Genomic DNA, 144,179 nt, shown 5'->3' on the forward strand with positions numbered 1-144,179 from the left:
GCAACTCACTGCCTTTCTGAAGACAAACAATGTATACGAAATGCTTCAGTCTGGTTTTAGACCCCATCATAGCACTGAGACTGCACTTGTGAAGGTGGTAAATGACCTTTTAATGGCGTCAGACCGAGGCTCTGCATCTGTCCTCGTGCTACTAGACCTTAGTGCTGCCTTTGACACTATCGATCACCACATTATTTTGGAGAGACTGGAAACCCAAATTGGTCTACACGGACAAGTTCTGGCCTGGTTTAGATCTTACCTGTCGGAAAGATATCAGTTTGTCTCTGTGAATGGTCTGTCCTCCGACAAATCAACTGTACATTTCGGTGTTCCTCAAGGTTCCGTTTTAGGACCACTATTGTTTTCACTATATATTTTACCTCTTGGGGATGTTATTCGAAAACATAATGTTAACTTTCACTGCTATGCGGATGACACACAGCTGTACATTTCAATGAAACATGGTGAAGCCCCCAAAAATTGCCCTCGCTAGAAGCCTGTGTTTCAGACATAAGGAAGTGGATGGCTGAAAACTTTCTACTTTTAAACTCGGACAAAACAGAGATGCTTGTTCTAGGTCCCAAGAAACAAAGAGATCTTCTGTTAAATCTGACAATTCATCTTGATGGTTCTAAAGTCGTCTCAAATAAAACTGTGAAGGACCTCGGCGTTACTCTTGACCCTGATCTCTCTTTTGACGAACATATCAAGACTGTTTCAAGGACAGCTTTTTTCCATCTACGTAACATTGCAAAAATCAGAAATTTTCTGTCCAAAAATGATGCAGAAAAATTAATCCATGCATTTGTTACTTCTAGGTTAGACTACTGCAATGCTCTACTTTCCGGCTACCCGGATAAAGCACTAAATAAACTTCAGTTAGTGCTAAATACGGCTGCTAGAATCCTGACTAGAACCAAGAAATTTGATCATATTACTCCAGTGCTAGCTTCCCTACACTGGCTTCCTGTTAAGGCAAGGGCTGATTTCAAGGTTTTACTGTTAACCTATAAAGCGTTACATGGGCTTGCTCCTACCTATCTTTCCGAGTTGGTCCTGCCGTACATACCAATACGTACGCTACGGTCACAAGACGCAGGCCTCCTAATTGTCCCTAGAATTTCTAAGCAAACAGCGGGAGGCAGGGCTTTCTCCTATAGATCTCCATTTTTATGGAACAGTTTGCCTACCCATGTGAGAGACGCAGACTCGGTCTCAACCTTTAAGTCTTTACTGAAGACTTCTCTTCAGTAGGTCATATGATTGAGTGTAGTCTGGCCCAGGAGTGTGAAGGTGAACGGAAAGGCTCTGGAGCAACGAACAGCCCTTGCTGTCTCTGCCAGGCCGGTTCCCCTCTCTCCACTGGGGTTCTCTGCCTCTAACCCTGTTACAGGGGCTGAGTCACTGGCTTGCTGGTGCTCTTTCATGCCGTCCCTAGGAGGGGTGCGTCACTTGAGTGGGTTGAGTTACTGACGTGATCTTCCTGTCTGGGTTGGCGCCCCCCTTGGTTTGTGCTGTGGTGGAGACCTCTGTGGGCTATACTCGGCCTTGTCTCAGGATTGTAAGTTGGTGGTTGAGGATATCCCTCTGGTGGTGCGGGGGCTGTGCTTTGGCAGAGTGGGTGGGGTTATATCCTTCCTGTTTGGCCCTGTCCGGGGGTTTCTTCGGATGGGGCCACAGTGTCTCCGGACCGCTCCTGTCTCAGCCTCCAGTATTTATGCTGCAGTAGTTTATGTGTCGGGGGGCTGGGGTTAGTTGGTTATACCTGGAGTACTTCTCCTGTCTTATCCAGTGTCCTGTGTGAATTTAAGTATGCTCTCTCTAATTCTCTCGTTCTCTCTTTCTCTCTGAGAACCTGAGCCCTAGGACCATACGTCAGGACTACCGGGCATGCTGACACCTTGCTGTCCCCAGTCCGCCTGGCCTTGCTGCTATTCCAGTTTCAACTGTTCTGCCTGCGGTTACGAAACCCCTACCTGTCCCAGACCTGCTGTTTTCAACTCTTAATGATCGGCTATGAAAAGCCAACTGAGAGACCTGAGCCCTAGGACCATACGTCGGGACTACCGGCCGTGGTGACTCCTTGCTGTCCCCAGTCCGCCTGGCCTTGCTGCTATTCCAGTTTCAACTGTTCTGCCTGCGGTTATGGAACCCCTACCTGTCCCAGACCTGCTGTTTTCAACTCTTAATGATCGGCTATGAAAAGCCAACTGAGATTTATTCCTGATTATTATTTGACCATGCTTGTCACTTATGAACATTTTTGAACATCTTGGCATGGTTCTGTTATAATCTCCACCCGGCACAGCCAGAAGAGGACTGGCCACCCCTCATAGCCTGGTTCCTCTCTAGGTTTCTTCCTAGGTTTTGGCCTTTCTAGGGAGTTTTTCCTAGCCACCGTGCTTCTACACCTGCATTACTAGCTGTTTGGGGTTTTAGGCTGGGTTTCTGTACAGCACTTCGAGATATTAGCTGATGTAAGAAGGGCTATATAAAATAAAATTGATTGATTGATTGATTGATTGCTGCCCCAGCTCATGGGGAATTGATAGGCTGGTCAGAGCAGCACTACTGCGGGAGCCCGATTCGGGCGGAGGTCCATCGGGGGTAAAGCCATAACACATACATTTTTCCATCAGCAGGCTATGATCGGGTGTCCTGTTTCGCCAAGTCTTCTTTAACGGAGTCAATCTTTGTGTTGACCTCGGTGGCGAAGGGTGGCTATTTATGCGGATAGGTCAGTGGATAGTGACCCCACCTTAGCCAGCACAGTCTGTTCAGACTTACTGATAGCCGCCATTATCTTGGCTAAGTTAGGGGTCAGAGTCCATGTCAGTGTCCGGTGAGCCCGAGGTTTTAGCAGAGGCCTGCTCTTTTGTGACTCGTGGCCCTTGTGTTTCGACATTTTACAATGAAAAGGCCAAAAATGTCAGGAAGAAATTGCCAAATTACTGAATTGGGTTTAATTCCTGATTAAATGTTACAAAATTAACGTGGTAGGGGAGGTGTTGGTGAAGTATTAATAGTAAATTGTTCGCCCTAGTCAGGAGCACCGAGAATACGCGTCTTCACATGTTTCTGCTCACCAGCGCGCCCCTCTGAGCACATTCTGACCTTAAACTTAAGCATGGGGAAACTCCAGTGAAAATATCATGACTGGGTGTGTTCATACCACATTAAAAGGTAATAAATTTTTACTATTAAATGACATGTCTTTACTATCAGGGCCATAAAACAATGTTATGGCGCAAGCCCATGGAAAGTTAGAGACTCCCCGCCCTCGAATGTCATGGTATAATTTTCATTCTGACGATTGACCTTTTTGCTTTCAGTGACGGAATGCGGGCTTAAAAGCTGCAAAGACTTCAAAAGGCAAAATGTGGATTTGCCACTGCTGTTGAACCGTTTCTGTTACAAACACCAATCCAAAGTTCAAACGTGCAGACTCACTCAACATAGATTGCTTCAACAAAGCTTTTCGCTCCCATTCATAAACTATAAAGCTTGTTGTATCCCCATTCATTTCAATGGTGGAATGCAGGATTCAACATTCCAAACTGAAATCCCTGCCACAGAACTTTCAGAATGTTCAAACTAAAACATTTATAGAGCTTAAAAACACATTCTGTAGTACTCACTCTAGCCAACTATACTAACCAACTTCTGTATAACCCGCTATAATAACTCCACACCTACAAACCACCCGAAAATAACTCACTATAACTAACCCATAGCCTATGACAACCATGTTACTACAATTACTACTACTACCATTACTACTGCTGTGACTACCATTACCACTAGCTCTGGTCCAGGGTGTAGCTAGTCCATAGCTAGCTCTGGTCCGCACTAGCTCTGGTAAGCACTGACTAGCTCTGGTCCAGGACATAGCTAGTAACTAGCTAGCTCTGGTCGGTACTAGCTCTGGTAAGCACTGTCTAGCTCTGGTCCAGGACATAGCTAGTAACTAGCTAGCTCTGGTCGGTACTAGCTCTGGTAAGCACTGTCTAGCTCTGGTCCAGGACATAGCTAGTAGCTAGCTAGCTCTGGTCGGTACTAGCTCTGGTAAGCACTGTCTAGCTCTGGTCCAGAACATAGCTAGTAACTAGCTAGCTCTGGTCGGTACTAGCTCTGGTAAGCACTGTCTAGCTCTGGTCCAGGACATAGCTAGTAACTAGCTAGCTCTGGTCGGTACTAGCTCTGGTAAGCACTGTCTAGCTCTGGTCCAGGACATAGCTAGTAACTAGCTAGCTCTGGTCGGTACTAGCTCTGGTAAGCACTGTCTAGCTCTGGTCCAGGACATAGCTAGTAACTAGCTAGCTCTGGTCGGTACTAGCTCTGGTAAGCACTGTCTAGCTCTGGTCCAGGACATAGCTAGTAACTAGCTAGCTCTGGTCGGTACTAGCTCTGGTAAGCACTGTCTAGCTCTGGTCCAGGACATAGCTAGTAACTAGCTAGCTCTGGTCGGTACTAGCTCTGGTAAGCACTGTCTAGCTCTGGTCCAGGACATAGCTAGTAACTAGCTAGCTCTGGTCGGTACTAGCTCTGGTAAGCACTGTCTAGCTCTGGTCCAGGACATAGCTAGTAACTAGCTAGCTCTGGTCGGTACTAGCGCTGGTCCTGCTCTAGTCCAACCTGTAGCTAGTAGCATTGGTCTAGCTCTGGTCCTCATTAACTAGCTCTGGTCCAGGGTGTACAGACTGACTCAACTTAGATTGCTTCAATAATGCTTTATACTACAATTTACCACAGTCGCTACTAATACCACTACTATTTTTTATTTTAATTTATTTAACCTTTATTTAACCAGGTAAGCCAGTTGAGAACAAGTTCTCATTTACAACTGCGACCTGGCCAAGATAAAGCAAAGCAGTGCGATAAAAACAACAACACAGAGTTACATATGGGGTAAACAACACATAAAGTCAAAAATACAACAGAAAATATATATACAGTGTGTGCGAATGTCACGATCGTTACATGATGAGGTGGACCAAGGCGCAGCGTGATAGGCATACATACTTTATTTAGTGTACACAACACGAACCAAAACAACAAACCAAACGATACGTGAAGTCCTAGGTCATAACACAAACCTTTCGGATCAAGATCCCACAAAATAACAGTGCCAAACAGGCTGCCTAATTATGGTCCCCAATCAGAGACAACAAGCTACAGCTGCCTCTGATTGGGAACCACCCTGGCCAACATAGATATACACGAACTAGAACACAAACCTAGAAAACTAAACAATAGGAAATCCACACCCTGGCTCAACATTTAATAGTCCCCAGAGCCAGGGCATGACAGCGAATGTAGTAAGTTATGGAGGTAAGGCAATAAATAGGCCATAGTGCAAAATACAGTGCAAAATACAGAAAATTCACATACTCCATTTTCGCATACAGAGAATGCGTTATGCGCGATTACGTTGTTTCCGGTTATTTGTTGATTTCGGTAGTGCATCCCCATATCTAATTGATCAGCTGTTGTCAAAACCAAAAAGAGTATGACATCCAGCATTTAAAGTACAGTGAGGGAAAAAAGTATTTGATCCCCTGCTGATTTTGTACGTTTGACCACTGACAAAGAAATTATCAGTCTATAATTTTAATGGTAGGTTTATTTGAACAGTGAGAGACAGAATAACAACAAACACATCCATAAAAACGCATGTCAAAAATTGTATAAATTGATTTGCATTTAAATGAGGGAAATAAGTATTTGACCACCTCTCAATCAGAAAGATTTCTGGCTCCCAGGTGTCTTTTATACAGGTAACGAGCTGAGATTAGGAGCACACTCTTAAAGGGAGTGCTCCTAATCTCAGTTTGTTACCTGTATAAAAGACACCTGTCCAAAGAAGCAATCAATCAATCAGATTCCAAACTCTCCACCATGGCCAAGACCAAAGAGCTCTCCAAGGATGTCAGGGACAAGATTGTAGACCTACACAAGGCTGGAATGGGCTACAAGACCATCGCCAAGCAGCTTGGTGAGAAGGTGACAACAGCTGGTGCGATTATTCGTAAATGGAAGAAACACAAAAGACCTGTCAATCTCCCTCGGCCTGGGGCTCCATGCAAGATCTCACCTCGTGGAGTTGCAATGATCATGAGAACGGTGAGGAAGCAGCCCAGAACTACACGGGAGGATCTTGTCAATGATCTCAAGGCAGCTGGGACCATAGTCACCAAGAAAACAATTGGTAAAACACTACGCCGTGAAGTACTGAAATCCTGCAGCGCCCGTAAGGTCCCCCTGCTCAAGAAAGCACATATACAGGGCCGTATGAAGTTTGCCAATGAACATCTGAATGATTCAGAGGAGAACTGGGTGAAAGTGTTGTGGTCAGATGAGACCAAAATCGAGCTCTTTGGCATCAACTCAACTCGCCGTGTTTGGAGGAGGAGGAATGCTGCCTATGACCCCAAGAACACCATCCCCACCGTCAAACATGGAGGTGGAAACATTATGCTTTGGGGGTGTTTTTCTGCTAAGGGGACAGGACAACTTCACTGCATCAAAGGGACGATGGACGGGGCCATGTGCCGTCAAATCTTGGGTGATTTCCCTCAGCCAGGGCATTGAAAATGGGTCGTTGATGGGTATTCCAGCATGACAATGACCCAAAACACACGGCCAAGGCAACAAAGGAGTGGCTCAAGAAGCAGCACATTAAGGTCCTGGAGTGGCCTAGCCAGTCTCCAGACCTTAATCCCATAGAAAATCTGTGGAGGGAGCTGAAGGTTTGAGTTACCAAACGTCAGGCTCGAAACCTTAATGACTTGGAGAAGATCTGCAAATAGGTGTGGGACAAAATCTCTCTTGAGATGTGTGCAAACCTGGTGGCCAACTACAAGAAACGTCTGACCTCTGATTGCCAACAAGGGTTTTGCCACCAAGTACTAAGTCATGTTTTGCAGAGGGGTCAAATACTTATTTCCCTCATTAAAATGCAAATCAATTTATAACATTTTTGACATGCGTTTTTCTGGATCTTTTTGTTGTTATTCTGTCTCTCACTGTTCAAATAAACCTACCATTAAAATTATAGACTGATCATGTCTGTCAGTGGGCAAACGTACAAAATCAGCAGGGGATCAAATACTTTTTTCCCTCACTGTAGTTACAATTTCGTATTAACACTGGAATGATAGATGTGCAAAAGATGATGTGCAAATATAGATACTGGGGTGCAAATTAGCAAAATAAATAACAATATGGGGATGAGGTAGTTGGGTGGGCTAATTTCAGAAAGACTGTGTACAGGTGCAGTGATCAGTAAGCTGCTCTGACAACTGACGCTTGTCAGTAACTACCACTACTACTACTACTACCACCACCACCACTACTGCTACACTCACAACTACTACCACTACTATTACTACTAGCCCACTATAACCCACTATAATCACTCCAGACCTACAAACCATCCCAAAATAGGTCACTATGACTAACCCATAGCCTATGAAAACCCTATTACTACCATTACTACTGCCGTACCTACCACTTCCACTTCTTTAATTACCATGAAAAACACCTCAAAAAGAGCAAGCACACCAAATTCTCTTCAGGAAATGTCATTTTTCTAATTACAATCGAATGCTGGAGATCTGTAAAGTTCTAAGTATTGAGTTAGAAGTGACATGATGAAATATTAGTATTAATTTGTTTATTTGGGATTCATTGAACTGAGCATTCTATTGGGAACACGTATTGTCGTGTAGCTCAGTTGGTAGAGCATGGTGCTTGCAACGGCAGGGTTGTGGGTTCGATTCCCACAGGGGCCAGTATGACATTTTTTTATGCACTCACTAACTGTAAGTCGCTCTGGATAAGAGCGTCTGCTAAATGACTAAAATGTCAATGTAATTCAAGTGCAAGAAAGAAGCCTACAAGATATTACCAATTCTTACAACATACTTTTGAAAATAATATCAACTAAAATTCATTTTTTTAACAATAGCACAGCTATTCATCAAATTTTGGTCTAATTTCCTCTTGACAAAGTGTTTGAACTAGTTGAAGTTGTAGTAAAAACCTATATGATAATATAATATGCCATTTAGCAGACGCTTTTATCCAAAGCGACTTACAGTCATGCGTGCATACATTTTTTCTGTATGGGTGGTCCCAGGGATCGAACCCACTACCTTGGCGTTACAAGCGCTGTGCTCTACCAGCTGAGCTACAGAGGGCCGCATGATCTTTTCATCACGGTTGACAACTCCATTGAGTGCAAAGAACCTTGGCGTGACCCTGGACAATACCCTGTCGTTCTCCGCTAACATCAAAGCGGTGACCCGATCCTGCAGGTTCATGCTCTACAACATTCGCAGAGTACGACCCTACCTTACACAGAAAACGGCACAGGTCCTAATCCAGGCACTTGTAATCTCCCGTCTGGATTACTGCAACTCGCTGTTGGCTGGGCTCCCTGCCTGTGCCATTAAACCCCTTCAATTTATCCAGAACGCTGCAGCCCGTCTGGTGTTCAACCTTCCCAAGTTCTCTCATGTCACCCCGCTCCTCCGCACACTCCACTGGCTTCCAGTTGAGGATCGCATCTACTACAAGACCATGGTGCTTGCCTACGGAGCTGTGAGGGGAACGGCACCTCCTTACCTTCAGGCTCTGATCAGACCCTACACCCAAACGAGGGCACTACGTTCATCCACCTCTGGCCTGCTAGCTCCCCTACCTCTACGGAAGCACAGTTCCCGCTCAGCCCAGTCAAAGCTATTCGCTGCTCTGGCACCCCAATGGTGGAACAAGCTCCCCCACGACGCCAGGATAGCGGAGTCACTGACCACCTTCCGGAGACTTTTGAAACCATACCTCTTTAAGGAATACCTGGAATAGTATAAAGTAATCCTTCTTCCCCCACCCCCCATAAAAAAAACAAAAAGGTGGTTGTCCCACTGGCTATCATAAGTTGAATGCACCAATTTGTAAGTCGCTCTGGATAAGAAATGCTGCTCCCTGGTGGTCATTACTGGAAACTATTTGAACAGGCAAACCTATATTTCTGAACACTAGAGTGCGACATCCAAATTAATGGAACATAGATTGACGTTCTTGGAATATCTTTGTTTGTTTACAACCAAACTGTTTGGTTTTTCTCGGAGCAACAGAGGCCATTCCAATAAATAATTGTTTGTGCTATTTGTCAAAATGGGATGTGATGGTGGAACTATTCCTAAAAGGCATGAGTTGGTGAAAGGCCCAAAGAAAGTTGAGAAGGTATGAGTTATAGCTAGCTAGCTTAAACTAGCTAGTTAACGTTAGGTTGCTAGCTGGCCGACACGTTAGCTAACGGATGTTTTGTTAAATAAAACTGACGCGTTAGTACGCCCAAACTACCCTAATGTTAGATACATACATGTAACCGTTTAGCTTGTTTTTATTAATCAGTTAGTTCGCTTGCTAACTCGCCATGCTCACGTAAAGTCCGCTAGCTAGCTAGCCTGTTATGTTAGTTTCAGAAATAAAGAAACCATCAACATAGTTGATGAGACGCTTTGACATGGCTGTGTAACTAGCTAGTTAATAATGAGCTTTATGGTACAGGTGGTAGCGCAGTGGACCTGCATTTAAATCACAGAGTTGCTGCAACAATTCCTCCCTTGGCTGTCCCCTATCACTGACGTTACTTAGCTAGTTACAAATTATTTAAGATATAACCAAATACAACGGAACAGCAGTGGCCATGAACTAAGTTGAAAGTGTGAATCTCTCCACTCAAGGTTGACATAAATGCAGAGCTTGCTGCTCGGTGGAAGTACTGTGCTCTCAGCACGGAGAAACTCCGGCGCCCTATTGTTGCTTGTGATCTGGGAAGGTGAGGATTATTTTCATCAGGTTGTTGTTGTTGTGTACAAGTCATATACCTGGTATGACACCGTTATGTTTTTATACTGAACAAAAATATAAACAGAACAATTTAAACGATTTTACTGAGTTACAGTTCATATAAGGAAATCTGTCAATTGAAATAAATTCACTAGGCCCTAATCTATGGATTTCACATGACTGTGAATGCGTCCACCCACTTCGGAGCCAGGCCTACCCACTTGGGGGCCAGGCCCAGCCAATCAGAATGAGTTTTTCCCCACAAAAGGGCTTTTTACAGACAGAAATACTCCTCAGTTTTCATCAGCTGGTCTCAGATGATCCCGCAGGTGAAGAAGCCGGATGTGGAGGTCCTGGGCTGGTGTGGTTACACGTGGTCTGTGGTAGAGAGGCAGGTTGGACGTACTGCCAAATTCTCTAAAACGATGTTGGAGATGGCTTATGGTAGAGAAATGAACATTAAATTCTCTGGCAACAGCTCTGGTAGACATTTCTGCTGTCAGCATGCCAATTGCGCGCTCCCTCAAAACTTGAGACATCTGTGGTATTGTGTTGTGTGACAAAACTGCACATTTTAGAGTGGCCTTTTATTGTCCCCAGCACAAGGTGGACCTGTGTAATGATCATGCTGTTTAATCAGTTTCTTGATATTGGAATCGTATGAACGTTCATTGCTCTCCTTCAAGGAGTGAATGGAAGTCAATTGGGCGCTAGCTCAAAACCCAACAGTAACATGAATTTTGTCAACAAGAAGTACAACATTACAAATAATTTCCGATATTTGATATAATTAACTTTGTTCTCTGTAATATCGTATAGCTTTGGAATCGTGACATTACGTACTTTTGAGGGAAATAGGCAGGTTTCGACTCATACCCCGACTTTGAGAAGGTATTGCGTGACGATTAGCTTAGCAACCGCATTACGTGTTTTTGTTAACTTGTCTAGTCAAATGGGCCTGGGCTATTCCTGTAGGGTATCTTCAGTCATAACTTCTTGTCCTAGAAGACAAATAATTTGGCTAATTAAATAAATCGGTGCTCACAATAAATGTCTTAAATGGTAGAATGAATGCATCAATCATCTAGCTGACATCTGTAAAGTTCTCTTTCAATGTTGCTCCTCTCGACGGGACCAAGGAGATAAAGCAATAGCTCTAAACAGTGCCTAAATACTCTTCCCTTGCAAACAGATTAGCTAGACAAATAACACATTCACGTTACCTGAAGTGAAATGTAGCCAGACCTTCATAGCAGTGATCCACGCACGTTGTCCTGTTTCAACGAACCCCAACAACACAGCACTCGATCCTTAGCTAAACTTAGTATCTAAAGCTAGCTAAACAACTTATTCTTGTTGTAGCTTTCCGGCAGACTAGATGCTTTGTGGCAGATTGCTGAATTTCACAGGTCGGAGTGCGAATTACAAATTTGGGGAACATAAAAAGAGGAGAGGCTAAGGAGAGCTAGATACAACTTGTTGACGGCACTCACTAAAATAAAATAAAATAAAAAAACTTGCACCACGCAACAGGAAGTGGTCAAAAAATTAACAGTTCAATAATTTTTGTCAAAAAAGGTATATTAGATAGTTCTATCACACCTGTATTCCGTAATCAAAATGTTATTCTTGTTTACAGACTTTATAACAAAGATGCAGTGATTGAGTACCTTCTGGATAAATCTGCAGATAGACCCAACAGCGAGGTTGTATCACACCTTCGTGGCATTAAGGTATGGTAATTATCCATCGTTTCAATAATTTAGTGATTGGGGAAAAAAATCTATACAGTTACATTGCAATATATTTGACTCTAAGTATCGATTTGTAAATAAAGAAAACTGTATTTTTTATTTTTTTGTAATACTTTTTTCCTACTGTAGCTAGCGCTAGTCGGCTGTACCTGCGCCACAACTCCGGTATTTTTCATCCTATGTCTTGTTCTACATCTTCTTTTGAAATAGTGAGCCGACATGTTTCCTGCACTTTTATTTCCCTGACTGATCAAAACTCATTTTCTCCTGCTCTCTCTTGTATAGTGAGAAATATGTTTGGAACATCACATCGCAATAAAATCGCAGTACCGAATTACAATACATATAGAATCGTGAGAATCGCAATACATATCGTATCGGCACTTAAGTATCGTGATAATATCTTCTTGTGAGGTCCCTGGCAATTCCCAGCCCTAATATCATTGCATTATCTAAAGTGAATCAAATGAAATAATAACCCTTAATATTATGGTGTGTGTGTCCTGCCACAGGATGTAAAGGAGCTGAACCTGACTGACAACCCAGCCTGGGAAGGTGAGAGGAGGAACACCAAAGGGGACCGCTACGAGGACATGCACTGTGCCATGTTCATCTGTCCTGTGGTGGGCCTGGAGATGAATGGCAAACACAGGTACGGTGCATGTGCGCACGCGTCATTCCTCATGGATTTCTTCATCACTCTGAGGGACCTTCCCCAAGCGTATCCAATTAGTAAGGCTTGCTTTCCTTTGCAAAATGTTTTGCTACGGTGTGTGCACTAATGTATAGGACCCTAGATACTAGCTATATACAGTCAGTTCCAGGGTCAGTAGCTATATACAGGGTCAGTTCCAGGGTCAGTAGCTATATACAGTCAGTTCCAGTGTCAGTAGCTATATACAGTCAGTTCCAGGGTCAGTAGCTATATACAGTCAGTTCCAGGGTCAGTAGCTATATACAGGGACAGTTCCAGGGTCAGTAGCTATATACAGTCAGTTCCAGTGTCAGTAGCTATATACAGTCAGTTCCAGGGTCAGTAGCTATATACAGTCAGTTCCAGGGTCAGTAGCTATATACAGTCAGTTCCAGGGGTCAGTAGCTATATACAGTCAGTTCCAGGGTCAGTAGTTATAAACAGTCAGTTCCAGGGTCAGTAGCTATATACAGTCAGTTCCAGGGTCAGTAAGCTACAGTGGGGAAAAAAAGTATTTAGTCAGCCACCAATTGTGCAAGTTCTCCCACTTAAAAAGATGAGAGAGGCCTGTAATTTTAATCATAGGTACACGTCAACTATGACAGACAAAATGAGATTTTTTTTCCTCCAGAAAATCACATTGTAGGATTTTTAATGAATTTATTTGCTAATTATGGTGGAAAATAAGTATTTGGTCAATAACAAAAGTTTCTCAATACTTTGTTATATACCCTTTGTTGGCAATGACACAGGTCAAACGTTTTCTTTAAGTCTTCACAAGGTTTTCACACACTGTTGCTGGTATTTTGGCCCATTCCTCCATGCAGATCTCCTCTAGAGCAGTGATGTTTTGGGGCTGTCGCTGGCCAACACAGACTTTCAACTCCCTCCAAAGATTTTCTATGGGGTTGAGATCTGGAGACTGGCTAGGCCACTCCAGGACCTTGAAATGCTTATTACGAAGCCACTCCTTCGTTGCCCGGGCGGTGTGTTTGGGATCATTGTCATGCTGAAAGACCCGGCCACGTTTCATCTTCAATGCCCTTGCTGATGGAAGGTGGTTTTCACTCAAAATCTCACGATACATGGCCCCATTCATTCTTTCCTTTACACGGATCAGTCGTCCTGGTCCCTTTGCAGAAAAACAGCCCCAAAGCATGATGTTTCCACCCCCATGCTTCACAGTAGGTATGGTGTTCTTTGGATGCAACTCAGCATTCTTTGTCCTCCAAACACGACAAGTTTAGTTTTTTACCAAAAAGTTCTATTTTGGTTTCATCTGACCATATGACATTCTCCCAATCCTCTTCTGGATCATCCAAATGCACTCTAGCAAACTTCAGACGGGCCTGGACATGTACTGGCTTAAGCAGGGGGACATGTCTGGCACTGCAGGATTTGAGTCCCTGGCGGCGTAGTGTGTTACTGATGGTAGGCTTTGTTACTTTGGTCCCAGCTCTCTGCAGGTCATTCACTAGGTCCCCCCGTGTGGTTCTGGGATTTTTGCTCACCGTTCTTGTGATCATTTTGACCCCATGGGGTGAGATCTTGCGTGGAGCCCCAGATCGAGGGAGATTATCAGTGGCCTTGTATGTCTTCCATTTCCTAATAATTGCTCCCACAGTTGATTTCTTCAAACCAAGCTGCTTACCTATTGCAGATTCAGTCTTCCCAGCCTGGTGCAGGTCTACAATTTTGTTTCTGGTGTCCTTTGACAGCTCTTTGGTCTTGGCCATAGTGGATTCAGTCTTCCCAGCCCGGTGCAGGTCTACAATTTTGTTTCTGGTGTCCTTTGACAGCTCTTTGGTCTTGGCCATAGTGGATTCAGTCTTCCCAGCCTGGTGCAGGTCTACAATTTTGTTTCTGGTGTCCTTTGACAGCTCTTTGGTCTTGGCCATAGTGGAGTTTGGAGTGTGACTGTTTGAGGTTGTGGACAGGTGTCTTTTATACTGATAACAAGTTCAAACAGGTGCCATTAATACAGGTAACGAGTGGAGGACAGAGGAGCCTCTTAAAGAAGAAGTTACAGGTCTGTGAGAGCCAGAAATCTTGCTTGTTTGTAGGTGACCAAATAATTATTTTCCACCATAATTTGCAAATAAATTCATAAAAAATCCTACAATGTGATTTTCTGGATTTTTTTCTCTCAATTTGTCAGTCATAGTTGATGTGTACCTATGATGAAAATTACAGACCTATCTCATCTTTTTAAGTGGGAGAACTTGCACAATTGTTGGCTGACTAAATACTTTTCCCCCCACTGTATATACAGTCAATTCCAGGGTCAGTAGCTATATACAGTCAGTTCCAGGGTCAGTAGCTATATACAGTAAGTTCCAGGGTCAGTAGCTATATACAGTCAGTTCCAGGGTCAGTAGCTATATACAGTCAGTTCCAGGGTCAGTAGCTATATACAGTCAGTTCCAGGGTCAGTGCCAATACCTTATTTACAATGTGCAGAGATACTGGAGTGGTAGGGGTAGGATACAGTGACTTCAGAAAGTATTCACACCCCTTTCCATTTTCCATATTTTGTTGTGTTAAAGCCTGAATTTAAAATTGATTAAATTGTGATTTTTTTGCTGTTTCTGGCCTACACACTATACCCCATAATGTCAAAGTGGAATTATGTTTTTTTGAAATATTTACAAACGAATACAAAATGTAATGCTGAAATGTTTTGAGTCAATAAATAGTCAACCCCTTTGTTATGGCAAGCCTAAATAAGTTCAGGAGTAAAAATGTGCTTAAAGGAAGATTCCACCCAAAAACTGCATTTTGGTATTTGTTTCATTAGTCCATTGTTGACATAGTCCCAAAATGTTTTGCTTGTCAGCAATCGAAGTTTTCAAGATATGTAACTTTCAAAATACAGAAATCATCCCCGTATAATGCATTTTGCATGATATAATGCAAAATGCAGCATCGAATGATGCAAAATGCATCATACGGGGATGCTTTTGGTATTTTGAAAATAATGATGGACTGTCGTTTCTCTTTGCTTATTTGAGCTGTTCTTGCCATTATATGGACTTGGTATTTTACCAAATAGGGCTATCTTCTGTATACCAACCCTACCTTGTCACAACACAACTGATTGTCTCAAATGCATTAAGAAGGAAATAAATCCCACAAATTAACTTTTAACAAGGCACACCTGTTAATTGAAATGCATTCCAGGTGACTACCTCATGAAGCTGGTTGAGAGAAGGCCAAGAGTGTGCAAAGCTGTCATCAAGGCAAAGGGTGGCTACTTTGAACAATCTCAAATATAAAATATGTTTTGATTTGTTTAACACTTTTTTGGTTAGTACATGATTCCATATGTGTTATTTCATAGTTTTGATGTCTTCACTATTATTCTACAATGTAGAAAATAGTAGCAAATAAAGACAAACCGTTGAATGAGTAGGTGTGTCCAAACATTTGACTGGTACTGCATATATTGTACAAATGTTACATTTTTTCTTACACTTTAACATTGGAGTATTTTGTAGATCGTGGACAAAAAAATGACAAATCCATTTTAATCCCACTTTGTAACACCACCAAATTTGGAAGAGGTAAAGGGGTGTGAATACTTTCTGAAGGCACTGTACGTATAGGCATCAGTATATATGATAAACAGAGTAGCAGCAGTGTATATGGGGAAAAAAATCGCTCTGGATTAGAGCATCTGCTAAATGACTGAAATGTAAAATGTACATGATTGTGTGCATTTGTGTAGCGGCAGAATGAAGTGTGTGAGTGGCCGTGTCCGATTACCCATACTTACGTCCTAAATAGTAGGCCGCTTGAGTATGCGAAAAAATAAAGTTGAATATTATACGACATTTTGAATATGGAGTATACTTTAATTTAGTCTTGGGAGGTATCCAGATTTTCATTTTGTCATACCGCCCTTCTCTTATCCTGGGATTTACAGTATTACCGGCATAGCACACAAGGGGGCGCTAAAAACGCAAGAAAAGCCCATTGGGCCTCTATTACCAGAATGCACATTTTTTTGGGCCAAACTAATAGCGAAATTACAGTTTTCACTCATTAGCATTTAGCTAACATAAACTAATTGCTAAGACAGGCAAATCCAGCTCATGACGTTATACAAGCATAGCTAGTAGGTTCCGAATGTCATTTTCAATGAGTGTGGACATCTTACAAGCGAAAGTGAACGAGAGAAATTGTGCAAATGAACAAAGTTGTGATGCTGTTCTTCCTTCAGAAAAGCATGCATGTGTACACGGAGCAGAGAGGAGAAGAACAGAGGAGAAAGAAAACGCTAGTAGGAAGTACAGGGAACAAATGGCAGTTGTATAGACAACTCATCCAGAGGTCTTTGACTTCTGGCAGAAAGCCATTATAAGATATCTGATGGCAAACATTTAGTAGTGAATTGCGTAAAAGTGTTACTTCATCACCTCATGTGCGCTGCACAACAGACTCTCCAATAAATATAGAACGCTATGGACTCACCAGCTCCCGCCGTCTCCCGTTGTGCTATTTACCAACAAACACGTGACTGGCTCAACTGTTCTGGGGAACTACGGTAAGCTTCATAATGGAAAATAATGTGACGGTTGAAATTAAGAACGTAATCTGCTTTATCTCCTAACTTGTTGCACAAGTTGACTGCAGGTATTTACTTAAAATGTATCTACAAATATTCACATTTATTGAAAAACTTCAAATGAATTGTTTTGACGGTATTGAAAAACCTTCCCGTGCCTTTTCCAAATACCCCGGTTGTCACGCCCTGGCTCTGGGGACTCTAGTATGTTGAGCCAGGGTGTGAGTTTTCATGTGTGTTGGTTCTAGTTGTTGTAATTCTATGTTGGCCAGGGTGGCTCCCAATCGGAGACGGCTGTAGCTCGTTGTCTCTGATTGGGAGTCATACTTAGGTAGCCGTTAGGCATTCATTCATTGTGGTTTCTTGTTCGTGTTTGACCATTGACTGTCACGTCATCGGTTTTGTTGTTTTTGATCGTGTGATCATTATATAAATAAATATGTTCGCATTCAACGCTGCGCCTTGGTCCTCCTCTCTTAACGACGATCCTGACAGAAGAAACCACCAAGACTGGACCAAGCAGCGTGTCCAGGAGCCATCGCCAGGGAGATCTCTAGCAGATCTCCTTCGCCTCCTCGACTGGGTCAAGCCGGGTGAGGAGGAGAAGGGCTTGACATGGAAGCAGAAGGGCGAAAGGCTGGCGAGGGACATGGAGACCTGGTCCACGGGTAGGAGAGACGCCCAGAAAATGTTTAGGGGGGGGCTAACGCCGTGGACGACGGGCCAGCAGGAGACCGCGGCAGAGCGGCCCAGCGGGTTGGCAGAGGAGGCCGCCAGGTTACGGGGGCCACTGGTCGAAGAGGGGATGGAAGGTGTAGAGGCACGGCGAGAGGTACTGGGGTGTGTTACCAGTCCGGTCCGGCCCATTCCAGAACCCTGCGTAGGACCAGTGGTGTGTGTCCCCAGTACGGTCCGGCCTGTTCCTGCTCCCCGCACCAAGTCAGTGGTGCGCTTCGTCAGCCCGGCTCGGCCCGTTCCTGCTCCCCGCACCAAGTCAGTGGTGCGCTCGTCAGCCCGGCTCGGCCTGTTCCTGCTCCCGCACCAAGTCAGTGGTGCGCTCGTCAGCCCGGCTCGGCCTGTTCCTGCTCCCCGCACCAAGTCAGTGGTGCGCTCGTCAGCCCGGCTTGGCCCGTTCCTGCTCCCCGCACCAAGTCAGTGGTGCGCTTCGTCAGCCCGGCTCGGCCCGTTCCTGCTCCCCGCACCAAGTCAGTGGTGCGCTTCGTCAGCCCGGCTCGGCCCGTTCCTGCTCCCCGCACCAAGTCAGTGGTGCGCCCGTCAGCCCGGCTCGGTCCGTTCCTGCTCCCCGCACCAAGTCAGTGGTGCGCCCCGTCAGCCCGGCTCGGCCCGTTCCTGTTCCCCGCACCAAGTCAGTGGTGCGCTTCGTCAGCCCGGCTCGGCCCATTCCTGCTCCCCGCACCAAGTCAATGGTGCGTTTCGTCAGCCCGGTTCGGCCCGTTCCTGCGCCCCGCACCAAGTCAGGGGTGCGTTTCGTCAGCCCGGCACAGCCCGTGCCTGTTCCACTGGTGCCTGGTTCAGCACGGGTCAGCTGCTTCACGCCGGAGCTAGAGCAATCCGCTCCACCAGTGTGTAGTCCAGCTCCGGTCAGCAGGGCCAGACCGGACCAGGGGTACTTTGGGGGGTTAGAGAGCGAGTGGGGATCATGCCCGGAGCCGGATCCGCCGCCAAGGCGGAGTGCCCACCCGGTCCCTCACCTGTGGTATTTGGTTTAGGGGGGGGGGTACTGTCACGCCCTGGCTCTGGGGACTCTAGTATGTTGAGCCAGGGTGTGAGTTTTCATGTGTGTTGGTTCTAGTTGTTGTAATTCTATGTTGGCCAGGGTGGCTCCCAATCGGAGACGGCTGTAGCTCGTTGTCTCTGATTGGGAGTCATACTTAGATAGCCGTTAGGCATTCATTCATTGTGGTTTCTTGTTCGTGTTGGTTTGTGTTTGACCATTGACTGTCACGTCATCGGTTTTGTTGTTTTTGATCGTGTGATCATTATATAAATAAATATGTTCGCATTCAACGCTGCGCCTTGGTCCTCCTCTCTTAACGACGATCGTGACACCGGTAAACGGTATACCGCCCAAGCCTACAGTGAGGGGAAAAAAGTATTTGATCCCCTGCTGATTTTGTACGATTTTGTAATTTTAAGCAGACCAAAAACGACTTAGTCTACATTTGAACACCACCGCACACATCTCAGGAGGGATTTTGTTCCAGTCCTCTTTGCAGATCTTCTCCAAGTCATTAAGGTTTCGAGGCTGACGTTTGGCAACTCGAACCTTCAGCTCCCTCCACAGATTTTCTATGGGATTAAGGTCTGGAGACTGGCTAGGCCACTCCAGGACCTTAATGTGCTTCTTCTTGAGCCACTCCTTTGTTGCCTTGGCCGTGTGAATTGGGTCGTTGTCATGCTGGAATACCCATCCACGACCCATTTTCAATGCCCTGGCTGAGGGCCCAATCCATCGTCCCTGTGATGCAGTGAAGTTGTCCTGTCCTTAGCAGAAAAACACCCCCAAAGCATAATGTTTCCACCTCCATGTTTGACGGTGGGGATGGTGTTCTTGGGGTCATAGGCAGCATTCCTCTTCCTCCAAACACGGCGAGTTGAGTTGATGCCAAAGAGCTCGATTTTGGTCTCATCTGACCACAACACTTTCACCCAGTTCTCCTCTGAATCATTCAGATGTTCACTGGCAAACTTCAGACGGGCCTGTACATGTGTTTCTTGAGCAGGGGGACCTTGCGGGTGCTGCAGGATTTCAGTCCTTCACGGCGTAGTGTGTTACCAATTGTTTTCTTGGTGACTATGGTCCCAGCTGCCTTGAGATCATTGACAAGATCCTTCCGTGTAGTTCTGGGCTGATTCCTCACCATTCTCATGATCATTGCAACTCCACGAGGTGAGATCTTGCATGGAGCCCCAGGCCGAGGGAGATTGACAGTTCTTCTGTTGTCACCTTCTCACCAAGCTGCTTGGCGATGGTCTTGTAGCCCATTCCAGCCTTGTGTAGGTCTATAATCTTGTCCCTGACATCCTTGGAGAGCTCTTTGGTCTTGGCCATGGTGGTCTTGTAGCCCATTCCAGCCTTGTGTAGGTCTATAATCTTGTCCCTGACATCCTTGGAGAGCTCTTTGGTCTTGGCCATGGTGGAGAGTTTGGAATCTGATTGATTGATTGCTTCTGTGGACAGGTGTCTTTTATACAGGTAACAAACTGAGATTAGGAGCACTCCTTTTAAGAGTGTGCTCCTAATATCAGCTCGTTACCTGCATAAAAGACACCTGGGAGCCAGAAATCTTTCTGATTGAGAGGGGGTCAAATACTTATTTCCCTCATTAAAATGCAAATCAATTTATAACATTTTTGACATGTGTTTTTCTGGATTTTGTTGTTGTTATTCTGTCTCTCACTGTTCAAATAAACCTACCATTAAAATTATAGACTGATCATTTCTTTGTCAGTGGGCAAACGTACAAAATCAGCAGGGGATCAAATACTTTTCTCCCTCACTGTACTTTAAATGCTGGATGTCATACTCTTTTTGGTTTTGACAACAGCTGATCAATTAGATATGGGGATGCACTACCGAAATCAACAAATAACCGAAAACAACGTAATCGCGCATAACGCATTCTCTGTATGCGAAAATGGAGTATGTGAATTTTCGAAAATCGAGTATGGTTTAAATGCCAGGATGTTAAACTCATTTCGGCTCTAAATCTAGTAGAATTCGATGCACACTTGTCCACAATGCATTGGAAGAGGTGGGGCTGCGAGTGATAGGCCCTAGTTCTCTTCAAGTATCCAAACAACAAAACTAGGCTACTTAACTACTTTTCCGAATATCAAAGCTTCTGCGGTGGTGTTCAAATGTAGGCTAAGTCGTTTTTGGTCTGCTTAAAATGATGTGTTTCATCATATAACTTTTTGTTTTACACCAAAGTATTTTAAAATGTTTTACCCATAGTGGATTTCTATTTTCTCATTGAAAAGTGTTTATTGTTCTCTTGGCATTTGTCAGAGCTTTTAAATTAAATACTAAACCATATTTTTTATTTCTGAACGTGTCGCACCGGGGACTCGGGATATGGCTGCGTTATTGATGTCATGTTAATCAGGCCTTTTGATTTGAACATATGGATTGTTGAAATATAACCAAATTATCTGTTTCTGTCTTCAGTCCTTTTAAAAAAAAAGGATAGATGGGCTATATGGGCTACGTTAAGAGGTTGAATGTGATAGTCTGCCTATAACCAGCCTGAGTAGGCCTATAACTCCATTCCAATTCTATTCAGAGTTTGGAGAAATTAATCTAATTGGAAATGAGCTATTATCAGGCTGGTTAATGCGATGCACGTCTGTTGAATTTGGAAAAATCCACCCGCACTTGGCCCCGCCCCACCTAGTCAGCCAGTCAAGAGTCGCTACTGCGTTGAGGCCGTGGCATACTGCATACTTTTTACTAAACGGTATGTGCTAAATAGTATGCAACAATGAGTACATAGTATACAGTTTAAGTACAGTACTAGTCAAAAGTTTGGACACACCTACTCATTCCAGGGTTTTCTTTATTTACTGTTTTCTACATTGTAGAAAAATAGTGAAGACATCAAAACTATGAAATAACACATATGGAATCATGTAGTAATGAAAAAAGCGTTAAACAAATCAAAATATATTTTGTATTTGAGATTCTTCAAAGTAGCCACCGTTTGCCTTGATGACAGCTTTGCACACTCTTGGCATTCTCTCAACCAGCTTCATGAGGTAGGCACCTGGAATGCATTTCAATTAACAGGTGTGCCTTGTTAAAAGTTAAATTGTGGAATTTCTTTCCTTCTTAATGCATTTTAGCCAATCAGTTGTGTTGTGACAGGTTAGGGTTGGTATACAGAAGATAGCCCTATTTGATAAAATACCAAGTCCATTTTATGGCAAGAACAGCTCAAATAAGCAAAGAGAAACGACAGTCCATCATTACTTTAAGACATGACAATCCAGAACATTTCAAGAACTTTGAACTTTTCTTCAAGTGCAGTTGTAAAAACCATCAAGCGCTATGATGAAACTGGCTCTCATGGGGACCGCCACAGGAAAGGAAGACCCAGGGTTACCTCTGCTACAGAGGATAAGTTAAGTAGAGTTACCAGCCTCAGAAATTGCAGCCCAAATAAATGCTTCACGGAGTTCAAGTAATAGATACATCTCAACATCAACTGTTCAGAGGAGACTGCGTGAATCAGGCATTCATGGTCAAATTGCTGCAAAGAAACCACTACTAAAGGACACCAATAAGAAGAGGAGACTTGCTTGGGCCAAGAAACACGAGCAATGGACATTAGACCGGTGGAAATATGTCCTTTGGTCTGATGAGTCCAAATTTGAGATTCTTGTTTCCAACCGCCGTGTCTTTGTGAGACAAAGAGTAGGTGAATGGATGATCTCCGCATGTGTGGGTCCCACCGTGAAGCATGGAGGAGGAGGTGTTATGGTGTGGGGGTGCTTTGCTGGTAACACTGTCTGTGATTTATTTTCAATTCAAGGCACACTTAAACAGCATTGCTACCACAGCATTCTGCAGCGATACGCCATCTCATTTGGTTTGCGCTTAGTGGGACTAACATTTGTTTTTCAACAGGACAATGACCCAAAACATACCTCCAGGCTGTGTAAGGGCTATTTGACCAAGAAGGAGAGTGATGGAGTGCTGCATCAGATGACCTGGCCTCCACAATCATCAGACCTCAACCCAATTGAGATGGTTTGGGATGAGTTGGACCACAGAGTGACGGAAAAGCAGCCAACAAGTGCTCAGCGTATGTGGGAACTCCTTCATAGACTGTTGGAAAAGCATTCCAGGTGAAGCTGGTTGAGAGAATGCCAAGAGTGTGCAAAGCTGTCATCAAGTCAAAGGGTGGCTACTTTGAAGAATCTAAAATATAAAATAGATTTTGATTTGTTTAACACTTTATGGTTACTACATGATTCCATATGTGTTATTTCATAGTTTTGATGTCTTCACTATTATTCTACAATGTAGAAAATAGTAAAAATAAAGAAAAACACTTCAATGAATAGGTGTGCAAACTTTTGACTGGTACTGTATGTAATATGCTGGTATGGGTATTCGGACACAGCCAGTGTGTGGAGTCCTGTGAGTGTGCATAGAGTAAGTGCAAAAATAAGATAAAAGGGTCAATGCAAATAGTCTGTGTAGTTGTTTTGTTAGCTATTTAGCAGTCTTATGGCTTGGGAATAGAAACTGTTCAGGAGCCTGTTGGTGTCAGACTTGTTGCTCCGGCAACGCTTGCTGCACAGAAGCAGAGAGAACAGACTATGGCTTGGGTGGCTGGGGTCTTTAACAATTTTCCGGGCCTTCCTTTCACACCGCCTGATGTAGAGGTCTTGGTTGGCAGGGTGCTCGGCCCCAGTGATGTACTGGCATTTGGATATGGCATGGGACCTCCTTTGCTGTGTTTTTTCGCAGTATTACTTTAGTGCCTTGTTGCATACATATGCATGTTTTGGAATATTTTTATTCAGTATATTTGTATTATTCTTTTCCCTCTGTCATTCAGGTCATCATTGTGGAGTCACTACAATGTTGTTGATCCATCCTCAGTTTTCTCCCATCACAGCCATTGAACTCTGTAGCAAATAGCCTCATGGTAACATCCCTGAGCAGTTTCATTCCTGTCCTGCAGCTCTGTTCAGAAGGACGACTATCTTTGATGTGTCTGGGTGGTTTAATACCTAATCCACAGCATAACTATTAACTTGATCATGCTTAAAGAGATATTCAATGTCTGGTTTGTTATTGTTACTCATCTACCAATCACTGAACTTCTTTATGAGGCTTTCATAAACCTCCCTGGTCTTTGTAGTTGAATCTGTAATTGAAATTCAATACTTGACTGAGGGACTTTACAGATGTTTTATATGTTACATGGACTCACACGAGTGAGTCTATGTAATTTTTGTAATTTGTTTAGCCAAATTTTACTCCTGAACTAATTTAGGCTTGCCTAAACAAAGGTCCTGAATACTTATGCAATGACTTTGACATTCAAGTATTTTGTGTAGATTATTGACAAAGAAATGACAATTAAATTCATTTTAATCACACTTTGTAACACAACATTTGAAGAAATCCAAGGGGTCTGAATACTTTTGCAAGGCATTCCACTTATCTAGGTGGGTGAGGGCAGTGTGGAGTGCAATTGAGATTGTGTCGTCTATGGATCCGTTGGGGTGGTATGCAATTTGGAGTGGGTCAAGGGTGTCTGGGATGATAGAGTTTTGTGCCATAACCAGCCGTTCAAAGCGATTCATGATTACAGATGTGAGTGCTACAGGGCAGTAGTCATTGTGGCAGGTAGTTGTTGGGAATATAAATAATGGTGTTCAGCTTGAGACGTGGGGATTACAGACTGTACTTGTTTGTGTCTTCGGCCGTAGCGTCAGATTTGGCTGCGATAGCGCTGTGTGTGGTTCCCCTGTCCTTTACCTCTGTCGTTAATCCAGGTCCTTTGATTGGGGAAGCAGTGACTGGGACAAGGAGAGGTTAAAAATGACCAGGAATATTGTTGGCAGCTTTTCTGCGCATGCTCTGAGGATGTGCCCTGGAATACCGTCCGGCCCCGTGGCCTTGCGAGTGTTGACCTGATTGAAAACCTTACTCACGTCGGCCTCGGAGAGCGAGATCACCCAGTCCTCTGGGTCGGCGGGGGCCCTCATGCAAGGCTTGATGTTGTTTTTGTTGAAGCGTGCATAAAATGCATTCAGTTTGTCGTGACGTGACTTTCATTATTGTGATAACTATAATGTATTGAATAATTACCTACTATGTTTAATTGTTACTAGATTAAATTAATCATATAACATTGAACTCATTAGGAGATTGGGGCACCACGGGAAAAGTTGTTTAACGAGTTACCATTTCCCAAATTAACTCTAAAGATATCTCTTATCATTTAACAGTCATTTGTTAATCATTTACCTCATATCAGTCTCATTCTGAAAGTCATAGACTCTTTAAGTCTGCACAAACCCGGGTCTTACTGATCATTCCGTACCACAAAAATGTATTTAATTATTTACTAACTAATTAAAATGATAACACTAGATACAAACACTTACACGGTATAGGTAGGGATTAGAAACTTAATACAATGAAAACGGGTCCCTAGCGGAATAACACAATATGACACTTGTTACAAAAGATAGCGAGTTAAAGAGAGAGAGCGAGAGAACACTTGGATACACATGGAACTACGCTCACAGTAATCCTAGTACCTTGCCCCAAACTGCCGCCCGTTTGGTAAGAAGTAATGCATGTTGGACCCAGGCCTTTTTGGGAAGGGGTCGATTGGGCCTTCTCTTTCGGATGGCCTTTTAGAAGTAAGGCTCAGATTGTCCGCAAGAGGTCACAATGTCCTTCTTCTTAGTTGTCTGTTTACTTTCACTCGTTCTGGAAGTGGTCTTCTGTGGACGGCTAATCAGCCATGTCGATGATCCCCTATGGGGTGATGAGAGCAGTGTAGTAGACAATAGTTTGAAGAGAGTAACAGGATGGTTCCACTTAAATTCACCTTCTTAGATACAGTACTTAGAACAGCTACTCAGCCGTAACATTGATTGTTAGTGGAGGCAACTTTGTCATCTTCATCTTGTGATGATTTTCAGAGTCGGGACCAATATGGACCTCGCTGCAGCTTGAGGTCCATCTAGTCTCCCTGGTCTGTAGCGTTTAAAACATTTTGCCATATCCAGGTCGTGCTGCATGTCGGCTGGTCTGGTTTGTTAATTCTTAACTCAATCTTTTATGCACTTTGGTAAAGATGGCCCTCTGTAGCTCAGCTGGTAGAGCACGGCGCTTGTAACGCCAAGGTAGTGGGTTCGATCCCCGGGACCACCCATACACAAAAAAATGTATGCACGCATGACTGTAAGTCGCTTTGGATAAAAGCGTCTGCTAAATGGCATATTATTATTATTATTATATGGCGCTTACATCATGCGGACACTATTTCTGAGCTCCTGTGGGCGAGGCTATTTACTGGGGCAAAGTATTCTGAACACTATGATTTCGTTTAAAGAACCAAAATCATCTTCCTATCTTCATAAAAATATTATCTTTCTCCTGGATATTTCCTACACATTATAATGGATGCAAACTTGAAATGCACAGTATGAAAGCTCCTCGAGTTACAATGTTTTCGTTATAACGTTTTTATAAAAGCTTTTAATGACATCACAAAATAGACATTCATTTTAAAAATTCTCTCTTTCATCACTCCCAACATTCGGATGTTGAAATATACTGTTCCAGTGTCCACCTTTGGTCGTTTAGAGTTTTGGGCGGCAATCTGTCCCTGTAACACAGAGACATTCAGATCGCCAATACTAGCAAACCACGTATGATTTGGCGCGAGGGGTCATAAACCCCCCCCAACAATCTCTTCTTTGTTCTGCGGGAGAGAGAGAGAGAGAGAGATCTGTAGACTGTTGCTTCTCTGTATTCCGATCTTGGACTTTTCACGTGAAATCATCCCATGAGAGTCATGACAAGTCTGGTAGAGAGGCATGGTTGGTTAGATCACGGCTGTGTCTTCCTTTGTAATCCCTAATGGACTGTAGCCCCTGCCACATGCGGCGGGCGTCGGAGCCTGTGTAATAGGATTCCACTTTGATCCTGTGTTGTCTTTTTGCTTGTTTGATGGTTCTGCGGAGGTTGTAGCAGGACTTCCTGTACTTGTTTGTGTCTTCGGCCGTAGCGTCAGAGTTGGCTGCGATAGCGCTGTGTGTGGTTCCCCTGTCCTTTACCTCTGTCGTTAATTCAGGGCCTTTGATTGGGGAAGCAGTGAATCTTCACTGAGGGGACAATCGGGCGATGCATTTCCTAATGAAGCCTGTCGGGGTCGTGCCGGGTAGCAGAGCTCTAATTTTAGTGACGTCTCAAGGATGATCAAAGGAAATTGGATGCACCTAATCTCAATTTGGAGTGTCATAACAAAGTTGTATGAAGTGAATACTTGTGTAAATGAGATTTCTGTATTTAATTTTCAATAAATTTGCAAAAATTCCTAAAAACACGTTTTCACCTTGTCATGGTGAGGTATTGTGTGTAGATGGGTGAGAGAGAAAAAATCTAAAGGTATGAATAATTTCTGAAGGCACTGTATTTAAAAAGTAGCTACTAATATTCCAATTTATAAAAACAAACTGCAAATACCCCGGTGTAAGGTACAGTATATATGATATACTGCCCAAGCCTACCCCTCACTTACGCTACCCACTCCCCCATGGTTTTCTTTGTTACACAAAACCTGCTGTTATAGTCAGTCATCTGTATATTGACAGTTTGAAAATAACATTTGAGGCACTTTAGGTAGTTTGCTAATGGAGGGTGGTGCTGTTTGTGTGACTCTTCTACTGTAGATTACTCAACCTTTAGGATAGCGTGTCCTCTGTCGTGTCCTGGGGAATTTCTGTCGGATGGAGCTGGGGTGTTTCTAACTGTGGACCATTTAGCTGTTTGTGCTCACTTGTGAATGATTAACCTTCGTCTGCTGTTTTTGACTTTTTGGTTCCATGGAGTTGGCCACATTTCCATGGCTAATGCATCAATAATTTGCCTTGATATAAACATACAACTCTTCCTGTTTTGAATTAACAGAATTATACAAATTGTGTAGTTCATGTTGATTCCTGCTGTGTGAGCGAGCCACTGTGCGCACGGAGGAAGGAGGGATGCATTCTGAGAAGAAAAAGACTGTTGCTCAAAATGCAATTGTGTGAAAAATAGTTTTCAAAGCAACTACTGTTATAATTAGAGAGGAGAGTCACATCATGTATTTCTCACCTCCTTAAGATTGAGTTCATGGCACTACTTTACAGCAAGTATGGTTTTGACGCGCCAGCGGAGCAGAGCGCGCCATTTGCAGTGAATACGCCTACATCAAGTAGCCTAGGCCTAGCGCCGAAAAAGTCAATCCGCCATCATTACCAAACTGGAAAAATCTAATGATTTATTATTGAAATAGCATGGACAACCGAGGAAAAACAAATTGGTACAATTTAAGGCCAAGTGGCAAACGATAATGCAGACACTAGGGATGGAGGTGTGATAATGCATACACTAGGGACGGAGGTGTGATAATGCAGACACTAGGGATGGAGGTGTGATAATGCAGACACTAGGGATGGAGGTGTGATAATGCAGACACTAGGGACGGAGGTGTGATAATGCAGACACTAGGGATGGAGGTGTGGTAATGCAGACACTAGGGATGGAGGTGTGATAATGCAGACACTAGGGATGGAGGTGTGATAATGTAGACACTAGGGACGCAGGTGTGATAATGTAGACACTAGGGACGGAGGTGTGATAATGCAGACACTAGGGATAGAGGTGTGATAACGCAGACACTAGGGATGGAGGTGTGATAATGCAGACACTAGGGACGGAGGTGTGATAATGCAGACACTAGGGATGGAGGTGTGATAATGCAGACATGGGATGGAGGTGTGATAATGCAGACACTAGGGACGGAGGTGTGATAATGCAGACACTAGGGACGGAGGTGGGATAATGCAGACACGGGATGGCGGTGTGGTAATGCAGACACTAGGGACGGAGGTGTGATAATGCAGACACTAGGGATGGAGGTGTGGTAATGCAGACACTAGGGATGGAGGTGTGATAATGCAGACACTAGGGATGGAGGTGTGATAATGCAGACACTAGGGATGGAGGTGTGATAATGTGGGTCTTGGCAGATTACATTTACATTTTAGTCATTTAGCAGACGCTCTTATCCAGAGCGACTTACAGTTAGTGAGTGCATACATTATTTTTTCATACTGGCCCCCCGTGGGAATCGAACCCACAACCCTGGTGTTGCAAACGCCATGCTCTACCAACTGAGCTACATCCCTGCTGGCCATTCCCTCCCCTACCCTGGACGACGCTGGGCCAATTGTGCGCCACCCCATGGGTCTCCCGGTCGCGGCCGGCTACGACAGAGCCTGGATTCGAATCTAGTGGCACAGCTAGCGATGCAGTGCCTTAGACAGATGAGAGGTAGACCTTGTTTGTGGGCGTCTGTAACTCGTTGTTTGTACAGTATGTGTATGTTTGTAAATGGTGTGGGAGGTAAAAAATAAAAACATGGGTGGGGAAAAAAACTTTTTTGTAGGACATTAGCCAACATTTACTGATAGGTTAATCAATTAGCCTACATGGCTATATAGCAACAATATCATATTTAGAGTTAGCAATCTACCTAAGTGTTTTGAGTTCCCACTTCCTGGTGGTGAATGATATAGATTTAGGCAAATTTCTCTGAAGCGCTAAAAATTAATTTGATAATTTTGTATCCTATTTTGACAGGTTGCACATCAAAATATAAATCATGCATTCCCTGGATATGTTAGATGAAATAGTTTACTTTTTTAATCATAGGCTACCATCTCAGTTGTAAAGTAAAGTAACTGTCCATTAATATGCCGTCAAATCAGCCTCTAAAGTCCATTGCGCGTGAGATGGCGCTGTGGAGCTAGAATAAACATAATTGAGCAACCAAACACTCAGTCGACAGCGCAGAGGTTGGGTCCCTTGAGTAGAGGATGTGTCCCTCAAGCAGAGGATGAGTCGAGAGCTATGTTCCCTAATTTTTTTAGTCACTTAGCAAATTTCAGGTCTACTGAGCACTAACTTGAACATTGGGAACATTATGCCGTGAATTTTTACGCGTTTACCGTGAACACTGCTTTAAGTTACTGTTTCAGACAGTGGTCAAGTAGGCTGCTGTGATTATTTGATCATAATGTTGGCCTTCCAGAGTGGCCTACAATCAAAAACAATGGAGAAAATGCATCCCATAACATTTTAACATGGAAATAGCTGTTCTATCATTCAGCCTACAGTAGCAGCCAATGTGTGGTGTTCAATGTAGGCCTACATTCCATGAAACTTTTGAAACAAACATGCAGGGCTTGACATTAACCTTTTTATCCACTTGTCCTTCAGACAAGAAGGTGACTGAATGTTGTTGTTGTTTGATGGAAGAAACCACTTTACAAAATAAAATGCATTGTTATTCTCATACCATTATTACAGAGAATCAGACAAATTATGCTACCCTCTGCCTATTGGCTACTTAGCTTATTCAAGCCGGTCTCAAAATACAGCACTGCTCCTTTAAAAATAAAATAAAAAGCTCTTTACCTGATTCGCTTTTCAAAGATGTCTAGAAATGTACACGTTTTGTGCTCTTGTAGGAAGCAAAGCAATCATTTCCCCATTGCCAACTTATTTATTAACTGGGCTAATAACTCACTAACTAGCAAAGGATATGAACAAATGTGCACACATGGCTACATACAGCTCTCCAGTTGATCTCAAAACAAGCGCAACTACTCACGACCGCTCATGCTGTAAACACAATCCAGTTCAAAGTAAATGGAGTGATGGACGAACTAACAAACGCTTGCCCTTGGTCAGTCCAGTGTTGTGTCGTGTGATTGGTTGAGTCTTCTTGGGTACATGATATCAAACAGATGACTTGGAAAACCCAGCTTCAACTTTAGCAAAGTAAATAAATTAAATTAAAGCTATTCTATACCTTGAGTTGAAATACTTGCTAAAGTTAGCTAGGTAGCTAATTACTTGTTAGCCAGCAACGTTTGTAAGCAACACCATAGTCCACCACTAGCTAGCTAAATGTTTTTCTTCACCTTTCCACAAAGTGTCTGGTATTTGTTTGCTTGATATGAGGGAGTTAACCCCAATTTATCAAATAATCGGTGGCTCATGGGCATAATGTGGCTGTGATCTAACAGGTTAATTCATCACACACTAGGTCCTGGCCATCATTTTAATACAGCTAAATATAATGACTCCATTGTTGGGAATAATATGTGGGTGCACACAATAATAATAATAATGGCAGAACGATGATGACATTGAAAGAAAGGAAGGACTAGTGGGCTAGTTAAGAGAAAGTGCAGGAATTGAGATGAAGGCAGGATCCAATATTTTGGCTATTTATTAAGCCCTAGGGCACACACACAGCATATGGGGATTTTGGATTATATGGAGACACAAAGGGGAGGACCTGCTACATTAACAGTACATAACTGGTGCCAGATAATAGAAAGCAAAATGAAATGTATATGATTAACCAGCTAAACTCAGGTTAACATGTCATCATGGTACACACAGCATTCAAAGCAGGACTGATGACCCAAGCAACGCCATGCATTCAACAAACATTTAACTGAGGAAAACAGATTTGTTTTATGGCAATTGTCCGATTGGGAACTACCATTGTCTATCAAATTACAATGTCAAATTATTTCAATTTGGCATTGGAAGTTCTATTGAGAACAGGCAGTAATACAGGAGTCAAATCGTATAGGGAGTCTCATCTTATCAGATGTTATATGCAAGCCAGAGCCATCTGTGGAAAGAGCACAAGTAGAAAAATATGTATGTGCAAACAGATAACAAATGTATAATTCAACATAAGATTCTACCTAAAACAATGACATGAGCTCTGTCCCAATTAATCTCAGCTCAACTCCTCACTTCCTCACTACTCACATCCTTCTCAAAACCCATTGGAGGTCTGAGGGGAGGAACCTTTGGTCCTCTCCTCCGATGGGGTTTTAGAAGGAGGCACGGAAAAGGATGCAAGGAATTGAGGAAAGATAAAATGGTACAGAGCTGTTGCATGTTTGCCTCTATGGAATGGCAGACATCACTATGTGGGACTGAGCAGAGGTGTGCAATCCACGGCATTTGTCAGTATTATTGAGCCATAAGAAACCTTCCTTAGATCTTTAGTTAAGAAACACATAAATGAGCATACAAGTATGTTTAAGGATGTTTAAGCAGTCCTGCATGTTCTTAAAGTGAGGCATCAGCACAATCAAATATATCGGACAGAAAGATACTGAAGATGGAATTAGATGTAGTATGGAGTCAAAGGGCTGAATCCCAACATAAAATCCTTGTAGCTTGAATTTTCAATGCATGATTTACGCAAGGGCTGAATCCCAACATAAAATCCTTGTAGCTTGAATTTTCAATGCATGATTTACGCAAAGGTCTCAGTTCTGTCTATGTGTTTAACAGTGTGTGTGTGGGAACTAACCAAGTCAATGAGTGTGTATGGGGACTGGACATCACTGAGTGCAGAGTAGAGGGGCAAGCTCAGACGAACAGTGTAGTTCATCCCTGCCTTGAAACACTGGTCTGGGGAGCACCAAATATCTTGGGAGACGTGAGCGAGAGAGAGTGATGTCACAAAACACTGAATCACACAAGAAAAGTGTGTGGCAATAAAACACAGGCCTGTAATGCAGGGTGTATACAGACTCAGAGTAGACTCATATACATAAAATGTATATCCTACACTACACACACATAGTTGCATATACAGACCCATTACTCAATCTCTCACATGCAACATAGAGAGAGAGAGGGGGAGAGAGAGACTAGGTGTGTGTTTACCATGATCCAGGGTGGAGGAGTATCATCTGGTTGTCGTCATCAGGCATGGTGTTGGCACAGCGGCTGATTGTTGAGATCACACTGGGACGCATCATTGTCATCAACACCTCCCCCCTAACTACACCAACACAACAGATACATAGACATTGGAGTTTGATACCCCTGGTCAGGACTCCACTGAGGAAGGTGGAGGAATACATATGTGCTGAGTTGTGTAAGGTACAAAATTAGTTGGGGAACACCCATGACCCCAAAAGCCACAAAAGAGCGTTACATCAAGGTCAAAGGTGACTCACAGGTCCAAACTTGGCGTCCTCTGACTCGTAGGTGTAGTGGTCCAGGGCGATGAAGTAGAAGCCTAACTCCACCTTGTCAGACATATGTTCTCTACACACACACTGGCCTGTCTCATGAGAATAACGGCAGTGAGAGCGAGTAAACAGATGATGTCAGGAACTCAATTGGAGTTGAAAAGTTTTAACATCTTAGTGTTGCATTTGTCAACTATCGATAATCCTTTAGCCAAATAAGTGATAACACTCTATGTGGGACTGAGGTGAGCTGTACCAATCCACATCACTCGTCAGTCAGAATGGCTCAGTATTGAACAGCCTGCTGTCATTTCATGCCCAACCATCCTCTGTGGAGAGCTATCCTCCTAGAGATTTTCACTTGATCCCTTTTTCTAACCTACTTGTACACATTCAGTATAGAACCATCCTCTGTATAGAACTATCTTTCTAACCCAATAGACAGAAGTTGGTCAAAGTCAATAACATGTCATCCTATCTACATGACAAATGTCCTAATAAGAATGCCTCCATACATTGTCAAAGCAATTACAGGAACTCTCAGTACCACTAATGATTAAGTGACGGGGGTAGAAATCATGGTCACCTGCAGGAAGTCCCCAGAGTGCTGTTCATAGAGGAGAGCCAAGATACTTGGGACAGAGTGGACTCCTGTATCTCCTACAGTGGCTTGCGAAAGTATTCACCCCCCTTGGCATTTTTCCTATTTTGTTGCCTTGCAACCTGGAATTAAAATGGATTTTTGGGGGGTTTGTATCATTTGATTTACACAACATGCCTACCACTTTGAAGATGCAAAATTTTTTTTTGTGTGAAACAAACAAGAAATAAGACAAAAAAACAGTCAATACTTTGTAGAGCCACCTTTTGCAGCAATTACAGCTGCAAGTCTCTTGGGGTATGTCTCTATAAGCTTGGCACATCTAGCCACTGGGATGTTTGCCCTTTCTTCAAGGCAAAACTGCTACAGCTCCTTCAAGTTGGATGGGTTCCGCTGGTGTACAGCAATCTTTAAGTCATACCACAGATTCTCAATTGGATTGAGGGCTGGGCTTTGACTAGGCCATTCCAAGACATTTAAATGTTTCCCCTTAAACCATTCAAGTGTTGCTTTAGCAGTATGCTTAGGGTCATTGTCCTGCTGGAAGGTGAACTTCCGTCCCAGTCTCAAATCTCTGAAAGACTGAAACAGGTTTCCCTCAAGAATTTCCCTGTATTTAGCGCCATCCATCATTCCTTCAATACTGACCAGTTTTCCAGTCCCTGCCGATGACAAAATCCCCACAGCATGATGCTGCCACCACTATGCTTCACTGTTGGGATGGTGTTCTCAGGGTGATGTGAGGTGTTGGGTTTGCGTCAGACATAGCGTTTTCCTTTACGGCCAAAAAGCTCAATTTTAGTCTCATCTGACCAGAGTACCTTCTTCCATATGTTTGGGGAGTCTCCCACATTCCTTGTGGTGAACACCAAACGTGTTTGCTTATTTTTTTCTTTAAGCAATGGCTTTTTTCTGGCCACTCTTCCGTAAAGCCCAGCTCTGTGGAGTGTATGGCTTAAAGTGGTCCTATGGACATATACTCCAATCTCCACTGTGGAGCTTTGCAGCTCCTTCAGGGTTATCTTTGGTCTCTTTGTTGTCTCTCTGATTAATGCCTTCCTTGCCTGGTCCGTGAGTTTTGGTGGGCGGCCCTCTCTTGGCAGGTTTGTTGTGGTGCCATATTATTTCCATTTTTTTATAATGGATTTAATGGTGCTCCGTGGGATGTTCAAAGTTGCAGATATTTCTTTTATAACCCAACCGTGATCTGTACTTCTCTACAAGTTTGTCCCTGACCTGTTTGGAGAGCTCCTTGGTCTTCATGGTGCCACTTGCTTGGTGGTGACCCTTGCTTAGTGGTGTTGCAGACTCTAGGGCCTTTCAGAACAGGTGTATATATACTGAGATCATGTGACACTTAGATTGCACACAGGTGGACTTTATTTAACTAATTATGTGACTTCTGACGGTAATTGGTTGCACCAGATCTTATTTAGGTGCTTCATAGCAAAGTGGGTGAATACATATGCACACACCACTTTTCCGTTATTTATTTTTTAGAATTTTTTGAAACAAGTAATTTTTTTCATTTCACTTCACCAATTTGGACTTAGTTCGGAGTTGGATCTCTCTTGGCTCCCCCTCACTCTATCTCAGTCAAGGGCCTTTTCCCCAGTGAGATCCTTCCCAGTCTGTTCTCACCCTGCCCGTCCCTCCTTCGCCACTCCCTCCCAATCATGCTGGTCTTCCAAGTCCTCCTTCTCTACCATCCCCTCATTAACCTAGCTAGCTAGCTACAATGCTCTTGGTTAAACCAAAAATACTGGTAACTTTTATATGTAGTTAAACTTTAGCTAGCTAGCTTCCTAGCTAGTTGCTAGCTGACGCTAACCTAGCTTCCCTAATCAGTAGACTAAATAACTACCTGTTTTAATTTCAATTTCGATATTGAAATCAAGGTGGATTAACTTAGTTGGTTGGTTAGATTCTCTACTGAAAAACATACAGAGCTTACCTTTTTATCGTCGGCCATCTTCCCTACCTCACCACCATCATCTTGCCTTTCACCGTCAATCCGGGTTTCCACTAGATAACACAGTCACAAAGTCTAAATTGACTATCGTAAAAAGTCATGAAAACAAAAATGAGCTTTTTGGTCTTCATTTAAGGTTAAGCACAAGGTTAGCAGTGTGGTTAGGTTTCAAATCCGCGTTTAAGAAGAGAAGTGTAGAAATAGGCATGGCTAGACTTTTCCCCTGTAATAAATTATAGTAAAATATAGCAGTTGTGAGAGCAAGATTTTTGGTGTGAGAGGAGAAATCCATGTGGGGATGCGGTATTTGTGAGAGCGCAGTCTTGACATGTAGAAAGTATCTCTGCAAATCTGAAAAAAAATCTCTGCTCTCTAATTAATATTTTGCATGCAACAATGATGTTCTACTCGCTCAAAGTCGCAACTCAAGTTACATTTGCTTGCCCCCGTTGCCTGTGCGCTCGCGGTACTCATCTTCTGCTCGTGGTACTCATCTTCTGCTCGCGTGAGCCATCTTCTGCTCACGGGAGCCATCTTCTGCGCTCTCGACACAGTGTTTGGTTGCTCAATTATGTTTCATCTCGCACGCAATGGACTTTAGAGGCTGATTTGACGCTATACATTAAAACTTTTTTTAAATCGTTGTATTTATTGTTATCGAGGAAAAATAGTTACATTTGTCACAATATTACTCTTTGGTCCATTTCGCCCAGCTCTAGCACCTCCCCCCAAAATAATTCATCATAATTTATCGCTGATTTTATCGTTATCGCATTATTCTTTTTACATTTATTGCGATATGGATTTTTGTCTATATCGCCCAGCTCTACTTCCCCATCCACCATGCCTTCCCCATCCACCATGCTTGCCCCATACACCATGCTTGCCCCATACACCATGCCTGCCCCATCCACCATACCTTCCACCATGCCTGCCCCATCCACCATGCCTGCCCCATCCACTATGCCTGCCCCATCCGTCATACCTTCCACCATGCCTGCCCCATCCACCATGCCTGACCCATCCACCATGCCTTCTGCCATCCACGCCCCATCCACCATGCTTGCCCCATCTGCCATGCCTTCCACCATGCCTGCCCCATCCACCATGCCTGCCCCATCCACCATGCCTTCCTCATCCACCATGCCTGCCCCATCCACCATGCCTTCCTCCATTCACACCCCATCCGCCATGCCTTCCACCATGCCTGCCCCATCCACGATGCCTTCCTCCATTCACACCCCATCCGCCATGCCTTCCACCATGCCTGCCCCATCCACAATGCCTTCTGCCATCCACACCCCAATCCACCATGCCTGCCTCATCCACCATTCCTGCCCCATCCACGATGCCTTCCGCCATCCACACCACCTCCACCATGCCTGCCCCATCCACCATGCCTGCCCCATCCACCATGCCTGCCCCATCCACCATGCCTTCCGCCATCCATGCCCCATCCACCATGCCTGCCTCATCCACCATGCCTGCCTCATCCACCATGCCTGCCCCATCCACCATGCCTTCCGCCATCCACGCCCCATCCACCATGCCTGCCTCATCCACCATGCCTTCCGCCATCCACGCCCCATCCACCATGCCTGCCTCATCCACCATGCCTGCCCCATCCACCATGCCTTCCGCCATCCACGCCCCATCCACTATGCTTGCCCCATCTGCCATGCCTTCCACCATGCCTGCCCCATCCACCATGCCTGCCCTATCCACCATGCCTTCCTCCATTCACACCCCATCCACTATGCCTGCCCCATCCGCCATGCCTACCACCATGCCTGCCCCATCCACCATGCCTGCCCCATACATCATGCCTTCCCCATCCACCATGCCTGCCCCATCCGCCATGCCTTCCGCCTTGCCTGCCCCATCCACCATGCCTGCCCCATCCACAATGCCTACCGCCATCCACACCCCAATCCACCATGCCTGCCCCATCCACCATGCCTTCCACCATGCCTGCCTCATCCACCATGCCTGCCTCATCCACCATGCCTGCCCCATCCACCATGCCTGCCCCATCCACCATGCCTGCCTCATCCACCATGCCTGCCCCATCCACCATGCCTGCCCCATCCACCATGCCTTCCGCCATCCATGCCCCATCCACCATGCCTGCCTCATCCACCATGCATGCCCCATCCACCATGCCTGCCTCATCCACCATGCCTGCCTCATCCACCATGCCTGCCCCATCCACCATGCCTTCCGCCATCCACGCCCCATCCACCATGCCTGCCTCATCCACCATGCCTTCTGCCATCCACGCCCCATCCACCATGCCTGCCTCATCTACCATGCCTGCCCCATCCACCATGCCTTCCGCCATCCACGCCCCATCCACCATGCTTGCCCCATCTGCCATGCCTTCCACCATGCCTGCCCCATCCATGATGCCTTCCGCCATCCACACCCCATTCGCCACGCCTGTCCCATACGCCATGCCTGCCTCATACACCATGCCTTCCCCACTGTGTTCTCGCCTTTTATTGACTACATGTTCTATTTATGGTAAGAATGTGATAGGAGAAATAGGACACAAAATACACAGGAAGTCCTATTGAGAACAGATGGCCTCCGAAAATCGATGTGCTGTGAACGTACGACAGTAACAGCTACCGCCTAGCCGTCCACCACGCTAGCGTTGCTTTAATGCTGAGCCCTCCTCGGTGTCATGGAAACCAGATAACCCCCAGATCTGTGCCTGTCATTATTCCCATGATGCCTCCTGCCAGCTGAGCGGAGGCTGAGCCAGGCTGAATAAGGACGCTGCCAGATGATGGGAAACAGATGCTGCTGTGGTATTGGTAGACCGAGCAGCACAACAGATCACCTCTCTGACTCCAACTGACAGAGAGAGCAGCGTTGTTGTGGTTGTCCACTTGTGGGGCGCTCCCTCGTTAGGCCTACCTCTCAAGGGAAAAACAGATCCTAGTGGCTTGTTCATTTGTTGTGATGTACGGTTTGATGTTGTGATGTACGGTTTGATGTTGTGATGTACGGTTTGATGTTGCGATGTACGGTCTGATGTTGTGATGTACGGTTTGATGTTGTGATGTACGGTTTGATGTTGTGATGTGAGGTTTGATGTTGTGATGTATGGTTTGTGTGTGCGAATCGAATCGACAACCGCTTGTCAAGTCATAAAGTGAAGAAAAGGTTAAGTTAAGACCAAGTTAATTTATAACTAATGTTGAATGTATTCAATGCTTTGGGAATTTCCGTGATTAGCTACACAAACACACATGTTTTGGGTAAAATGTTAATGCTGTACGATTTCCATACAAGCCCTTAATAATATCAAATGTTAAATCAATTGTGTTTAAAACATTTGAAAATGTTTTGATGTCAAAGTGTAAGTTGAATAACTTAACAGCCTCTTCCTAATTTCAATTTGTTGGGCCCTGTTTTCTTAAATTGACAACATACACAATGTAACAATATTTCATGGTGGTGCAAATGTTTAGGCATATCTATGCTTATGGCACTGTTTAGCATTAGTTGAAATTATCAAAGAACAGTAGGACATTTTGGGATTGCACCTTTAAATAATTAGTATTATTATTTTGTGATAGTTGCAAAACAAATGGCAAACAACGGTAATTAGTTATGATTAGCACATGCAACATTTTGACCTTTTAACAATCAAACATACAGTACCAGTCAAAAGTTTGGACACACCTACTCATTCCAGGGTATTTCTTTATTTTTACTATTTTCTACATTGTAGAATAATAGTGAAGACATCAAAACTATGAAATAACACATGGAATCGTGTAGTAACCCAAAAAGTGTTAAACAAATCAAAATATATATCTTCAAAGTAGAATTTCAAACACAGATTCAATCACAAAGACCAGGGAGGCTTTCCAATGCCTCGCAAAGAAGGGCACCTATTGGTAGAGCATGGTTGAGCCTCTGTAGCTCAATTGGTAGAGCATGGCGCTTGTAACGCCAGGGTAGTGGGTTCTATCCCCGGGACCACCCATATGTAAAAATGTATGCACACATGACTGTAAGTCACTTTGGATAAAAGCGTCTGCTAAATGGCATATTATATTATATTATTATAAAAGTAAAGAGAAAAAAAACAGACATTGAATAATTCTTTGAGCATGGTGAAGTTATTAATTACACTTTGGATGGTGTATCAATATACCCAGCCACTACAAAGATACAAGTGTTGCCGGAGAGGAAGGAAACCTCTCAGGGATTTCACCATGAGGCCAATGGTGACATTAACAGACTTTTGAATGGCTGTGATAGGAGAAAACTGAGTACTGATCAACAATTTAGTTACTCCACAATACTAACCTAAATGACAGAGTGAAAAGAAGGAAGCCTGTGCAGAATAAAAATATTCCAAAACATGCATCCTGTTTACAATAAGGAACTAAAGTAAAACTGCAAAAAATGTGGCAAAGAAATTAACATTTATGTCCTGAATACAAAGCGTTATGTTTGGAGTACCACTCTTCATATTTTCAAGCATGGTGGTGGCTGCATCATGTTATGGGTATGCTTGGCAAGAACTAGGGAGTTTTTGGGGGGGTTAAAAATGAACAGAATAGAGATAAGCACAGGCAAAATCCTAGAGGAAAACCTGGTTCAGTCTGCTTTCCAACAGACTCTGGGAGACATTCACCTTTCAGCAGGACAATAACCCAAAACACAAGGACAAATATAATAGTTTACTTTAAATAGATTATTCTTAATGTGTCATCCAGTGTAAAAAAAAAATCTATTACTTTTAGTTTTTGAAATGACAACACATCTAAGCAGCCATGTTCAGAGAGTTGTGTATTGGTCTCGCCTGTAAAGTTTACCGAATCCCTTTGGTACAGTGGGTCTGTTGTCAAAGTGGGTCTGTTGTCAAAGTGCACCACAGGTCTCTAAAGGGGCCTTGTGTGGCGCAGCCGGGGGAGACTTATGAATTCCTTTGTGATTATGGTTGCGTCATCCTCTCAGCCACTGTGCGTCCGCATACATAGGTTGAGGTTTGGTTTTCTCTTAGCAGAACTCGGCTGTGCTCGTATAGTCCCTAAAGACCTTCGCTTGAAAAACTAGAAAAAAGGTGGCAATATTACAGTTGTTTGTCCCTTTTGAGCCACCGTAGCAACAACATAGCCAGTACACTTCCTCAAAATAGCCCAAATGAATCTAAGATTAATCAAGAAATCTGTAATAAATGTTGACATTTTTGCAGAGGAGGTCTTAGTCACGCAATTTTACATCTAAGATGTTTGGTGCAGTATTTCTCATGTGAAAAAATGTGCATGAAAACTAGTCGTCTCTCGTTGAATGACAACAAATACGTCATTGAAGAATCCCGTCCATAGTTCACACTTAGGGCTGGGCGGTATACCGTATTTTACTATATACAGTACCAGTATTGATGCACGGACCGGTTTCAGTTTTTACTTTACCTTCTATTTAGCAAGGTGTTGCTAAAATAATTTGTGCTAACCGCTAATGGTAATCACTAGTTAGCTGGCTAGCTAGCTTGCTAAATGTACTAAGAGTCAGAGAAAACGTAGCTAGCTAATACTGCCTGTGTACCAGTGCTGGTGTAGGCCTAGATAAGCATGTTTGTGCATCGGTATCTTATCAGAGAGGAATAGGCGAAGCATGAATATGTTGGCTAGCTAGCTAGCTACATGAAGTAAGAGACCATGTAATGTGACATCTAATCACCTGGAAACACCCTGTCAATAATTCCTCCCTGGTTTATTCATTATTGTCATGTCAAACAACAATGTATTCAAGGTGCTGCCCACTATATTCCAACTATAGAATTAGAATAATCATTATATTTCCATGATTCCAACAGTTCACATATTAACTAGGCCTATATTTTATGCTGCATGGCACAGTGTGGAAATTATAATAAAAGTGCAGGAAATGTATGAAAATGCTGAGGATTATTATTGTTTGGAGTTGGATTTAACAGTATAAATAAGGGGTGGGCATAGTGTCAGTGGGTTTTTGTTTTTTCCTTTCAATTAAGACCTAGACAACCATGTGAGGGGAGTTCCTTACTAATTAGTGACCTTAATTCATAAATCAAATACAAGGAAGGAGCGAAAACCGACAGACACTCGGCCCTCTGTGGAATGAGTTTCACACGTGGTATAAATGGAGAAAGCCCCATTGAAATCACTTATACTTTATGTGTTGCCATCCTATATCTACTCATAAAGCATATTTAGAACTTGTATTATTGAAAAACATAAAATACAGTCAAAAATATTGTGATATTATATTTTGTCCATATCGCCAAGCCCTATTCCCACTCCTACTAGGAGTAGTACTGTAGACCAATAACTGACGAACGGGCGTAGACTTCGGTAACCGGACTTTGATTTTCCTCAATAAAAAATGTTGTGTGCTTAAACAGCCCCAAAAACGAACAGAAACTTCACAAAATGTTGTCATAATGTTTGTGCAAACTGTTTCAACTGGGCAGCATGCGGCTTTAGTGATATACCAAGTCTATTTTTATCACAAAGCGTTTCAGGACAACCGAGATATGTCAATAACAAGTCTTCTCTGGTCACCTTGCATTCGGTTTCCTACGATTGGAGAGGAATTCCGCTTTTTTGCTTTTGAATAGGTATCCATGCAGTGACATTCTCGAGATTTGGGCTTAACGCACAAACAGAAATGCATCAAGGCCCTAGCAGCACACTTTAGTACAGCCCTCTAAAGCGATACAATAACCAACACGTCTATTGGAGATGTACATCCAATTCCGGTCAGGAAGAACCCCACGGCCTCGTCAAAGTCCCACTGTGGCATTGAAAAGAGCGGTAGTGTTGCCTTGCGTGGCAAGTTGCCACCATGACTGGATGGGAACCGTGGCTTGCTGCAGGACCTTGTCCCTGTGCCACTGCTCCAGGCAGTCCAAAGCTTCTGGGATGGTCTTGCTCTCAAACTTGTTGGCAAACATGCTGTTTCTGTTGATGATCCATTGCAAATCCTCCAGACCGTAGATGCAGATGTCCCTGACATAACGGCCTGCGGAAAGACGAGCAGCAGCAGAAAGGACATGCAGATCAGATCAGTGTCAAATCCTATCAACTGCTGTTGTGTAAACTGTTTACTTCCTAATCAGAAGGCTAATCTAATCTGAAACCAAGGAGCAAAAAATGCCCTAGACAAGTGAGTTCAAGACTGGAAACTGACAATGACTGGGATCAGGAGTTGTTGTACCTTTGCATCCGTTGTGTTCAGTCCCCTCTTGGTCCCTCCATTTTATCGCCCTGATCTCGCCGCTCCAACCTCCGTCTACATGACTTCCTGGCGCTTCTAAGAGCAGATAACCGATCCAAAACAGATTATATCTCATTCTCACATTTCAGTATTCATAGCCTTTTGAATGTCATCAGTGATTCACGGGACACTGATCTACTCATATACTGTAGATAAAGCAAGCCGCAAAAAAATCAGTACGAATGAATTCCCCCTAACTTAATTTTAAGTCCTTCTAGGGAGTTTTTCCTAGCCACTGTGCATCTCCATTGCTTGCTGTTTGGGGATTTAGGCTGAGTATCTGTAAAGCACTTTGTGACAACTGCTCATGTAGAAATTGCTTAATAAAATAAAATGGATTGTGCTAGGCTGGTCTACTGTACTTGAAACAGTGTGGGCATGTTGAACACATTCCTTTTAAGTTTCAAGCTTCATTTACATTTTTACATTTTAGTAATTTAGCAGACGCTCTTATCCAGAGCGACTTACAGGAGCAATTAGGGTTAAGTGCCTTGCTCAAGGGCACATCGACAGAATTTTTTCACCTAGTCGGCTCGGGGATTAGAACCAGCGACCTTTCGGTTACTGGCACAACGCTCTTACCTACTAAGCCCTTTATAAAGGCTAAAAGTAATCTTTGAACAGTGAACACCTCAAATACATTTAAGTTAGCCTTTCATGAACTTACATGAACTCACAGGTACTAGGCCGCCAGGATTTATGGACTTCGCATAGGTTTTTCGTCTCCTAGGTATTTGCTTTTGGAATGCATTTCAAATTGGAAAGGCTGTGTGTAGCATAGCTATGCACTCATGGAAAGGTCTAGTGTTGTAGAAGTCTCATCCGTTTTCCTCACGGATGTAACAGTTCGAAATGTCCCTATATATTGACATAAACTCAGTACCAATTGTGTTGTGGAGATTAACTTCTATTGGCCACTGTATTAGAAAGTTGCTTTTTATGAGTGGTTCTAAAGCCTTTACCTTTGATGTGATTGAGTGTCACCCAGTAGTGCTCATCTGGGCTGAATGCGTCTTTGGACCACTCCAGCAAGTCCCTGGACACCTGACTTCTCAGTACAAACTCCACAAAGGTCCTGGTTAGCGCGTAGTAGGCTGTGCCAAAGTATATCTGCACCCCGTGGGGTGGAGCACCCTTCTTTGGGGCTCCTCGCTTGGGGGCCGAGTGGGAGCCCCTGACCTCCCTGTAACTCAGCTGAGTCCGGTGCCTCATGGACGCCGGCTGCTTGATGCCCGGGGTCATGTTCCTGTCCCTCCACTCCTTGCTCTGCATGTAGCGCACCAGCTCCAGATTGCTTTTGACGGGGAAGTCCTGGCCACACAGGTTGACCACCTTCCTCCAGGGCACCGGCGATTCCACCAGGTCCCTCATACAGTTGATGTCTGCCTGCAGCCGCGAGAAGCCGGCGTAGGTCACCATCTCGCTGCGGCTGGCCAGGAACACATTGGGGAAGCAGCCCACCAGGCTCTTCACAGCTTCCCTGTACTCCTTTGGAGCCTTGACGTCCACATGGACACAGTAGACATTCTGGGGCGCGTAGATGGCCCGCAGCAGGCGCACAAGCAGCTCCAGCTCCTTGTGGACAGTGAGGATGAAGGCCAGAGGGTAGTCTTCCTCTTCGCGGCTCAGTGGGCTGGTGATGAAGTGGAGCTCCCTCACCAGGCGGGAGCAGTCCAGGTTCCTGCCTCCACCCCCCATACGCAGAAGATAGCTCTCCACCTGGCAGTCGTGGCGTTGCCATGCTGGCGAGCCTGCAGTGCTGGGGAGGAAGGCTTGGCAGTACTGGGAGAAGGGCCTGCAGCCCAGGGGCCTGCGCTGACCCTTGGGATCTGTAGGGTCCTTGGCACTCAGGTAGATGACTGAGCAGATGAACATGCAGATTCCCAGGCAGAACAGGAAACTGCACTTGGTGCCATCCAGCTGGAGCATAATAATCCAGCACCGGACGGACACCATGCAACCACCTGCAACAAAAGACCAGGGTTAGCTAGATCCTCTGTGGTCCTCTGTAGCTCAGCTGGTAGAGCACGGCGCTTGTAACGCCAAGGTAGTGGGTTCGATCCCCGGGACCAGCCATACACAAAAAAAATGTATGTACGCATGACTGTAAGTCGCTTTGGATAAAAGCGTCTGCTAAATGGCATATTATTATTATATTATTTAGGCTGTGCTTTGAAACGACAAATCCCGACTCGAGACATTAAAAGTCTCTAAAGACTCTGAACCTTCCATACAGAAGAACCAAAATTATCCTTGGCAATGTTTGACAATCTAAGGAGACTCTAGGTGTTGTTTCCTCATTGCTGCTTAGTTTGGGGTTCTTTCTAGAGGTGTTTAACGATCCAGCACACAGCAAACAAGAGCAGCTTTTTATGGAGCTCGTAGTAGTCCGATCACAACAGATGACGCATGAAACAAGTGTTTAGAGAAAAAATACATAGCCAGTGCAGCTAGATGGACTGAGGAAGCCAGCTCAGGTTGAAGAAGTTGAAGAAATGTATAATTAACCAATACAGGGCCGTTACCGAGTGAGGCAAGACTGCATTTCCTTTTGTGCAACAGAGGCATGGAACAGTCTGCAAAATACGTTTCACCTAGATGTACTAGTGCTCCTTAGTGAGTTTAAAACTATGTCCCAAAACTCTGTTGAGGAGGAATGTAAGTGTTTCCTGTAGGCCTAATCCGCTCTTAATGACGTGTTGTGCTGTTTGTATTGTATGTTGAAATGTTTTAATGTTATATTGACTGCTGCTGCTTTCTTGGTCAGGTCTCCCTTGCAAAAGAGGGGTTTCTTCCTGGTTAAATAAAACATAAAAAAATAAAAAAGGTATATAGGAAGGACTGAGAAGCTCAGTTCTGGTGACTTTTTAAAAGGACATTCTAGTCCAATGAAAATAAAATTATGCTGACACCAAATTGGTTAAATTATTTGTTTAAATTATTTTAACATATTAGAGCATACATATAGCCTATGCATGTTCCATATTATCAGGTATGCTTTTACGAATAAGCATTATCACCTGTAGCCCAACTGATGCGGTATAGTGGCTATAAATAAATAGGCTGAAGCATGGGGTTGCCTATCTGCATTTACCCACTGTACTCTATTGGGCTAATCATTAGCTAGATCCCAAATGTGATATTTTAACTAGTTAGTATCCTATTGATTAATTTTATTTCCCCAATAAACTTACATAAACACAGTGAATATAATGTAGGCCTACCTGTTAGGGTAACTTGGGGTAAACTGCCACCCGGGGTAAGAACTACTTCTCACATAAACATACTTTTAGGTAAGGTGGTGTTTTTCACTAAGTTACCCTACAATTGAGCCTTGTTACATCTAGCCCCACTCTCCCCTATGCACTCAAAGTGAATTGTGGAGCGGTAACATGCCTAACGATGGCTCTGCATATTTAGGATTTGATAAATAAATAAAGTAGGAATGGAAAGCTAGGATCCCCCTATTTTTAACAATGGCTATCAAAACTGCTGTTTTCCCCGCGATTGCAAGACTTGTTGTGCATTGACTGCTTGTCAGAATGCATGTTTCCCTCCCTTGAATGCGCCTGGAGATAAATATTTATCTTGCATAGAACACACAACAAAAAGCCGACTAGGTACAGTGCCATCAGAAAGTATTCATACCCCTTGACTTATTCCACATTTTGTTGTGTTACAGCCTGAATTCAAAATGGATTAAACAGATTTTCTTCTCACTCATCTACACACACTACCCCATAATGAAAAAGTGAAAATGTTTTAATTTTTTTTGCATATTTATTGATAATGAAATACAGAAATATCTCATTTACATAAGTATTCACACCCCTGAGTTAATACTTGTTAGAATTAACTTTGGTAGTGATTACAGCTATGAGTCTTTCTGGGTAAGTCTCTAAGAGCTTTGCACACCTGGATTGTACAATATTTGCACATTATTCTTTAAAAAACGTATTCAAGATCTGTCAAGTTGGTTGTTGATCATTGCTAGACAGCCATTTTCAAGTCTTGCCATAAATTTTCAAGCTAATTTAAGTCTAAACTGTACCACTTAGGAACATTCAATGTTGTCTTGGTAAGCAACTCCAGTGTTTATTTGGCCTTGTGTTTTACATTATTGTCCTGCTGAAAGGTGAATTTGTCTCCCAGTGTCTGTTGGAAAGCAGACTGAACCAGGTTTACCTCTAGGATTTTGCCTGTGCTTAGCTCTATTTCATTTATTTTTATATAAAAAAACTCCCTAGTCCTTGCCGATGACAAGCATACCCATAACATGATGCAGCCACCACCATGCTTGAAAATATAAAGAGCGGTACTCAGTGACGTGTTGTGTTGGATTTGCCCCAAACATAACACTTTGTATTCAGGACAGAAAGTTAATGTCTTTGCCATATTTTTTACAGTTTTACTTTAGTGCCTTCTTGCAAACAGGATGCTTGTTTTGGAATATTTGTATTCTGTACAGGCTTCCTTCTTTTCACTCTATAATTTAGGTTAGTATTGTGGAGTAACTACAATGTTGTTTATCCATCCTCAATTTTCTCCTTTCACAGCCATTAAACGTTTAAAAGTCACCATTGGCCTAATGGTGAAATCCTTGAGCGGTTTCCTTACTCTCGGGGCAACTGAGTTAGGAAGTACGCCTGTATCTTTGTAGTGACTGGGTGTATTGACACACCATCCAAAGTGTAAATAATAACTTCACCATGCTCAAAGGATATTCAATGTCTATTTTCTTTTATTTCTTATTTTATCTACCAATAGGTGATCTTCAATGCGAGGCATTGGAAAACTCCTGAACTTGTTTAGGCTTGCCATAACAAAGGGATTGAATACTTATTGACTCAAGACATTTCAGCTTTTCATTTTTACACTAAACAAAAATAAACACAACATGCAACAACTTCAAAGGATTTACTGAGTTGCAGTTCATATAAGGAAATCAATCAATTAAAATAAATATTTAGGCCCTAATCTATGGATTTCACATGACTGGGAATACAGATATGCATCTGTTGGTCCCAGACACCTTAAAAAAAAAAAAGGTAGGGGCTTGGATCAGAAAAACAGTATCTGGTGTGACCACCATTTGCCTCATGCAGTGTGACACATCTTCGCATAGTGTTGATCAGGCTGTTGATTGTGGCCTGTGGAATGTTGTCCAACTCCTCTTCAATGGCTGTACGAAGTTGCTGGAAATTGGCGGAAACTGGAACATGCTGCCGTACACGTTGATCCAGAGCATCCCAAACATGCTCAATGGGTGAGATTGAGCATGTAGGCCATGAAATAACTGGGACATTTTCAGCTTCCAGGAATTGTGTACAGATCCTTGCGACATGTGGCCATACATTATCATGCTGAGACATGAGGTGTGACGACGGATGAACGACACAACAATGGGCCTCAGGATCTCGTCACGGTACTCTGTTCACAACGTTAACATGAGCAAACCGCTCACCCACACGACGCCATACACGCTATCTGCCATCTGCCCGGTACAGCTGAAACCGGAATTCATCCGTGAAGAGCACACTTCTCCAGCGTGCCAGTGGCCATCAAAGGTGAGCATCCCTGGGTTGTGCAAACCCACAGTTTCGTAAGATTTCCGGATGGCTGGTCTCAGGCGATCCTGCAGGTGAAGAAGCCGGATGTGGAGGTCCTGGGCTGACGTGGTTACACGTGGTCTGCGGTTGTAAGGCCGATTGGACATACTGCCAAATTCTCTAAAACGACGTTGTTTGGTAGAGAAATTAGCATTAAATTATCTGGCAACAGCTCTGGTGGACATTCCTGTAGTCAGCATTCCAATTGCACGCTCCCTCAAAACTTGAGACATCTGTGGCATTGTGTTGTGTGACAAAACTGCACATTTTAGAGTGGCCTTTTATTTTCCCCAGCACAAGGTGCACCTGTGTAATGATCATGCTGTTTAATCAGCTTCTGGATATGCCACACCTGTCAGGTGGATGGTTTATCTTGGCAAAGGACAAATGCTCCGTAACTTAGAGAAATAAGCTTTTTGTGCGTATGGAACATTTCTAGGATATTTTATTTAGGCTCATGAAACATGGGACCAACACTTCACGTTGCGTTTATGTTTTTGTTCAGTATAAATTGTAAACAAATTCAAAAAACATAATTCCACTTTGACTCTATGGGGTATTGTGTGTAGGCCAGTGTCACAAAATAGCAATTTTATCCATTTTAAATTCAGGCTGTAACACAACAGAATGTGGAAAAAGTCGAGGGGTGTGAATACTTTCTGAAGGCACTGTAAATAGATAAACTATTCTACTATGGGGTAGTCTGATTTTTCTATTCATTGTTTGTTTTGTTTGCAGAGGAAAAGTACAGTGCCTTGCAAAAGTATTCAGCTCCCTTGGCATTTTTCTTATTTTGTTACATTACTACCTGTAATTTAAATTGATTTTTATTTAGATTTCATGTAATGGACATACACAAAATAGTCCAAATTGGTGAAGTGAAATGAAAAAAGTTACTTGTTTCAAAACATTCTAAAAAGTAAAAAATAAATAAATTGGTGTGTGCATATGTATTCACCCCCTTTTCTATGAAGCCCCTAAATAAGATCTGGTGCAACCAATTACCTTCAGAAGTCACATAATGAGTTAAATAAAGTACACCTGTGTGCAATCTAAGTGTCACATGATCTCAGTATATATACACCTGTTCTGAATGGCCCCAGAGTCTGCAACACTACTAAGTAATTTAAATTTAAATTTAAAAAAGTAAGGGGCACCACCAAGCAAGCGGCATCATGAAGACCAAGGAGCTCTCCAAACAGGTCAGGGACAAACTTGTGGAGAAGTACAGATCACGGTTGGGTTATAAAAAAGCAATCAGCAACTTTGAACATCCCACGGAGCACCATTAAATCCATTATTAAAAAATGGAAATAATATGGCACCACAACAAACCTGCCAAGAGAGGGCCGCCCACCAAAACTCACAGACCAGGCAAGGAGGGCATTAATCAGAGAGACAACAAAGAGACCAAAGATAACCCTGAAGGAGCTGCAAAGCTCCACAGTGGAGATTGGAGTATCTGTCCATAGGACCACTTTAAGCCATACACTCCACAGAGCTGGGCTTTACGGAAGAGTGGCCACCACAAGGCATGTGGGAGACTCCCCAAACATATGGAAGAAGGTACTCTGGTCAGATGAGACTAAAATTGAGCTTTTTGGGCATAAAGGAAAACGCTATGTCTGGCGCAAACCCTCTCATCACCCTGAGAACACCATCCCAACAGTGAAGCATGGTGGTGGCAGCATCATGCTGTGGGGATGTTTTTAATCGGCAGGGACAGGGAAACTGGTCAGTATTGAAGGAATGATGGATGGCGCTAAATACAGGGAAATCCTTGAGGGAAACCAGTTTCAGTCTTCCAGAGATTTGAGACTGGGACGGAGGTTCACCTTCCAGCAGGACAATGACCCTAAGCATACTGCTAAAGCAACACTCAAGTGGTTTAAGGGGAAACATTTAAATGTCTTGGAATGGCCTAGTCAAAGCCCAGACTTCAATCCAATTGAGCATCTGTGGTATGATTTAAAGATTGCTGTACACCAGCGGAACCCATCCAACTTGAAGGAGCTGGAGCAGTTTTGCCTTGAAGAATGGGCAAAAATACCAGTGGCTAGATGTGCCAAGCGTATAGAGACATACCCCAAGAGACTTGCAGCTGTAATTGCTGCAAAAGGTGGGGGTGAATAGTTATGCACGCTCATGTTTTCAGTTTATTTGTCTTATTTCTTGATTGTTTCACAAAAAAATAATATTTTGCATCTTCAAAGTGGTAAGCATGTTGTGTAAATCTAATGATACAAACCCACCCAAAAATCAATTTTAATTCCAGGTTGTAAGGCAACAAAATAGGAAAAATGCCAAGGGGGGTGAATACTTTCGCAAGCCACTGTAAATGTTGACTGTTCTAGCATCTTCAAAATGTGGCTCAGAATAAATATTTTTTAACATTCCATATTTCTTGGGTGGGTCTGGCAATGATTTGCCGTGGCGCCGCGCCATATACAGTTGAAGTCGGAAGTTTACATACACCTTTGCCAAATACATTTAAACTCAGTTTTTCACAATTCCTGACATTTAATCCTAGTAAATATTCCCTGTTTTAGGTCAGTTAGGATCACCACTTTATTTTAAGAATGTGAAATGTCATAATAATAGTAGAGAGAATGATTTATTTCAGCTTTTATTTATTTCATCACATTCCCAGTGGGTCAGAAGTATTAGTATTAGTATTTGGTAGCATTGCCTTTAAATTGTTTAACTTGGGTCAAACATTTCGGGTAGCCTTCAACAAGCTTCCCACAATAAGTTGGGTGAATTTTGGCCCATTCCTCCTGACAGAGCTGGTGTAACTGACTCAGGTTTGTAGGCCTCCTTGTTAGCACACGCTTTTAAAGTTCTGCCCACAAATGTTCTATAGGATTGAGGTCAGGGATTTGTGATGGCCACTCCAATACCTTGACTTTGTTGTCCTTAAGCCATTTTGCCACAACTTTGGAAGTATGCTTGGGGTCATTGTCCATTTGGAAGACGCATTTGCGACCAAGGTTTAACTTCCTGACTGATGTCTCGAGATGTTGCTTCAATATATCTGTGCTTCACGGTTGGGATGGTGTTCTTCGGCTTGCAAGTCCCCCCCTTTTCCTCCAAACGTAACGATGGTCATTATGGCCAAACAGTTCTATTTTTGTTTCATCAGACCAGAGGACATTTCTCAAAAAATTACGATCTTTGTCCCCATGTGCAGTTGCAAACCGTAGTCTGGCCTTTTTATGGTGGTTTTGGAGCAGTGGCTTCTTCCTTGCTGAGCGGCCTTTCAGGTTAAGTCGATATAGCACTCGTTTTACTGTGGATATAGATACTTTTGTACCTGTTTCCACCAGCATCTTCACAAAGTCCTTAGCTGTTTTCTGGCAGGTAGCTTAGTGGGTAAGAGCGTTGTGCCAGTAACCGAAAGGTCGCTGGTTCTAATCCCCGAGCCGACTAGGTGAGAAATCTGTAGATGTGCCCTTAAGCAAGGTACTTAACCCTAATTGCTCATGTAAGTCGCTCTGGATAAGAGCGTCTGCTAAATGACTAAAATGTAAAATGTAAAAATTTGCACCAAAGTACGTTCATCTCTAGGAGACAGAACGCGTCTCCTTCCTGAGCGGTATGACAGCTGCGTGGTCCCAAGATGTTTATACTTGCATACTATTGTTTGTACATATGAACGTGGTACCTTCAGGCGTTTGGAAATTGCTCCCAAGGATGAACCAGACTTGTGGAGGTCTACCATTCTTTTTCTGAGGTCTTGGCTGATTTCTTTTGATTTTCCCATGATGTTAAGCAAAGAGGCACTGAGTTTGAAGGTAGGCCTTGAATCACATCCACAGGTACACCTCCAATTGACTCAGAGGATGTCAAATAGCCTATTAGAAGCTTCTAAAGCCATGATATCATTTTCTGGAATTTTCCAAGCTGTTTAAAGGCACAGTCAACTTAGTGTATGTAAACTTCTGACTCACTGGAATTGTGATACAGTGTATTATAAGTGAAATAATCTGTCTGTAAACAATTGTTGGAAATATTACTTGTGTCATGCACAAAGTAGATGTCCTAACCGACTTGCCAAAACTATAGTTTGTTAACAAGAAATGTGTGGAGTGGTTGAAAAACAAGTTTTAATGACTCCAACCTGTGTATGTAAACTTCCGACTTCAACTGTATAAATGACTGCAGTGGAACCACTGACATACTCTAGCTCCTAAATACAATATCCCTGCTCTAAATAGAAGCACATGGCCATTTCTACCTTTATTCATTTTCATTTTTCAATAATAAGTGGACACAGCTTAATCCTCACGTACAGTGGGGAGAACAAGTATTTGATACACTGCCGATTTTGCAGGTTTTCCTACTTACAAAGCATGTCGAGGTCTGTAATTTTTATCATAGGTACACTTCAACTGTGAGAGTTGGAATCTAAAACAACAATCCAGAAAATCACATTGTATGATTTTTAAGTAATTCATTTGCATTTTATTGCATGACATAAGTATTTGATCACCTACCAACCAGAAAGAGTTCCGGCTCTCACAGACCTGTTAGTTTTTCTTTAAGAAGCCCTCCTGTTCTCCACTCATTACCTGTATTAACTGCACCTGTTTGAACTTGTTACCTGTATAAAAGACACCTGTCCACACACTCAATCAAACAGACTCCAACCTCTCCACAATGGCCAAGACCAGAGAGCTGTGTTAGGACATCAGGGATAAAATTGTAGACCTGCACAAGGCTGGGATGGGCTACAGGACAATAGGCAAGCAGCTTGGTGAGAAGGCAACAACTGTTGGCGCAATTATTAGAAAATGGAAGAAGTTCAAGATGACGGTCAATCACCCTCGGTCTGGGGCTCCATGCAAGATCTCACCTCATGGGGCATCAATGATCATGAGGAAGGTGAGGGATCATCCCAGAACTACACAGCAGGACCTGGTCAATGACCTGAAGAGAGCTGGGACCACAGTCTCAAAGAAAACCATTAGTAACACACTACGCCGTCATGGATTAAAATCCTGCAGCGCACGCAAGGTCCCCCTGCTTTATGGTAACAACCTCCTTCCCTCAGTAAGAGCATTGAAGATGGGTCGTGGCTGGGTCTTCCAGCATGACAACGACCCGAAACACACAGCCAGGGCAACTAAGGAGTGGCTCTGTAAGAAGCATCTCAAGGTCCTGGAGTAGCCTAGCCAGTCTCCAGACCTGAACCCAATAGAAAATCTTTGGAGGGAGCTGAATGTCCGTATTGCCCAGCGACAGCCCCGAAACCTGAAGGATCTGGAGAAGGTCTGTATGGAGGAGTGTGTGCAAACCTGGTCAAGACCTACAGGAAACATATGATCTCTGTAATTGCAAACAAAGGTTTCTGTACCAAATATTAAGTTCTGCTTTTCTGATGTATCAAATACTTATGTCATGCAATAAAATGCAAATTAATTACTTAAAAATCATACAATGTGATTTTCTGGAGTTTTGTTTTAGATTCCGTCTCTCACAGTTGAAGTGTACCTATGATAAAAATTACAGACCTCTACATGCTTTGTAAGTAGGAAAACCTGCAAAATCGGCAGTGTATCAAATACTTGTTCTCCCCACTGTAGGTCTACCAGTTGCTCCTGCTAACAGATGGATTATCTCTGTAAGAAGTGAGCTACACTGCTTCACTTCGTTCACCGCACTACCACCCAGGTGGAGAGTCAATAAGAATCCACTAGAAAAGGGAGACGTTTTTCTCTTCAACACCCTCTGCAGTCGCCTAATAGCACACTAGAGAGACGTATTCACCTGAGACTTGCTGAAACCTTGTAATCGGTGGCAACCTGTTGCAGAGATTTGGACATCGGGCTTGTTATGGAAACGTGTGAGAGTGTAATGAGATCACAAGGGTCTCTCACAGAAAAGGCACAGGCCATTGTAACATGAGGAAAAGAACAAACAAAATTGGTATCCGCAGTAATTACGTCAACAGACAGAGAAAGCTGTCTTGGCATACTGACTCGTGAAGTAGAAAAGTTGTCTTGTTTGCTTATGACAAATGTTTTAACTGCCATTAATTCATTGTCTGCAGTAACAGTTAATAGGAAACGTTTTAATAATAATTATTTGACCCCCTCTCAATCAGAAAGATTTCTGGCTCCCAGGTGTCTTTTATACAGGTAACGAGCTGAGATTAGGAGCACACTCTTAAAGGGAGTGCTCCTAATCTCAGTTTGTTACCTGTATAAAACACACCGGTCCACAGAAGCAATCAATCAATCAGATTCCAAACTCTCCACCATGGCCAGGACCAAAGAGCTCTCCAAGGATGTCAGGGACAAGATTGTAGACCTACACAAGGCTGGAATGGGCTACAAGACCATCGCCAAGCAGCTTGTTGAGAAGGTGATAACAGTTGGTGCGATTATTCGCAAATGGAAGAAACACAATAGAACTGTCAATCTCCCTCGGCCTGGGGCTCCATGCAAGATCTCACCTCGTGGAGTTGCAATGATCATGAGAATGGTGAAGAATCAGCCCAGAACTACACGGGAGGATCTTGTCAATGATCTCAAGGCAGCTGGGACCATAGTCACCAAGAAAACAATTGGTAATACACTACGCCGTGAAGGACTGAAATCCTGCAGCGCCCGCAAGGTCCCCATGCTCAAGAAAGCACATATACATGCCCGTCTGAAGTTTGCCAATGAACATCTGAATGATTCAGAGGAGAACTGGGTGAAAGTGTTGTGGTCAGATGAGACCGAAATGGAGCTCTTTGGCATCAACTCAACTCGCCGTGTTTGGAGGAGGAGGAATGCTGCCTATGACCCCAAGAACACCATCCCCACCGTCAAACATGGAGGTGGAAACATTATGCTTTGGGGGTGTTTTTCTGCTAAGGGGACAGGACAACTTCACTGCATCAAAGGGACGATGGACGGGGCCATGTACTGTCAAATCTTGGGTGAGAACCTCCTTCCCTCAGCCAGGGCATTGAAAATGGGTCATGGATGGGTATTCCAGCATGACAATGACCCTAAACACACGGCCAAGGCAACAAAGGAGTTGCTCAAGAAGAGGCACATTAAGGTCCTGGAGTGGCCTAGCCAGTCTCCAGACCTTAATCCCATAGAAAATCTGTGGAGGGAGCTGAAGGTTTGAGTTGCCAAACGTCAGCCTCGAAACCTTAATGACTTGGAGAAGTTCTGCAAAGAGGAGTGGGAAAAAATCCCTCCTGAGATGTGTGCAAACCTGGTGGCCAACTACAAGAAATATCTGACCTCTGTGATTGCCAACAAGGGTTTTGCCACCAAGTACTAAGTCATGTTTTGCAGAGGGGTCAAATACTTATTTCCCTCATTAAAATGTAAATCAATTTGTAACATTTTTGACATGCGTTTTTCTGGATTTTTTTGTTGTTATTCTGTTTTACACTGTTCAAATAAACCTATCATTAAAATTATAGACTGATCATTTCTTTGTCAGTGGGCAAACGTACAAAATCACCAGGGGATCAAATACTTTTTTCCCTCACTGTATGTCACTATATATCAGTTTATCCAGTATATCACTATGGATCAGTTTATCCAGTATGTCACTATAGATCAGTTTATACAGTATGTCACTATAGATATTTTTTGTTAAATGGGAATTCATGATTGCCAAAAAGAACTGACTTTACCACCACCTGTTGCCATTATTAGATTATATTAAACACTGCTAGTTCTCATGGAGCCATATGTTTATTTTTATCACCAGTTAATGAACCAATTGAAAGCTCATCGGTGGAATTGGTGTTACCACACACAGCTGAGCTTAGCATATTACCTTCACCACCATTTCAATTCCGGGCAATAAATACAATCTTTCATCACCTCCAAGAGTTTATGAAACACACACGCACAGAGAAAGAGCGAACAGAGAAAGAGCGGCAGGCTAAGTCTAACCAGTTACCTTAATTGCAGTTGAGCCCAGGTATTTTCGCTGAAGAAGATCTTAAACATTAAGCCCCTGACCAAAACATGGCGGGCCGGAACCAGCAGGGAGTAAAGCCAGGTGCACACGGAGCTGGAACCATGGGTCGGCAAGGGATGGGCAGGTGGAGCTGAAGCTGCTGCTGCGCGCTGCGTTTGTTGTGGTTGTCTCCGGGTAGCGCGTGGCTCGCAAGGTTGCTGTGCTCCGCGTGTTTCTCTACTGTGAGTTTGTGTCTGCATCTGTATCTTTCATTTCTTGCCCTAGCGTGTGTGTTGGAGGTGCTTCCTCTGCATTTCCCCTGAGACGAGGGCCGGGCCCTGCCTGGTAACAAGCGGCTTCTCTCTCATTTGGCGCACACACACACATACACTCATACAAAGCAACCTTTCCCAACAGTCTCCTCCCCCCTTCAAACTACTTCTGACTTCCTTTTTTCTCTCTTCCTCTCTCACCCCATCTTTCTCTCTCTCTCTCTCTCTCTCTCTTGCTCTCTCTCTCTCTCTGTCTCTCTCTCTCTCGCTATCTTCTCTCTCTCTGTCTCTCTCTCTTTCTCTCTCTCTGCCTCTCTCTCTGCCTCTCTCTCTGCCTCTCTCTCTGCCTCTCTCTCTCGCTCTCTCTCTCTGCCTCTCTCTCTCGCTCTGTCTCTCTCTTCTCTCTCTATCTCTCTCTCTCTCTCTTTTATCTCTCTCTCTCCCTCTCTTCTCTCTCTCTCCCTCTCTTCTCTCTCTCTCTCCTCTCTCTCTCTATTCTCTCCCTCTCTGCCTCTTTCACTCTCTCACCCATCTCTCTCACCCCATCTCTCTCTCTCACCCCATCTCTCACCCCATCTCTCTCTCTCACCCCATCTCTCTCACCCCATCTCCCATCTCTCTCTCTCTCTCTCTCTCTCTCTCTCTCTCTCTCTCTCTCTCTCTCTCTCTCTCTCTCTCTCTCTCTCACACATCTCTCTCTCACCCCATCTCTCTCTCTCTCACCCCATCTCTCTCTCTCTCTCACATCCTCTCATTAACCTATGCAACCCCAATCTCCTTTCTTCAATTTTCAGATGTGCAGCATGGAGTATCATTTCCTTGCCTCTCTCTTTCTGTCTGTCTCTCTGTCTTTCTTTTCTTTGAGACCTCAGGTGGTTCTGCTGCCTGTGGCTTGTTTAGTACTGAGTAGAGTGCAGCCGGCAGCGACGACAGCCCCAGCCAGGGTTTGTTTGCTGCTTGATCAGCGACTGAGATTAGCCCTCGTTGTGTTAACAGGGCCACGTGTTCAGAGGTCACATTGAGCTGCCACCAGGACACAATAAATCAAATCAAATCAAATCAAATCAAATTTTATTGGTCACATGCGCCGAATACAACAGGTGCAGACATTACAGTGAAATGCTTACTTACAGCCCTTAACCAACAGTGCATTTATTTTAAACAAAAAAGTAAGAATAAAACAACAACAAAAAAGTGTTGAGAAAAAAAGAGCAGAAGTAAAATAAAGTGACAGTAGGGAGGCTATATATACAGTAAAATAAAGTGACAGTAGGGAGGCTATATATACAGGGGGGTACCGTTGCATAGTCAATGTGCGGGGGCACCGGCTAGTTGAGGTAGTTGAGGTAATATGTACATGTGGGTAGAGTTAAAGTGACTATGCATAAATACTTAACAGAGTAGCAGCAGCGTAAAAAGGATGGGGTGGGGGGGCAGTGCAAATAGTCCGGGTAGCCATGATTAGCTGTTCAGGAGTCTTATGGCTTGGGGGTAGAAGCTGTTGAGAAGTCTTTTGGACCTAGACTTGGCACTCCGGTACCGCTTGCCGTGCGGTAGCAGAGAGAACAGTCTATGACTAGGGTGGCTGGAGTCTTTGACAATTTTGAGGGCCTTCCTCTGACACCGCCTGGTATAGAGGTCCTGGATGGCAGGGAGCTTTGCCCCAGTGATGTACTGGGCCGTACGCACTACCCTCTGTAGTGCCTTGCGGTCAGAGGCCAAGCAGTTGCCATACCAGGCGGTGATGCAACCAGTCAGGATGCTCTCGATGGTGCAGCTGTAGAATTTTTTGAGGATCTGAGGACCCATGCCAAATCTTTTTAGTCTCCTGAGGGGGAATAGGCTTTGTCGTGCCCTCTTCACGACTGTCTTGGTGTGTTTGGACCATGATAGTTCGTTGGTGATGTGGACACCAAGGAACTTGAAGCTCTCAACCTGTTCCACTACAGCCCCGTCGATGAGAATGGGGGCGTGCTCAGTCCTCTTTTTTTTCCTGTAGTCCACAATCATCTCCTTTGTCTTGGTCACGTTGAGGGAGAGGTTGTTGTCCTGGCACCACACGGCCAGATCTCTGACCTCCTCCCCTATAGGCTGTCTCATCGTTGTCGGTGATCAGGCCTACCACTGTTGTGTCGTCGGCAAACTTAATGATGGTGTTGGAGTCGTGCCTGGCCATGCAGTCATGGGTGAACAGAGAGTACAGGAGGGGACTGAGCACGCACCCCTGAGGGGCCCCCGTGTTGAGGATCAGTGTGGCAGATGTGTTGTTACCTACCCTTACCACCTGGGGGCGGCCCGTCAGGAAGTCCAGGATCCAGTTGCAGAGGGAGGTGTTTAGTCCCAGGATCCTTAGCTTAGTGATGAGCTTAGAGGGCACTATGGTGTTGAATGCTGAGCTGTAGTCAATGAATAGCATAGTCAATGAATAGCATTCTCACGTAGGTGTTCCTCTTGTCCAGTGTGGAGTGCGATAGAGATTGCATCATCTGTGGATCTGTTGGGGCGGTATGCAAAGTCAATGAATAGCATTCTCAGTCAATGAATAGCATTCTCACGTAGGTGTTCCTCTTGTCCAGTGTGGAGTGCGATAGAGATTGCATCATCTGTGGATCTGTTGGGGCGGTATGCAAATTGGAGTGGGTCTAGGGTTTCTGGGATTATGCTGTTGATGTGAGCCATGACCAGTCTTTCAAAGCACTTCATGGCTACAGACGTCAGTGCTACGGGTCGGTAGTCATTTAGGCAGGTTATCTTAGAGTTCTTGGGCACGGGGACTATGGTGGTCTGCTTGAAACATGTTGGTATTACAGACTCAGTCAGGGACATGTTGAAAATGTCAGTGAAGACACTTGCCAGTTGGTCAGCACATGCTCGGAGTACACGTCCTGGTAATCCGTCTGGCCCTGCGGCCTTGTGAATGTTGACCTGCTTAAAAGTCTTACTCACATCGGCTACGGAGAGCGTGATCACATAGTCGTCCCGGAACAGCTGGTGCTCTCATGCATGCTTCAGTGTTGCTTGCCTCGGGCGAGCATAGAAGTGGTTTAGCTCGTCTGGTAGGCTTGTGTCACTGGGCAGCTCGCGGCTGTGCTTCCCTTTGTAGTCTGTAATAGTTTTCAAGCCCTGCCACATCCGACGAGCGTCAGAGCCAGTGTAGTATGATTCAATCTTAGACCTGTATTGACTCTTTGCCTGTTTGATGGTTCGTCGGAGGTCATAGCGGGATTTCTTATAAGCGTCCGGGTTAGAGTCCCGTTCCTTGAAAGCGGCAGCTCTACCCTTTAGCTCAGTGCGGATGTTTCCTGTAATCCATGGCTTCTGGTTGGGGTATGTACGTACGGTCACTGTGGGGACGACATCATCGATGCACTTATTGATGAAGCCAGTGACTGATGTGGTGTACTCCTCAATGCTGTCTGAAGAATCCCGGAACATGTTCCAGTCTGTGCTAGCAAAACAGTCCTGTAGCTTAGCATCTGCGTCATCTGACCACTTTTTTATTAGCCGAATCACTGGTGCTTCCTGCTTCAGTTTTTGCTTATAAGAAGGAATCAGGAGGATAGAGTTATGGTCAGATTTGCCAAATGGAGGGCGAGGAGAGCTTTGTATGCGTCTCTGTGTGTGGAGTAAAGGTGGTCTAGAGTTTTTTCCCCTCTGGTTGCACATTTAACATGCTGGTAGAAATGAGGTAGAACGGATTTAAGTTTCCCTGCATTAAAGTCCCCGGCTACTAGGAGCGCTGCATCTGGATGAGCGTTTTCCTGTTGATTAATGGCCTTGTACAACTCATTCAGTGCAATCTTAATGCCAGCATTGGTTTGTGGTGGTAAATAGACAGCTATGAAAAATATAGATGAAAACTCTCTTGGTAAATAGTGTGGTCTACAGCTTATCATAAGATACTCTACCTCAGGCGAGCAAAACCTCGAGACTTCCTTAGTATTTGATTTTGTGCACCAGCTGTTGTTTACAAATATACACAGACCGCCGCCCCTTGTCTTACCGGAGTCTGCCGTTCTGTCCTGTCGATGTAGCGTATAGCCTGCTAGCTGAATGTTGTCATTGTTGTCGTTCAGCCACGACTCCGTGAAACATAAGATATTACAGTTTTTAATGTCCCGTTGGTAGGATAACCGTAATCTTAAATCGTCCATTTTATTCTCAAAAGCTTGAACGTTGGCTAATAGGATTGATGGGAGAGGCAGTTTACTAGTTCGCCGTCGGATCCTTACAAGGCACCCGGATCTGCGTCCACGATATCTCCGTCTCTTCCTCACGCGAATGACGGGGATCTGGGCCTTGTTGGGTGTCTGTAGAATATCCTTCGCGAACGCCTCGTTGAAGAAAAAGTCTTCGTCCAACGCGAGGTGAGTAATCGCTGTCCTGATATCCAGAAGCTCTCTTTGGTTATAAGAGACGATGGCAGAAACATTATGTACAAAATAAATTACAAATAATGCGGAAAAACACACATAATAGTACAATTGGTTAGAGGGCTGTAAAACGGCAGCCATCTTCTTCCGGCGCTGTTCAATAGGTTCCCCCTGCTGGTCGGCTTTTGTCTTCTTTTGGCCGAGTGTGACGTTATTAGTCTGCGTATGTCTCACCTCTCGTTTTATTAATGTAAAGAAACATTCAGTAGTGATCCACATAGGTCAGTGTTTTGTTTTTATGGAAAGGCAAAAAATAACACAAACTGATTTCCGGATAAGAAGCTGGAGTGATTTGAGTGGAATAGTGATTTTTTCCCCCCCCTTCATTTATTATTTAATTTCATATGTGACCGACCGCCTCGATTCGGTCTTATGTAGCAACATTTTAAATTGTGTTTTTTACATTGAATAAAAGTAGAGACTCAGAGCTACAAAATGGTATATCATACACTGCAGTTGAGGAACAATGGGGAGGTATTTCTGCTTTGAAAGTTGATAAACTTGTAAGAAAATGGTCCTTGAATGTTTTAGTACACCTACTGTAGAGTTCTTCTTTGTCTACACCAATTCAGCATGGTTCACACCATCTTAAGCCTTAGCCCTCCCATCTCTTTAAGGATTCACATGTGAGGCCATGTGCTAAACAGAGTGAGTAAGGTAGTGTATTAAACAACCAAATATTTCAAGGCTAAAAGTGGTGAAAGTAGGAGCCTACAATAAGGAAAAACTAAATGTAAAATACTTTTATCTAGTTCTTGGCCTATATCCTAATCTGACTTTGGTGCAGGTCATGTTGTTCTTCACATTACCGTCTCTGGTAAACACGCACTATATCAAATAAAATCTAAGTTTATTTAGATATGCACAGAAGGTATAAACAGTACAGTGAAATGAAATGGTTACTTGCATATTTGCATAGTATAAATATCAAAAATAGAAAGTGTCCAGATATAAATATTTTATCTTTACTTGTCTAAATTGATGGGTCATGTGAAATAAATGCTATAATCACCCCCCAGCCATATCTATCTAAGTGGAAGGGTCAATATTGTATAGACATATACACATGTTCATGAAATACAATAGATGGCAGTAATCACCCCCAGACACACTTGATAGGTAATGTAATCATCTGGCGAAGTGGAGTCTTTTGTTAGGTAACATTAGGCTATAACTAGCAATGCAAATGAATTTCTGAGAGACAAATTATATTACAACACAGATCATGTAATCATCTGGCGAAGTGGAGTCTTTTGTTTAGACATGTAAGTTAGCTAGCTAGCTAAACAATGAACCATAATCCCAACCCATACAATACTAGCAATACAAACCGATTGCCATAGCTAGTCACCATGCATGAAATGCTGTAGTATGAATCTGCAGGTAGCTAAAGCTAACAAACTAGGTTCAATGTTAGCTAGCTAGCTAACATTAGGCTATAACTAGCAATGCAAATGGATTTCTGAGAAACAAATAATATTACTACAGTACACAGATCATACACGTAACGTTAGCTACATAGCTAACAGTATGCTTTAACTTGCAATAAGACTTTCTGACTAAATTAGAAACGTATAATATCTGAAAATGTAGCTAACTAGACTCTTACCCGTATACATGGATTAACGCTTCTCCCTCTCTCTCATGGATGCCATGGTTGCCCTTAGTTTGAAGCTGTAATCCAGAGACAGGTGTTTTATACAACAGCATTCTGTGTTATTTTTTCGACTCCCTCCGCATTTGCAATCAAATGCCAGAACTTTCTCCATCTGCTTAGCCACCGTACTCTGCTTCCATCGGGCATTCCACTGATTTCAAAACTTGGTCAACATCTTCTGTGACAACAACACTGTTGATTGCCGTTTCTTCCCCATCACTGTCATCAGAAGACTCTACAATGTCTGGTTCAATGTTATTGTTTTTTAACCTAAATCAGGGATTTTCTCATTGTCTGATTCATTTTCATGGCACGATCGTCCTCCAGAAAGTAGTCAGTCCATCACACATTCTTCCCACTGATCTTTGTCAATAGCACTAGCAATGTTGTTGAGAGCAGTAGCAACACTTTTGCAGTTCTCCATGATATCTTTGAAAAAAGCCACATTAGCAAGGACTATCTACACATACTGAGCAGCTCATGTTATAGACAGAAGCTACATGGCAGACCAATCTGAACTCATCTCTCGGCATGTCCAGCCCATCCATTATCTCAGCCGATCATGTCTAGCGGGAACGTTCCTGTCTTTTTCCGTGGCTAAACCAACTAGGCTGGCCAATTACCGTCATCCAAAATTCCATGACCCTCACAGCCCTATTTGCATGCACACTGTATGAAACCACTTCAGTTGGTTGCAGCTATATGCCATTCATATCTGTTAGCTTTTATTGTCCTGCACCTATGCCTCTACTGACATTAATTCCAATTAGACTGGTTTTGGATTTCTCCCTGACCAAGGTGGCTGCCATTTTGGAACTTTGAGGATTTATGACATAGCCCCTCTAGTAATATAATAGGATCTCTATGGGTTGCAGTATCGTAGTATTAGGCTTAGGCTATTAAGCTATTTATTGTTTTGTGATTATAACTACAGTGGGGAGAACAAGTATTTGATACACTGCCGATTTTGTAGGTTTTACTACTTACAAAGCATGTAGAGGTCTGTAATTTTTTATCATAGGTACACTTCAACTGTGAGAGACAGAATCTAAAACAAAAATCCAGAAAATCACATTGAATGATTTTTAAGTAATTAATTTGCATTTTATTGCATGACATAAGTATTTGATCACCTACCAACCAGTAAGAATTCCGGCTCTCACAGACCTGTTAGTTTTTCTTTAAGAAGCCCTCCTGTTCTCCACTCATTACCTGTATTAACTGCACCTGTTTGAACTCCTTACCTGTATAAAAGACACCTGTCCACACACTCAATCAAACAGACTCCAACCTCTCCACAATGGCCAAGACCAGAGAGCTGTGTAAGGACATCAGGGATAAAATTGTAGACCTGCACAAGGCTGGGATGGGCTACAGGATAATAGGCAAGCAGCTTGGTGAGAAGGCAACAACTGTTGGTGCAATTGTTAGAAAATGGAAGAAGTTCAAGATGATGGTAAATCACCCTCGGTCTGGGGCTCCATGCAAGATCTCACCTCGTGGGGCATCAATAATCATGAGGAAGGTGAGGGATCAGCCGAGAACTACACGGCAGGACCTGGTCAATGACCTGAAGAGAGCTGGGACCACAGTCTCAAAGAAAACCATTAGTAACACACTACGCCGTCATGGATTAAAATCCTCCAGCGCATGTCCAGGTCCGTCTGAAGTTTGCCAATGACCATCTGGATGATCCAGAGGAGGAATGGGAGAAGGTCATGTGGTCTGATGAGACAAAAATATAGCTTTTTGGTCTAAACTCCACTCGCCGTGTTTGGAGGAAGAAGAAGGATGAGTACAACCCCAAGAGCACCATCCCAACCGTGAAGCATGGAGGTGGAAACATCATTCTTTGGGGATGCTTTTCTGCAAAGGGGACAGGACGACTGCACCGTATTGAGGGGAGGATGGATGGGGCCATGTATCGCGAGATCTTGGCCAACAACCTCCTTCCCTCAGTAAGAGCATTGAAGATTGGTCGTGGCTGGGTCTTCCAGCATGACAACGACCCGAAACACACAGCCAGGGCAACTAAGGAGTGACTCCGTAAGAAGCATCTCAAGGTCCTGGATTGGCCTAGCCAGTCTCCAGACCTGAACCCAATAGAAAATCTTTGGAGGGAGCTGAAAGTCCGTATTGCCCAGCGACAGCCCCGAAACCTGAAGGATCTGGAGAAGGTCTGTATGGAGGAGTGGGCCAAAATCCCTGCTGCAGTGTGTGCAAACCTGGTCAAGACCTACAGGAAATGTATGATCTCTGTAATTGCAAACAAAGGTTTCTGTACCAAATATTAAGTTCTGCTTTTCTGATGTATCAAATACTTATGTCATGCAATAAAATGCAAATTAATTACTTAAAAATCATACAATGTGATTTTCTGGATTTTTGTTTTAGATTCCGTCTCTCACAGTTGAAGTGTACCTATGATAAAAATTACAGACCTCTACATGCTTTGTAAGTAGGAAAACCTGCAAAATCAGCAGTGTATCAAATACTTGTTCTCCCCACTGTATGTACCACTGACATTTGGATGGTATTATTGATCCGCAGTACACTGACTGAACTATGACCTTTGCTTCATGTCTTTGTTGTTGTGGCTCTGAAGTACACCAAATGTATTTCATATGTTTAACTCGTTTATTTGCGTTGAACATTGTGCACAACATAGACATACCGTAGGTGAGGTGAGAAGCCCTAAATGAAGCTTTTCATTAAGCCATCACCGTTGTGTTAAATTCATGAATTAAAAATAAGATACTAAAAAGCATGTATGCCATAACAATAATGTATAAGAATGTCAGGGCTTAACTAAACCTGCTCTTTGTTGTAGTGTGGTGACCCATTCAAAGAAGAAGACCTCGTCGTCCTCAACGGGACCAAGGAGGAGGTGGAGAAACTGAGGAAGATAATGGAGGAGAAGAGAGCCAAGGCAACAAAGGTTCGCATTCCTTGAGTTTTCAAATAACATTTTAAGGGGAAATCCTAACTTCCACTTAAAGGGATAGTTCATCCAAATTACAAAATTACATATTGGTTGCTAACTTTTGTCACACCCTGGCTCTGGGACTCTATATGTTGAGCCAGGGTGTGGATATTCTATAGGTTGTATTTCTGTGTTGGCCAGAGTGGTTCCCAATCAGAGGCAACGAGTGTCAGCTGTGGCTGGTTGTCTCTGATTGGGAGCCATATTTATAGAGGCTATTTGCCCACAAATGTTGTGGGATCTTGTTTCTAGTCTGTTTGTGTTAGACCGTGAACTGTCACGTTATCGTTTTGTTGTTTTTGATCGTGTCTCTAATAAAGAGTATGTTTGCCTGCAACGCTGCGCCTTGGTCGTCCTCTGTATACGACGATCGTGACAGAAGATCCCACCAAACCAGGACCAAGCAGCGTGTCCAGGAACACACGCAGGAGGTAACGCTGGTGGATGTCCTCCTCGGCTGGGGGCAGATTACGAAGGAGGAGGCCGTCCGGTACCGAAAGGCGATGAAGGGGGAGACCCAGGCAGGAGTGGAGAAGCGGCGTCGACCGGGCCGTGGTCGGACAGGCGAGAGGCACCCCCAATAATTTTTTAGGGGGGGGCACACGGCATGGGCGACTGGGCAGCAGGAGGCTGCCACAGGGCGAATTGGGAGATCAGGAGAGGAGGCCACCGGGTTTTGGGGGCCAGAAGGCAGGTTGGCGGAGCCTGGATGGAGAGCAGAGCCAACTCCCCGTACTCAGGCATGGCAGCATGAGACTGGGCAGGTTCCGCGGTATGCGGAGCTGCGCACTGTGCCACGAGTGGTCCGGCATAGTCCGGTACGTCCTGTGCGAGCACCCCGCACGTGTTGTGCGAAGGTGGGCATGCAGCCAGGACGGAGTGTGCCGGCTCAGCGCTCGTGGCCTCCAGTGCCTCTCCTCGGTCCCGGATATCCTGCGCCAGTGTCACGTGCTGTTATGCCAGTACGGGTACACAGCCCTGTACGTCCTGTGCTGATGCCTCACACAGAGTGTGTGAAGGTAGGCATTCAGCCAGGATGGGTTGTGGCAGCTCTTCACTCCAGTTCTCCTATCCGTCTCCACAGCCCGGTCCGGCCTGTCCCTGCTCCACGCACCAAGCCTACGGTGTGCGTCGCCAGCCCGGTCCGGCCTGTCCCTGCTCCACGCACCAAGCCTACGGTGTGCGTCGCCAGCCCGGTCCGGCCTGTCCCTGCTCCTCGCACCAAGCCAGGGGTGCGCATCGTCAGCCCGGTCCGGCCCGTTCCTACTCCACGCACCAAGCCAGGGGTGCGCATCGTCAGCCCGGTCCGGCCCGTTCCTACTCCACGCACCAAGCCAGGGGTGCGCATCGTCAGCCCGGCCCGGCCCGTTCCTACTCCACGCACCAAGCCAGGGGTGCGCATCGTCAGCCCGGTCCGGCCCGTTCCTACTCCACGCACCAAGCCAGGGGTGCGCGTCGTCAGTCCAGCACAACCCGTGCCTGGGTCACCGGTGCCTGGTAAGGTACCGGTCAGCTGCTCCACACCGGAGCCAAAGCGGTCCGCTTCTACGATGTCCGGTCCAGCTCCAGCCAGCGGGGCCAGACCGGACCAGGGGCGCCACGGGGGGATGGTGGAAGGGTGGTGGTCAAGCCCGGAGCCGGAACCGCCTCCGAGGAGGAATGCCCACCCAGCCCTCCCCTGGTGTGTGTACGTTAGGCGCCGTCGCAGTCCGCGCCTTTAGGGGGGGGTACTGTCACACCCTGGCTCTGGGACTCTATATGTTGAGCCAGGGTGTGGATATTCTATAGGTTGTATTTCTGTGTTGGCCAGAGTGGTTCCCAATCAGAGGCAACGAGTGTCAGCTGTGGCTGGTTGTCTCTGATTGGGAGCCATATTTATAGAGGCTATTTGCCCACAAATGTTGTGGGATCTTGTTTCTAGTCTGTTTGTGTTAGACCGTGAACTGTCACGTTAACGTTTTGTTGTTTTTGATCGTGTCTCTAATAAAGAGTATGTTTGCCTGCAACGCTGCGCCTTGGTCCTCCTCTGTATACGACGATCGTGACAACTTTTTAGCATTTTGGGTACAATTCCAATGCAAGAATGGTACCTATATTAGCATTTTCATGCTTCATGTCCAAATCATCTATAAGAAACTTAATTGAGTTATACAATCAATTTTAAGATACTTTAGGATGATTTGGACATGAAGCGCAAAAATTGAAATATAGGTCGCATTGACTTGCAATGGATTTGTGTCACAAATGCTAAAAAGTTAGCATTTGAAACCTTGTCCATAGACTGTTTACAGCAGGGGTGTCAAAAATCATTCCGCGGAGGGCCCAAGTGTTTGTGGGTTTCTGGGATTTCCTTTCAATTCAAACCTAGACAACCAGGTGAGGGGAGTTCCTTACTAATTAGTGAACTTAATTAATCAATGAAGTACAAGGGTGGAGTGAAAACCCACAGACACTTGGCCGTCCGCAGAATGAGTCTGACACATCTTGTTTACAGGGTAAGGAAACCAACATGTACTTTTGTAATTTGGCTGAACTATCCCTTTAAGTCAAATTTCCCCCTAGTCATGATGCTTGCATGATGCATTGATGTCAAAGTGAAGATTTGACTCACTATAGGTGGAAGTTAGGATTCTCCACTTACTGGTTATGTCAGTTGCCTGGAATTTACGGTAAAATTGATGTTTTTTTTGTTTTTTTATCGAAGAAGAGCAAATTTGCTGAGACTGTTTCCAAGCCATCACAGTCACAAGGTAGGAAGTGTGGAGGTGTCACGATTGTCATAATGATTGGACCAAGGCGCAGCGTGATATGCGTACATCTTTTTAATAGTGTACTGGCAACACGATACAAAACAACCAAACGAAACGTGAAGTCCTCGGTTAAGAACACAAACCAACACGGAACAAGATCCCACAAAACACAAGTGCACAACAGGCTGCCTAAGTATGGTTCCCAATCAGAGACAACAAGCAACAGCTGATTCTCGTTGCCTCTGATTGAGAACCACCCCGGCCAACATAGAAACACATAACCTAGAACAGAACATAGAAAACGAAACATACACACTACACAAAGAAACTAACACCCTGGCTCAACATACAAGAGTCCCCAGAGCCAGGGCGTGACAGGAGGACGCTTGACATATATCATATTTTTGCTTTATACACACTCACACAGAAATTGGTGCAACCAGTTTGCTGAATGAATGACAGTTTTGCTTTTGTCTGCTTTTGTTTGCGTTATAGAACACATGACATTGTATTATGTAGACTTGGGTTGTGTTCCAAAGGGCACCCTATTGCCGATATGGTTTTCTAGTTTTGACTAGAGCCCTATGGAAGAAACTGTGTGTGTATAACCTTAGTTAGACCACAGGCAGTCAAACCGAGCTAAACATATAATAGTGAGTAGCTTATCGTTATGTTATTAATCTAAAAACTAAAATGTGCAATGTTATGATTAGGGCCATGTGGACATTGTATTGGTCACGTACGCCGAATACAACAGGTGTAGATTTATCAGTGAAATGCTTACTTACGAGCCCATTCCAAAAAGTGCAGAGTTTAAAAGTAAGACAAATATTTGCTGAATAAAAAAGGCAATATTAACAAAAAATCTATAATGAGGCTTTATACAAGGAGTACCAGTACTGACTCAATGTGCAGGGGTACGGGATAGTAATGAGGCTATATACAAGGAGTACCAGTACTGACTCAATGTGCAGGGGTATGGGGTAGTAATGAGGCTATATACAAGGAGTACCAGTACCGAGTCAATGTGCAGGAGTACGGGGTAGTCGAGGTAACAGTATGTATGTGTAGGTAGGGGTAAAAGTGACCAGGAAATCAGGATATATAATAAACAGTGTAGCAGCAGCGTATGTAAAGTGTGTGTGTGTGTTTGAGTGTCAGTGTAGTATGTGTGAGTGTGCATAGAGCCAGCAAGGGATTCAGTGCAAAACAATTAAGATAAAGAAATACACTGATCAAAAATATTAACGCAACATGTAAAGTGTTGGTTTCATGAGCTGAAATAAATGATCCTAGAAATTTTACATATGCACAAAAAGCTTATTTCTCTAAACTTTTGGGCACAAATGTGTTTATATCCCTGTTTTTGAGCATTTCTCCTTTGCCAAGATAATCCAACCACCTGACAGGTGTGGCATATAAAGAAGCTGATTATACAGGATGATCATTACACAGCTTCTATCTCAAGGCCATCAGACTGTTAAATAGCCACCACTAGCACATATTGGGCTGCTGCCTATAGGCATAGACTAGAAATCACTGGCCACTTTAAGAATTGAACACTAGTCACTTTAATAATGTTTACATATCTCATCTCAAATGTATATACTGTATTCTATAATATTCTACTGTATCTTAGTCCATGCCGCTCTGTCATTGCTTGTCCATATATGTATATATTCTTAATTCCATTCCTTACTTAGATTGTGTGTATTGGGTATATGTTGTGAAATTGTTAGATATTACTTGTTAGATATTACTGCACTGTCGGAGCTAGAAGCACAAGCATTTTGCTACACCCGCAATAACATCTGCTAAACACGTGTATGTGACAAATAAAATGTGATTTGATTTGTGATAGTGTTACAGGTTTTGGTTTTTCCTTTTATGTTTTTTTGAGGACTTTAGCATGTTAGCACGTAGGGCGCACCGATTGGTTTCACCTCGTTAGTCAGTATGTGTTACCCCTGTGCTGGCTGCCATCTCGTTAGTGTGAAGGTGTTTCACCTGTGGCCCAGGTGCTATTTAATAGTGGCTGGCCCAGTGCTCCAGTTGTCTTGAGAGATGTGGAGGGTTAACTCCTTTAGTTGTCTTGATAGATGTGGAGGGTTAACTCCTTTAGTTGTCTTGATAGATGTGGAGGGTTAACACCTTTAGTTGTCTTGATAGATGTGGAGGGTTAACTCCTTTAGTTGTCTTGATAGATGTGGAGGGTTAACTCCTTTAGTTGTCTTGATAGATGTGGAGGGTTAACTCCTTTAGTTGTCTTGAGAGATGTGGAGGGTGAACTCCTTTAGTTGTCTTGAAAGATGTGGAGGGTTAACACCTTTAGTTGTCTTGATAGATGTGGAGGGTTAACTCCTTTAGTTGTCTTGAGAGATGTGGAGGGTTAACACCTTTAGTTGTCTTGAGAGATGTGGAGGGTTAACTCCTTTAGTTGTCTTGAGAGATGGAGGGTCAACAACTTTAGTTGTCTTGATAGATGTGGAGGGTTAACTCCTTTAGTTGTCTTGATAGATGTGGAGGGTTAACTCCTTTAGTTGTCTTGAGAGATGTGGAGGGTGAACTCCTTTAGTTGTCTTGAAAGATGTGGAGGGTTAACACCTTTAGTTGTCTTGATAGATGTGGAGGGTTAATTCCTTTAGTTGTCTTGATAGATGTGGAGGGTTAACACCTTTAGTTGTCTTGATAGATGTGGAGGGTTAACTCCTTTAGTTGTCTTGATAGATGTGGAGGGTTAACTCCTTTAGTTGTCTTGAGAGATGTGGAGGGTTAACACCTTTAGTTGTCTTGATAGATGTGGAGGGTTAACTCCTTTAGTTGTCTTGAGAGATGTGGAGGGTTAACACCTTTAGTTGTCTTGATAGATGTGGAGGGTTAACTCCTTTAGTTGTCTTGAGAGATGTGGATGGTTAACTCCTTTAGTTGTCTTGATAGATGTGGAGGGTTAACTTCTTTAGTTGTCTTGGTAGATGTGGAGGGTTAACTCCTTTACTTGTCTTGATAGATGTGGAGGGTTAACTCCTTTAGTTGTCTTGATAGATGTGGAGGGTTAACTCCTTTAGTTGTCTTGATAGATGTGGAGGGTTAACTCCTTTAGTTGTCTTGATAGATGTGGAGGGTTAACTCCTTTAGTTGTCTTGATATATGTGGAGGGTTAACACCTTTAGTTGTCTTGATAGATGTGGAGGGTTAACTCCTTTACTTGTCTTGATAGATGTGGAGGGTTAACTCCTTTAGTTGTCTTGATAGATGTGGAGGGTTAACTCCTTTAGTTGTCTTGATAGATGTGGAGGGTTAACTCCTTTAGTTGTCTTGATAGATGTGGAGGGTTAACACCTTTAGTTGTCTTGATAGATGTGGAGGGTTAACTCCTTTAGTTGTCTTGATAGATGTGGAGGGTTAACTCCTTTAGTTGTCTTGATAGATGTGGAGGGTTAACTCCTTTAGTTATCTTGATAGATGTGGAGGGTTAAAACCTTTAGTTGTCTTGAAAGATGTGGAGGGTTAACACCTTTAGTTGTCTTGATAGATGTGGAGGGTTAACTCCTTTAGTTGTCTTGAGAGATGTGGAGGGTTAACACCTTTAGTTGTCTTGAGAGATGTGGAGGGTTAACTCCTTTAGTTGTCTTGAGAGATGGAGGGTCAACAACTTTAGTTGTCTTGATAGATGTGGAGGGTTAACTCCTTTAGTTGTCTTGATAGATGTGGAGGGTTAACTCCTTTAGTTGTCTTGAGAGATGTGGAGGGTGAACTCCTTTAGTTGTCTTGAAAGATGTGGAGGGTTAACACCTTTAGTTGTCTTGATAGATGTGGAGGGTTAATTCCTTTAGTTGTCTTGATAGATGTGGAGGGTTAACACCTTTAGTTGTCTTGATAGATGTGGAGGGTTAACTCCTTTAGTTGTCTTGATAGATGTGGAGGGTTAACTCCTTTAGTTGTCTTGAGAGATGTGGAGGGTTAACACCTTTAGTTGTCTTGATAGATGTGGAGGGTTAACTCCTTTAGTTGTCTTGAGAGATGTGGAGGGTTAACACCTTTAGTTGTCTTGATAGATGTGGAGGGTTAACTCCTTTAGTTGTCTTGAGAGATGTGGATGGTTAACTCCTTTAGTTGTCTTGATAGATGTGGAGGGTTAACTTCTTTAGTTGTCTTGGTAGATGTGGAGGGTTAACTCCTTTACTTGTCTTGATAGATGTGGAGGGTTAACTCCTTTAGTTGTCTTGATAGATGTGGAGGGTTAACTCCTTTAGTTGTCTTGATAGATGTGGAGGGTTAACTCCTTTAGTTGTCTTGATAGATGTGGAGGGTTAACTCCTTTAGTTGTCTTGATATATGTGGAGGGTTAACACCTTTAGTTGTCTTGATAGATGTGGAGGGTTAACTCCTTTACTTGTCTTGATAGATGTGGAGGGTTAACTCCTTTAGTTGTCTTGATAGATGTGGAGGGTTAACTCCTTTAGTTGTCTTGATAGATGTGGAGGGTTAACTCCTTTAGTTATCTTGATAGATGTGGAGGGTTAACACCTTTAGTTGTCTTGATAGATGTGGAGGGTTAACTCCTTTAGTTGTCTTGATAGATGTGGAGGGTTAACTCCTTTAGTTGTCTTGATAGATGTGGAGGGTTAACTCCTTTAGTTATCTTGATAGATGTGGAGGGTTAAAACCTTTAGTTGTCTTGATAGATGTGGAGGGTTAACACCTTTAGTTTTCTTGATAGATTGGGAGGTTTAACACCTTTAGTTGTCTTGATAGATGTGGAGGGTTAACACCTTTACTTGTCTTGATAGATGTGGAGGGTTAGCTCCTTTACTTGTCTTGATAGATGTGGAGGGTTAACTCCTTTAGTTGTCTTGAAAGATGTGGAGGGTTAACTCCTTTAGTTGTCTTGATAGATGTGGAGGGTTAACTCCTTTAGTTGTCTTGATAGATGTGGAGGGTTAACTCCTTTAGTTGTCTTGATAGATGTGGAGGGTTAACTCCTTTAGTTGTCTTGATAGATGTGGAGGGTTAACTCCTTTAGTTGTCTTGATAGATGTGGAGGGTTAACTCCTTTAGTTGTCTTGAGAGATGTGGAGGGTGAACTCCTTTAGTTGTCTTGATAGATGTGGAGGGTTAACACCTTTAGTTGTCTTGATAGATGTGGAGGGTTAACTCCTTTAGTTGTCTTGATAGATGTGGAGGGTTAACACCTTTAGTTGTCTTGATAGATGTGGAGGGTTAACTCCTTTAGTTGTCTTGATAGATGTGGAGGGTTAACTCCTTTAGTTGTCTTGATAGATGTGGAGGGTTAACTCCTTTAGTTGTCTTGAGAGATGTGGATGGTTAACTCCTTTAGTTGTCTTGATAGATGTGGACGGTTAACTTCTTTAGTTGTCTTGGTAGATGTGGAGGGTTAACTCCTTTACTTGTCTTGATAGATGTGGAGGGTTAACTCCTTTAGTTGTCTTGATAGATGTGGAGGGTTAACTCCTTTAGTTGTCTTGATAGATGTGGAGGGTTAACTCCTTTAGTTGTCTTGATATATGTGGAGGGTTAACACCTTTAGTTGTCTTGATAGATGTGGAGGGTTAACTCCTTTACTTGTCTTGATAGATGTGGAGGGTTAACTCCTTTAGTTGTCTTGATAGATGTGGAGGGTTAACTCCTTTAGTTGTCTTGATAGATGTGGAGGGTTAACTCCTTTAGTTGTCTTGATAGATGTGGAGGGTTAACACCTTTAGTTGTCTTGATAGATGTGGAGGGTTAACTCCTTTAGTTGTCTTGATAGATGTGGAGGGTTAACTCCTTTAGTTGTCTTGATAGATGTGGAGGGTTAACTCCTTTAGTTATCTTGATAGATGTGGAGGGTTAAAACCTTTAGTTGTCTTGATAGATGTGGAGGGTTAACACCTTTAGTTTTCTTGATAGATTGGGAGGTTTAACACCTTTAGTTGTCTTGATAGATGTGGAGGGTTAACACCTTTACTTGTCTTGATAGATGTGGAGGGTTAGCTCCTTTAGTTGTCTTGATAGATGTGGAGGGTTAACTCCTTTAGTTGTCTTGAAAGATGTGGAGGGTTAACTCCTTTAGTTGTCTTGATAGATGTGGAGGGTTAACTCCTTTAGTTGTCTTGATAGATGTGGAGGGTTAACTCCTTTAGTTGTCTTGATAGATGTGGAGGGTTAACTCCTTTAGTTGTCTTGATAGATGTGGAGGGTTAACTCCTTTAGTTGTCTTGATAGATGTGGAGGGTTAACACCTTTAGTTGTCTTGATAGATGTGGAGGGTTAACACCTTTAGTTGTCTTGATAGATGTGGAGGGTTAACTCCTTTAGTTGTCTTGATAGATGTGGAGGGTTAACACCTTTTAGTTGGCTCTCCCTATTTGGATTTCTAGACAAACAAGCCTTTATCTGATCTTCCCTGTTTTAATTTTGCTCCACTTTATGGTCTGCTTCCTGTTTTTAAGTTTGGAATAGGTTTTTATTTTGTTTGCCTCTTCTTGGGCAAATGTAGTGGGCGCTCATGGTGGGTGTCTTTTAGGTTCCAGTTGTTGTTGCAAGTCAACTTCCAGTGGACACGCCCATGAGTGTCTTTCAGAACCCCTCCTAAAACCCCAACTGTTTAGTTTTTGTTGTTGTCAGTGACTCTTTGTTAGTTCCCCTTCTGTTTGAGTGGCATTATTTGGTTTTCTTGCTGGGGAACGTAACAGATAGTTACTGTGCCTTCAGAAACTATTCACACCCCTTGACTTTTCCACATTTTGTTGTGTTACTGCCTGAACTCCAAATGAATTAAATTGAGATTTTGTGTCACTGGCCTACACACAATACCCCTTAAGTATTCACCCCACTGGGACAATACATGTCAGAAACACCTTTGGCAGCGATTACAGCTGTGAGTCTTTTGGGGTATGTTTCTAAGAGCTTTGCACACCTGGATTTGTAAATATTTGCCCATTATTCTTTTTTACATTCTTCAAGCTCTGTCAGGTTGGTTGTTGATCATTGTTGAAAGCCATTTTCAAGTCTTTCCATAGATTTTCAAGCCAATTTAAGTCAAAACTGTAATTAAGCCACTCAGAAAAAGTATATGTTGGTAAGCAACTCCAGTGTAGATATTCACACAATGTGCCACTGTTGATAGTCAAAGATTCTGCCATTCTTCAGACACAGACGGGAGGTTCATGTAATGTTTTCTCTACCTCGCTCTCCAAAATACCAGAGTAAAACTGCATGAAATTGAGGATAGATGAGTGATGGATTTTTATATTAAAACTTTCGATGTATTACTTGTTCACGTTCTTTGTTCCTATATAGAAAATCCAGACTCCACTGAAACCGTTTTTGCAGAGGGAAAAACTTCAACAGAAAATGGCGACGACAGCAGCCAGCCAGGTGTTTATTTGTGGTTTATTTGACTAGGGAGAAACACAAACACATTAACACTTTGAACAAACAATCATCCAATGCAGTTAACAATAGTGTGTAGCTTGCACTCATTTGTATTGCCTTTCTGACAGTATACTCACCTTACAGTTCATAACTCAGCAGCATGATGTCTTAACCCTATAACTGCCACTGTGCCCTTGAGCAAGGCTCTTAACCCCTAAAGTGCTCTCCATCCAGAGCCTGGACCGGATCCCTGTGTGTGTGTGTGTGTGTGTGTGTGTGTGTGTGTGTGTGTGTGTGTGTGTGTGTGTGTGTGTGTGTGTGTGTATATATATTTGAAGGCGTTGAGATAGACAGGAGACCAATTTCTGTTTCTCACAAAAGTGACAAAGTATTCTATTTTATGCTACACAATTGTCATTATTGGTCATTTTGTCTTCTCCCCGTAGCAGTCCCTGGGCCCTCTGGTTGGTCCAGCTCCTCCAAGGTGATCCGGGAGCAAGAGGTCCATCCAGACCATGGAAGAGAAGTCGGAGACCTACAAATCTCTCTTCACCAGCCACAGTTCAGCCAAGCGCACCAAAGACCAGATATCCAACTGGGTCACCCACACCCCCTACCACTTCTAAATGAGCCCACTACGCCTATATATCGCCTCCCAGTGGTCATGTCAGGCAGCACACACAACCAGGTGCTCCTGTGTATTTGCAGTGAGAAACAATTTGAGGTATCCCTTTATTCGAAGGGTACCTAAAAAAAAATAGTAAAAAATAGTTATTTATAACCTATACTTAATGCATTCATGAGCACATGAGCGTTTCGTAAATGCTGATGTCAACAACGGCAAGTTGAAATCTGCAGTATAAGTGCACATTTCTGTGACACAAAGGGAATATCAACTTGCTACTGCTTATGATTGTGTTGTATGTAGGTTATGAAGCCCTTATGTTGGTGTCCTTTTAATAAATTGTTAACGAATTTGACAGAGGACTTTTTCTTATAGGTATTCATTGTTTCTTAAAGGTATTCATCAATACATGTGCTATAGGTTAGGGTTACTAATTCTCCTTTTCTTTTTTTCTATGAATTGGCTGTATTTTATGTTGGTCTTATCTAGATATCCATCTAGGTTTTTATATAGATGTGGATTTGGCAAGTCACTATGATTCATCTTTTGATTATGGTTTGCTATGCAATATGTTATACAAATGTTTTGAAATTATATTACAAGGGCCTAGTTAATAGAAAGTGGAGAAGTGGAATAGTGAGTGCTCATTCATAACATCTTATTGCTTATGTAAGTGGTCCTCTGTAGCTCAATTGGTAGAGCATGGCGCTTGTAACGCCAGAGTAGTGGGTTCGATCCCCGGGACCACCCATACGTAAAAATGTATGCACGCATGACTGTAAGTCGCTTTGGATAAAAGTGTCTGCTAAATGGCATATTATTATATTAATATTAAACATTGTCTATACTCAATATTTACATTTCCTCCAAATAACTTGTCACCCACCACCAATCAAAATATAGATTGATAAAAACACATTTTTTTATTAAGATGTCCATATTTGATTTTTATTTAAACGGATACCTTTTTAAATACTTTTTTCCACGCATATTTGTTCACCCCTCAACCCAAACAATGTCAAAATAAAGTATTTTTTACTTAAAAATTGGGTATTCCTTTTTACTATAGGACAACATATAGTACTGTGTACAAGTTAAGGTGCATTAAGTCGAATGAAACAATCAAGTTGTCCCCTTCTGCTGGTATTTTAGTTATATCCCTACATTACTGCCGTGTCTCACATTATCTTCTCAGTGTTTTTCAGGTTTGTGGTGGGTTTATAGCATTTGTGGTATATTTGAATTAATATTACATAAAAACAATTATTCTAGGACACACCATGAAAGTGTGCAAGATAGTATTTTAGGGTCACACAAAGGTGTCAAGGAAACATTGATAGCGCAGAAAAATATGTGCTTGGCTTAAATAATTCATTCATGCCACAAGATGGTAGCAGAGGTTTAACTTTGCCTTAGATTCTACTTAGTGTGGAGTAGACAGACCTCTGGAATTTTACATTGACATTTTAGTCATTTAGCAGAGGCTCTTATCCAGAAAGACTTACAGTAGTGAGTGCATACATTTTATTACTTTTTTCATACTGGTCCCCCGCGGGAATCGTACCCACAACCCTGCAGATGGCTAGATTCAACTAACTAAGGATATATACCTCTCCCTCAACGTGATCATGACAAAGGACATGATTGTGGACTACAGGAAAAGGAGGACCAAGCACGCCCCCATTCTCATCGACAGGGCTGTAGTGGAGCAGGTTGAGAGCTTCAAGTTCCTTGGTGTCCACATCACCAACAAACTATCATGGTCCAAACACACCAAGACAGTCTTGAAGAGGGCACGACAAAGCCTATTCCCCCTCAGGAGACTGAAAAGATTTGGCATGGGTCCTCAGATCCTCAAAAAGTTATACAGCTGCACCATCGAGAGCATCCTGACTGGTTGCATCACCGCCTGGTATGGCAACTGCTCTGCCTCCGACCGCAAGGCAATACAGAGGGTAGTGCGTATGGCCCAGTACATCACTGGGGCCAAGCTTCCTGCCATCCAGAACCTCTATACCAGGTGGTGTCAGAGGAAGGCCCTAAAAATTGCCAAAGACTCAAGCCACCCTAGTCATAGACTGTTCTCTCTGCTACCGCACAGCAAGCGGTACCGGAGCGCCAAGTCTAGGTCCAAAAGGCTTCTTAACAGCTTCTAACCCCAAGCCATAAGACTCCTGAACAGCTAATCAAATGGCTACCCGGACTATTTGCATTGTCCCAAATAAGTATTTGGTCACCTACAAACAGGCAAGATTTCTGGCTCTCACAGACCTGTAACTTCTTCTTTAAGAGGCTCCTCTGTTCTCCACTCGTTACCTGTATTAATGGCACCTGTTTGAACTTGTTATCAGTATAAAAGACACCTGTCCACAACCTCAAACAGTTACACTCCAAACTCCACTATGGCCAAGACCAAAGAGCTGTCAAAGGACACCAGAAACAAAATTGTAGACCTGCACCAGGCTTGGAAGACTGAATCTGCAATAGGTAAGCAGCTTGGTTTGAAGAAATCAACTGTGGGAGCAATTATTAGGAAATGGAAGACATACAAGACCACTGATAATCTCCCTCGATCTGGGGCTCCATGCAAGATCTCACCCCGTGGGGTCAAAATGATCACAAGAACGGTGAGCAAAAATCCCAGAACCACACGGGGGGACCTAGTGAATGACCTGCAGAGAGCTGGGACCAAAGTAACAAAGCCTACCATCAGTAACACACTATGCCGCCAGGGACTCAAATCCTGCAGTGCCAGACGTGTCCCCCTGCTTAAGCCAGTACATGTCCAGGCCCGTCTGAAGTTTGCTAGAGTGCATTTGGATGATCCAGAAGAGGATTGGGAGAATGTCATATGGAAACCAAAATAGAACTTATTGGTAAAAACTCAACTCGTCGTGTTTGGAGGACAAAGAATGCTGAGTTGCATCCAAAGAACACCATACCTACTGTGAAGCATGGGGGTGGAAACATCATGCTTTGGGGCTGTTTTTCTGCAAAGGGACCAGGACGACTGATCCGTGTAAAGGAAAGAATGAATGGGGCCATGTATCGTGAGATTTTGAGTGAAAACCTCCTTCCATCAGCAAGGGCATTGAAGATGAAACGTGGCTGGGTCTTTCAGCATGACAATGATCCCAAACACACCGCCCGGGCAACGAATGAGTGGCTTCGTAAGAAGCATTTCAAGGTCCTGGAGTGGCCTAGCCAGTCTCCAGATCTCAACCCCATAGAAAATCTTTGGAGGGAGTTGAAAGTCCGTGTTGCCCAGCGACAGCCCCAAAACATCACTGCTCTAGAGGAGATCTGCATGGAGGAATGGGCCAAAATACCAGCAACAGTGTGTGAAAACCTTGTGAAGACTTACAGAAAACGTTTGACCTGTGTCATTGCCAACAAAAGGTATATAACAAAGTATTGAGAAACTTTTGTTATTGACCAAATACTTATTTTCCACCATAATTTGCAAATAAATTCATTAAAAATCCTACAAAGTGATTTTCTGGAAAAAAAATTCTCATTTTGTCTGTCATAGATGACGTGTACCTATGATGAAAATTACAGGCCTCTCTCATCTTTTTAAGTGGGAGAACTTGCACAATCGGTGGCTGACTAAATGCTTTTTTTCCCCCACTGTATCCTCGCTACTGTTATTTTACTGCTGCTCTTTAATTTATTTATTTTTTTCTTCTTCATTTTTTTTTTTTACTTATCTATTTTTTACTTAACATGTATTTTTCTTAAAACTGCATTGTTGGTTAAGGGCTTGTAAGTAAGCATTTCACTGTAATGTCTACACATGTTGTATTCGGCGCATGTGACAAATACAATTTGATTTGATTTGATTGACACAGGGAGCCCAATTCTGATCTTTTTCACTAATTGGTCTTTTGACCAATCATATCAGCTGTTTTGCTAATAATTGTGCCAATGCAACCTTTGACCTCTGGAAAAAGTCAAGAAAATTATGTTTCCCATTCAAGTAAATAAATGAGGGACAGTCTTTAACCTTGTAATTTCTATCTTGTAAATGTTTAGTTAATTATTAGGCTTTTTTACAGATACTGTATGTTCATAACCATCTTCATTTATTGCTCAAAGATACAGTTGAAGTCGGAAGTTTACATACACCTTAGCCAAATACATTTAAACTCAGTTTTTCACAATTCCTGACATTTAATCCTAGTAAAAATTCAATGTCTTAGGTCAGTTAGGGTCACCACTTTATTTTAAGAATGTGAAATGTCAGAATAATAGTAGAGAGAATTATTTGTTTAAGCTTTTATTTCTTTCATCACATTCCCAGTGGGTCAGAAGTTTACATACACTTAATTAGTATTTGGTAGCATTGCCTTTAAATTGTTTAACTTGTTTCAAACGTTTCGGGTAGCCTTCCACAAGCTTCCCACAATAAGTTGGGTGAATTTTGGCCCATTCCTCCTGACAGAGCCGGTGTAACTGACTCAGGTTTGTAGGCCTCCTTGCTCGCACACGCCTTTTCAGTTCTGCCCACAAATGTTCTATAGGATTGAGGTCAGGGCTTTGTGATGGCCACTCCAATACCTTCACCTTGTTGTCCTTAAGCCATTTTGCCACAACTTTGGAAGTATGCTTGGGGTCATTGTCCATTCGGAAGACCCATTTGCGACCAAGCTTTAACTTCCTGACTGATGTCTTGAGATGTTGCTTCAATATATCCACATCATTTTCCTTCCTCATGATGCCATCTATTTTGTGAAGTGCACCAGTCCCTCCTGCAGCAAAGCACCCCCACAACATGATGCTGCCACCCCCGTGCTTCACGGTTGGGATGGTGTTCTTCAGCTTGCAAGAACCCCCCTTTTTCCTCCAAACATAACGATGGTCATTATGGCCAAACAGTTCTATTTTTGTTTAATCAGACCAGAGGACATTTCTCCAACAAGTACGATCTTTGTCCCCATGTGCAGTTGCAAACCGTAGTCTGGCTTTTTATGGTGGTTTTGGAGCAGTGGCTTCTTCCTTGCTGAGCGGCCTTTCAGGTTATGTCGATATAGGACTCGTTTTACTGTGGATATAGATACTTTTGTACCTGTTTCCTCCAGCATCTTCTCAAGGTCCTTTGCTGTTGTTCTGGGATTGATTTGCACTTTTCGCACCAAAGTACATCCATCTCTAGGAGACAGAACGCATCTCCTTCCTGAGCAGTATGACGGCTGCATGGTCCCATGGTGTTTATACTTGCTTATTATTGTTTGTACAGATGAACGTGGTACCTTCAGGCGTTTGGAAATTGCTCCCAAGGATGAACCAACCAGACTTGTGGAGGTCTACAAAAAATTTTTTCCCATGATGTCAAGCAAAGAGGCACTTGAGTTTGAAGGTAGGCCTTGAAATACATCCACAGGTACACCTCCAATTGACTCAAATGATGTCAATTAGCCTATCAGAAGCTTCTAAAGCCATGACATAATTTTCCTGAATTTTCCAAGTTGTTTAAAGGCACAGTCAACTTAGTGTATGTAAACTTCTGACCCACTGGAATTGTGATACAGTGAATTATAAGTGAAATAATCTGTCTGTAAACAATTGTTGGAAAAATTACTTGTGTCATGCACAAAGTAGATGTCCAAACCGACTTGCCAAAACTATAGTTTGTTAACAAGAAATGTGTGGAGTGGTTGAAAAACGGGTTATAATGACTCCAACCTAAGTGTATGTAAACTTCCGACTTCAACTGTAGATCAAATCAAATAGAAAGACCGTGCATTTATTCACCGAACGCACATTACATTGTCACAGTGGATGGAAAGGCTATTCTTGTAAGCCTTCAGTCGTTCGTTGAACGAAAATTATGCATCAATGCAACTTTGTTGATGTTGTAAGCGGCAATTCCAGGTAGTTTGCTGCAAGCTATTCTTTGTAATATAGCGTTTTGGTTATCCTCTGGCACTTGGCTTTGGAGTTGCGACTATTTCAGGATACATATTTGAATCTGTACATTTGACATTTTAGTCATTTAGCAGACTCTTATCCAGGGCGACTTACGAGCAATTAGGGTTAAGTGCATTGCTCAAGGGCACATCGACAGGTTTTTCACCTAGTCGGCGCGGGGATTCCAACCAGTGACCTTTCTGTATTTAGTTAATAATTAGGCCTACCCTACACAAGTTTACATAGGCTAAACAATAGGTTGAACGTTTATATGAGATAAATTGAGTCTCTAGTATTTTAGGCCTCAGGAATCCACAAAATACATTGAAAAGGAAAATGTAGCTGTTGTTTATTGAAATGGAAAGAAACGAAAAGAAATAAGCATATTGCCTATTCAGAAGCCTCTCTCGTGGTTTAAATGCATTTATTCTATGAAGATACACTTCCGTAAGTGTTGTTTAGGCTACCCTCGAATGTGTAGATCCAACTGCAATGAAATTGCAGAGAGATGTAGGAAAGTCGAACAACATTAGAGTAGGCCTATCACTGAAACGTGCATAGGGTTTCACTCAGGTGCAGTACCATACAAGGCGCATGCGCGTTCCAAGAGAACCAGGTGAAGTCAGCAATAGACAACTTGCGAATTCCCTCATTCATAGCCTCTCCACTGGAATTATACCGCGATCCTCACAGATGTCTTTACTGGAGAGGCTCGAATCAGACTGGCGGGTAAGCAAATGCATGTTTTGCTTGCAATGTGTTATTTAGAATGATTACGCCTATTACTTGTCTATCTTTCGACCTAAGTCAGTACGTTACATTAATTGTAGGTTACAGGTTTTTAGGACCGTGTAGTCGTTTGTACTAGGCTACTCCGCGGCCCTTGATAGTGGCTTTACTATTGCTAAATATGCCATTTCAATTAATTATTATTAAAACAATAATCATGATAATATACCCTATAACGTTGATCTATTGAAATAGTCGGGTGCTCACGACTTCGGAGGTTGAAGCCCTGCAGAAGAGATAGTCATAGGCCTACATTTGCCATACACCTTGGTCATTACATATCTTGTATGATTTTAAAATACGTAACCAACGGCAACTCAGATTTATAGTTCAAATTGGCAACTGGTTTTCTGATAACTTTAATTGTATTCGTTTCAAGAACATTATGTCTCACAATACTCAGTAGCATATAGCCTAGACCAAATGTGCACCATATTATAATATATAGGCCTAAAATAGGCTACAATAAATAAATAAGCTTAAATAATATAAGACTATTAATAGAAAATCTGTTGCATTGAGATTGATTGCATGTCCATCAAAATTGGTCATTTGTCTCTGAATATAGTTAAACATAGACTATATATTCTACACGAGTTTAGCTTCTTCAGTGTGACATCATTTTTGCATAATTCACCTTTTTTTTCCTATTTCGAAAGAGGATTTTACATTTACATTAAACCACATGGCCCATGTGAAGCCTAACATTTGTAGCTAATTGCCTTTATGGATAACGATAAAGGCCTACTTTAAAATGGGCTATTCTGTCAAGAGTTCTTGTTTAAACGAATTGGCATTGCCATGATTGTCATTGAAATGATTAAAAAAACCTGTTGAAAACACAACAGCTAGGCAACTCTTGCGTGTCTAACCTCATTTACTCTGTGCCACCGCGATGTAAAGATCCCTTAATTAGTGAGCATTCATTTCTGGTTCATATCATAACACGCTCAGAAGAAGGACACGCAGCTTAAAGACACGGCGTCGTTCATGGATGAGATGATCTTTTCCAATCGTTATTGTTTCCCAGAGACGATGACCACGTGTACGTAATAGGCGTAGAGTTATTATTAAGCATTCCCAAAACCTTAATGATAAAGACGCATGTATTGTTTTGCCAGACAGAACATTATTCAAAGCCTTAGGTTAATTAACTGCTGTATCTATAGGGTAAATAATCTTTCACAATGATATTGGAAACAATAAAAAGAAAAATCCAAACGTAAGTGTATTTATTTATTTAAAATAGGCTATAACTCCCTTTTTGCGTCAAGTTATGCATATCAAAACATTAAGGACACTTTTATTTTAGACATTGCAGTGCTCCACCAAAAATGTTAATGAAGCTTTAAGGGGGAGATTTTCGTTAAGATGTCTGCTGCTTAGTGGTTTGAAGAAGAGCGATGCTTTTAAGCCTTGGGGCTTTAAGGTTTTGAAGGCACCAAACTACAAGGTAAAGCTCCAAAATGCAACTATTCCTTATATGTTAAGGTTTATGATGGAAATCGGATTATTTGATATGAGCGCGATGACTCTTGCTTTATTAAAGCTGGAATCCTTAGTTGCTAGATCCATGTTTGGACGTATAAATTAATGATATATACCCATTGATTCTTGAAGAATATAACCTATAAATGCTTCATGAGCTTAGTTCAACTGTCATAACACATCAGAACCCCAAATATAGGCTTTTTTTTCTCCAATGTTTGTAAACAACGTAAATGTAAACAAACACTGTATAGCCTCAAAACATGGTTAAAACTATAATGTTTATTTCATGGAGTTTTTTTTTTTAATGTATTGTTTCAACTAAGGAGTCAACTAGCGAAATTGGCTAATTCATGTTTTTCAGACTTTGTTGACAAGTGGAGTGCTTTGCCACTGAACCCAACGCCTGGTCTAATCGAATGATTTGAAAAGTGAAGTGTCAATAAGAGTCAATAAAAAGTGAAAAAAGTAACTACATATTGACAGCACTGCAATGTAATGGGACCACAATGGAGGACGTGCGCATAATGCTTTAAAGCCTTTTCGTAGGCTATTGTTTTGCTAATTTCTATTGAACATTTTATTGCCAACTTAACATGGCTAAAAAATATCAATTTTCTCGATTACATTCATAGGCTATTGTTATCACTTACAGTATTTTAAAATAACTTTTTCAAACTATGATGTTATTATAGGCTATGTAATAAGATGCATTTAGTTATTCGGCCACAATTACCAATAATAATTTAACTCTAGTAAGGCTATCGAAAGTATAATCATATAATATTTTCACGTCAAGAGAGCAACTGCAGACGGACAGCAATATGATTGGCTCCTTATTCCAATAATAACCAATCAGCAAACTTTTCTTCTGCCATATTCAAGATGACGTCACGACAAAGGCACGCCCCTTAAAAATATCTAACCTTTGTAAATATAGTACACATGCTTTCAAGCGAGTTCAGTAAGGAGCAAAGTATTGAACATCATCGCTTTGTCCGTCAGAGGGAGTCGAGTTTCATATATTCAGCGCTTCGTCCCATATTCACTGCAGAACTGCTTACCGCGTCGGGCTGGAAAGGGATCTTGCTTGAAAAACTATTTTCACTCATAGTTGCTGTTGAGACCTATGTTGATAGCCGCCCGAATCACGCTCAAACGTCAGTAGGCTCCGCTCAAACGTCAGTACGCTTCAAGAAACCGCAGCCCCACTCGAGTTGAAGAAGTCTATTCATGATTTCTAGGAAGTAGGCTGCAGTCCTACTTTGGTTCCTACCTGGATTAACTCGTAGACGACCATCAATTTACCTGGTCAACGTTCTTGGTGTAAGATTTTGCCTGTCAGAAACTATGCTGTGGAAACTAGCAGATAACGTGAAGTACGAGGATGATTGTGAGGTGAGTTTTAGCAACACAAACCGCACGGCATTAAGTTTCAACAAGGTTAGGAATTATGGAAGAACATTATTTCATAAAAAATGTTGTGGCCCTCATGCGCCCCATCGCTCTATCGCATCTTTAATGGGTAGACTTTTTGTTTATGTGTATTTGTCGCGCGACAATCGCTTTTAGGCAGACTACTTGATAAAAGCTTGACGGAATGACAATTATTTTAATGGGAAAATTGTTAAAACTATGAAGCATATTTTGAATAAGACAGATCAGTGGTCAATTTATGCTATTTTTCATTGTCGAGTGGAAGTTCAAGTGCATTAGCACACATGTTTGGTTTTCTTTCTTTGAATGGTAGCCTAAATATATTCATAATGTAACATTATAAGTTGTCTATAGGCTATTTTAGATGGGCTACTCTTTCCGCAGCATCTCGACCATTGTATTGGCGACTAATGACGTGTGGTTTGATTTCAATAAATAACATTTATTTTGTGTTACTTGAGTTGGATTTAGGTGACAGTGTAAAGCTTTTTGATTTACTTAGGTGGGCCTATTTTTCTGAGCTGAGTCAGGTTATTGTAAATAATTACAATTCCAAAAGTATTGTTGTTATTGTTATGATTATTAATAATAAAATTATAGGCCCACATGGGTAGTAAAATAGTCCCCTGCTGACTGTATTTTGAGAGTCTGTGGTGACAGCAATATCACAGTAGTCCACATAGATTGCATGCTATCAGAAATTAGAAAATGCTTTTAGTTATTTTCCTTTTCTGTGTAACTAAATATGCATTATTACTTTGAATAGTGAAACAATGTCTTGCTTTTCAAGGCAGGGCTAAGTAGCCTTCTTCTGATAATTGTGTACTGAAATAACATTATAAATATAGCTTAATTCCGGCCACTAAATATTATTCATGAATGTATAAACCATTTCACCATATGCTTTTCTAATTGATGGTGAAAAATAAATATTGATGTCAGCGTCAGGCCTAGCTGTCAACACAGTTGTCTTTCCAATGAATTCTGTTGAGGACTGTTGATTCACTACGCATTTGTCTGATTGACAAGGGGCACAATATATTATAATTTATCCCAATATCATTATCATCCTAAATGAAGGTCTCTCTTCTGTCTCCAGGAAAGGCACGATGGGAGTAGCAATGGGAACCCCCGTTTACCTCACCTCCCTGCGGTGAGCCAGCACATTTACAGCCCGTCGCCGTCCCTCTCCCACTCCGCCAACTCAGACTTCCAACCCCCGTACTTCCCGCCTCCATACCAGCCTATATCATACCCCCAGTCCAGTGACCCCTACTCGCACCTCAGCGACCCTTTCAACATCAACTCCATACACCAGTCGTCCTCGAACCAGCAGCAGTCATGGCCGGGGCGACATGGTCAAGAAGGACTGGGACCTCATTCGCGAAGCGGACTCGCAAGTCAGATTCTGGGCCTGGATGGCGGCTCGTCCGGCTTGAGGAGAGATGGCTTCCGTCGGCCGGAGCTGCTGCCGCCTCACGCCCATAGCATCGAGTCAACCATCATTGGTGATAACATAGGACTGCACGAAATGGGCCATGGCCTGGATGACGTTCAAGTGAGTGACTTGATTATGATTTTGTTGTCTGAGTGAAATTGAATGAGGCATGCAAAAGAAAGGCATGGTTTTATTGTCATGATGGAATGGAAATGTCATATTTCATAATTAACTCCCTTAATTATTATTTTAAGAATAAGTATTACATATTGCTTTTTCTAACTTATTTTTCAGCATGTAGATGACCACAGTATTATAATGGCAGATCAGACAGTCATCAAAAAAGGTGGGTTTATTTTACTTTCCACATACGTGCATGTAGCCTATTGACATATGAGAAATGCTTTCACAATTTCAAGACAATATTCCCTTACTGGTTTGTGAGTTACACATGCTTGATGTATAAGGGCACAGTGCCAGCCATTGGTGTGCAACAGGTAACAAGAATGCAATAGAGAAACATTGAGTGCTGTTTACATTTAGTCCATCCCTGAGATTGCTTGTTACCAAGTACCTACCTGGAGAAATCTACTTCTACAAATATTTTGCTATTATTTGTACAGTGACATGTCCTTGCATTTGATGATGGAAAATAAGAGTGGGAAAGTCTGGTAGTTGTACTTGTTCGTACATACATTGATAATCCCAGTAGTCATAAGGTTGACTTAACTAAACCTAGTTTGATGCTCTATATATTCCTGTGCTGAGCTTATTTGAATAGAACAGCAGAAAAATAACCTTTTCAAAATGGCAGGCTATAGCTGACAAGATGGGGCTGTGAGGACATTGTGCAACCGTTGAAATACTGCATTGAGAGAGGAAGACAGAGGGAGAGGGAACGCTTTGGAAAGTCTTTAGAGGTCTAAGCTGGTGCATTCGACTCCTTTTGAATTCCAGTTAAAAGCAGTCCAATGGGTCGTTGCTCTTCTCGAGACTCGCTGGCTGACTTTCTGAAAAACCAGCTTTAGCTGGGGTGTGGCATCCTCCTTGCATGCGAAGGACAATTCAGTAATTTGTTGGGACATGAAATGTTTTGAATGAGGAGGATTCAGTGTTATCTATTAGGCCCTACCCTCAACAGTCTTCCATTCAGTCATTTTGTGCGTTGATTTGAAATTCTGCACCACCTTTGTAACCCAATTAATTTATAGATTCATGTATTGTAGATATTGAATTCATGGCTATCATATTTGTAGTAAATGGATAATAGATGTTATGAGGTTTATTAAAACAACATCACTGTAAACATACAATTTCAGGAGCTTTGACGGTAGATAACATTATTGTGATGTGGTGGGTCACTAGAGTTTGTATGAATGGTATGTCCTTAGCAGCATTGGCAGGAACAATAAAGAATAGTTTATGTATTTTCTGTAATAAAGCCTACATATATAATGCTAAACTGCTTGCTCCACAGGATGAAGTTTGAGATTGATGCAGTGAAAAAAATTATAGTAAACATTATGTAGAATGAATAGCCTAACGTGCATGCACACATATTTATTTATATATTTAGCCAAAATAAGGAAATGAGTACAAAAATCTGCCGGATTTTTGATGGCAACTTAGACAGTTGAAAGCTTGAATAAAATATTGAATCCAGCTATAACCATTTGTGTTAGAGCTACCTAAATGCTCTTAATGCTTTGTTTTGCGTAGCCTACATATTTTTATAAATGGCAGCCATTTTGGATTGTATTAAATTGGTGGACATTTTTGATGATTAGATTTGAATCAATACGACAATCCGATAAAAAACATACAATATTGAGGTAGCAAGTTGTACAGCACAATAAAGGACAAATAGTATTTGTTACAGTGTGCGCTGACTCACTTGATTGATCTTCCTCTCAAGGGCAGACTGTGGGTAGCCTACATTCTTGTAAACTGCGGCAGCAATGCCTCACTCTTAGCCATTTACCCTATAGATGAGCTCTAAATCATAATTTTGTCCCCCTTTGTGATTCTTGTCTCAGTACTAGGACTACGAGGTGGCAGAAACCTTGATCGCTTACAGAGGACTTATTATGAGGGGGGCATTCTTGCGGGTGAGGACGAAGGTATATGTAGTGTACTTGTATGTTTGTCTGGGTGTGACTTGTGTGGTTTGACCCTTGAACTTTTGATCTAAAATGGCCACCCAGTTTGCCAGTTTGGGCCCTCTTGCTGTACAACAGAAGTCTTTAGATTAGGTTCTTATTAGTCACTCAATTAGAAGCTACAGACCCTTGAACGTTTGATCCAAAATGGCCATCCAATTTGGGACCTGTTTCTGTAAAACAAGTCTTTATTTCAGTCACTCAATTAGAAGTATCTACAGGGTTCGTCTAAGGCAAGGCAGGGAGAATGGACTCTGTGAAGTAGCATGGAGCAGTTGTGTATGCGTGTGGATGTCAGTGGGTGGTAGGAATGAGGCGACTTTTAGCTGTGAAACCTCAGGAATGACTGTTGGTAAAAAAAATACTAGTTCATCATAGTTACCTAGTGAATGGCCACTTATGGTATACATCTTGGCTTCTGCAAAGGTAACAGGTTTGTTGTTTACGTGTAACAGTTCAGAGTTATATAGATTTTTTACAAATCATTATGATGATGTTAAATTTCACTGTTTATTAATAGAGAAAGCATGTCAAAGTTGGAATCCAAGCTGCAGTGTGGGGCGGTAACAGACAGTGGTGAGGGATTTTTACAACTGTCGGCAAATGCAGCCAGTCTTGATGACTCAAATCCTTTTAAAAAACTAAACATTTTCTAGAAAATTCTCTTCACCCAGAACATGTTTACAATGTAGCACAACCTTCATAAAGTCCAATAATGTTGTCTAATGTCCGTCTATCCTCTCTGCAAACCAACATTTCCAATGGGACAATAAAGAAACTCTACATTAACCTTGATACTCCAACTTTTACTCATTTACATTTTACTCGTACATTTACTCTCATTATAATTTCTCTTCACATTATTAACCAAACACTCATACTAACCTCTCTCTCCTCTCTCCACCCCCCCTTCCCCAGGCCCCGTGTCCCTCCCTAAGGGCAACTCATTGGGCCTGCCCTTCCAGAAGGAGTCCCTGCTAGGCATGGTGTCCAACCCCACCGAGGTGTTCTGCTCGGTGCCCGGACGACTCTCGCTTCTCAGCTCCACCTCCAAGTACAAGGTGACAGTGGCAGAGGTGCAGCGGCGCCTGTCTCCTCCCGAATGCCTCAACGCCTCCCTGCTGGGGGGAGTCCTGCGTAGGTCAGTATCCACACAACATTAATCCATTATGAGATGGCTATAAGACATGTTAAGGGTGTTAAACATGCTTATGACAGGTCTTGCAAAGCATTATAACATCAGTCATAATGTGCTACACCTGGTAAAGTGTTACCCCGAAGGTTTAAATAAACAAATGCATTATAACTGCATCATAATGCACTATAATGGCAGGTGTTACTGTTTTTTCATTGGGTGCAATTGTGAACAATAGCCAACATCTAGTCCATTAAAATATGGTTGACAGCAGCTCAAAGGATCAGTGATTTTGGTCCAGCTGATGTGGTGTATTTAGGAGATCATGGAGAGATGTCCACACAAAACATGTCTCTGGTAAGTTTGATATTGCTGCTGTTCTATAGCTAGTGAGCTAATTCAGATGTACAGTGCATTGGGAAAGTATTCAGACCCCTTGACTTTTTCCACATTTTGTTACGTTGTAGCCTTATTCTAAAATGGATTAAATTATTATTTTTTTCCTCATCAATCTACACACAATACCCCACAATGACAAAGCAAAAACAGGTTTTTACAATTGTTTTGGCAAATGTATAAAAAATAAAAATAGTGAGCTACTTCAGATGTGTTGATTCAGGGGGGTGAATACTTCATTAAATGAAATATTTATGTATTTCAATAAATTTGCTAACATTTCTAAAACATATGTTTTCACTTTTGTCATTAAGGAGCATTTTGTGTAGATGGGTGAGAGAAAAAAAAATACAATTTTTATCAATTTTGAATTCAGGCTGTAACACAACAAAATGTGGAATAAGTCAAGGGGTAGGAATACTTTGTGAAGGTTCTGGGCTTCAGGGTACTGCTGGATACTAAGCTAATGAACGTTTTCGACCTGGTTCATAGACAGACAGTAGGTCAGTAAAGCAACGTTGATGGATACGTAAAAAAAAGGTGTTCTCTAAAAGAAGATGTTCCTCTTCAGTAATTGTGTGGTTGAAAGCATCTTGACTACCTTTTTGTATACTCTGCAATTCCTGGTACTTCACTTTGGGGAAAAGTTACATCAGATAAGTTAGCACCAGTATGTATATATATATGTATATATATATATATATATATATATATATGAGAGAGAGAGTGAGTTCAGGGGGGTTGCAGGGCTATTTTAATTGCTGCTGAGTAGTTGACCTTGTGCCCCATATGTCAGCAGGCAGTCTGTTGAGGGACTAGGGGATTCTGACCAGGGCTCCTGCCTGTTTCTGCTGAGAAGGCATGTTTCTCACTTCCCATGTGCCCCTGCCAGTGCCACATACGTTAAACGCCTCTAACACACACACACACACACACACGCACACACACACACACACACACTGAGACACTGTTAAGTAGGTCATGAAGCGATAGGATGGAGTGGGGGCTGTGGAGAGAGGGGGGCAGTCACACACATGCCTCCCCAAAGATGCCGTCTCTCTCACCCACCACGGAGGGAGCGAAGCCTGCCACTCAGTCATGCGGAAAACTGAATCGTGTGTGTGTGTGTGATTTCCCTGCTATGTGCTTAAGGCGGGACAAGCATCATTTGTGTCAGTGTGTTATTTATTTTAGGTCAGGAAGGGTATCGGAGGCTCTTTTTCGTTTGATTTATTCGTTTTCAAAATTGAATGATGAGGCCTCCTTCAGGGATGGGCCTTTCACTGCTATGCTCTCTCAAAGTGACAGGAAGTCTGGAGTTAGGGTGACAGGAAGTCTGGAGTTAGGGTGACAGGAAGTCTGGAGTTAGGGTGACAGTAGCCCTTACAACACCACTTAATGTTGCTGACTCTGCGCTTCATAAAAAAAACATTCCATCACAAATAGCCTATAGAATGGAATATGCTATATTCTTCAGTTAGAGCAGGGGTGTCAAACTCATTTTGCCCCATGGGCCACATTCGGTCTTCAAAGAGGCCCGGCGGGTTCGCACTGAAAATGTTCCCCGACTGTCTAGCTTTCATTTCAGTGATTAAAAGCGAGCTGGACACAGTCAAGAAACTGTATGAATGTAGGTCCATTATAATTTCTATACAGTTTCGATTTGGTTTCAGTCCTTTTAAAGTATATTGAGTTCGTCCCCCCCCCGCCCCCCTCCAAATAGGCTATATCTATCTATCTATATATAATTGTTTTTTTTGTTTTGTTTTTTTACCCCCCGTGGGCCATATTGGACCCCCTTGCGGGGGACGTATGTTTGACACCCCTGAGTTAGAGGGGACTGTATGACTGTTATGAATTAAGGAAACACAATTTCTTCACTATAAAGGAACCCATTGTGGCCTTGTTTATATGAAAGCTTACATATTGTCAAGTAACGATGATGATGCTAATTGTCTTCTTCCTTATTTTTCCTACAGAGCCAAGTCTAAAAATGGTGGCCGGTCATTGAGAGAGAAGCTGGACAAGATTGGGCTCAACCTGCCCGCTGGAAGGAGAAAAGCTGCTAACGTCACCCTGCTAACTGCACTGGTAGAAGGTACGCCGCTCAATTTCCTCTTCAAACTTAAACTGTGGTAAATGTGCCCCAGAGTGGTCTCAACATATAACATTATAGAAATACAATGCATAGAACTCCTCTCCATCTTTACTCGTTGAACAAGCTGGCTGGTCCAAAAATGGTCTGAATTGATTATTGCACATATTATGCACAGATAGATGTGATCAGAAATAACTGATTAAGTTGTCTGAGATGGTGATCAGACACCATTGCTTACACCCATGGTTGTTTCTTCCACTGGCGATGGACCATCTATCTATTCATTATAGATTGAGATCCCTAAGCTACTGTGACATGATTACCATACTGCTATAATACTGGCTGTATATAGCTTCAATGGTAACTGTGGCTAGTACTTTTCTTGTAATTTCTTCCTTTATGGTCAAAATGGCTGTGACCTAGCTGATGTTTGAGTTCTTGCTGGCATTCCTCTGTCTTTAAATATCAAGGCAGCGTTGACGTTATCCACCCTGACTGTCTTGGTGACATTTTGAAGTTATCAAGCAGCTGGCCAGACCTGAAGAGCAGGAGAAACACAGCTTTATGGAGTCCAGTCTATTACGGCTGTGACACTATCTAATACCACACACAGCTTTATGGAGTCCAGTCTATTACGGCTGTGACACTATCTAATACCACACACAGCTTTATGGAGTCCAGTCTATTACGGCTGTGACACTATCTAATACCACACACAGCTTTATGGAGTCCAGTCTATTACGGCTGTGACACTATCTAATACCACACACAGCTTTATGGAGTCCAGTCTATTACGGCTGTGACACTATCTAATACCACACACAGCTTTATGGAGTCCAGTCTATTACGGCTGTGACACTATCTAATACCACACACAGCTTTATGGAGTCCAGTCTATTACGGCTGTGACACTATCTAATACCACACACAGCTTTATGGAGTCCAGTCTATTACGGCTGTGACACTATCTAATACCACACACAGCTTTATGGAGTCCAGTCTATTACGGCTGTGACACTATCTAATACCACACACAGCTTTATGGAGTCCAGTCTATTACGGCTGTGACACTATCTAATACCACACACAGCTTTATGGAGTCCAGTCTATTACGTCTGTGACACTATCTAATACCACACACAGCTTTATGGAGTCCAGTCTATTACGGCTGTGACACTATCTAATACCACACACAGCTTTATGGAGTCCAGTCTATTACGGCTGTGACACTATCTAATACCACACACAGCTTTATGGAGTCCAGTCTATTACGGCTGTGACACTATCTAATACCACACACAGCTTTATGGAGTCCAGTCTATTACGGCTGTGACACTATCTAATACCACACACAGCTTTATGGAGTCCAGTCTATTACGGCTGTGACACTATCTAATACCACACACAGCTTTATGGAGTCCAGTCTATTACGGCTGTGACACTATCTAATACCACACACAGCTTTATGGAGTCCAGTCTATTACGGCTGTGACACTATCTAATACCACACACAGCTTTATGGAGTCCAGTCTATTACGGCTGTGACACTATCTAATACCACACACAGCTTTATGGAGTCCAGTCTATTACGGCTGTGACACTATCTAATACCACACACAGCTTTATGGAGTCCAGTCTATTACGGCTGTGACACTATCTAATACCACACACAGCTTTATGGAGTCCAGTCTATTACGGCTGTGACACTATCTAATATGACACACCAAAGGACAAAGAAATGTGTAGCTTGTAACCTTCCTGTCTTACAGATCACACAAACTCTACAAAGATGTAAAGGGAAATCACCACACACAGTAGCCATCTCCAGGGCTGTAGCCAGGGTGTGAGTTTTAGTGGGGGTGGGGGGGTGCATTTCTATACAATTTAATAACTCTAAAATGCTATTTGGAGAACAGCAAAAACAAATAAAGATTACCCTAGCCATTATCACATTGATTGCTGTAGCTTCATTCACCTCAGTTGATCTACAAACACATAGCCTATTAGCTACACAATTAGCCGCTACACATTAACTCAGCACCAGGATTAAAAACTATAATTTAATACGTACACAGGGATCTGTTAGCAGAAAAAGTATTATATTAACAAAAGGTAAACAAATGCTTTACAGAAGGGGAAAAAATGTTGCAGTTTTACAGCTAATGTCCTGCAATTCTACACATTTTGCTATGACTTATGCCATGCTAATATGACACATACAAAAGTATGTGGACACCTGCTCGTCGAACATCTCATTCCAAAATCATGGGCATTAATATGGAAATGGTTTGTCGAGATCGGTGTGGAAGAACTTGACTGGCCTGCACAGAGCCCTGACCTAAACCCCATAGAACACCTTTGGGATAAATTGGAACACCAACTGCGAGCCAGGCCTAATCGCCCAACATCAGTGCCCGACCTCACTAATGCTCTTGTGGCTGAATGGAAGCAAGTCCCCGCAGCAATGTTCCAACATCTAGTGGAAATCCTTCCCAGAAGAGTGGAGGCTGTTATAGCAGCAAAGGGCCCGTGCACAGGGGCATTGTCATGCTGAAACAGGAAAGGGCCTTCCCCAAACTGTTGCCACAAAGTTGGAAGCACAAAATCGTCTAGAATGTCATTGTATGCTGTAGCGTTAAGATTTCCCTTCACTGGAACTAAGGGACCTAGCCCGAACCATGAAAAACAGCCCCAGACCATTATTCCTCCTCCACCAAACTTTACAGTTGGCACTATGCATTGGGGCAGGTTGCGTTCTCCTGGAATCCGCCAAACCCAGATTTGTCTGTTGGACTGCCAGATGGTGAAGGGTGATTCATCACTCCAGAGAACTCGTTTCCACTGCTCCAGAGTCTAATGGTGGCGAGCGTTATACCACTCAAGCTGACGCTTGGCATTGCGCATTTTGGTCTTAGGCTTGTGTGCGGCTGCTCGGCCATGGAAATAATTTCATGAAGCTCCCAACGAACAGTTCTTGTGCTGACATTGCTTCCAGAGGCAGTTTGGAACTCGGTAGTGTGTTGCAACTGAGGACAGACGATTTTTACGCGCTACGCACTTCAGCACTCGCCGATCCCGTTCTGTGAACTTGTGTGGCCTACCACTTCGCGGCTGAGCCGTTGTTGCTCCTAGACGTTTCCGCTTCACAATAACAGCACTTGACTGGGGCAACTCTAGTAGAGCAGAAATTTAACGAATTGTTGGAAAGGTGGCATCCTATGACAGTGCCATGTTGAAAGTCAGTGAGCTCTTTATTACGGGCCATTCTACTGCCATTGTTTGTCTATGGAGATTGCATGGCGGTGTGCTCAATTTTATACACCTGTCAACAGTGGGTGTGGCTGAAATAGCCGAATCCACTAATTTGAAGGGATGTCCACATACTTTTGGCCATGTGTATCTGAGTAAGAGTGACTAACAAAATCAATGGGGGCCCCCTGGAGGTCAGGGCCCCTGGGCACGTGCCCTTCGTGCCCGGTCGGTAATTCGACCATGATTACTACAAGTTTAGATAGCTGGCTAGAATAACTAGACTTATTTACCAATCTAAAATGTTTTAACTGACATGGGCTAATTGAGTGACTGTCAGTGAGTGACATATAACAAGAGGAAAACTGCTGACAGACAACCAAGTTTCTAAATTGCACCTTGTGAATTCGACTACTCTAACACTCAACAGTATTATTTTTTAAATTAAAAATTAAAAAGCATACTGTGGTCCGAACCTCAGTGTACTCATATGTAGCAACGGCCCTGCACATCTCCTCACTATTTCATGAAGATGTTTCTTGTCTAGATTCGTTCATTGTTTTTGAGACAGGATAGTCACGTCCATTTATTAATGAATCCTGTCTTTGACGCTCTCATCAGTCATACCTCGGCTAGACAATGTCTAAGCAATGACACATAGCTGTGCGCCCAATATTAATTGAATCACGTCTAACTGCTCATAGCCACGTGTGATTTCAGTTTTTCCCTCTAATCCTTAATCACTATAAATGGGTGCAGGAGGATGACTCGGGGCCAGTGTTATTTAGAGACCTTCAAAGTCTGAATCAAGGCTGGTTATCACGTGTTCCACTTGCCAGGAGGGCCAACTGACCTTAAAGCCTAGCGTTTCTGAATTGCTACATTCCCCATGTGATGTGCGTGCCTATCAATAAGTGACTCTGTTTGGCGCTACAGGCCGTCCGGGTGCAGTTAGCCACATCAGCCCATTAAAGACCACGCAGGAAGTCCCCCTCTGAAGATGGGATATATTCACCCTCAGTGGCTTGTCTTCCCCCGAGCTAAGAGACTGAGCACAACTGATTATTATTCATTGCACTGTTCCACTGTCTACATATAGTGCCCTGTGGCCTGTGCTATGTCAGCAAGACCACATTTGCATCTACGGTCTCCTAGAAAATAGTTTTGGTGTATTGTTTTGCATCTGTTTGTGTGTTTGTGGAGTTTTCAAACCGTGTCTTTGTCTTTATAGGAGAAGCCGTTCACTTGGCAAGGGATTTTGGCTACTCGTGTGAGACAGAGTTTCCGGCAAAGGCCGTCGCTGAATACCTGTGTCGACCACACGTGGAACGCAATGAGGTCAACTCCCGCAAGAACATGCTCCTTGCTGCTAAGTGAGTGTCTCTCTGTCTGTCTGTGTCTCTGTCTCTCTCTGTCCTCCAAATTAAGGGATGTAATTTACATAAAAGCCCTGCAAGGTTTTGAACATATGTGAAGTTTTTGACTTGGTTTTCAACGTTTCAAAAAGCATTTTTGTAGTTTTCAATCTGCTCTTGATTTATAAAACATCTTGATGCCTATGCTACTTTTAAGACCTCCCAATTTCATAATGTCAACATGAAACAGTGTACTTCTCTGATTGGATCATTGTCAACTAGACATAAATCCAGTAGTCCATGTCTGGGTCATGTACATTTCGCTATCTTTATCAACATTTCTGTCGTCTTTTTTTCACCAGGCAAATCTGTAAGGAGTTCACCGACCTGTTGACTCAGGACCGGTCGCCTCTGGGGAACACGCGGCCGGCACCCATCCTGGATCAGGGCATCCAGGGCTACCTGACACACTTCAGCCTCATCACCCACGGCTTCGGCTCACCCGCCATCTGTGCTGCCATGACCTCCCTCCAGAACTACCTGAATGAGGCCCTCAAACAGGTGGACAAAATGTACCTGAGCTCAGGAAGTGACATGCAGGGCTCCTCTGACAACGGTAGCAAAGCCTCTGACAAAATGGAGAAGCACAGGAAATGAGGAAATGCTCTCTCCCCCCATTCCCCTTTGGACTTCTTTGACATCGATATTTAGAAGCGAAAATGGTCTGTATGATTCTGATTCTAGATTTTTTGTGTTTCTGCACAGTTGAATTGAACATTTTACCCCGTTATGGCCAATGTTTACAAGTTTAGTATCTCAAAAGACACTGCTTTTGCCCGGCTACCACCATTGGCTGCTTTCAATGCGAGATCGACCTACCTTGGTGCCTACTGTAAAAGTGGGTGCTTAAACTGTGCACAGCCAAAGGGTCTGGACTTTGTTGACATGGGGTAAGGAACAGAAAGCAGACTTTGTTGTTTCCCTAGAGGACATCATTTCAAGATGGGTCGCTGTGGTTGTGAATTCTTTTCAGCTTTTTTCCCCTCCTCTTCTGTCTGGAGGCAAAGCCTCTGATTTCCTGTGTCTCTTCCGCGGTGCTCAGTTCCCATTGGACTTACCAAAGGACACTTTTTTCTACGGGAGAGAAGAAAATCCACTTCATTCGTTTTTTTATTCGTTGCTTGAATTTTCAAAACGACTTCAATGGGTACAGTGTTATTGTGCTTTTTTCATGGGAGTTTTTTTTAGTAGGTCTGGTTAAAAAAAAAAAAGCCTGTTTGTGTGTTTCTCTGTTTTCCCCAGAAACCAGAAACCTTAGAGAAGATTTGCAATAGCAGCCATTCAGTGTTGGATCAGGGATGGTTACTCAGTGTTCGATGACGGATGGTTACTTGTGGGCTATGACAAAAGGCAATGGACTATTTTTTTGTCTTCTTTTTTTTTTTTTGGAATCTTTGTTACTTTATATCCTGTCTTTAAGTACTCATATTGCCCATTGGTTCCTTTAGTATTTGTACACATTGCAATGTAAAAGAAATCAGTCCTGGATCAGATTAGATATCCCTCACCTTCAGTACAAAACTATTCAATGTTGATGTTAACTATATCCAATCATAATAAGACATTTTCATCTAAACTGTATCTCTTTCAGCCAGTATGCCAGCAAGAGTGTATGTGTTACATTGTGTGTGTCTGTGTATGCAAAATGTTTATATTTCTTTTGAGAAAGAGTGTTTTTTGTCCGTTACCTTTACCCTGAATGTAAATATTTTCTAATTGATGTTGTAATTTAATGGGATATGTAAATAATGGTATCATTCTGGTGTATGGCTTAACCTTTTATGATGTGATCAACTTTTATAAATGGGTTAGTTTTTATAATGTAGAGGTTAGGCAGTGGGTATGATATACTTTTTGAATATGTGTAAAACTGTTTTAAAGTAATAGGAAAAAATAATAAAAAGTCAACCCTGTTATAACGACTTTGATGATATTCTCCTATTTGGGCAAGAGTTTTGCCTTGCATAGACATTAATGAGCTATCAGACAAAGGCTTCTCTCCCTCTCTCCATTTCTCTCTCTCTCGCAACCGCACACATTCACACACACAAAGTAGCAATGTACAACAGCCCCTGTTTTTTCAGCTGTGTGTTTCATAAATGATGGGCAAGTCATGTGTGTGAAGATTTTCCTATTAGTAAATGGCAAAGTCCCACAAATAATGGGAACAGTGGGCATCATTATCTGTAGTAACTTAGCTACACAAATAAGCAATGTGGCTTGGTAGAAAAAGGCCTCATGTGGGGGTCAGGCACTCTAGTCCGAGCTAACCATTGCTAGTTTATGTTTTCACTTAGTTATGTATGTGTGCTGTGCACCAAATGGTTGTTTGTCCCCCTAAAGCTGTGGTTTATTTTGTGGACTGTTTATTTTTTAGAAAGTTCCCATTTTCACATTCATATGCCCATCTGGGGAACAGGTGTTTTCATGTGTTGCCCAATCTAATCTGATCTCTACTTTAGCATATGACACACTAAAACGTGTGAGTTGGATGTTTCACAATAGGGGAAGACCATTTTGATCTGTGAGGAAAAAACGATTGAATTAAGGTGCTGTGGTTCTCAATGTGTTGAGACTTGAACAAGGCAGCCTAATCATCATCCACTGTCTCCACTGAATCATGCGGCAAGTCTGTTTACAGGGATCACAGCAACTCTCACAACACAAATCCCTGCCCCCATGTGAAACAAATGTGTCATACGATTATCCATGTTAGACACTTGAGTTAAGATTACAGCGGGATTTCAGAGTATCTCTCACTTAAGTGACGCATACAGTATGTAGGAAGCCTACAACATACCTCTTATCTGGGCCATCCAATGCCTCATTGAAATGTGTTACCACTGACATCCCTCTTTTACTACCCTGTGTCCTGCGGTGTTGTTCACTAAGAAACCAGTGGCTTTGTCCGAATAACCATACTAGCGTACTAAATAGTATGTGAAAAAATAATGTTTTATAGTATGTGGAATGTCTAAACTAATACTCTGAATGCGTCATCTGATGCGCGATTGTGCTGACCCCCGCCATCCGTTCATTTTGGTACAGCCCGTCAATTTATCTGATTATCAGCTGTTGTCAAACACGTGAGTCGGAAAAGACAATTGAATTCTACTACAGTAGATCAAACGCCGAAATGAGTATGCAGTTTAAGTATGTAGTACGCTAGTGTAGGTACTCGGACACGACCACCGCCTAGTTGGACAAATAGTTTGCTGTTTGACTCCTGTCATGTCTAGCAGCCCAACAAGTAGGAGCGTCTCCCTTAGAACCTGTTTGACCAGACCTGTCAGTCCCGCTGTAGCTGAGCACTCTTAGCACTCTGCTAGCAGTTTTCTGTAACTGCCTTCAGTTACATTTTTTTTTTTCTCCAGAAGGGTTGAAAGCTGAGACAGGGAACTGCTTCAATTGTCTTTGATGACCGGTCTAGCATGGTTATGGCAACACTTCCTTCCTCAAAGGCATCGACCAGAGGCGATTTTCTTTATTTTCTCTCGTCTATCAAACTCTTGTTAATGTTCGTCCACTCACAGGTCTTGCTTTGTGTTGTTAGCTTTAGCCACAGACTAGTTGTTAGCTAAGTAACTGTTTACAGTTCTCGCCGTCGCTGTTTGCTCTTTTGAAAGCCACCAGTGGATGTCATAGTTTTGTTGGTTTACTGTCATATGCTCAGAATGTAATGATGTCAGAGATAGCTGTGGGTTCTGAGTTACCACCAACATTCTTGGTCTTCTATGTAGCTAGGTTTTAAATTACACGTTTCACTCCTTTACATGACAACATGTAGAATATTCAATAAAAGCTGAATGATCCTGTATTTGTGTCCGTTGATGAACTTGTAAAGTGTTTTCCCCTGCCATTTCCCCCCATTCATCACAACAAGATACTCATTTGCATTGGCCATAGTCCACTCATAACATGGTAGTTATGGAAACCCCGTTTTTTCCCCCTTACCCTTTTCATAGACATGTTGTTTGTTTTGATGGGTTTTGTTGATAGGAAAGGGAGCATGATAGTTCAGCAGTATAAAACAATCATTTTTAATTGTATCCCTATATGGTCACCCAAGTGCTGCACCCACTCACACAATTTAAATCAACACAGGATGGTTTATATGTGAAGCAAGTTTGGACCTGTTACGCGTACCTGAATCTAATCTGTTCTCTGAAACATAATTGACGAGTTAATATATAATAATCGTTTGATCTCATAAACATATTTTATGTAAGCCGTGACTCGATGACCTTTCTATGTAGGTCACGAGAAGTCACATGACACTGTTGTTTCAAGATGGAGGAGGACAGATCATGAAACACTCACTGGCTTCAAAGATGACAAGAATCCTCAATTGTTACCCAAGTTGTATGTCACATTCTTTTGGCATATTATCTATCCTGTCTTGATTTTAAAAAATGGGTTCAGTTGACAGCCCCTCAGTGGGAATGTGTTCATGTATGATTGACTGCATTCCAAAATGTCAATGTCAGTTTCATAGAAGCAATGTCAATTAGAAGTTCATCACTTCTTTTATCCACTCCATTCTTAACCGTTTCCTAACAGACGCAACATAACCGCCTTTTAATCCTGCTCTGCATTAAGAGTCATTTGCAGTCGCTCTAATCGGTACTGAAACTCCCGACCACTGAAACCACTTAATAGCACAAGGTTGAAAACATGGGGGGTAAGTGGGGGGGCAGTTAAATAACAAGGACATCGAACAACAGCGGGGATGGTAAACAACTAAATGTGGGGAGAAAATGTGGAAGAAATTAATCTAAATTACAGACGAGAATAGGTTTAGCTAGGGTGGGGCGGAGGGGCGCATAGACCCAGGGAAGGATGGGTTTAGCTAGGGTAGAGAGGAGGGGCGCATAGACCCAGGGAAGGATGGGTTTAGCTAGGGTGAAGAGGAGGGGCGCATAGACCCAGGGAAGGATGGGTTTAGCTAGGGTGAAGAGGAGGGGCGCATAGACCCAGGGAAGGATGGGTTTAGCTAGGGTGAAGAGGAGGGGTGCATAGACCCAGGGAAGGAGGGGTTCAGCTAGGGTGAAGAGGAGGGGTGCATAGACCCAGGGAAGGATGGGTTTAGCTAGGGTGAAGAGGAGGGGCGCATAGACCCAGAGAAGTGGGGAAGGGGGAGGGAGGAGGTTGCACTCACTGCCTAAGTGACTCCTCTTCTCTGCTTTTTGTTATTTTATTTTGGACTCATTCTGTGGGAACATGGTGGCCTGTCCCTCTTCCTCCTCGGCCGCCCACCCAACACCCCACCCTTCCCTGCGCCTCACTAATTCTACCAATTAGGCTGCAGTCCAGGCTACAGTGTCGTCGGGGCCGCAGCGACCCTTCTATCCCTCGACTCCCCTCATAGACAACAGATGTCTAGGTTTCTCAGGGAACTATCTCTGCTAGCTAACTCCGCTAGGAACCAAAATAAGGATGTTTCCCTCTTCCTGGAACTGCTAACTAACTGGGACTCTGCCGCTTGTGAAAGAGGTCCCTTTTATCGAGGGCAAGATTCCCCCCATTCGCCAGGGCCTCCTCTTCCTCCCTCTTTCTATTTAGCACAACAGAAAAACAGATAAATTACAAGATGGCCGACACCGCATCTCTAGCCAAATTAAAAGCGTCTGTCGTCTCCCGAACAAACACGCAGGCAGCCTTGTCCACCGATCTAGCACTGAGCAGCAACAGTAATTGGAACAAGCTGTTTGGTCAACAAACTACATGTACACAGACTTGGTACTGTACGGTCCAAATGGCTGAACAAACACAGCCTTTTTAACAATGGAGTTGAAATGTCTGATCCTATGTATTAGCCTTTGACATTTTTCCAATATTGTCTTCAATTTCTATGGATTATAGTCCTTATGGATTATGAAGAGATTATTGATTTGTCTCTTCCACTTCTCTCCCCTAGCTCTCCCTCTCTATATATCTGTCTCTTTCTCATTGCTGACCACATGGCTGATTCCCAAGCCTATGCTGTTAATGATTGTTAGCAGACTCCTAATGCTGCTGTAATGTGTTAGCCGTTAGCACTGGGTGGGAGGACTCCGTGGGGGAGAGGCAGGAGTCACCCAGGAGCCACCTGTTAGCCAGCCCAGCCCAATACATCATGGGAAGGCTTGGTGATGCCAACTGCCAATCAGTGTGTGACACCCACATACTGTAAATGGAAGGATTTAGGCTGATAGAATTCCAAACAAACATTTTCAAAAAGCAAAGGTTTTATGGAACTCAAATGTAGCCAAACGAAGCAGGTTATGAAATGCTGTTGTAGATTCTGTTATTGCAAAAGCGGAAAATTACAGAAAATAATATAAAATGAAGGGAAATGTATTAGGCGCATGACAGCTAATTGATATATATTAGCATGACAGCTAATTGATATACATCAGAAAATTCACTTTTCCTACATAACTGAAATACACTAAGGAGGTGAGAGAGGAATTTGGACAAAAGCTGATCTATGTGATGGCCTATTGACACACACAGAACAGAAAACATATACAGTCATTGTTTTGTCAGTAATAGTGTTGATTTTCCAATGGAATAAAAGCATTTTAAAACCAACAGTGGAGATTGTAGCAGTGAATCATAAAGCAGGACTTCTGGTTGTGACTTTGTAGCAACAATGTTACAGATGAGAATTCTCAGGTTTCTCTCTATACACAGTGTATTGTAATTAAACGTCTTTACAGACCACTGAACCATCTAATGAAGTCAATGCAATGTCTTGCTCCATAAAGATTTCAGGAAAAGTAAAGATAACCAAGAGCACGTTGCGGCGAAGATACTGTATGCTGTAGCAGAAAGCAAATGACCCATGAAACAAAGTAAATACAGCCTTCAAATGAACCTCTGGTCCGTTTACCATCAATCATGCCTTCAAATGAACCTCTCTGGTCCGTTTAACATCATTCATGCCTTCAAATGAACCTCTCTGGTCTGTTTACCATCAATCATTCCTTCAAATGAATCTCTCTGCACCGTTTACCATCAATCATGCCTTCAAATGAACCTCTATGGTCTGTTTACCATCAATCATTCCTTCAAATGAACCTCTCTGGTCTGTTTACCATCAATCATTCCTTCAAATGAACCTCTGGTCCGTTTACCATCAATCATGCCTTCAAATGAACCTCTCTGGTCCGTTTACCATCAATCATTCCTTCAAATGAACCTCTGGTCCGTTTACCATCAATCATGCCTTCAAATGAACCTCTGGTCCGTTTACCATCAATCATTCCTTCAAATGAACCTCTGGTCCGTTTACCATCAATCATGCCTTCATATGAACCTCTGGTCCGTTTACCATCAATCATGCCTTCAAATGAACCTCTGGTCCGTTTACCATCAATCATGCCTTCAAATGAACCTCTCTGGTCTGTTTACCATCAATCATTCCTTCAAATGAACCTCTGGTCCGTTTACCATCAATCATGCCTTCAAATGAACCTCTCTGGTCAGTTTACCATCAGTCATGCCTTCAAATGAACCTCTGGTCCGTTTACCATCAATCATGCCTTCAAATGAACCTCTCTGGTCTGTTTACCATCAATCATGACTTCAAATGAACCACTCTGGTCTGTTTACCATCAATCATGCCTTCAAATGAACCTCTCTAGTCTGTTTACCATCATTCATTCCTTCAAATGAACCTCTGGTCCGTTTACCATCAATCATGCCTTCAAATGAACCTCTCTGCTCTGTTTACCATCAATCATGATTTCAAATTAACCACTCTGGTCTGTTTACCATCAATCATGCCTTCAAATGAACCTCTCTAGTCTGTTTACCATCAATCATGCCTTCAAATGAACCTCTGGTCCATTTACCATCAATCATGCCTTCAAATGAAACTCTCTGGTCCATTTACCATCAATCATGCCTTCAATTTTCCTCTCTGGTCTGTTTACCATCAATCATGCCTTCAAATGGATTTCTCTGGTCTGTTTACCATCAATCATTACTTCAAATGAAACTCTCTGGTCTGTTTACCATCAATCATTTTTTCAAATGATTCTCTCTAGTCTGTTTACCATCAATCATGACTTCAAATGAAACTCTCTGGTCTGTTTACCATCAATCATGCCTTCAAATGTTCTTCTCTGGTCCCTTTACCATCAATCATACCTTCAAATGAATCTCTATTGTCCGTTTACCATCTATCATGCCTTCAAATGAACCTTTCTGGTCCATTTACCATCCATCATGCCTTCAAATGAACCTTTCTGGTCCATTTACCATCAATCATGCCTTCAAATGAATCTCTCTGGTCCATTTACCATTGATCATGCCATCAAATGAACCTATCTGGTCCGTTTACCATCAATCATGCCTTCAAATGAATCTCTCTGGTCCATTTACCATTTATCATGTCATCAAATGAACCTATCTGGTCCGTTTACCATCAATCATGCCTTCAAATTAACCTCTTTGGTCTGTTTACCATCAATCATGCCTTCAAATGAAACTCTCTCGTCCGTTGACCATCAATCATGCCTTCAAATGAACCTCTCTGGTCTGTTTACCATCAATCATGCCTTCAAATAAACCTATCTGGTCTGTTTACCATCAATCATGCCTTCAGAACCTCTCTGATCCGTTTACCATCAATCATAACTTCAAATGAACCTCTCTGGTCCGTTTACCGTCTATCATGCCTTCAAATGAAACTCTCTGGTCCATTTACCATCAATCATGCCTTCAATTTTCCTCTCTGGTCTGTTTACCATCAATCATTCCTTCAAATGGATTTCTCTGGTCTGTTTACCATCAAACATTTTTTCAAATGATTCTCTCTAGTCTGTTTACCATCAATCATGCCTTCAGATGAAACTCTCTGGTCTGTTTACCATCAATCATGCCTTCAAATGAACCTCTCTTGTCCATTTACCATCAATAATGCCTTCAAATTAACCTCTTTGGTCTGTTTACCATCAATCATGCCTTCAAATGAAACTCTCTGGTCTGTTTACCATCAATCATGCCTTCAAATGAACCTCTCTGGTCCGAATACCATCAATAATACCTTCAAATGAATCTCTATTGTCCGTTTACCATCTATCATGCCTTCAAATTAACCTCTCTGGTCCATTTACCATCAATCATGCCTTCAAATTAACCTCTTTGGTCTGTTTACCATCAATCATCCCTTCAAATGAAACTCTCTCATCCGTTTACCATCAATCATGCCTTCAAATGAACCTCTCTGGTCCATTTACCAACAATCATGCCTTCAAATTAACCCCTTTGGTCTGTTTACCATCAATTACCATCAATTATGCCTTCAAATTAACCTCTCTGGTCTGTAAAATCAATCATGCCTTCAAATTAACCTCTGGTCCGTTTACCATCAATCATGCCTTCAAATGAAACTCTCTGGTCTGTTTACCATCAATCATGCCTTCAAATGAACCTCTCTGGTCCGAATACCATCAATAATACCTTCAAATGAATCTCTATTGTCCGTTTACCATCTATCATGCCTTCAAATTAACCTCTCTGGTCCATTTACCATCAATCATGCCTTCAAATTAACCTCTTTGGTCTGTTTACCATCAATCATCCCTTCAAATGAAACTCTCTCATCCGTTTACCATCAATCATGCCTTCAAATGAACCTCTCTGGTCCATTTACCATCAATCATGCCTTCAAATGAAACTCTCTGGTCTGTTTACCATCAATTACCATCAATTATGCCTTCAAATTAACCTCTCTGGTCTGTAAAATCAATCATGCCTTCAAATTAACCTCTGGTCCGTTTACCATCAGTCTTGCCTTCAAATGAATCTCTCTGGTCCGTTTTCCATCCATCATGCCTTCAAATGAACCTCTCTGGTTCATTTACCATCAATCATGCCTTCAAATGAATCTCTCTGGTCCGTTTACCATTGATCATGCCTTCAAATAAACCTATCTGGTCCATTTACCATCAATCATGCCTTCAAATGAACCTATCTGGTGTATTTAACATCAATCATGCCTTCAACTGAAACTCTCTTTACGTCATTTAGCAGACGCTCTTATCCAGAGCGACTTACAAATTGGTGCATTCACCTTATAGCCAGTGGGATAATCACTTTACAAATATATATATATATATATATATATATATATATATATAAATGTTTGGGGGGTGGGGTAAGGAGGGGTAGAAGGATTACTTATTCCTATCCCAGGTATTCCTTAAAGAGGTGGGGTTTCAAGTGTCTCCGGAAGGTGGTGAGTGACTCCGCTGTCCTAGCGTAGTGAGGGAGCTTATTCCACCATTGGGGTGCCAGAGCAGCGAACAGTTTTGACTGGGCTGAGCGGGAATTGTGCTTCCACAGAGGTAGGGGGGCCAGCAGGCCAGATGTGGATGAACGCAATGCCCTCGTTTGTGTGTAGGGACTGATCAGAGCCTGAAGGTACGGAGGTGCCGTGCCCCTCACAGCTCCGTAGGCAAGCACCATGGTCTTGTAGCAGATGCGAGCTTCAACTGGAAGCCATTGGAGTGTGCGGAGGAGCGGGGTGACGTGAGAGAACTTGGGAAGGTTGAACACCAGACGGGCTGCGGCATTCTGGATGAGTTGTAGGGGTTTAATGGCACAGGCAGGGAGCCCAGCCAACAGCGAGTTGCAGTAATCCAGACGGGAGATTAGGACCTGTGCCGCTTCCTGTGTAAGGCAGGGTTGTACTCTCTGAATGTTGTAGAGCATGAACCTACAGGATCGGGTCACCGCCTTGATGTTAGTGGAGAATGACAGGGTGTTGTCCAGGGTCACGCCAAGGCTCTTCGCACTCTGGGAGGAGTACACAACGGAGTTGTCAACCGTGATGGCCAGATCATGGAATGGGCAGTCCTTCCCCGGGAGGAAGAGCAGCTCCGTTTTGCCGAGGTTCAGCTTGAGGTTGTGATCCGTCATCCACACTGATATATCTGCCAGACATGCAGAATTGCGATTCGCCACCTGGTTATCAGAAGGGGGAAAGGAGAAGATTAGTTGTGTGTCGTCTGCGTAGCAATGAAAGGAGGGGCCATGTGAGGATATGACAGAGCCAAGTAACTTCGTGTATAGCGAGAATAGGAGAGGGCCTAGAACTGAGCCCTGGGGGACACCAGTGGTGAGAGCACGTGGTGCGGAGACAGATTCTCGCCACGCCACTTGGTAGGAGCGACCGGTCAGGTAGGACGCAATCCAAGAGTGAGTCGCGCCGGAGATGCCCAACTCGGAGAGGGTGGAGAGGAGGATCTGATGGTTCACAGTATCAAAGGCAGCAGACAGGTCTAGAAGGACAAGAGCAGAAGAGAGAGAGAGTTAGCTTTAGCAGTGCGGAGAGCCTCCGTGACTCAGAGACGAGCAGTCTCAGTTGAATGACCAGTCTTGAAACCTGACTGGTTTGGATCAAGAAGGTCATTCTGAGAGAGATAGCAAGAGAGTTGGCTAGAGACGGCACGCTCAAGAGTTTTGGAGAGAAAAGAAAGATGGGATACTGGTCTGTAGTTGTTGACATCAGAGGGATCGAGTGTTGGTTTATTACATTTTAGTCATTTAGCAGACGCTCTTATCCAGAGCGACTTACAGTTAGCACATACATTATTTTATCGAACCCACAACCCTGGCGTTGCAAACGCCATGCTCTACCAACTGAGCTACATCCCCTGCCGGCCATTCCCTCCCCTACCCTGGACGACGCTGGGCCAATTGTGCGCCGCCCCATGGGTCTCCCGGTCGCTGCCGGCTACGACGGCAGTTTATTGAGAAGGGGTGCAACTCTCGCTCTCTTGAAGACGGAAGGGACATAGCCAGCGGTCAAGGATGAGTTGATGAGCGAGGTGAGGTAAGGGAGAAGGTCACCGGAGATGGTCTGGAGAAGAGAGGAGGGAATATGGTCAAGCGGGCAGGTTGTTGGGCGGCCGGCCGTCACAAGTCGCAAGATTTCATCTGGAGAGAGAGGGGAGAAAGAAGTCAAAGCATAGGGTAGGGCAGTGTGAGCAGGACCAGCAGTGTCATTTGACTTAACAAACGAGGATTGGATGTCGTCAACCTTCTTTTCAAAATGGTTGACGAAGTCATCCACAGAGAGGGTGGGGGGGGGGGGAGGGAGGAGGATTCAGCAGGGAGGAGAGGGTGGCAAAGAGCTTCCTAGGGTTAGAGGCAGATGCTTGGAATTTAGAGTGGTAGAAAGTGGCTTTAGCAGCAGAAACAGATGAAGAAAATGTAGAGAGGAGGGAGTGAAAAGATGCCAGGTCCGCAGGGAGTCTAGTTTTCCTCCATTTCCGCTCGGCTGCCCTGAGCCCTGTTCTGTGAGCTCGCAATGAGTCGTCAAGCCACGGAGCAGGAGGGCAGGACCGAGCCGGCCGGGAGGATAGGGGACATAGAGAGTAAAATAATGCAGAAAGGGAGGAGAGGAGGGTTGAGGAGGCAGAATCAGGAGATTGGAGGGAGAAGGATTGAGCAGAGGGAAGAGATGATAGGATGGAAGAGGAGAGAGTAGCGGGAGAGAGAGAGAGAGCGAAGGTTGCGACGGCGCATTACCATCTGAGTAGGGGCAGAGTGAGTAGTGTTGGAGGAGAGCGAGAGAGAAAAGGATACAAAGTAGTGGTCGGAGACATGGAGGGTAGTTGCAGTGAGATTAGTAGAAGAACAGCATCTAGTAAAGATGAGGTCAAGCGTATTGCCTGCCTTGTGAGTAGGGGGGACGGTGAGAGGGTGAGGTCAAAAGAGGAGAGGAGTGGAAAGAAGGAGGCAGAGAGAAATGAGTCAAAGGTAGACGTAGGGAGGTTGAAGTCACCCAGAACTGTGAGGGGTGAGCCATCCTCAGGAAAGGAACTTATCAAGGCGTCAAGCTCATTGATGAACTCTCCAAGGGAACCTGGAGGGCGATAAATGATAAGGATGTTAAGCTTGAATGGGCTAGTGACTGTGACAGCATGGAATTCAAATGAGGAGATAGACAGATGGGTCAGGGGAAAAAGAGAGAATGTCCATTGGGAGAGATGAGGATTCCTGTGCCACAACCCCGCTGACCAGATGCTCTCGGGTTATGCGAGAACACATGGTCAGACGAGGAGAGAGCAGTAGGAGTAGCAGTGTTTTCAGTGGTAATCCATGTTTCCGTCAGCGCCAAGAAGTCGAGGGACTGGAGGGTAGCATAGGCTGAGATGAACTCTGCCTTGTTGGCCGCAGAATGGCAGTTCCAGAGGCTGCCGGAGACCTGGAACTCCACATTGGTCATGCGTGCAGGGACCACCAGGTTAGAGAGGCAGCAGCCACGCGGTGTGAGGCGTTTGTATAGCCTGTGCGGAGAGTAGAGAACAGGGATAGACAGAGGCATAGTTGACAGGCTACAGAAAATGGCTACAATAATGCAAAGGACTTGCATCAATCATGGCTTCAAATGAACCTCTCTGGTCCGTATACCATCAATCATACCTTCAAATGAACCTCTCTGGTCCATTTACCATCAATCATGCCTTCAAATTAACCTCTTTGGTCTGTTTACCATTAATCATGCCTTCTAATAAACATATCTCGTCTGTTTACCCCCAATCATGCCTTCAGAACCTCTCTGATCCGTTTACCATCAATCATAATTTCAAATGAACCTCTCTGGTCCGTTCACCAGCAATCATGCCTTCAAATGACTCTCTCTGGTCCGTTTCCCATCTATCATGCCTTCAAATGAACCTCTCTGGTCCATTTACCATCAATCATGCCTTCAAATTAACCTCTTTGGTCTGTTTACCATCAATCACCCTTCAAATGAAACTCTCTCATCCGTTTACCATCACTCATGCCTTCAAATGAAACTCTCTGGTCTGTTTACCATCAATCATACCTTCAAATGAACCTCTTGTCCGTTTACGATCTATCATGCCCTCAAATGAACCTCTCTGGTCCATTTACCATCAATCATGCCTTCAAATAAACCTCTTTGGTCTGTTTACCATCAATCATCCCTTCAAATGAAACTCTCTCATCCGTTTACCATCAATCATGCCTTCAAATGAACCTCTCTGGTCTGTTTACCATCAATCATCCCTTCAAATGAACCTCTCTCGTCTGCTTACCATCAATCATGCCTTCAAATAAACCTATCTGGTCTGTTTACCATCAATCATGCCTTCAGAACCTCTTTGATCCGTTTACCATCAATCATAACTTCAAATGAACATCTCTGGTCCATTTACCAGCAATCATGCCTTCAAATGACTCTCTCTGGTCCGTTTACCATCTATCATGCCTTCAAATGAAACCCTCTGGTCCATTTACCATCATTCATTCCTTCAAAAAAACTCTCTGGTCTGTTTACCATCAATAATTTTTTCAAATGATTCTCTCTGGTCTGTTAAAATCAATCATGCCTTCCAAAGAAACTCTCTGGTCAGTTTATCGCCAATCATGCCTTCAAATGAAACTCTCTGGTCTGTTTACCATCAATCATACTTCAAATGAATCTCTCTGGTCCGTTTACCATCAATTTTGCCTTCAAATGAATCTCTCTGGTCCGTTTACTATCCATAATGCCTTCAAATGAATCTCTCTGGTCCATTTACCATCAATCATGCCTTCAATTAACCTCTCTGGTCTGTTTACAATCAATCAAGCCTTCAAATGAACCTCTCTGGTCCGTTTACCATCAGTCATGCCTTCCAAGAACCTCTGGTCCATTTACCATCAATCATGCCTTCAAATGAACCTCTCTGGCCATTTACCATCAATCATACCTTCAAATGAAACTCTCTGGTCCGTTTACCATCAATCATGCCTTCAAATGAAACTCTCTGGTCCGTTTACCATATATCATGCCATCATATCAATCTCTCTTCCATTTACCATCAATCATGCCTTCAAATCTACTTCTCTTTGGTATGTTTACCATCAATCATGCCTTCAACTGAAACTCTCTGGTCCGTATACCATCAATCATGCCTTCAAATGAACCTCTCTGGTCCGTTTCCCATCAGTCATGCCTTCAACGAACCTCTGGTCCTTTTACCATCAATAATGCCTTCAATTGAACCTCTCTGGTCCATTTACCATCAATCAATCCTTCAAATGAAACTCTCTGGTCCGTTTACCATCAATCATGCCTTCAATTGAATCTCTCTGGTCCGTTTACCATATATCATGCCATCAAATGAACCTCTCTGGTCCATTTACCATCAATCATGCCTTCAAATTTACTTCTCTTTGGTATGTTTACCATCAATCATGCCTTCAACTGAAACTCTCTGGTCCGTATACCATCAATCATGCCTTCAAATGAACCTCTCTGGTCCGTTTCCCATCAGTCATGCCTTCAAATGAATCTCTCTGGTCCGTTTACCATACATCTTACCTTCAAATTAACCTCTCTGGGCCATTTACCATCAATCATGCCCTCAAATGCATCTCTCCTGTCCGTTTACCATCAATCATGCCTTCAAATGAACCTCTCTGGTCCGTTTACCATCAATCATGCCTTCAACTGAAACTCTCTGGTCTGTTTACAATCAATCATGCCTTCAAATGAACCTCCAGGTCCGTTTACCATTAATCATGTCTTCAAATGAACCTCCCTGTTCCGTTTACCATCAATCATGCCTTCAAATGAATCTCTCTGGTCCGTTTACCATCAATCATGCCTTCAAATGAACTTATCTGGTCTGTTTACCATCAATCATGCCTTCAACTGAAACTCTCTGGTTTGTTTACAATCAATCATGCCTTCAAATGAACCTGTCTGGTCTGTTTACCTTCAATCATGACTTCAAATAAACCTCTCTGGTCTGTTTACCATCAATCATGCCTTCAAATGAACGTCTCTGGTCCGTTTACCATCAATTATGCCTTCAAATAAACCTATCTGGTCTGTACAATCAATCATGCCTTCAAATGAACCTCTCTGGTCCGTTTACCATATATCATGCCATCAAATGAAACTCTCTGGTCCGTTTACCATCAGTCATGCCTTCAAAATAATTCTCACTGGTCCATTTACCATCTATCATGCCTTCAAATGAAACTCTCTGGTCCGTTTACCATCAATCATGCCTTCAAATGAATCTCTCTGGTCCGTTTACCATATATCATTCCATCAAATGAACCTCTCTGGTCCGTTTACCATCTATCATGCCTTGAAATTAACCTCTCTAGTCCGTATACCATCAATCATGCCTTCAAATGAACCTCTCTGGTCTGTTTTCCATCAATCATGCCTTCAAATGAACCTCTCTGATTATTTTACCATCAATCATTCATTCAAATAAACCTATCTGCTCTGTTTACCATCAATCATGCCTTCAAATGAACCTCTCTGGTCCGTTTACCATCAATCATAACTTCAAATGAACCTCTCTGGTCCGTTTACCATCAATCATGCCTTCAAATGACTCTCTTTGGTCCGTTTACCGTCTATCATACCTTCAAATGAACCTCTGGTCCATTTACCATCAATCATGCCTTGAATTAACGTCTCTGGTCTGTTTACCGTTAATCATGCCTTCTAATGAACCTCTCTTGTTTGTTTACCATCAATTATGCCTTCAAATGAACCTCTCTGGTTTGTACAATCATTCATGCCTTCAAATTAAACTCTGGTCAGTTTACCATCAATCATGCCTTCAAATTAACCTATTTTCTGTTTACCATCAATCATGCCTTCAAATGAACCTCTCTGGTCAATTTATCATCAATCATGCCTTCAATTAACCTCTCTTGTCTGTTTATAATCAATCATGCCTTCAAATGAACTTCTCTTGTCCGTTTACCATCAATCATGCCTTCAAATGAACTTCTCTAGTCTGTTTACCATCAATCATGCCTTCAACTGAAACTCTGTGGTCTATTTACAATCAATCATGCCTTTAAATGAATCGCTCTGGTCCATTTTCCATCTATCAAGCCTTCAAATGAACCTCTCTGGTCCGTTTACCATCAATCATGCCTTCAAATGAATCTCTCTGGTCTGTTTACCATCCATCATCCCTTCAGATTAACCTCTCTGGTCCATTTTCTATCAATCATACCATCAAATGAACCTCTCTGGTCCGTTTACCATCAATCATGCCTTCAAATGAATCTCTCTGGTCCGTTTCCCATATATCATGCTTCAAATGAACCTCTCTGGTTCATTTACCATCAATCATGCCTTCAAATGAATCTTTCTGGTCCGTTTACCATCAATCATAACTTCAAATGAACCTCTCTTGTCTGTTTACCATCAATCATGCCTTCAAATGAACTTCTCTAGTCTGTTTACCGTCAATCATGCCTTCAACTGAAACTCTCTGGTCTGTTTACTTTAAATTATGCCTTCAAATGAACCTCTCTGGTCTGTACAATCAATCATGCCTTCAAATTGACCTCTGGTCCGTTTACCATCAATCATAACTTCAAATGAACCTCTCTGGTCCGTTTACCATCAATCATACCTTCAAATATACCTCTCTGGTCCGTTTAATTTCAATCATGCCTTCAAATGAACCTCTGGTCCATTTACCATCAATCACGTCTTCAAATGAAGCTCTCTGGTACGTTTACCATCTATAATGCCTTCAAATGAACTTCTCTGGTCCAATTTCCCTCAATCATAACTTCAACTGAACCTCTCTGGCCCATTTACCATTGTAGTGTATTGACATTATGAAGGTGTTAAATGTTTTTAAGTGGAACTGAAAGAATGTTGATTTTAGTATCAAGAGGGAATGTTTTAGTGTAACGCCACATACAACAGACAGGAAGTGTGTTGCAGACAGGGGATTGGACCGTAGAGGGAGCCACCCACATCTTGGGAATTTATATATACTGGGGGAAAAACGAAGGAGGGTCAGAAAGCATTGAGATTCATTTGGGACTGCTTCTCCAGACTTCGCGTGTCTGTAACTTATGTTGTAACCTCGTGATTTTAATAAAAGCCTTTGAACACGGTGCAGCTTAAGCAGACTCTTTGGTTGACAGCAATAGCCACCAGCATCCGACGCGACACGACACCATCAACCATGCTTTCAAATGAGCCTCTCTGGTATCTTTACCATCAATCCCGCCTTCAAATGAACCTCTCTGGTCTGTTTACCATCAATCATAACTACAAATGAACCTCTCTGGTCCGTTAACCATCAATCATGCCTTCAAATGACTCTCTCTGGTCAGTTTACCATCAATCATGCCTTCCAATGAAACGCTCTGGTCCGTTTACCATCAATCATCCCTTCAAATGAAACTCTCTGGTCCGTTTACCATCAATCATGCATTCAAATGACTCTCTTTGGTCTGTTTACCATCAATCATCCCTTCAAATGAAACTCTCTGGTCCGTTTACCATCAATCATGCCTTCAAATGAACCTATTTTCTGTTTACCATCAATCATGCCTTCAAATGAACCTCTCTGGTCAATTTATCATCAATCATGCCTTCAATTAACCTCTCTTGTCTGTTTATAATCAATCATGCCTTCAAATGAACTTCTCTTGTCTGTTTACCATCAATCATGCCTTCAAATGAACTTCTCTAGTCTGTTTACCATCAATCATGCCTTCAACTGAAACTCTCTGGTCTATTTACAATCAATCATGCCTTCAAATGAATCTCTGTGGTCCATTTTCCATCTATCAAGCCTTCAAATGAACCTCTCTGGTCCGTTTAACATCAATCATGCCTTCAAATGAATCTCTCTGGTCTGTTTACCATCCATCATCCCTTCAGATTAACCTCTCTGGTCAATTTTCTATCAATCATACCATTAAATGAACCTCTCTGGTCCGTTTACCATCAATCATGCCTTCAAAAGAATCTCTCTGGTCCGTTTCCCATCTATCATGCTTCAAATGAACCTCCCTGGTCCATTTACCATCAATCATGCCTTCAAATGAATCTTTCTGGTCCGTTTACCATCAATCATAACTTCAAATGAACCTCTCTTGTCTGTTTACCATCAATCAAGCCTTCAAATGAACTTCTCTAGTCTGTTTACCATCAATCATGCCTTCAAATGAAACTCTCTGGTCTGTTTACTTTAAATTATGCCTTCAAATGAACCTCTCTGGTCTGTACAATCAATCATGCCTTCAAATTGACCTCTGGTCCGTTTACCATCAATCATAACTTCAAATGAACCTCTCTGGTCCGTTTACCATCAATCATGCCTTCAAATGAACCTCTCTGGTCCGTTTACCATATATCATGCCATCAAATGAAACTCTCTGGTCCGTTTACCATCAGTCATGCCTTCAAAAGAATTCTCACTGGTCCATTTACCATCTATCATGCCTTCAAATGAAACTCTCTGGTCCGTTTACCATCAATCATGCCTTCAAATGAATCTCTCTGGTCCGTTTACCATATATCATTCCATCAAATGAACCTCTCTGGTCCGTTTACCATCTATCATGCCTTGAAATTAACCTCTCTAGTCCGTATACCATCAATCATGCCTTCAAATGAACCTCTCTGGTCTGTTTTCCATCAATCATGCCTTCAAATGAACCTCTCTGATTATTTTACCATCAATCATTCATTCAAATAAACCTATCTGCTCTGTTTACCATCAATCATGCCTTCAAATGAACCTCTCTGGTCCGTTTACCATCAATCATAACTTCAAATGAACCTCTCTGGTCCGTTTACCATCAATCATGCCTTCAAATGACTCTCTTTGGTCCGTTTACCGTCTATCATACCTTCAAATGAACCTCTGGTCCATTTACCATCAATCATGCCTTGAATTAACGTCTCTGGTCTGTTTACCGTTAATCATGCCTTCTAATGAACCTCTGTTGTTTGTTTACCATCAATTATGCCTTCAAATGAACCTCTCTGGTTTGTACAATCATTCATGCCTTCAAATTAAACTCTGGTCAGTTTACCATCAATCATGCCTTCAAATTAACCTATTTTCTGTTTACCATCAATCATGCCTTCAAATGAACCTCTCTGGTCAATTTACCATCAATCATGCCTTCAATTAACCTCTCTTGTCTGTTTATAATCAATCATGCCTTCAAATGAACTTCTCTTGTCCGTTTACCATCAATCATGCCTTCAAATGAACTTCTCTAGTCTGTTTACCATCAATCATGCCTTCAACTGAAACTCTGTGGTCTATTTACAATCAATCATGCCTTTAAATGAATCGCTCTGGTCCATTTTCCATCTATCAAGCCTTCAAATGAACCTCTCTGGTCCGTTTACCATCAATCATGCCTTCAAATGAATCTCTCTGGTCTGTTTACCATCCATCATCCCTTCAGATTAACCTCTCTGGTCCATTTTCTATCAATCATACCATCAAATGAACCTCTCTGGTCCGTTTACCATCAATCATGCCTTCAAATGAATCTCTCTGGTCCGTTTCCCATATATCATGCTTCAAATGAACCTCTCTGGTTCATTTACCATCAATCATGCCTTCAAATGAATCTTTCTGGTCCGTTTACCATCAATCATAACTTCAAATGAACCTCTCTTGTCTGTTTACCATCAATCATGCCTTCAAATGAACTTCTCTAGTCTGTTTACCGTCAATCATGCCTTCAACTGAAACTCTCTGGTCTGTTTACTTTAAATTATGCCTTCAAATGAACCTCTCTGGTCTGTACAATCAATCATGCCTTCAAATTGACCTCTGGTCCGTTTACCATCAATCATAACTTCAAATGAACCTCTCTGGTCCGTTTACCATCAATCATACCTTCAAATATACCTCTCTGGTCCGTTTAATTTCAATCATGCCTTCAAATGAACCTCTGGTCCATTTACCATCAATCACGTCTTCAAATGAAGCTCTCTGGTACGTTTACCATCTATAATGCCTTCAAATGAACTTCTCTGGTCCAATTTCCCTCAATCATAACTTCAACTGAACCTCTCTGGCCCATTTACCATTGTAGTGTATTGAGATTATGAAGGTGTTAAATGTTTTTAAGTGGAACTGAAAGAATGTTGATTTTAGTATCAAGAGGGAATGTTTTAGTGTAACGCCACATACAACAGACAGGAAGTGTGTTGCAGACAGGGATTGGACCGTAGAGGGAGCCACCCACATCTTGGGAATTTATATATACTGGGGGAAAAACGAAGGAGGGTCAGAAAGCATTGAGATTCATTTGGGACTGCTTCTCCAGACTTCGCGTGTCTGTAACTTATGTTGTAACTTCGTGATTTTAATAAAAGCCTTTGAACACGGTGCAGCTTAAGCAGACTCTTTGGTTGACAGCAATAGCCACCAGCATCCGACGCGACACGACACCATCAACCATGCTTTCAAATGAGCCTCTCTGGTATCTTTACCATCAATCCCGCCTTCAAATGAACCTCTCTGGTCTGTTTACCATCAATCATAACTACAAATGAACCTCTCTGGTCCGTTAACCATCAATCATGCCTTCAAATGACTCTCTCTGGTCAGTTTACCATCAATCATGCCTTCCAATGAAACTCTCTGGTCCGTTTACCATCAATCATCCCTTCAAATGAAACTCTCTGGTCCGTTTACCATCAATCATGCATTCAAATGACTCTCTTTGGTCTGTTTACCATCAATCATCCCTTCAAATGAAACTCTCTGGTCCGTTTACCATCAATCATGCCTTCAAATGAACCTATTTTCTGTTTACCATCAATCATGCCTTCAAATGAACCTCTCTGGTCAATTTATCATCAATCATGCCTTCAATTAACCTCTCTTGTCTGTTTATAATCAATCATGCCTTCAAATGAACTTCTCTTGTCTGTTTACCATCAATCATGCCTTCAAATGAACTTCTCTAGTCTGTTTACCATCAATCATGCCTTCAACTGAAACTCTCTGGTCTATTTACAATCAATCATGCCTTCAAATGAATCTCTCTGGTCCATTTTCCATCTATCAAGCCTTCAAATGAACCTCTCTGGTCCGTTTACCATCAATCATGCCTTCAAATGAATCTCTCTGGTCTGTTTACCATCCATCATCCCTTCAGATTAACCTCTCTGGTCAATTTTCTATCAATCATACCATTAAATGAACCTCTCTGGTCCGTTTACCATCAATCATGCCTTCAAAAGAATCTCTCTGGTCCGTTTCCCATCTATCATGCTTCAAATGAACCTCCCTGGTCCATTTACCATCAATCATGCCTTCAAATGAATCTTTCTGGTCCGTTTACCATCAATCATAACTTCAAATGAACCTCTCTTGTCTGTTTACCATCAATCATGCCTTCAAATGAACTTCTCTAGTCTGTTTACCATCAATCATGCCTTCAACTGAAACTCTCTGGTCTGTTTACTTTAAATTATGCCTTCAAATGAACCTCTCTGGTCTGTACAATCAATCATGCCTTCAAATTGACCTCTGGTCCGTTTACCATCAATCATAACTTCAAATGAACCTCTCTGGTCCGTTTACCATCAATCATGCCTTCAAATAAACCTCTCTGGTCCGTTTAAATTCAATCATGCCTTCAAATGAACCTCTGGTCCATTTACCATCAATCACGTCTTCAAATGAAGCTCTCTGGTCTGTTTACCATCTATAATGCCTTCAAATGAACTTCTCTGGTCCAATTTCCCTCAATCATTCATTCAAATAAACCTATCTGCTCTGTTTACCATCAATCATGCCTTCAAATGAACCTCTCTGGTCCGTTTACCATCAATCATAACTTCAAATGAACCTCTCTGGTCCGTTTACCATCAATCATGCCTTCAAATGACTCTCTTTGGTCCGTTTACCGTCTATCATACCTTCAAATGATCCTCTGGTCCATTTACCATCAATCATGCCTTGAATTAACGTCTCTGGTCTGTTTACCATTAATCATGCCTTCTAATGAACCTCTCTGGTTTGTTTACCATCAATTATGCCTTCAAATGAACGTCTCTGGTTTGTACAATCAATCATGCCTTCAAATTAACCTCTGGTCAGTTTACCATCAATCATGCCTTCAAATGAACTTCTCTTGTCTGTTTACCATCAATCATGCCTTCAAATGAACTTCTCTACTCTGTTTACCATCAATCATGCCTTCAACTGAAACTCTCTGGTCAATTTACAATCAATCATGCCTTCAAATGAATCTCTCTGGTCCATTTTCCATCTATCAAGCCTTCAAATGAACCTCTCTGGTCCGTTTACCATCAATCATGCCTTCAAATGAATCTCTCTCGTCTGTTTACCATCCATCATCCCTTCAGATTAACCTGTCTGGTCCATTTTCTATCAATCATACCATCAAATGAACCTCTCTGGTCCATTTACCATCAATCATGCCTTCAAATGAATCTCTCTGGTCCGTTTCCCATCTATCATGCTTCAAATGAACCTCCCTGGTCCATTTACCATCAATCATGCCTTCAAATGAATCTTTCTGGTCCGTTTACCATCAATCATAACTTCAAATGAACCTCTCTTGTCTGTTTACCATCAATCATGCCTTCAAATGAACTTCTCTAGTCTGTTTACCATCAATCATGCCTTCAACTGAAACTCTCTGGTCTGTTTACTATAAATTATGCCTTCAAATGAACCTCTCTGGTCTGTACAATCAATCATGCCTTCAAATTGACCTCTGGTCCGTTTACCATCAATCACGTCTTCAAATGAACCTCTCTGGTCCGTTTACCATCAATCATGCCTTCAAATGACTCTCTTTGGTCCGTTTACCGTCTATCATACCTTCAAATGATCCTCTGGTCCATTTACCATCAATCATGCCTTGAATTAACGTCTCTGGTCTGTTTACCATTAATCATGCCTTCTAATGAACCTCTCTGGTTTGTTTACCATCAATTATGCCTTCAAATGAACGTCTCTGGTTTGTACAATCAATCATGCCTTCAAATTAACCTCTGGTCAGTTTACCATCAATCATGCCTTCAAATGAACTTCTCTTGTCTGTTTACCATCAATCATGCCTTCAAATGAACTTCTCTACTCTGTTTACCATCAATCATGCCTTCAACTGAAACTCTCTGGTCAATTTACAATCAATCATGCCTTCAAATGAATCTCTCTGGTCCATTTTCCATCTATCAAGCCTTCAAATGAACCTCTCTGGTCCGTTTACCATCAATCATGCCTTCAAATGAATCTCTCTCGTCTGTTTACCATCCATCATCCCTTCAGATTAACCTGTCTGGTCCATTTTCTATCAATCATACCATCAAATGAACCTCTCTGGTCCATTTACCATCAATCATGCCTTCAAATGAATCTCTCTGGTCCGTTTCCCATCTATCATGCTTCAAATGAACCTCCCTGGTCCATTTACCATCAATCATGCCTTCAAATGAATCTTTCTGGTCCGTTTACCATCAATCATAACTTCAAATGAACCTCTCTTGTCTGTTTACCATCAATCATGCCTTCAAATGAACTTCTCTAGTCTGTTTACCATCAATCATGCCTTCAACTGAAACTCTCTGGTCTGTTTACTATAAATTATGCCTTCAAATGAACCTCTCTGGTCTGTACAATCAATCATGCCTTCAAATTGACCTCTGGTCCGTTTACCATCAATCACGTCTTCAAATGAAGCTCTCTGGTCCGTTTACCATCTTTAATGCCTTCAAATGAACTTCTCTGGTCCAATTTCCCTCAATCATAACTTCAACTGAAACTCTCTGGTCTGTTTACAATCAATCATGCCTTCAAATGAACCTCTCTGGTCCGTTAACCATCAATCATGCCTTCAAATGACTCTCTCTGGTCAGTTTACCATCAATCATGTCTTCCAATGAAACTCTCAGGTCCGTTTACCATCAATCATCCCTTCAAATGAAACTCTCTGGTCCGTTTACCATCAATCATAAATTCAAATAAACCTCTCTGGTCCGTTAACCATCAATCATGCATTCAAATGACTCTCTTTGGACTGTTTCCCATCAATCATCCCTTCAAATGAAAATCTCTGGTCCGTTTACCATCAATCATGCCTTCAAATGAACCTCTCTGGTCTGTTTACCATCAATCATGCCTTCAATTAACCTCTCTGGTCCGTTTACCGTCTATCATGCCTTTAAATGAAATTCTCTGGTCTCTTTACCATCAATCATGCCTTCAAATGAAACTCTCTGGTCTGTTTACCATCAATCATGTTTTCAAATGATTCTCTCTGGTCTGATAACCATCAATCATGCCTTCCAATGAAACTCTCTGGTCCGTTTAAATTCAATCATGTCTTCAAATGAGCCTCTGGTCCATTTACCATCAACCATAACTTCAAATTAACCTCTTTGGTCTGTTTACCATCAATCATCCCTTCAAATTAAACTCTCTGGTCTGTTTTCCATCAATCATGCCTTCAAATGAACCTCTCTGATTTGTTTACCATCAATCATTCATTCAAATAAACCTATCTGCTCTGTTTACCATCAATCATGCCTTCAAATGAACCTTTCTGGTCCGTTTCCCATCAATCATAACTTCAAATGAACCTCTCTGGTCCGTTTACCATCAATCATGCCTTCTAATGACTCTCTTTGGTCAGTTTACCGTCTATCATACCTTCAAATGAACCTCTGGTCCATTTACCATCAATCATGCCTTGAATTAACGTCTCTGGTCTGTTTACCATCAATCATGCCTTCTAATGAACCTCTCTGGTTTGTTTACCATCAATTATGCCTTCAAATGAACCTCTCTGGTTTGTACAATCAATCATGCCTTCAAATTAACCTCTGGTCAGTTTACCATCAATCATGCCTTCAAATTAACCTATTTTCTGTTTACCATCAATCATGCCTTCAAATGAACCTCTCTGGTCAATTTACCATCAATCATGCCTTCAATTAACCTCTCTTGTCTGTTTATAATCAATCATGCCTTCAAATGAACTTCTCTTGTCTGTTTACCATCAATCATGCCTTCAAATGAACTTCTCTACTCTGTTTACCATCAATCATGCCTTCAACTGAAACTCTCTGGTCAATTTACAATCAATCATGCCTTCAAATGAATCTCTCTGGTCCATTTTCCATCTATCAAGCCTTCAAATGAACCTCTCTGGTCCGTTTACCATCAATCATGCCTTCAAATAAACCTCTCTGGTCCGTTTAAATTCAATCATGCCTTCAAATGAACCTCTGGTCCATTTACCATCAATCACGTCTTCAAATGAAGCTCTCTGGTCCGTTTACCATCTATAATGCCTTCAAATGAACTTCTCTGGTCCAATTTCCCTCAATCATAACATAAACTGAAACTCTCTGGTCTGTTTACAATCAATCATGCCTTCAAATGAACCTCTCTGGCCCATTTACCATCAATCATGCCTTCAAATGAACCTCTCTGGTCCGTTAACCATCAATCATGCCTTCAAATGACTCTCTCTGGTCAGTTTACCATCAATCATGTCTTCCAATGAAACTCTCAGGTCCGTTTACCATCAATCATCCCTTCAAATGAAACTCTCTGGTCCGTTTACCATCAATCATAAATTCAAATAAACCTCTCTGGTCCGTTAACCATCAATCATGCATTCAAATGACTCTCTTTGGACTGTTTCCCATCAATCATCCCTTCAAATGAAAATCTCTGGTCCGTTTACCATCAATCATGCCTTCAAATGAACCTCTCTGGTCTGTTTACCATCAATCATGCCTTCAATTAACCTCTCTGGTCCGTTTACCGTCTATCATGCCTTTAAATGAAATTCTCTGGTCTGTTTACCATCAATCATGCCTTCAAATGAAACTCTCTGGTCTGTTTACCATCAATCATGTTTTCAAATGATTCTCTCTGGTCTGATAACCATCAATCATGCCTTCCAATGAAACTCTCTGGTCCGTTTAAATTCAATCATGTCTTCAAATGAGCCTCTGGTCCATTTACCATCAACCATAACTTCAAATTAACCTCTTTGGTCTGTTTACCATCAATATTCCCTTCAAATTAAACTCTCTGGTCTGTTTTCCATCAATCATGCCTTCAAATGAACCTCTCTGATTTGTTTACCATCAATCATTCATTCAAATAAACCTATCTGCTCTGTTTACCATCAATCATGCCTTCAAATGAACCTCTCTGGTCCGTTTCCCATCAATCATAACTTCAAATGAACCTCTCTGGTCCGTTTACCATCAATCATGCCTTCTAATGACTCTCTTTGGTCAGTTTACCGTCTATCATACCTTCAAATGAACCTCTGGTCCATTTACCATCAATCATGCCTTGAATTAACGTCTCTGGTCTGTTTACCATCAATCATGCCTTCTAATGAACCTCTCTGGTTTGTTTACCATCAATTATGCCTTCAAATGAACCTCTCTGGTTTGTACAATCAATCATGCCTTCAAATTAACCTCTGGTCAGTTTACCATCAATCATGCCTTCAAATTAACCTATTTTCTGTTTACCATCAATCATGCCTTCAAATGAACCTCTCTGGTCAATTTACCATCAATCATGCCTTCAATTAACCTCTCTTGTCTGTTTATAATCAATCATGCCTTCAAATGAACTTCTCTTGTCTGTTTACCATCAATCATGCCTTCAAATGAACTTCTCTACTCTGTTTACCATCAATCATGCCTTCAACTGAAACTCTCTGGTCAATTTACAATCAATCATGCCTTCAAATGAATCTCTCTGGTCCATTTTCCATCTATCAAGCCTTCAAATGAACCTCTCTGGTCCGTTTACCATCAATCATGCCTTCAAATAAACCTCTCTGGTCCGTTTAAATTCAATCATGCCTTCAAATGAACCTCTGGTCCATTTACCATCAATCACGTCTTCAAATGAAGCTCTCTGGTCCGTTTACCATCTATAATGCCTTCAAATGAACTTCTCTGGTCCAATTTCCCTCAATCATAACATAAACTGAAACTCTCTGGTCTGTTTACAATCAATCATGCCTTCAAATGAACCTCTCTGGCCCATTTACCATCAATCATGCCTTCAAATGAGCCTCTCTAGTATCTTTACCATCAATCCCGCCTTCAAATGAACCTCTCTGGTCTGTTTACCATCAATCATAACTTCAAATGAACCTCTCTGGTCCGTTAACCATCAATCATGCCTTCAAATGACTCTCTCTGGTCAGTTTACCATCAATCATGCCTTCCAATGAAACTCTCTGGTCCGTTTACCATCAATCATCCCTTCAAATGAAACTCTCTGGTCCGTTTACCATCAATCATAAATTCAAATAAACCTCTCTGGTCCGTTAACCATCAATCATGCATTCAAATGACTCTCTTTGGTCTGTTTACCATCAATCATCCCTTCAAATGAAACTCTCTGGTCCGTTTACCATCAATCATGCCTTCAAATGAACCTCTCTGGTCTGTTTACCATCAATCATGCCTTCAATTAACCTCTCTGGTCCGTTTACCGTCTATCATGCCTTTAAATGAAATTCTCTGGTCTGTTTACCATCAATCATGCCTTCAAATGAAACTCTCTGGTCTGTTTACCATCAATCATGTTTTCAAATGATTCTCTCTGGTCTGTTAACCATCAATCATGCCTTCCAATGAAACTCTCTGGTCCGTTTAAATTCAATCATGTCTTCAAATGAGCCTCTGGTCCATTTACCATCAACCATGCCATCAAAAGGAAATTCTCTGGTCCATTTACCATTAATCATGCCTTCAAATTAACCTCTTTGGTCTGTTTACCATCAATCATCCCTTCAAATTAAACTCTCTGGTCCGTTTACCATCAATAATGCCTTCAAAAGAACCTCTCTGGTCTCTTTCCCATCAATCATGCCTTCAAATGAACCTCTCTGGTCTGTTTATGATCAATCATATCTTCAAATGATCCTCTCTGGTCCGTTTACCATCAATCATGCCTTCAAATGAATCTCTCTTGTCCGTTTACCATCTATCATGCCTTCAAATGAACCTCTGGTCCATTTACCATCAATCATGCCTTCAAATGAAACTCTCTGGTCCATTTACCATCAATCATGCCTTCAAATGAACCTCTCTGATCTGTTTACCATCAATCATGCCTTCAAATGAACTTCTCTGGTCTGTTTACCATCAATCATGCCTTCAAATGAACCTCTCTGATCTGTTTACCATCAATCATGCCTTCAAATAAACCTATCTGGTCTGTTTACCATCAATCATGCCTTCAAATGAAAATCTCTGGTCCATTTACCATCACTCATACCTTCAAATGAACCTCTTTGGTCTGTTTACCATCAATCAGGCCTTCAAATGAACCTCTCTGGTCCCTTTACCATCAATCATGCCTTCAAATTAATATTTCTGGTCCGTTTACCATCTATCATGCCTTGAAATTAACCTGTAGTCCGTATACCATCAATCATAACTTCAAATGAACCTCTCTGGTCTGTTTACCATCAATCATAACTTCAAATGAACCTCTCTGGTCCGTTAACCATCAATCATGCCTTCAAATGACTCTCTCTGGTCAGTTTACCATCAATCATGCCTTCCAATGAAACTCTCTGGTCCGTTTACCATCAATCATCCCTTCAAATGAAACTCTCTGGTCCGTTTACCATCAATCATAAATACAAATAAACCTCTCTGGTCCGTTAACCATCAATCATGTCTTCAATTAACCTCTCTGGTCCATTTACCATCAATCATGCGCTTCAAATGAACTTCTCTGGTCTGTTTACCATCAATCATGCCTTCAAATGAACCTCTCTGATCTGTTTACCATCAATCATGCCTTCAAATAAACCTATCTGGTCTGTTTACCATCAATCATGCCTTCAAATGAACCTCTCTGGTCCGTTTACCATTAATCATAACTTAAAATGAACCTCTATGGTCAGTTTACCATCAATCATGCCTTCAAATGACTCTCTTTGGTCTGTTTACCATCAATCATCCCTTCAAATGAAACTCTCTGGTCCGTTTACCATCAATCATGCCTTCAAATGAACCTCTCTGGTCAATTTACCATCAATCATGCCTTCAATTAACCTCTCTTGTCTGTTTATAATCAATCATGCCTTCAAATGAACTTCTCTTGTCTGTTTACCATCAATCATGCCTTCAAATGAACTTCTCTACTCTGTTTACCATCAATCATGCCTTCAACTGAAACTCTCTGGTCAATTTACAATCAATCATGCCTTCAAATGAATCTCTCTGGTCCATTTTCCATCTACCAAGCCTTCAAATGAACCTCTCTGGTCCGTTTACCATCAATCATGCCTTCAAATGAATCTCTCTCGTCTGTTTACCATCCATCATCCCTTCAGATTAACCTGTCTGGTCCATTTTCTATCAATCATACCATCAAATGAACCTCTCTGGTCCGTTTACCATCAATCATGCCTTCAAATGAATCTCTCTGGTCCGTTTCCCATCAATCATGCTTCAAATGAACCTCTCTGGTCCATTTACCATCAATCATGCCTTCAAATGAATCTTTCTGGTCCGTTTACCATCAATCATAACTTCAAATGAACCTCTCTTGTCTGTTTACCATCAATCATGCCTTCAAATGAACTTCTCTAGTCTGTTTACCATCAATCATGCCTTCAACTGAAACTCTCTGGTCTGTTTACTATAAATTATGCCTTCAAATGAACCTCTCTTGTCTGTACAATCAATCATGCCTTCAAATTGACCTCTGGTCCGTTTACCATCAGTCATAACTTCAAATGAACCTCTCTGGTCCGTTTACCATCAATCATGCCTTCAAATAAACCTCTCTGGTCCGTTTAAATTCAATCATGCCTTCAAATGAACCTCTGGTCCATTTACCATCAATCACGTCTTCAAATGAAGCTCTCTGGTCCGTTTACCATCTATAATGCCTTCAAATGAACTTCTCTGGTCCAATTTCCCTCAATCATAACATAAACTGAAACTATCTGGTCTGTTTACAATCAATCATGCCTTCAAATGAACCTCTCTGGCCCATTTACCATCAATCATGCCTTCAAATGAGCCTCTCTAATATCTTTACCATCAATCCTGCCTTCAAATGAACCTCTCTGGTCTGTTTACCATCAATCATAACTTCAAATGAACCTCTCTGGTCCGTTTACCATCAATCATCCCTTCAAATGAAACTCTCTGGTCCGTTTACCATCAATCATAAATTCAAATAAACCTCTCTGGTCCGTTAACCATCAATCATGCATTCAAATGACTCTCTTTGGTCTGTTTACCATCAATCATCCCTTCAAATGAAACTCTCTGGTCCGTTTACCATCAATCATGCCTTCAAATGAACCTCTCTGGTCTGTTTACCATCAATCATGCCTTCAATTAACCTCTCTGGTCCGTTTACCATCTATCATGCCTTTAAATGAAATTCTCTGGTCTGTTTACCATCAATCATGCCTTCAAATGAAACTCTCTGGTCTGTTTACCATCAATCATGTTTTCAAATGATTCTCTCTGGTCTGTTAACCATCAATCATGCCTTCCAATGAAACTCTCTGGTCCGTTTAAATTCAATCATGTCTTCAAATGAGCCTCTGGTCCATTTACCATCAACCATGCCATCAAAAGGAAATTCTCTGGTCCATTTACCATTAATCATGCCTTCAAATTAACCTCTTTGGTCTGTTTACCATCAATCATCCCTTCAAATTAAACTCTCTGGTCCGTTTACCATCAATAATGCCTTCAAAAGAACCTCTCTGGTCTCTTTCCCATCAATCATGCCTTCAAATGAACCTCTCTGGTCTGTTTATGATCAATCATATCTTCAAATGATCCTCTCTGGTCCGTTTACCATCAATCATGCCTTCAAATGAATCTCTCTTGTCCGTTTACCATCTATCATGCCTTCAAATGAACCTCTGGTCCATTTACCATCAATCATGCCTTCAAATGAAACTCTCTGGTCCATTTACCATCAATCATGCCTTCAAATGAACCTCTCTGATCTGTTTACCATCAATCATGCCTTCAAATGAACTTCTCTGGTCTGTTTACCATCAATCATGCCTTCAAATGAACCTCTCTGATCTGTTTACCATCAATCATGCCTTCAAATAAACCTATCTGGTCTGTTTACCATCAATCATGCCTTCAAATGAAAATCTCTGGTCCATTTACCATCACTCATACCTTCAAATGAACCTCTTTGGTCTGTTTACCATCAATCAGGCCTTCAAATGAACCTCTCTGGTCCCTTTACCATCAATCATGCCTTCAAATTAATATTTCTGGTCCGTTTACCATCTATCATGCCTTGAAATTAACCTCTAGTCCGTATACCATCAATCATAACTTCAAATGAACCTCTCTGGTCTGTTTACCATCAATCATAACTTCAAATGAACCTCTCTGGTCCGTTAACCATCAATCATGCCTTCAAATGACTCTCTCTGGTCAGTTTACCATCAATCATGCCTTCCAATGAAACTCTCTGGTCCGTTTACCATCAATCATCCCTTCAAATGAAACTCTCTGGTCCGTTTACCATCAATCATAAATACAAATAAACCTCTCTGGTCCGTTAACCATCAATCATGTCTTCAATTAACCTCTCTGGTCCATTTACCATCAATCATGCCTTCAAATGAACTTCTCTGGTCTGTTTACCATCAATCATGCCTTCAAATGAACCTCTCTGATCTGTTTACCATCAATCATGCCTTCAAATAAACCTATCTGGTCTGTTTACCATCAATCATGCCTTCAAATGAACCTCTCTGGTCCGTTTACCATTAATCATAACTTAAAATGAACCTCTATGGTCAGTTTACCATCAATCATGCCTTCAAATGACTCTCTTTGGTCTGTTTACCATCAATCATCCCTTCAAATGAAACTCTCTGGTCCGTTTACCATCAATCATGCCTTCAAATGAACCTCTCTGGTCAATTTACCATCAATCATGCCTTCAATTAACCTCTCTTGTCTGTTTATAATCAATCATGCCTTCAAATGAACTTCTCTTGTCTGTTTACCATCAATCATGCCTTCAAATGAACTTCTCTACTCTGTTTACCATCAATCATGCCTTCAACTGAAACTCTCTGGTCAATTTACAATCAATCATGCCTTCAAATGAATCTCTCTGGTCCATTTTCCATCTACCAAGCCTTCAAATGAACCTCTCTGGTCCGTTTACCATCAATCATGCCTTCAAATGAATCTCTCTCGTCTGTTTACCATCCATCATCCCTTCAGATTAACCTGTCTGGTCCATTTTCTATCAATCATACCATCAAATGAACCTCTCTGGTCCGTTTACCATCAATCATGCCTTCAAATGAATCTCTCTGGTCCGTTTCCCATCTATCATGCTTCAAATGAACCTCTCTGGTCCATTTACCATCAATCATGCCTTCAAATGAATCTTTCTGGTCCGTTTACCATCAATCATAACTTCAAATGAACCTCTCTTGTCTGTTTACCATCAATCATGCCTTCAAATGAACTTCTCTAGTCTGTTTACCATCAATCATGCCTTCAACTGAAACTCTCTGGTCTGTTTACTATAAATTATGCCTTCAAATGAACCTCTCTTGTCTGTACAATCAATCATGCCTTCAAATTGACCTCTGGTCCGTTTTACCATCAGTCATAACTTCAAATGAACCTCTCTGGTCCGTTTACCATCAATCATGCCTTCAAATAAACCTCTCTGGTCCGTTTAAATTCAATCATGCCTTCAAATGAACCTCTGGTCCATTTACCATCAATCACGTCTTCAAATGAAGCTCTCTGGTCCGTTTACCATCTATAATGCCTTCAAATGAACTTCTCTGGTCCAATTTCCCTCAATCATAACATAAACTGAAACTCTCTGGTCTGTTTACAATCAATCATGCCTTCAAATGAACCTCTCTGGCCCATTTACCATCAATCATGCCTTCAAATGAGCCTCTCTAGTATCTTTACCATCAATCCTGCCTTCAAATGAACCTCTCTGGTCTGTTTACCATCAATCATAACTTCAAATGAACCTCTCTGGTCCGTTAACCATCAATCATGCCTTCCAATGAAACTCTCTGGTCCGTTTACCATCAATCATCCCTTCAAATGAAACTCTCTGGTCCGTTTACCATCAATCATAAATTCAAATAAACCTCTCTGGTCCGTTAACCATCAATCATGCATTCAAATGACTCTCTTTGGTCTGTTTACCATCAATCATCCCTTCAAATGAAACTCTCTGGTCCGTTTACCATCAATCATGCCTTCAAATGAACCTCTCTGGTCTGTTTACCATCAATCATGCCTTCAATTAACCTCTCTGGTCCGTTTACCGTCTATCATGCCTTTAAATGAAATTCTCTGGTCTGTTTACCATCAATCATGCCTTCAAATGAAACTCTCTGGTCTGTTTACCATCAATCATGTTTTCAAATGATTCTCTCTGGTCTGTTAACCATCAATCATGCCTTCCAATGAAACTCTCTGGTCCGTTTAAATTCAATCATGTCTTCAAATGAGCCTCTGGTCCATTTACCATCAACCATGCCATCAAAAGGAAATTCTCTGGTCCATTTACCATTAATCATGCCTTCAAATTAACCTCTTTGGTCTGTTTACCATCAATCATCCCTTCAAATTAAACTCTCTGGTCCGTTTACCATCAATAATGCCTTCAAAAGAACCTCTCTGGTCTCTTTCCCATCAATCATGCCTTCAAATGAACCTCTCTGGTCTGTTTATGATCAATCATATCTTCAAATGATCCTCTCTGGTCCGTTTACCATCAATCATGCCTTCAAATGAATCTCTCTTGTCCGTTTACCATCTATCATGCCTTCAAATGAACCTCTGGTCCATTTACCATCAATCATGCCTTCAAATGAAACTCTCTGGTCCATTTACCATCAATCATGCCTTCAAATGAACCTCTCTGATCTGTTTACCATCAATCATGCCTTCAAATAAACCTATCTGGTCTGTTTACCATCAATCATGCCTTCAAATGAAAATCTCTGGTCCATTTACCATCACTCATACCTTCAAATGAACCTCTTTGGTCTGTTTACCATCAATCAGGCCTTCAAATGAATCTCTCTTGTCCGTTTACCATCTATCATGCCTTCAAATGAACCTCTGGTCCATTTACCATCAATCATGCCTTCAAATGAAACTCTCTGGTCCATTTACCATCAATCATGCCTTCAAATGAACCTCTCTGATCTGTTTACCATCAATCATGCCTTCAAATAAACCTATCTGGTCTGTTTACCATCAATCATGCCTTCAAATGAAAATCTCTGGTCCATTTACCATCACTCATACCTTCAAATGAACCTCTTTGGTCTGTTTACCATCAATCAGGCCTTCAAATGAACCTCTCTGGTCCCTTTACCATCAATCATGCCTTCAAATTAATATTTCTGGTCCGTTTACCATCTATCATGCCTTGAAATTAACCTCTAGTCCGTATACCATCAATCATAACTTCAAATGAACCTCTCTGGTCTGTTTACCATCAATCATAACTTCAAATGAACCTCTCTGGTCCGTTAACCATCAATCATGCCTTCAAATGACTCTCTCTGGTCAGTTTACCATCAATCATGCCTTCCAATGAAACTCTCTGGTCCGTTTACCATCAATCATCCCTTCAAATGAAACTCTCTGGTCCGTTTACCATCAATCATAAATACAAATAAACCTCTCTGGTCCGTTAACCATCAATCATGTCTTCAATTAACCTCTCTGGTCCATTTACCATCAATCATGCCTTCAAATGAACTTCTCTGGTCTGTTTACCATCAATCATGCCTTCAAATGAACCTCTCTGATCTGTTTACCATCAATCATGCCTTCAAATAAACCTATCTGGTCTGTTTACCATCAATCATGCCTTCAAATGAACCTCTCTGGTCCGTTTACCATTAATCATAACTTAAAATGAACCTCTATGGTCAGTTTACCATCAATCATGCCTTCAAATGACTCTCTTTGGTCTGTTTACCATCAATCATCCCTTCAAATGAAACTCTCTGGTCCGTTTACCATCAATCATGCCTTCAAATGAACCTCTCTGGTCAATTTACCATCAATCATGCCTTCAATTAACCTCTCTTGTCTGTTTATAATCAATCATGCCTTCAAATGAACTTCTCTTGTCTGTTTACCATCAATCATGCCTTCAAATGAACTTCTCTACTCTGTTTACCATCAATCATGCCTTCAACTGAAACTCTCTGGTCAATTTACAATCAATCATGCCTTCAAATGAATCTCTCTGGTCCATTTTCCATCTACCAAGCCTTCAAATGAACCTCTCTGGTCCGTTTACCATCAATCATGCCTTCAAATGAATCTCTCTCGTCTGTTTACCATCCATCATCCCTTCAGATTAACCTGTCTGGTCCATTTTCTATCAATCATACCATCAAATGAACCTCTCTGGTCCGTTTACCATCAATCATGCCTTCAAATGAATCTCTCTGGTCCGTTTCCCATCTATCATGCTTCAAATGAACCTCTCTGGTCCATTTACCATCAATCATGCCTTCAAATGAATCTTTCTGGTCCGTTTACCATCAATCATAACTTCAAATGAACCTCTCTTGTCTGTTTACCATCAATCATGCCTTCAAATGAACTTCTCTAGTCTGTTTACCATCAATCATGCCTTCAACTGAAACTCTCTGGTTTGTTTACTATAAATTATGCCTTCAAATGAACCTCTCTTGTCTGTACAATCAATCATGCCTTCAAATTGACCTCTGGTCCGTTTACCATCAGTCATAACTTCAAATGAACCTCTCTGGTCCGTTTACCATCAATCATGCCTTCAAATAAACCTCTCTGGTCCGTTTAAATTCAATCATGCCTTCAAATGAACCTCTGGTCCATTTACCATCAATCACGTCTTCAAATGAAGCTCTCTGGTCCGTTTACCATCTATAATGCCTTCAAATGAACTTCTCTGGTCCAATTTCCCTCAATCATAACATAAACTGAAACTCTCTGGTCTGTTTACAATCAATCATGCCTTCAAATGAACCTCTCTGGCCCATTTACCATCAATCATGCCTTCAAATGAGCCTCTCTAGTATCTTTACCATCAATCCTGCCTTCAAATGAACCTCTCTGGTCTGTTTACCATCAATCATAACTTCAAATGAACCTCTCTGGTCCGTTAACCATCAATCATGCCTTCCAATGAAACTCTCTGGTCCGTTTACCATCAATCATCCCTTCAAATGAAACTCTCTGGTCCGTTTACCATCAATCATAAATTCAAATAAACCTCTCTGGTCCGTTAACCATCAATCATGCATTCAAATGACTCTCTTTGGTCTGTTTACCATCAATCATCCCTTCAAATGAAACTCTCTGGTCCGTTTACCATCAATCATGCCTTCAAATGAACCTCTCTGGTCTGTTTACCATCAATCATGCCTTCAATTAACCTCTCTGGTCCGTTTACCGTCTATCATGCCTTTAAATGAAATTCTCTGGTCTGTTTACCATCAATCATGCCTTCAAATGAAACTCTCTGGTCTGTTTACCATCAATCATGTTTTCAAATGATTCTCTCTGGTCTGTTAACCATCAATCATGCCTTCCAATGAAACTCTCTGGTCCGTTTAAATTCAATCATGTCTTCAAATGAGCCTCTGGTCCATTTACCATCAACCATGCCATCAAAAGGAAATTCTCTGGTCCATTTACCATTAATCATGCCTTCAAATTAACCTCTTTGGTCTGTTTACCATCAATCATCCCTTCAAATTAAACTCTCTGGTCCGTTTACCATCAATAATGCCTTCAAAAGAACCTCTCTGGTCTCTTTCCCATCAATCATGCCTTCAAATGAACCTCTCTGGTCTGTTTATGATCAATCATATCTTCAAATGATCCTCTCTGGTCCGTTTACCATCAATCATGCCTTCAAATGAATCTCTCTTGTCCGTTTACCATCTATCATGCCTTCAAATGAACCTCTGGTCCATTTACCATCAATCATGCCTTCAAATGAAACTCTCTGGTCCATTTACCATCAATCATGCCTTCAAATGAACCTCTCTGATCTGTTTACCATCAATCATGCCTTCAAATGAACTTCTCTGGTCTGTTTATAATCAATCATGCCTTCAAATGAACTTCTCTTGTCTGTTTACCATCAATCATGCCTTCAAATGAACTTCTCTACTCTGTTTACCATCAATCATGCCTTCAACTGAAACTCTCTGGTCAATTTACAATCAATCATGCCTTCAAATGAATCTCTCTGGTCCATTTTCCATCTACCAAGCCTTCAAATGAACCTCTCTGGTCCGTTTACCATCAATCATGCCTTCAAATGAATCTCTCTCGTCTGTTTACCATCCATCATCCCTTCAGATTAACCTGTCTGGTCCATTTTCTATCAATCATACCATCAAATGAACCTCTCTGGTCCGTTTACCATCAATCATGCCTTCAAATGAATCTCTCTGGTCCGTTTCCCATCTATCATGCTTCAAATGAACCTCTCTGGTCCATTTACCATCAATCATGCCTTCAAATGAATCTTTCTGGTCCGTTTACCATCAATCATAACTTCAAATGAACCTCTCTTGTCTGTTTACCATCAATCATGCCTTCAAATGAACTTCTCTAGTCTGTTTACCATCAATCATGCCTTCAACTGAAACTCTCTGGTCTGTTTACTATAAATTATGCCTTCAAATGAACCTCTCTTGTCTGTACAATCAATCATGCCTTCAAATTGACCTCTGGTCCGTTTACCATCAGTCATAACTTCAAATGAACCTCTCTGGTCCGTTTACCATCAATCATGCCTTCAAATAAACCTCTCTGGTCCGTTTAAATTCAATCATGCCTTCAAATGAACCTCTGGTCCATTTACCATCAATCACGTCTTCAAATGAAGCTCTCTGGTCCGTTTACCATCTATAATGCCTTCAAATGAACTTCTCTGGTCCAATTTCCCTCAATCATAACATAAACTGAAACTCTCTGGTCTGTTTACAATCAATCATGCCTTCAAATGAACCTCTCTGGCCCATTTACCATCAATCATGCCTTCAAATGAGCCTCTCTAGTATCTTTACCATCAATCCTGCCTTCAAATGAACCTCTCTGGTCTGTTTACCATCAATCATAACTTCAAATTGTCACGACCGTCTGAAGGAGGAGACCAATGCGCAGCGTTGCGAGTGAACATGATGATTTTATTAACTTAAAGCAACCACTGAAGAAAACAACAAATGACGATCCGTGAAGTTCTATACTGAATACTACTAACAGCAACAAAGAAACAATAACCCACAACACAAAGGAGAAAACACACAGAATATATATGGCTCCCAATCAGAGATAACGAGCCGACAGCTGACACTCGTTACCTCCGATTGGGAGTCATCGACCAATCACCACCTGACACAAACAAAATGAAACTCACCCATCCCCAACACCACCAAATGAAATACACCCAAACACATGAAAATGAACAACCCTGGCTCAATATAAACGTCCATAGAGCCAGAGTGTCACAGTACCCCCTAAAGGTGCGAACTCCGGGCGCACCAACATCAGGACTAGGGAGGGTCTGGGTGGGCGTCTGTCCATGGTGGCGGCTCTGGCTCCCGGTCGTGATCCCCACCCCACCACAGTCACAACCTGCTTCGGTAGCCTCCCAATGACCACCTCCACCTAACCCCACCTGGACTAAGGGGCAACCCCGGACTAAGGGGCAGCATCGGCCTAAGGGGCAGCACCGGGATAAGGGGCAGCACCGGGCTAAGGGACAGCACCGGACTACGGGGCAGCACCGGACTACGGGGCAGTACCGGACTAAAGGGCAGTACCGGGCTAAGGGGCAGCACCGGGCTAAGGGGCAGCACCGGACTCAGGGGCAGCACCGGACTCAGGGGCAGCACCGGACTCAGGGGCAGCACCGGACTCAGGGGCAGCACCGGACTCAGGGGCAGCACCGGACTAAGGGGCAGCACCGGGCTAAGGGGCAGTACCTGACTAGATGGCGGATCCTGGCTGGCTGGCTCTGGCGGATCCTGGCGGGACGGCTCTGGCTGATCCTGGCGGGACGGCTCTGGCGGATCCTGGCGGGACGGCTCTGGCGGATCCTGGCTAGACGGCTCTGGCGGATCCTGGCTAGACGGCTCTGGCGGATCCTGGCTGGCTGACGGATCTGGCGGATCCTGGCGGGCTGACGGATCTGGCTGCTCGTGGCTGGCTGACGGATCTGGCTGCTCGCGGCTGGCTGACGGATCTGGCTGCTCATGGCTGGCTGACGGATCTGGCTGCTCATGGCTGGCTGACGGATCTGGCTGCTCATGGCTGGCTGACGGATCTGGCTGCTCATGGCTGGCTGACGGGTCTGGCTGCTCGCGGCTGGCTGACGGGTCTGGCTGCTCATGGCTGGCTGACGGGTCTGGCTGCTCGCGGCTGGCTGACGGATCTGGCTGCTCGTGGCTGGCTGACGGGTCTGGCTGCTCATGGCTGGCTGACGGGTCTGGCTGCTCGCGGCTGGCTGACGGGTCTGGCTGCTCGCGGCTGGCTGACGGATCTGGCTGCTCGTGGCTGGCTGACGGGTCTGGCTGCTCGCGGCTGGCTGACGGATCTGGCCACTCATGGCTGGCGGAAGGCTCTGGCTGATCCCGTCTGGCGGAAGGCTCTGGCTGCTCCTGTCTGACGGAAGGCTCTGGCTGCTCCTGTCTGGCGGAAGGCTCTGGCTGATCCTGTCTGGCGGAAGGCTCTGGCTGATCCTGTCTGGCGGAAGGCTCTGGCTGATCCTGTCTGGCGGAAGGCTCTGGCTGATCCTGTCTGGCGGAGAGCTCTAGCGGCTCCCCGTCCGGCGGGACGGCTCTGAAGGCTCGTGGCAGACGGGCGGCTTTGTAGGCTCAGTACAGACGGGCAGTTCAGACGGCGTTGGGCAGACGGACAGTTCAGACGGCGTTGGGCAGACGGGCAGTTCAGACGGCGTTAGGCAGACGGGCAGTTCAGACGGCGTTGGGCAGACGGGCAGTTCAGGCGCCGTTGGGCAGACGGGCAGTTCAGACGGCGTTGGGCAGACGGGCAGTTCAGACGGCGTTCGGCAGACGGGCAGTTCAGGCCGGCTGGCGACGCACATCGTGGACCTGGTGCGTGGAGTAGGAACAGGCCGGACCGCACGGGAACACCCACCACTGGCCTTAACTGGGGATCAAGAACGGACCCGGACCAGACTGGGAACACACTTCAGTCTCTCATGCCGTGCCACAACAACTTCCCTCCCTCTACTCGCCAATGGCTCCCGTAATCCGATAGCCCTCTCTCCTTTTCTCCCTGTGGCAGCCTCCTGCTGCCCAGGCGCTTAAGCCATGTGCCCCCAAAAATGTTTTGGGGAGTAACCCACGGGCTTCCAGCCTCGACTCGCGCTTCCTCTTCATACCACCTCCTCTCGGCTGCAGCTGCCTCCAGCTCTTCACGAGGGCGGTGATATTCCTCCTCAGACCACCTCCTCTCGGCTGCAGCTGCCTCCAGCTCTTCACGAGGGCGATGATGTTCCTCCGGTTGTGCCCAAGGACCCTTTCCAGCCCGAATCTCCTCCCATGTCCAAAAGTCCTTAGGAGGCATCCATAACTCCTGTGTCCAGACCCCTTGCTCCTGGACGCGCTGCTTGGTCCTTTTTTGGTGGGTTATTCTGTCACGATCGCCTATGAAGTATGACCAATGCGCAGCGTTGCGAGTGAACATGATGATTTTATTAACTTAAAGCAACCACGAAGAAAACAACAAATGACGATCCGTGAAGTTCTATACTGAATACTACTAACAGCAACAAAGAAACAATAACCCACAACACAAAGGAGAAAACACACAGAATATATATGGCTCCCAATCAGAGATAACGAGCCGACAGCTGACACTCGTTACCTCCGATTGGGAGTCATCGACCAATCACCACCTGACACAAACAAAATGAAACTCACCCATCCCCAACACCACCAAATGAAATACACCTAAACACATGAAAATGAACAACCCTGGCTCAATATAACGTCCATAGAGCCAGAGTGTTACACAAATGAACCTCTCTGGTCCGTTAACCATCAATCATGCCTTCCAATGAAAACTCTCTGGTCCGTTTACCATCAATCATCCCTTCAAATGAAACTCTCTGGTCCGTTTACCATCAATCGTAAATTCAAATAAACTTCTCTGGTCCGTTAACCATCAATCATGCATTCAAATGACTCTCTTTGGTCTGTTTACCATCAATCATCCCTTCAAATGAAACTCTCTGGTCCGTTTACCATCAATCATGCCTTCAAATGAACCTCTCTGGTCTGTTTACCATCAATCATGCCTTCAATTAACCTCTCTGGTCCGTTTACCGTCTATCATGCCTTTAAATGAAATTCTCTGGTCTGTTTACCATCAATCATGCCTTCAAATGAAACTCTCTGGTCTGTTTACCATCAATCATGTTTTCAAATGATTCTCTCTGGTCTGTTAACCATCAATCATGCCTTCCAATGAAACTCTCTGGTCCGTTTAAATTCAATCATGTCTTCAAATGAGCCTCTGGTCCATTTACCATCAACCATGCCATCAAAAGGAAATTCTCTGGTCCATTTACCATTAATCATGCCTTCAAATTAACCTCTTTGGTCTGTTTACCATCAATCATCCCTTCAAATTAAACTCTCTGGTCCGTTTACCATCAATAATGCCTTCAAAAGAACCTCTCTGGTCTCTTTTCCCATCAATCATGCCTTCAAATGAACCTCTCTGGTCTGTTTATGATCAATCATATCTTCAAATGATCCTCTCTGGTCCGTTTACCATCAATCATGCCTTCAAATGAATCTCTCTTGTCCGTTTACCATCTATCATGCCTTCAAATGAACCTCTGGTCCATTTACCATCAATCATGCCTTCAAATGAAACTCTCTGGTCCATTTACCATCAATCATGCCTTCAAATGAACCTCTCTGATCTGTTTACCATCAATCATGCCTTCAAATAAACCTATCTGGTCTGTTTACCATCAATCATGCCTTCAAATGAAAATCTCTGGTCCATTTACCATCACTCATACCTTCAAATGAACCTCTTTGGTCTGTTTACCATCAATCAGGCCTTCAAATGAATCTCTCTTGTCCGTTTACCATCTATCATGCCTTCAAATGAACCTCTGGTCCATTTACCATCAATCATGCCTTCAAATGAAACTCTCTGGTCCATTTACCATCAATCATGCCTTCAAATGAACCTCTCTGATCTGTTTACCATCAATCATGCCTTCAAATAAACCTATCTGGTCTGTTTACCATCAATCATGCCTTCAAATGAAAATCTCTGGTCCATTTACCATCACTCATACCTTCAAATGAACCTCTTTGGTCTGTTTACCATCAATCAGGCCTTCAAATGAACCTCTCTGGTCCTTTACCATCAATCATGCCTTCAAATTAATATTTCTGGTCCGTTTACCATCTATCATGCCTTGAAATTAACCTCTAGTCCGTATACCATCAATCATAACTTCAAATGAACCTCTCTGGTCTGTTTACCATCAATCATAACTTCAAATGAACCTCTCTGGTCCGTTAACCATCAATCATGCCTTCAAATGACTCTCTCTGGTCAGTTTACCATCAATCATGCGCTTCCAATGAAACTCTCTGGTCCGTTTACCATCAATCATCCCTTCAAATGAAACTCTCTGGTCCGTTTACCATCAATCATAAATACAAATAAACCTCTCTGGTCCGTTAACCATCAATCATGTCTTCAATTAACCTCTCTGGTCCATTTACCATCAATCATGCCTTCAAATGAACTTCTCTGGTCTGTTTACCATCAATCATGCCTTCAAATGAACCTCTCTGATCTGTTTACCATCAATCATGCCTTCAAATAAACCTATCTGGTCTGTTTACCATCAATCATGCCTTCAAATGAACCTCTCTGGTCCGTTTACCATTAATCATAACTTAAAATGAACCTCTATGGTCAGTTTACCATCAATCATGCCTTCAAATGACTCTCTTTGGTCTGTTTACCATCAATCATCCCTTCAAATGAAACTCTCTGGTCCGTTTACCATCAATCATGCCTTCAAATGAACCTCTCTGGTCAATTTACCATCAATCATGCCTTCAATTAACCTCTCTTGTCTGTTTATAATCAATCATGCCTTCAAATGAACTTCTCTTGTCTGTTTACCATCAATCATGCCTTCAAATGAACTTCTCTACTCTGTTTACCATCAATCATGCCTTCAACTGAAACTCTCTGGTCAATTTACAATCAATCATGCCTTCAAATGAATCTCTCTGGTCCATTTTCCATCTACCAAGCCTTCAAATGAACCTCTCTGGTCCGTTTACCATCAATCATGCCTTCAAATGAATCTCTCTCGTCTGTTTACCATCCATCATCCCTTCAGATTAACCTGTCTGGTCCATTTTCTATCAATCATACCATCAAATGAACCTCTCTGGTCCGTTTACCATCAATCATGCCTTCAAATGAATCTCTCTGGTCCGTTTCCCATCTATCATGCTTCAAATGAACCTCTCTGGTCCATTTACCATCAATCATGCCTTCAAATGAATCTTTCTGGTCCGTTTTACCATCAATCATAACTTCAAATGAACCTCTCTTGTCTGTTTACCATCAATCATGCCTTCAAATGAACTTCTCTAGTCTGTTTACCATCAATCATGCCTTCAACTGAAACTCTCTGGTTTGTTTACTATAAATTATGCCTTCAAATGAACCTCTCTTGTCTGTACAATCAATCATGCCTTCAAATTGACCTCTGGTCCGTTTACCATCAGTCATAACTTCAAATGAACCTCTCTGGTCCGTTTACCATCAATCATGCCTTCAAATAAACCTCTCTGGTCCGTTTAAATTCAATCATGCCTTCAAATGAACCTCTGGTCCATTTACCATCAATCACGTCTTCAAATGAAGCTCTCTGGTCCGTTTACCATCTATAATGCCTTCAAATGAACTTCTCTGGTCCAATTTCCCTCAATCATAACATAAACTGAAACTCTCTGGTCTGTTTACAATCAATCATGCCTTCAAATGAACCTCTCTGGCCCATTTACCATCAATCATGCCTTCAAATGAGCCTCTCTAGTATCTTTACCATCAATCCTGCCTTCAAATGAACCTCTCTGGTCTGTTTACCATCAATCATAACTTCAAATGAACCTCTCTGGTCCGTTAACCATCAATCATGCCTTCCAATGAAACTCTCTGGTCCGTTTACCATCAATCATCCCTTCAAATGAAACTCTCTGGTCCGTTTACCATCAATCATAAATTCAAATAAACCTCTCTGGTCCGTTAACCATCAATCATGCATTCAAATGACTCTCTTTGGTCTGTTTACCATCAATCATCCCTTCAAATGAAACTCTCTGGTCCGTTTACCATCAATCATGCCTTCAAATGAACCTCTCTGGTCTGTTTACCATCAATCATGCCTTCAATTAACCTCTCTCTGGTCCGTTTACCGTCTATCATGCCTTTAAATGAAATTCTCTGGTCTGTTTACCATCAATCATGCCTTCAAATGAAACTCTCTGGTCTGTTTACCATCAATCATGTTTTCAAATGATTCTCTCTGGTCTGTTAACCATCAATCATGCCTTCCAATGAAACTCTCTGGTCCGTTTAAATTCAATCATGTCTTCAAATGAGCCTCTGGTCCATTTACCATCAACCATGCCATCAAAAGGAAATTCTCTGGTCCATTTACCATTAATCATGCCTTCAAATTAACCTCTTTGGTCTGTTTACCATCAATCATCCCTTCAAATTAAACTCTCTGGTCCGTTTACCATCAATAATGCCTTCAAAAGAACCTCTCTGGTCTCTTTTCCCATCAATCATGCCTTCAAATGAACCTCTCTGGTCTGTTTATGATCAATCATATCTTCAAATGATCCTCTCTGGTCCGTTTACCATCAATCATGCCTTCAAATGAATCTCTCTTGTCCGTTTACCATCTATCATGCCTTCAAATGAACCTCTGGTCCATTTACCATCAATCATGCCTTCAAATGAAACTCTCTGGTCCATTTACCATCAATCATGCCTTCAAATGAACCTCTCTGATCTGTTTACCATCAATCATGCCTTCAAATGAACTTCTCTGGTCTGTTTACCATCAATAATGCCTTCAAATGAACCTCTCTGATCTGTTTACCATCAATCATGCCTTCAAATAAACCTATCTGGTCTGTTTACCATCAATCATGCCTTCAAATGAACCTCTCTGGTCCGTTTACCATCAATCATAACTTAAAATGAACCTCTATGGTCAGTTTACCATCAATCATGCCTTCAAATGACTCTCTTTGGTAAGTTTACTGTCTATCATACCTTCAAATGAACCTCTCTGTTCTGTTTACCATCAATCATGCCTTCAAATGAACCTCTCTGTTCTGTTTACCATCACTCATGCCTTCAAATGAACCTTTCCGGTCAGTATACCATCAATCATGCCTTCAAATGAACCTCTCTGTTCGGTTTACCATCAATCATGCCTTCAAATGAACCTCTCTGGTCTGTTTACAATCAATCATGCCTTCAAATGAAAATCTCTGGTCCATTTACCATCACTCATACCTTCAAATGAACCTCTTTGGTCTGTTTACCATCA

General features: G+C 42.6%; 3 protein-coding genes across 10 annotated transcripts; 2 read left to right on the plus strand and 1 right to left on the minus strand.

Moving 5' to 3' along the window:
- The first annotated feature begins 9,052 nt into the window (after positions 1-9,052).
- On the plus strand, positions 9,053-76,937 carry LOC121577981 (replication termination factor 2). 4 transcript variants are annotated; one of them, XM_041892011.2, is made up of 8 exons: positions 9,053-9,246; positions 9,750-9,844; positions 11,495-11,588; positions 12,122-12,261; positions 65,289-65,396; positions 68,146-68,191; positions 75,494-75,571; positions 76,015-76,937. In XM_041892011.2, exons 1-5 carry the CDS (start codon positions 9,178-9,180, stop codon positions 65,356-65,358), a joined length of 468 nt encoding a protein of 155 aa, XP_041747945.1. In that variant the 5' UTR covers positions 9,053-9,177; the 3' UTR covers positions 65,359-65,396; positions 68,146-68,191; positions 75,494-75,571; positions 76,015-76,937. The 4 variants fall into 4 exon arrangements, 3 of the variants coding, with proteins under 3 accessions (XP_041747945.1, XP_041747944.1, XP_041747947.1); XM_041892010.2 differs by lacking the exon at positions 68,146-68,191; XR_006002719.2 differs by lacking the exons at positions 9,750-9,844; positions 68,146-68,191.
- LOC121577980 (beta-1,3-galactosyl-O-glycosyl-glycoprotein beta-1,6-N-acetylglucosaminyltransferase 7-like) lies at positions 40,537-44,530 on the minus strand. The gene is made up of 3 exons (XM_041892009.2): positions 43,533-44,530; positions 42,511-42,606; positions 40,537-42,315 (listed from the first exon to the last, which is right to left on the minus strand). The coding sequence occupies exons 1-3, from the start codon at positions 44,524-44,526 to the stop codon at positions 42,077-42,079; spliced, it is 1,329 nt and encodes a 442-aa protein (XP_041747943.2). The 5' UTR covers positions 44,527-44,530; the 3' UTR covers positions 40,537-42,076.
- Positions 76,938-82,781: 5,844 nt separating the features above from the next.
- Positions 82,782-98,324, plus strand: LOC121577979 (transcription factor AP-2 gamma-like). 5 transcript variants are annotated; one of them, XM_041892006.2, is made up of 8 exons: positions 82,782-82,832; positions 86,917-87,375; positions 87,550-87,601; positions 89,292-89,375; positions 90,333-90,555; positions 92,925-93,043; positions 97,524-97,665; positions 98,010-98,324. In XM_041892006.2, the coding sequence occupies exons 1-8, from the start codon at positions 82,797-82,799 to the stop codon at positions 98,302-98,304; spliced, it is 1,410 nt and encodes a 469-aa protein (XP_041747940.1). In that variant the 5' UTR covers positions 82,782-82,796; the 3' UTR covers positions 98,305-98,324. The 5 variants fall into 5 exon arrangements, with proteins under 5 accessions (XP_041747940.1, XP_041747942.1, XP_041747938.1 ...); XM_041892004.2 differs by lacking the exon at positions 82,782-82,832 and adding an exon at positions 85,351-85,778; XM_041892005.2 differs by lacking the exon at positions 82,782-82,832 and adding an exon at positions 85,351-85,778 and having other exon boundaries at positions 89,292-89,363.
- Positions 98,325-144,179: the final 45,855 nt, after the last annotated feature.

This window comes from Coregonus clupeaformis, chromosome 12 (assembly GCF_020615455.1).
Source record: "Coregonus clupeaformis isolate EN_2021a chromosome 12, ASM2061545v1, whole genome shotgun sequence".
Classification (NCBI taxonomy): Eukaryota; Metazoa; Chordata; class Actinopteri; order Salmoniformes; family Salmonidae; genus Coregonus; species Coregonus clupeaformis.

Bases quoted from the DNA above. Each gene is read 5' to 3' on its own strand.
- LOC121577981 (XM_041892011.2), top strand. From the start codon at position 9,178: ATGGGATGTGATGGTGGAACTATTCCTAAAAGGCATGAGTTGGTGAAA. The intron at 9,845-11,494 runs GTGAGGATTATT...TCTTGTTTACAG, and splicing joins GTTGCTTGTGATCTGGGAAG to ACTTTATAACAAAGATGCAG. The intron at 12,262-65,288 runs GTACGGTGCATG...TCTTTGTTGTAG, and splicing joins GAGATGAATGGCAAACACAG to TGTGGTGACCCATTCAAAGA.
- LOC121577980 (XM_041892009.2), bottom strand. From the start codon at position 44,526: ATGGTGTCCGTCCGGTGCTGGATTATTATGCTCCAGCTGGATGGCACC. The intron at 42,607-43,532 runs GTAAAGGCTTTA...ATCTGCTCTTAG, and splicing joins GACACTCAATCACATCAAAG to AAGCGCCAGGAAGTCATGTA. The intron at 42,316-42,510 runs GTACAACAACTC...GTCTTTCCGCAG, and splicing joins TGAACACAACGGATGCAAAG to GCCGTTATGTCAGGGACATC.
- LOC121577979 (XM_041892004.2), top strand. From the start codon at position 85,731: ATGCTGTGGAAACTAGCAGATAACGTGAAGTACGAGGATGATTGTGAG. The intron at 87,376-87,549 runs GTGAGTGACTTG...CTTATTTTTCAG, and splicing joins ATGGCCTGGATGACGTTCAA to CATGTAGATGACCACAGTAT. The intron at 87,602-89,291 runs GTGGGTTTATTT...TTCTTGTCTCAG, and splicing joins TCAGACAGTCATCAAAAAAG to TACTAGGACTACGAGGTGGC.